Raw genomic sequence first — 144179 nt, forward strand, 5'->3', positions numbered from 1 at the left:
ATAAGTGGCTTCTGAACCATAGGGCCTATTGTTCCTACTTTGGCGGAATTTTTCTGGTCATCACAATCCAAAAATTCCCTCTTGTCTAAAATTTTTCAATGATAAAGTTTTCAAGAAAAAAAAAAATTCCATTTAAAAAAAATATATATTATTCGTTCAAATTTAGTTAGTTCGGAAAATTTTTAAATCTAAACTTAAAAAAAAAAATGGTTGTTTGGCAAATTTGGCAATTATATATTAAAAAATACTTTTCCGTCAAATTATCAAAAAAGTCCCGCAGTACCCCCCTCCTACAGGTGCCCTTGAAGATGTCCCCATTATTTAATTTGGCCCTTTCTCCTCTTACAAATACATTCCATTGCCAGTGACTGGGATGCTCCCATATTGTGTCAGAAGTACCTTTAAAAACTTACCTGTTTTGATATTTAGTTTTAAAAAAATCGTTATGGTGTAAAACCACCTCTCGTCTGCCATCTGCCTGGCTTTAGATCTAAGCTTACACACTGGTGTTCTTTTGTAGAACAGAATAGACTAGATTAAAACTTTAAAATGAAACGATGTATCTCAATGGACAACGCACTCAAGAGATATTATTCTCTTGAACTCGCTTGTGTAGCTTTGCGTCTCGGTCTTTCTTTGAAAAAGAAATAAAATTAATGTATAAGGGCTTCAAAGACATATCCTAGATCAGATGGAGTAAAAAATTAATATATATAATCCTGTGGACGCCCCTGGTTGATGATGTAATTAACAGCATGACAGCTACGCTTCTCCATTCCAAAATATTCTTTAAATTATTCAGAGCCACATTGTTGATTCTCGGTTGTTGTTGTTTTTTTTTTTGACATGCCCATAAGCCTCCTGATTAGCATCACTGGTCATAAGTGTTTGTATGTTCATGTTGAACTCAGAGAAGAATTGAAGATTGACATTGGAGTAATTCCAGCCTAAGAAGGCGGATTTATGTTTATTTCCTTCATTGCACAGCTGATTGCAGCTAATTTAATGCCATGTCACGTTTCTCCTAAACAATCTTCATATTATCAGGGGTATAACACTAACTTACGGGTTATCTAATTTTTTCATACCGACAGCAAGCCTATATGATGACGTATCAAGAACACCAGAATTTGTCAGATCTTGTTCAATTTTCAAAATTTGAATAACATTTTTTTCCGAAAAAGATTTGATCATTCAAATATTATACCCATGAATTAATTTCATTTTTGTTGGTTTTATTCGTTTTACTTAGAATTTGCCTGATATTGTTTTGACATAAATTTTTTATTCAATTATATTACAATAGACATTTTTCTTATACTTAATACAACAATTATAGTTCAAAAATTGAGTAATGTTATGCGATCGTTTGAATTAAAAGCTCATCACAATTATGTACGTAAAATTGTAATTAAAAACCTTGTTTGGCATGAGATTCATCAATCAATATACATACATATATAATTTTTCATTGACGTCATTGATTACATAATAAGTCGTCATATTGGGCCCTTGAGTTAATATATTTGTGATCCGTCAACACAAAGAATATCTTGAATAAATATCAAGAAAAGGAGAAATTCATAATCTATATTTTTACTTTAAAAATACATACAGTCTAATAGTTCATGAACATATTTCGACCAATAATGGGCTTTATATTGAATTTGTTTGGATATGTTGTACTATTTAAGAATGTTAACTTTACTTTAGATCTATGGGTCTTAATTTGGCCGCGATATGATTTTTTCAAATAATATCCATCATATTTTGAAATTTTTGCGACATTTAAGCGTAATTTGGGGTGGGAGACCAATATTTGCTGTGCACGAGAAAGCAGAGGCATATAGCATTAACCTTACGACGAATAATTAAATTCCCGAATTAAGGCCTCCACTGTCCACCATCTGAGGTAATCTAAAAATCACCAGACATTTCATCGCTCGAACCAAATCTAGGGTTGTATTTAAAGGTTCCTTTTAGCCCTAGAAGAGGAAGGATAAATTGTAGTGGGGAATGTCACGATATTGACATTACCAACCAATATTTGTGAATGTTTCCAACGACTAAAACCACTTGAGAGGGACCTTGTTCTAATTATCGATAGGATTATCATCAACCAGATGAAATTTAGTAGTATTCGAAGATATTTTTGATCTAAGGATTCAAGCCCCTAACCATGGATTTGACCTCAACTATTGATCGAAAAGCTTTTGGTGTTAGAGTAAAATAGGTTTTTGGAGACTATTTAAAAAAAAGAGCAAAGAAATAAACGGTTAAATGAACACCGTGTAAAGTTTTTATACCCAATAATGGTTCTATTTTTTCTATTCAGTTGCTCAAAAATTAACAGAAGGGTTGTATGGATTAGTAAAAAATCATTTGACTAATTTTGTACGCTAAATTAAAAAAAAGTATTACAAATATTGAATCCAGCAACCAATAATCAATTTTGAAGAGCTTTGAATATTATACACTAGGCACCTGAATAATAGTTATACCTTTTCTAATGAAGAAATTCTGTGATTTAAAATGTTATTTGTTTGAAGGAGAGAAAATACAATGTGCATAATTTTTCGTCCATCCAAAATTATAGTTATCATAGTATTTTCACTTCTACAAACAAGACACATTTCAAATCACAAAAACTCTTTATCTGGAAAGGGAGAATTGTTTAGGTTTTAATATTAAAATATACAAAGCTTTTAGAATTAAATTTTCAATTGCTCCGTTTCAAAATTATATGCGTGATGGAATGGCGTAGCTCAATAGACAACGCACTTGTAGAAATTGAACTCAATATGAGTAGACTGGATTCTCAGTTGTTCCTAGAGAAGGAAAGAAACTTAATGTATATGGACTTCAAATAAAATTCCCAAGTCATATGTAGTATTTGCTATGCCATATTGTCATCTTATACTTTTTTTTTAATAAATATATACGTGTACATGCATGATAGATGTAACTGGGTATGCAAATATTGGCTAAATTCCGGTGATCGTAAATTTATAATAAAAATAGATATGTTGATAAGAACAAAATATGAATGCTCGTATTAACGAGCAATGGTTAAAGATAGAACGAGTTTTAGATCCCTAGTACCCGGTTATGGTATAAGTATAGATGGGATTTGTTTAAGAATGCGAGGAGAAAGTGTTAGCAAAACATGTAACATTACTGAATTAAGACACTTGTTAATATCAGCTGCCTGTTATATGGTTGGGGGGAGTAAGAAAATGAATTACAGTTATAGACAAGAGAGCCTGCTACATTTAAAAGGGCATTAGTGGAGGGAAAATATTATAACTATATTTAAATCCATATTTACATCAATTTACACGAAAGATAGGCGAGTAATCTTCTTTTTGAGAGAGATGTTAACACATACCCACGATCTATTAAATAATGAACCAAAAAAAAGAAAAAAAAAAAAAGAAGAAAGAGCACACGCATTAACATTTTCTTTTTTTTCTAGTCGCTAAACTTAGTTTTTTCTTTACAGGGATCCCTTCTTTAAATATGAGTAGACTTGTATTATCAAAAAAGATTCGGTATCCAACGGAATTTAGTTCCTGGAACTTTTACAGATCTTAAAAAAGATCTGAGGGATGTTTTGTATCTTAAAATGCTTATGGTATAGGATTCTCACAAATGTCAGCCTTCATCGATAAATAGCTATTGTGAATATGTATATATATATTATAAAACTAAATTAAAACTTTGAGAATCAGACATTTAAAAGTAAATTTTGATATTTTGTGACGTCATGCGTTCATTTTAAAACTATGCGTGCGATATTTGTTTATGTAATCCCAATAGATGCACCTCCGTAGAATTATATATATATTTTTTTTTTTTTTTTTTTGGGGGAGGGCTTGTTTTTCAGAATTTTTTTGAGATTTTAATTCAAAAGTTAAAATGATTCTAAAAATATTTAAAAAATCAATGCCAATTCACAGAAAATTAAATTAATAAAAATAAATGAAACATAAAATTTTTTGAAAAAAAGTAAAAAATCTATAGCTATTTACAGAAAGTTGAACTTTAAAAAAAAAATGAAATTAAATATATTTATCCTTTTCGAAAAAAAATTCAAAGCTATTTACAAAAAAATTAAATTTTTCGAAAAAAAATTCAAATATTAAATTTTTCATTCTGTTACATAATTTGCCGAATGACAAAAAAAATTATTGTAAAAGAAAACATTCCTTTGGGGGAAGGGGGGCTAAAGCCCTCCAGCCCACCCCTTGCGGACGCCCCAGCAATACATATAAATTTAAACGAATATTTCGCTGTAAAGATTGCTTTCTACTTTGAAATCAATTTAAAATCTCAATGTGTCAAGGGATTAGCTTCTTCAAAGTACCTCTTGGCTGTGTCGTCCTTGGGAGGATCTTATGATGGAGATGGATAAATGTGTAAGTTGAACACAGAGTTGTATTTGAATCCAATCTTTTTAGGTCCAAGTCCAGTTTGATTTATAATTCAGACATCATTGTTACTTTTCTATTCACCCCAAACTATTTTTTAATTACCCTCACTGTTTAGTGTTATTGAACAATACTAAATTATAATACTATAACCTTTAAATTGTTATTTTATTTTTTGAAATTTTTTAGAAAAAATTCCAAAACCAAAAGAATGAATATATATAATCCTGCAGACGCCCCTGGAGGGCCATCTTCCTCCTTTTTGAAAAAGTGAAGCTTTACCATTATTAAACTAATGTAATTTACTTCTTTCATGTCATTTTCAATATGTATCCTTAATCTCCCACTTTTCAATTGATAAAAAGCACCAGTTTTGTCCTCAGAAGTGTAAATAGTAGAACAGTACCCTCTTCCTTTCTTTTATATAAGTATACCCCATTTTTATTTTAATATGACCCAAAGAGCCTAAGCTACACAAGCTGGTCATAAAATTTGGGTCCTCTACAGACGATCAAAATAGCAGATAAATTGTGCCTAATAAAGATAATTAAAAAATAAATAGCAGGTGTGGTTTTTATGCTCACCTTAATTTAGACAATATTTCCATTCCTAGAAGGTAACTTCAGTTATTGGTACGGTTGGGATTTTGGTTCGTTTTAATAAATCATCGGGGGTTTAACATCTCCCTCTTAATGAATAATTCTCGCTTTATTGACAATTGGCTTTAAAATTCATAATAAAACTAAAATGAGAACTCAGTAGAGCTCACACCTCCACCCATTGTCATTTTTGCTAAATGAAATATCCAGTTTTTACTTTGATCTACAATCTTGACCTCTATTTTTTTAAGCCTACATATTTACTCCAATTTGAGCTCTGTACCTCAATATGTTCCAAATTTATTGTCAATTATGTATTTTTAATGTTTTGTGCTACTTTAATTCTGACTTCACAAGACTTACTGCCTCTTACTGTGACTAGTTTTGTGTCGGTTCGTATGTAGGACCTAGGACCACGGTCCAGTCAAGTCCCACTTTTTGGTCCTTAAAGAAAGTAAAATCGATTCCTTGTAACGTCATTCAGGGTGGTTTTCCTCCTTTTTTTTAAAATTATTTCGTCGTAGAAATAATGGAATAAATTATGTAACTAAGTAAAAATATAATATGTTCGTATTATTATTATGAAAAAAAGAATATATTTGGAAATTATGTGTAATAATCTTCTCATATATTATCGATAATAATATCGATATATAATTCCAAGGACCTACAGTCTTAAGAATCGGTCCTAAGCCTAGACTGGACCGAATAAATAAGGACTGGCCGACATAAAACTAACTGTGACCTAGTGGCGTCCGCAAGGGGAGGGCTGGAAGAACTGTAGCCCCACCCCAATAAAAAAATATAATTCTGCGGAAGCCTCTGTGACAATATATGTACCTTTGTACCTATTTAGATCAAAATCAATCCATCACTTTTTCCTTTTCTCTGGGGACCAACAAACAAAGAAACAAACACAAAAAGATAACCTCCATTTAACCTCATTGGCGAATGTAATTAATGTAGAGGGCAGGGCAGCAAAACATGGACTGTTAATTGATATTTTTCTCATTAATATGTAAAGTTTTAGTGATTCTGTTTCCACTACCCTTTTTACATAAACAAACTATACTGATAATATATGTAGTAATTTCATCATCATGAGAGAGCACCAAGCAAAAAGACAGTGCATCTCAGATCTCCTGGATGCCGGAGTTGATGTGATGAAGATTACAGACATTGTTAAGTGTTCTAGGAGCCCGGTTTTTAAGTTGGCCTAGATGAAAAAAATGAAGAAGATCTCTCCAGGATGTCCGTAAGTGGAGGCCATAATTCAGTGAGGAATACAAATTTCTTGTTAAGTTTGGAAAAGAATATAATCCCAGTTAGTCGATGAATCGCCTCACCAACGACTTTTCTGTGGCTCCTAGGACCATCAGGATGGCTATAAAGCACAACTTGGGATTAGTTTCTTTTACACAAGGACCCCACACTACCTTCTGACAGAGGGCATGAAAGACAGGAGACTCGAGAGGTGCAAGAAAATCCTTATTTGGATCAAGGCAAATGGGTCAATTGTGAACATTTTCTCGGACAAGAAGATTTTCAAAGTTGATCAATTCCACAACAGCCAGAACAACTGGAGTTGTACACGTAAAAGAATGGTCTTATAGTTCACAAACTCTTTCTGTAAACTTATTAAAACTTGGAATTTTGTCCAGTGAAATGCCTCTCTTGATTCCTGAAGAATATATTATAAAGAAAAAAAAACTTATCGGAGGAAATAATTGAATATCATTTGAAAAATGTCGTTCCTTAGATTTCTTTTAATGAAAAGAAACGACTTTTTTTAATCTATAAAAAATTAAACGAACATCCCTAATAAAGAATTAATAAATATTCATTTTCCTCAACATAACGATTTCTCGCCTAGGTTGACTTCTTCTCCTACGTCCGTCACTTTATACAAAGATGCTTCATAATTTTTGTCTTCACCATCTAAATATTTGGGAGAAGATGCTTCATCAACATTATCGGCTAATTTATTACAAGGTATCACTCAACATTAAGTTCTTTAATTTTATAAATTATTAATCCACCCCTTTTCTATTATCAGACTCAGCATGCTATTTTGATTGTACAAGTAACTTATCCACACATTTTGATCCAGAACAAGACCCTCACAGGAATATGCAACTGATGTGTTAAAATCACATGCAAAAAAAATGTATTTTTCATGCGAAAGTTGTGATTTGCTTTTTAAATATTTAAAGAAGGAGATAAAAAAATGTGGAACTTGTAAACATTGCAGGGAAAAATATTTTTAAAAAATTCTGCAAAAGATTTATATGTACGAAATACTACTAATAACCTCTGGATGTAATTAATGTACATATTATGTTAATATGTTTTTTTTTCTTACGGAACGAAATGTTAAATAATTTGCCATTTGAAAACAATTTCTAAGAATTACTTCTACATTTCGAATTTTCAACAAATGGTATTTGTCCCTTCATATCAGTGTGTTTGTTTTTTTCTCTTCATCTACGTATTCTACGTCATTTCTAACTTTGTTAAAAAATTGTTATCATTTTTTTTCATCACTTACATATTGTGATAGACGATATTGCTTTATATAAGGTAATTTAGAATATTGGAATAGTTCGTAAGCTAATTCTATTTGAAATTATTAATACATGGAAAATTACCCCTAAATTTTCTTATAACAAACCATAAGATCTTAATTAACTCATAACCCCATAATGGAATAATTTATTTTAATTTTATTATTTTTAATAGCAAATATGAAAAGAAAAATAACAATTAACAATGAAAATCGAAGAAAATTAATATTTATTTTATATCATGAATGATCTATTTACTAAATCCATTGTAAGGTTAATATTTTAAGGAAATCGTATCAATTCGGGATATGATATTTTAGATGAAGGAATTAAACTGCGTAAGACAAATTGTCCAATTAATTTTTTCATTGTTATTTTTGTTGGGATGCAACAATATGACATTTTTAGTACATATTTATGTTATTTATCATATAAAATATTATTTTTAGTTGTTAAAATACTAATTTATTTTTTAATCAATCCAAGAATATGCATATAATGAGATATGAATAATTAAGTAATGCTTATTGAGTATTTAATCTAGGTCAATAGAGTTGTATACTAAAAGGGTGGTTGTTAAACTTCAATGATATTGCCATACTAAAGAATATATATGGAAATTAAGATAATCATTTAATAAGAAATATTAAAAATATATATATTACATATATTTTCTAATAGTTCACAAGATATAATTTTGTAAATCTAAAACTAACATGCCAACTATTTAATTAATATGATGACTTATATTAATGTTGTAAAATTATTTGCTAACTTATGAATCATACTCAATAATAATCATTATTTTTTACAAGAAAACATAAAGATTAATTAACACTGGATTACAGTATAACATCACTAAAAGTCGATCAGAATATATTTCATTAATATTTTTATTATAAAGTTTAGAACCATATATTCCAGATATTCCCAAAGTTCGGAATAAAATATGTTCTGACTTCATAATCCATGTTTAAGTAATGATGTGACTTTTGCTGGTTTTATTTTAAAAACAAAGCAATAAAACATGAAATAAACACTCCTCATGCCCATCTGTAAGATATAAGGACATCTGAACCTACAAATTCTCAATTAGGCAGCATTCATACCTGTTTGTTAAGTCTATTATTAAATTTAAATATTCAATGAAAAAATAGCATTATTTATCACAACTCTGAGAGCTAAGATTATATTTCCCTTGTAAAATAATTTAAGATTGATGTCCTTGAAATTATATGATTTAAATTCAATAGCAGTTACAAATATTGGTCATATCCCTTTGATACATTGTACCCAGGAATTTCATTATTTTATTCTTAAAAAATTCTCTAAAGCTAAAAGTAATATATTATAATCTTGGGAGAAAGGAGGCTCAGGCGATGATATACATGTGATCTTTACCGTTCGGAGTACGGATTATTTTTAGTCCAGAGGATACGATCCTGGAAGAAACGGTAATAACTAATACGGAGAAGCAAAATCCATTATCCATAAGAAATATCTTTTAACAACTTGTAAACAAATTTTGGACAAAATAATAGATACTCTCTATGCAAGGCACATCCATATTCTGTTAATTCAAAACAAAATGACTTGGCACAGATTTAATTGACGAATTTGAACAATTTTGGTGAAATTTGAGATTTTTTTATATTTCAATTCAACTCAAATCTAAGAAGACTTGTTGTTATTCCTTGCATTTAATAAAGACACTACCCATTATGTTCAGCTGCACCAACTATTATAGCTACATTATTTTTTAGTGGTATATTTTGATAATAATTATCCCTAATTTGCGCACTTTACATAGGGTTAATTCAAATATTTATATAATATAAATAGTAGAACAGAATAATAAACTAACATGGACTTAATTTTACGAAAAACAATCGTATGTTGCTTTCTTGTAATTGCCTCACATATATGTATTTTAATATAATTATATTACTTTCCCTGTACGAATGTTATTTTAAATGTTTTTTCATTTAATCCCCCTAAAATCATATGCATAAAAGGCAACTGATATTAACAAGGCCTTTAAACCAGAAATAAGATAAGTTTCAAGTCCTCCTTCTCCTCACACTGCACAAAAATATCATACCGAATGATTGTATACTTACTTGTAAAAAAATATATATATTCATGTGTGTTAACATATTACGCATTATTTTTCCTATGAATTTTTTTTTCCTTATCAATATCATGATCGAGTCAAATAATTGATAAAATAATAGTGTGTGAAATATTACAGCGTATATCTTATTCTATTAACGACATGACTATACAATTGACTTATATATGTAAAGTTAGTGTAATTATTTGCATAGAAGGCTGTAACTAGCATGTTTATTTAGATAAGTAAATACAATGGAATGTACTTTATAATAATTTTATGTTCAATATTAGATACCTTAATCGAAGGCGATTTCATCATTTTTATTTTGACATATGAGCTGTAAACACATGAGCATTCGTCAATGATTTTTCTCAAAATGGTGTCTATATTACATTTGTATTCTTCGACGAATAATTAAACAGATCAACAAAATTAACCTTCTTTTTTTTCCAAATTTTATCACATTTTTCTAAACGTATTTTTAGCACTAATTTCAAATCTGATTTTTTATTTATTTTTTTTGTAGCACGTAGAGTTTTTGAAATATAGTGGTTTGAAATTTTATGAATTTTTCGAGATTGTTATATGACATAGATAAAATTTTATGCAAATAGTCTAATTTTGGGAACATAAAACAACAATTTACATATAGGATAAGTTACGCATTGTCGGACATATCAAAGAGGTGTTTATTAATGTTAAAACTCGGTGCAGCACCAAATTTTTTATGGTTGTGTCTTAAGTCATTTTTTCTTGGCCGATTTTTCAGTCCAGATCGCCGTCTCCACCATGGACCTAGTCTCACTTGATAGACCGATTTTGATTCGGTCAAAATTTATGAACCGTTTTTTTTGGTCTCATACATTATGAGAGACTATTTTTTTTTTTCTAGATCAACTGTCATTCATTTTTTTCAAAAAAATCTCAAAAGTACACGATATGCTCTAGAACAAATACTGTATACATATAACAGACGACGGGATCAAAATTAATCCGAGCCATCTTTGTTTAAACTTCGTATGACGTAGTTGTACTTGAAAATACATATGATGTCATGTTATAAACAATTTATCTCTAAAATCGGTCCAGACTGTTATTTTTTTTTGGGGGGGGGGACCAAACTAAACCGAATTTTTATTTTGGACCGATTTAAACCGACTTTTTATACGAGACCGGTCCAGACCGAACTTTTTAGTTGAACAAAACTAATTTGGTTCAACAAAAAATATAACAGTCTCAGACCGGTCTAGGATTTCCAGGCCTAACCCCAACATTAGTGTTTATGTTCATTTAGAAAACGCCCTTAATTCATAAATTCGGACATGTTTCAAATTAATATTTTTAATTTCGGAAGCCATGAATTAGGAAAAATATTAAAAATATATATATACGAGTGTAATACCTATTTTGAATGTTTTTTTCTTGGTTGGGTAAAATCCAAAATACATAGTACCTACTCTTATACCTAATATATGTATTATATTGAATTTAAAAAAAAAAGTGTTATAAACTTCAAACAACATACCAACATATATGTATGAAAAAAAAATGTCTAAATGGGAAGTCTATCTTTTAATTTTTGTCAAAAATTGCCAAAATCGAAATTCAAGAAGAAAATTGGTGAAAACTTTTTTTCACTCATGTTGCAAAATAAGTATTAAATAGCATTTCTTGGAATTGTAAAGAGGGACAAGATTTTTTTTTTCCTACTTGCAAAAACTAAAAAGTTATGGAATATAATGTCGTCGAAAAATAACTGGTTAATTTTTGCAAAGATTGTAAAAATTATTTTATAAAATGTTCTGAAAATTGAAAATATTCTGTGTCATGAAATAAATTTTATATCCAAAAGGCATCGATATGAGGTATTTTTTCTTAAAAAATGGAAAAATGACGTTTAATGAAAAAAGAGAAAAAAATTGAAAAATTATTCAGAAAATGATAGATATTTCAGTTAAATATCAAATTTTATATGTTAAATTTATATGCAAACAAGTTTCTAGAAACTTTATTTCTTCTAAGAATCTAATATTCTATTAGAATTCCATTTTTTTGCACCTGAAAAAAACGAAAGTGCAATTTTCAACGATTTCTTTTTTGCCAATAACTTTGTTTTATTATGAATTAATTTAGAAAATGAATTTATTTGGATAGACGTTTTTTTGAAATGCCAGTCCCTTTTTGATTTATAGATCAATCCCCTATATATTATCCTTGAGCTCCAAAAAACAAGTTTTGTTTTTTGTGTACAGAATATGCCACCCTTATATGACACCCATTAAGTTCGCACTACCGAAATAACAGTCATCAAAAGGATGTTTGGCTCCCTCCGTATCATGGGTACAGCAAATTGCATTGAAGATTATTTTTGTTAAGCAAATTCTGTAATCCATTTGAACAACCCGAAAATATATGATGTGACGTTCATGTAATTTTTCACTATTCCAGATCTGCTTCTATTTCTCGTTTAGCAATTATAGTTTTTACATTAAGACCGAAGCAATGATTTTAATACATAGATATTAAAACCAGTTTAAATATCAAATATATGCATTAATAGTTTATTTATTTCATTTTTTTAGATGTACTTTTTTGCTTTATTATGCCATATGTTAAAAGAATAGCAGGGGGGGATATGTGTACAAATACTCAAAGATCCATTTTATATTTTTAAAAATAACACGTCAATATAATGAGGCCCTTTCAAATTGATTGATTTACTACTACAAATAAACAAACTTATAAAAAAAAATAGCTTCATCTTAAAAACTCTACGTTCTAGAAGAAATATAAAGACAGATTTGGAATCAGCGTCGAAAATGCAGTAACATACATTCAAAATTATTTCTGATAAACATTGTATGTACACCTGTTTTATTATTGTCCATTTATCATTTGGATGCACCGCAAATTGCACTCATTAAAGTTAAGCGTCACAAGGTAAGGATTATAAAATCAAGGATGTTACTCGAAATGACATTGCCGGAGTTTAATTAATTCTCATAAAACAATTTGAGATTTTAAACTTAGTTGACATTCATGGGTATCTCAACTCATCTCGAAAATTTGAATAGAAAGCCTATTATTGACAGAAATAGGGCAATGACATATTAAGTTGTCTTATTATACAGGTTGTTCCATATAAATTGGGAAAATCTTTTAAGGCATATAACGAACAAACTAGGTGGGGTGAAACCATACATTTTTATAAATTTAAATGCTACAATTATTGGCATTCAACAGTGGCGGAAGCTTTGGCTGTTCCGGGCGGCCTCTTGAGGATCCAGTTTTGCCCTTGTAGTAGTTCTGGTTTGGACTTTTAATTTACATTCCCTGGCTGGGTGGGGTAGCCGAACGAAGAAATTACACCTTCCAACAATACAGTGCACCTGCTCACAAGGCCAAAATGTGAAAAATGTCTTGGCCTCAAAACGTCCTCACTTTTGGCTTGCAAACAGCCTGGACCTGAACCCATGCGATTTCTATCTGTGTAGGCCTTGAAGGAGTCCGTTACACTTACAATAGCAAAGCTTGATATGTATTTTGCTTGCCAAATTTTCTTCCACCGTGTGGCCGAGGTTATCAAGAAAAGCAACTCTCATTATAAATCATTGTACAAAATGTAATTAAATATAGCTTTCAAATAATAATCCAATCGTTCTTTATAAGCTTTTCAAGATTTTTTTCAATTTATCTGGACAACACTGTTGTTAACGGATAGAGTTGTATAAAATATTACATCATTGTTGCAGGATTTTGTAAGTTGATAATCTGAAGGGTGTTTCTTATTTTCCAAAGATGTTGTCATTTTTATTTAACTTTTGAAGAGAGAACATCTAAGTTTATAGTAATTACTAGTGCGTCTGCTCATGAAAGAAGAAGGATAACACTCAGGCTTTGCTGGGGAGTTATAAGTAGTGTTACGTTGGTCCTTATTTATTCGGTCCAATATAGTCTTAGGGCCGGCTCTGTCGGTCAATAACTGTCAGTCCCTGAATTTTCCCTAAAAATGTCTATGATATATTAATACAAATGAGATAAATATATAAGACATGTATTAAAAACTTTCCACATATCTTGCAAAAAAATATTATATTTTACTTCATTATATAATTATTATATTATATAACAGAACAATTTAAAAACTGAAAAAAAATAATCAATGGCGTCATGAAGGATCAATTTTACCTTTTTTAAAGAAGACCCACAAGTGGGACTAAATGGGACCGGACTGGACTGCGGTTCTTTGTCCTAAATGATGACAGACACACACTAGTTATAATTGTAAGTCATTGTTAGACTTACAGTAGAATTGATTATCAACATCAGAGTAATTCCTACCTATATGTCCTTGTGGGAGTGGGAGTGGGATTTTGTTTTATCCAGGGCTGCAGAGTCGGTAAATAAAATGCCCTACTCCAGTATTTTGAATGTCACGGAATCCGACTCCAACACACAATTTTTCAATAACATAATGTATAGCCAATATAAAGTACTATTAAGTCATTTGATTCGAGAAATTATACATATAGATTTAATTTATACCTAGGGGTAGTTATTTGGATTTTGATTCCATGCATGGATCAGTTGCAGGACAAGTATTGGACTTTATGCTTTGTTTAGTGACTCCAGAATATAATCACAAACTTTGGAACTATCATAAGGAATTCCTTCTGTATCTGAAAAATAATGGTGTTAAACAAGTGTATTTTTCATAAAAAGACCAACACTTTGGTTGTTTGTCGAGAGCTGTTGCACTGATAATATAACTTTTTCCTTGCCTAGAAGACTTTTTAATATTACCAATTGGCTGGTTTGCATTGTACGAGGATTTCAGGACATAGAATACTTGAAACCAGTCTTTGGGGTTCATCTGGTTGAGCCATTTTATGCTGTAACAATATCAAAAGAAACCACACACTAAAGGCTAAAAGTTTCTTATAAAAACATGCATTACCAGATTACAAAACCTATCAATGTTGATTTCTTCAACTTCAAGGATTCCTGGTTTGATTGCATAAGCGATACTCTTTTCTCAGAAGTAAAGAAAAATTATTCAGAGGAAGGAATCCAAGCTATCTTTAACATGTCACACAATATATGACCGAATTTATTTTCTCTGTGGAATTTCCTCATGCCAGAGATGGGGATTGTTCTGGGAAGACAAAGAAGATAATTCTGATGAGTTCCCTGCTCAGTATCCTATTCAAGAAAAGACCAGAAATATAAATGACAATCCTGTCACTAATATCTCCATAGAAAGAATATGTGTACAGGTGGATTACCGACTTCACAAGCTTAAACAACTTGAAGCTGAAAGTAGAAGCCTGATAATCCAAAGTTCAGAAAAGTTAAGTGATATATCATTTAGAAATTTTTATGAAAAGAAAATAAAGATACGAGAGCTAAAAATAGCATGGTGTGAAAAAATGAAAGAAACTTTCTGAAACGGTGCAACTGAAAAAGAAGCCTTAGCAATTTTAGAAAGAGTCAAAAAGGCTAATTTTTTAGATATTTAATTACATATTTATAAATGGTCAATTTAATGTTAAAGCTACTTAATATTTATAGGGTAGGTAAAATAAAAATTTAAAGAAAAAATAAAAATTAGTTTATATTTTATTTTGAAATTGGTAGGGGCAAAATTTAAAGTGGCCATAATGTATTATACATTTTTGGAAAAGGTTTTTGACGTGTAACTACAATACACTGGTACAAAAAAGTTATCAAGAATTTAAAAAAAAAACCTAATTTATCACCCAGCCCTATACATATTCGAATTTATAAATATACCCCTTTTCTTGTCTTTTTTAATATGACGCGCTATGCTTTAGCTACACACGCTCGTCACAAAGCTCCATCTAAAATAGCATTCATAATTTTTCATATCTACTCCTCTTTTCTATTCTTTTTTTTTTAACATGACTCACTTAGTTACACACGGTTACACCCTTACTATACACGGTTGTCATAAAAAGTGAATCCTCCTCGGACAATCAAACAGACAATTTTTTTCTATTAATAAATATGTTTAAAAAATACATCTGCCGTAAATTCTATAAACTTTCACTTATTGTTGTAACATTCTAGCGGATATGGAAGAGCTGCATTCATCGCAAATAAAATACTTCATAATTAGTCAAAAGAAGATTTAGAGCATAACATCCACATTATATGAACTAAGGACTGATAAAAAAAATCATTCAAATCTTTTATAAGCAATTAAAAAAATGATGTCATTTCTATTATGATTAAATATTTACAATACATGGAGAATTTTAATCTATTTTGCATTCATGTTATGATTAATTGAAAACTTTTTTTTACTACTAGTTTTCAAACTGTTGTTACGAACTTAGGGCGTCACTGGGATGTTTCTTCGTTTTAAATTCAATTTTGAAAAAACGTTTTTCTTTCTTGACGTAATAAATTACATCATAATTGAAGGAGACGCCATTTTGGAGGCTCAATATTAATAGTTTTACTTTTTTTTCTCAAAATATTAATGCTTTTAATTTAATAATTATGATAAAATATGCCTAATGCATTTTCATAATTGTACAGTTGTTTGAAATAACAAAAAAATACATTAATAAAGAATTGAGTATTCTCTAGTAATTTAAAAAGGCATAAAATATTTAAAAGTTGTTAAAAGATGTGGAGAAGTCCCCTTAATACAATAAAAATATGAAATGTAATATAGTTTAAAAGTCCATTGTGTACATGTATCTTACGAGTATTTTGTTCAGACCAACAGAAAGAAAAGTCCTTTTTGACATAAATTATTGTTAGAGTCTCCAGTTAAGTAATTTTCTCATCTCATTGTAAGAGCAATGAGCCAATCATACACCTTGAGACTTATACCAAACCTGTTGGTAATGAGACTCTCCCCCATTGATATCAGAGGTCTCACACGATCAGGAAATTTAAAAAAAATGCAATGATGATTCTACAGATTATTTGCAGAACCATCATTCACGGTCCGTTTTATTCGATATCGAGGATGTCGCTAACCTCTATAGAAACCACTTCTGTTAAGGGGGTTTGAGTGGATTATTTTTGGGTTGGTTGTTCTTCTTCCATATTAAGGTTCTTTACAGACTTTCCTACAAACAAAGTTTTGTGTTGATTTCTTCTTTTTTTTGTCGTGATTTTTTATTTTTTTTTTCCTTTCTACTAAACCAATTCCGATAAAAAAAGAGGATTGTTGGGCCCTGTTGTAGCAAATTAGCAGTACGACTCAAAGAAATTACACCTACATGAAGAATCCAATCAGTAATGTTTCATGTGAATGTTTTCAGCTCCCTTTTTGATGTTTGGTAGGTTATATTTCATAAAATGGATTAAATTCCAATAATCTTGATAAATCTTGGGTGGGGGATTTTTTTTTTTTTTTGCAGAGTCTTTAAAAGATTCTTTTGCATCCGAAAAGTTGTGCTAAATTTATTTTACTCATTTTTTCATGAGTGAACATCCCCCCTAATTATTTTATACTTGGATATTCTCTCTTCAAGAATTCATAAATGATGATAACTGCTTTGGAAAATAAAAACACTGTTCAAGTTGCAACTACAAAAACGTCTAAGATCATATTTTTTACAACTCTCTCAAATCCAAGGAGGGCCACTTAAAACTATAGGAGAATAAAAATAAAAATTTCTTTGTAGGCTGACATGTTTTATTTATTTAGCCCAAAATTTGTAATTATTATCATTCCTTATTATCATTCATTGATATAAAAATAATATCCTATGATCAGACATGACTTAAATTTTCTCTTTTCAAATAACATGCATTCTCTCTCTTCCCTTCTCATCAGCTGACAAAGGAGATACCCCAAAATCAGAGTATCATATTTATTCACAGGCAAAGAGCATATTGTGATAGGGATTTCTGTCAGCAGGGGTACCAAAATTCATATAATATTTTACACTCAGCGTGATTCCAGCAATTTTCATATCTCTAGGCATTATAACATATCATGACTGACACGTGACTTAGGCCATATAGGCAAACACCAAGAGTATCCTCATATACACTAAAATAAAGGAGGAGACAGAAAGAACAACATTAAATACAGTTTTTGTAAAAGTATTTACAGTCGTTTTCCGACATGTTTTAAATTTGACAACAAAACAATGAGAAAACGGTATACACTTTCGGTCTCTTCGACAAAGTAAGTACTAGCGGAAGTAGATCAGGTGTGGATGAACTTTACTTTAGTAATTTAGATATATGTATACCTATGTAGCCCCTTTGATTTTCTTTTTTAAGATGAAACGCTGGGCTTTAGCTATTAACGCTCCTTGCTAAACCTAATCCAATGTCACATTCGTTATTTATTATTTTAAATATGTATTCTCCTTTTTTTCTCTCTTTTTAATTAAAAGTGGTCGAACAAATTCCACTGACTAACACAAACATACCCCAAGTATTTTGTTGTCAGCTGTCGATTCCCTTCTCTCGTTTGATACGTTATGCCTATTTCATACTAAATTCTTTTTGACAAATAAACTAAGTAATAAGTTTATACTATACTAATTTACACAAGAACGGGAATACAATTTCTTGTTGATCTCTTGGAATTATTTTAATATATATATTGGGCATTTTATTACACATATGAAGAAATTTTGGCTGACATATAGAAATATAAATCTATATTGTATATTACTACGCAATATTATAATACAGTATGGAATGAAATACCATGTAGATTTTAATATTACGAAATATATATATATACCTATGTAATTCATTTTAAAAATGGTGAAGAAATAATATGACGTTGATTGAATGGAAGTACATAAGAGATATATAGTAGTTGGTATGAATTACTTATTTGGCTAACAACCATATGGTTTGAGCCTTTTTTCTGTTTCTTTTCGGAGGAAAGGTTGCGGGATACAATAAAGGTAACAACATTTTCAGTCAACATGGATGAGAATTCAACCTGTTCAATTGAGCCAAATAGTAAATTTGCAAAACTAATTCGAAATAGTGTATTAATAATTTTGGTACTATTTTGAGTACCCTATGGCCAATAAGCATTATATTGAAGCATTGGATCGATATTAATCAGGATACTAATTCCTTTGGAGTTGGAGTAATTTTATTTGGTGGTGATTTACCGAACTTTAGTCATTTGTATCTTGTCATTTTCACTTTTAAAGTGGTTCACGTTTATCTTCAAAGCAGGCGTAACTGTGGGAGTATCACCGTACACAATACCCGTTCAGGAGTAATTCTCACGAACGTAAACATTTTTTTATCAACCCAATAGATCATCAAAAATATTTTAACTTGGGTTTTGATTATTTTCTGGGATTTATTCATAAATATATTTGGGTTTTGGGGTTTCTTAATTATTGTTCTGTAATAAATTATGTACTTTTACATTCGATTTAAATAGACAGACATAAATTATAAATACCATTATTTATTTGAATTTTTAAATTATTTGAAAAACAAACAAAAAATGTACCCATTTGTCCGTGGAATAATTAACAAAATAAAAAATGCAATTTGATGGACTTTGGGTACACAGTACACACTAATGTACATTAGTACTAAAATTGTATAATGATATTTGAATGTTTGCTGAAAACACGACATTTTTCGATTATTCTTTTCTAAAAAGTAATTTAGAGTCTTTCAGTACTTATTTCTGTTTTGGTCTACCTATATGCTATGGGAGGCATAGGAAATAGCCTTACAAATAATATTATGTCAGTCCTAATTTTAGGACCGTTCATTAAAAGTTGCAACTGTTTGGCATTGTTTTTTAGGGCGTTAGCTCTAGTGTTTTGTCGGTCCTTATTTAGGAGCGAAGAACACGGTCCCGTCAAGTCTAGTCCATCTTTTCAGTGTCTATGAATGTAAAACCGATCCCTCATGACGTCCTTGACAGTTTTTTTTTTTTTCCTTTTTTAAATTATTTCATTATATAACATAATAAATTATGTAACTTAGAAAAAATATAATACGCTCATATTATCGAGTTATTTATTAAAATCTGAACACATATACACACTCGACTGGCTGGAGAGCTCAGGCTTTTTAACGAACTGCTTTAATTTATCGAAATATATCAATTAATTTCAATCATTCAACCTGCATTAACTTTTAAATAAGTAAGTGTTCAGATTTCAATGGACCACCCGGTATCAAAAGTTTTATCTAAGGTAAACTGTAATTGTTTTTATAGCTATTACAGTTAAATGGATAAGAGGGTGTTGCCAAAACATATTATGTAATAGTTATGTTGATATATTAAGTTTTGTACACGTCATAAGGATGATATAAAAAGTTGAAAATAATATGATGTTCCAGCATGCTAAAAAAACGAAAATTAAAGGGGTTATCCTGACAAGTCGAAGAATGTTTGGGGGAAGAACAGGATGGATGTCATGACGTTTCTTAAATTATCTACGAGCAGCTATAAAATTAATGAAATAGAGGCACACTCCACTCCGTATCTAGCAATTATATAGGAAGGAATTAATCAAAGTTGATCCTCAATTCTACTCCGATTTCAAAGAGGATTGACGATTATAACTCTACAACAAATCCTCCGAGTCTTTTACGAAATTGTGACTACATTCTACTTATAATTTCTCTCTTCAAGAATAATGATAACAGTTTTAGGAAATAAAAATTCTCTTCAAAGCGTAATCTATTCATCTTTTTTTCTTTCAATATTTTAATTTGGCTTCTTTACACTTTGAATATTTATAACCTTAAAAAATGTTCTCTTTTGAATAGAGGCTCTCAAAAGTTAGAATTTCTTTAACTCTTCGTCTGTGAACTAGGTTTTTCTATACCCTAAATCTTACCCAACTATTTCTTTAACTAAGATGTTCATTAACAGATGGTTAATGTGGCCCTTTCATTGAAGAACTCTCCATCCCTGTACTATACATCTATGATGATAATTGACGAATAGATTTTTGGCATTGACACAGTTTGATACAAATTGATTTTTTAGCTAATCTCTTTACTCCTTAAATATCAGAATTAATTATTGTTTATTACTTAACATGTGCATAATATTGTTCTATTTTTGATAAAAATTTGGGAAATGAAAGCAGTCAAGTTCTACAGAAAGATGCAGATTGCCAAAAACTATATATATTTATTTTTTCGACATAATTGTGTCTCCTTGCATAAATAGTCAAGTGCTCAGGTACTAAAGCAATGTATTTAAACATTGTAGGGGGAGCTGAGTGTGCTTTACATGAGGAGGCGGGAGCGGGGCAACAACCCCAAAAATAATTGTAATATAAAAACCATTGAGCAACAAAAGAAGAGGAAAATTATCTTGGAATTCTGTTGGCGTATTGATTTTTTTTGCCAATATTAATTGAATGGGAGTTTTTAACCCTTAACCCTACCACAAGGGGACACAAGACGTTACACAATAATGGTCATATAGTGTTACGGGGATACTCACGTATTTAAATCGGTACTACTATACACTGATATTGGAATATGTATATGCAGTTTCACTAAGTTATAAGCCGATGACGTAACCCCTACAATTTCTGATACTATATCTCACCTCAAATAAAATTGACCACTACAATAAAATTTTATTTTATTAAAAAGTAATCAAATTTATAAGCTAGTCCCTACCCAAAACGAAAATTTACCGAACGTAAGTGCTCGTCATGAAATTTTTACTATATATTTTTTATTCGAAAAAGAATTGAAAAGTAGCGAAATACTGATACCTAAGGTTGTAAATCCTATGCATGGTTATGCTTGCAAGTTTTGTTCTTCTTGACAACCTGAACGGTGCTATTTTATTTTCTTAGCCTGTTATCATTATTGTTTCATTTTTGGGGAGCATCCCATATATAAAGTGTAATCACGAGTTTGTGTGCTCAAAAAATGACGGAGAGCCACGCTGAGGAGTTATAGGTGAAAGATCTTGAACTGTAGAATTGAAGATGGAAAACAGAGTAATTCCTGCCTGTGTCCTTGCTAAATATGAAGTGGAACTTGTATTTATAAAATTGCTTCAAGTTGTCAGGATTACCTTTTTAATTTTCAGTGGTGTCCTTTATTGCATACCGAAAATGCTTAAGATCTACAGCCCTACTAATATCTGTATTGGTACTCCAACATGTACAAGTAGATTGTACAAGTTACGATTTGAATACCTCGTAACAAGTCCTCCCTTTTTCTTACCAATTATAATTAATTACCTCATTCTCATGGGATCTATAGAAATAACTTATAATACAATATAATATTTAAAAGTGTGGGAACAGTTGACCCATTAATTAATTATTTTACGTGTCACAAAATGTTCATTAATTTTCACAAAAAAAGGAAAAAAATGATACACTGACTGTTTATTATTGAAATTCAATTATTGCAAATTTTTCCTTTAAAATGCTACATCTCATTTTTTGGTTACAACTTGTAGCATTTGTTTAGACAAGTAATAACCTATAGACAAAATATGTTATATAATCTATATTAATCTAACAAAATTTGGCTGTTTTTTTGTTTGATTGTCGAAGGAGGACTCATAGTAACGTCTGTAGCTTTAACTATAGTTCAATTAGTCCTAAATGAAGAATAATGACAAACAATTATCTTTCATGAAAGATGTTTAAAGTTTTACACACCTAATTCAAATGGTAAACTAAGATACTTTACTATAATATTATTGAAAAGGATGCCTTGTCGAAAGCACATTAAGACTTGGGGTGTTTTTCAAAGACTGATTAGAAGGAGGGGACTGATTTAAAGTTCCTCATTAAGGACCGCTTCCATAGAGAAAGAAATATATTGAGGGGAAAAGGGTTTTTGCATGGCCGCTAGGCTTCGTTAGGTAGACAGAAAATAAATAATCTGATATTGAAAAGTTTAATATGGCCGTTGTGTTTGGTGTAATTGTAGATATATTCTAATCCGAAGGGAAAAGATTAAATTTGATTTATTTGACCTTATCTAAATGAGCACATTTCTATTTATTTGAATCATCCCCATAATCTTAAAGATAGCCAATTAAAAAGATGTTATTTAGATTTAGCTTGCGTATGTTCAAATTCTAAACTAAAACGATCTATTATAAACTATATTTATATAATAGGTAAATTTATATTGTAAAACTTCATTCTATACAACATTTTGTTTTATTTTCTGTCTCTTTGATGTAAATATAATCAAACCCGCACCCTCTTTTGACAATCTTGAAAATACAACATATATTTGAACATGAGAAGATATTGATTTTTTTTTTTTTTAAATATAAAGCAATTTTTTCAAATTTTAACAATGTTATTTATTTATTGTCCTTGCCATTGCTAGATTGCCATGTTCCTTCTTCAACCATGATGAAAATTGAAGATGCATACTAAGATTCCCTTGCTAATCTGCCCCTTCTCAGACATAATTTCCTTTATTTTATTCGTATATAATATACATTTTCCCTTTTTCAATTTGTTCCATAATACGTTTTTTGGATTTTTTATTTTTTTGGTACATTTTCGAATCTACAACCCATACCTTTAAAAAACTTTGAGACGCGGGGAATCGATCTTGTTTTATGAAATAAATCAACTTATTAGAGAAAAATTAAAATTGCCCTCCATAGCCCAGAAATCTAGTCTGATCAGAATTAAACAAAGCTTTCCGTACGTAACTTGAAATTCTGAACAACATTGAATTTATATCTCAAGTCCGTATCTGTCTCTGTTTTTGAAATAAATGCGTCTTTATTATTGTTTTTCTAAGTGAGACATACATCACACAAACCAATAAATTATTTCAATTAAATATGATTCTATTCGATTTAGCCTATTATATTTATGGTTGCTTCTTCGTTATTAATACATAAACAAATAATCGGAAGAATGAAAAAAAGGAAGATTCAAACTATTCACCGTTATTTTACTCATAGATTATGAGTTCTTTTTAAAATGTAGCATTTATTTTTAAACAAAACAAAACACATGTTCGAGTAAGATAAACCTTATAATTATCCCTTCCCGCCCTTTTGCAATACTTATCCACTCTCTTGGATATGGAAGACTGGTGCACCCTCTGTAAATGATCCAAAGCAACTTACCTTACTTACTTATTGGCTAGATAAGTTTTACTTTACGTCGGATTCTTTGAACTTCTGATCAGATGATAAAGATTACATCGACGTATATTTATCATATCCAAATCTTCCCACCTATGTATTTATTATTTAATAGTTGTTAGTATTGCTCATAGCTTAACAAAAGTAAATATGTGTTCAACAAAGATACAATTTGCAGAAAAATTGAGAACTGACAAGAAAATAAGTGTAATTTTTGTATATTTGTGATCCGTTTAATTTATACTAAAGGTTATTGTTGTGTAAGTCCTATTGGTCCTTAGAACTGTCTATCATTGGGACCGATCCTTGGAATTTTTGATAAAAATATCAATGTTTTATTAAGGCAAATAAGATATATTAAATATGTATTAAGATTATTGCACATATCTTGCAAAAATATAATACGAATATATTTTTTTGTTACTTAGTTATATAAATTATTCTATTATATAACAGAATAATTAAAAAGAGGAAAAATAACCTAATTGACATCAGGAGGCATCAATTTTACTTTTTTTTACGGACTGGACCGGACTGTGTTCTTTAACACGAGTTATGACGCTAACACAAAAATATAAAATGTATTTTGTTGTCAGATCTCGATGTTTCTGCTTCTTTTCCCTTAATCAGTGTTCTGAACGTTGATTGGTTGAAGGAGAATTCGCTTTTTATTTGCTGTAAACCATTTCCAACAATAATTAAATCATAATTCCTCAGTTCCAAAGAATTGGTCTATTACTCTGTGATTTTGAGTCTTTTTTTTGTGTCATTGCAGAGTAAAAGTTGCATGATACAAAATGGTAACTACTTGTTCAAAATGTTGATTAGCTCTTAACAAAAACTGAGAACAATTATCAACAACTAATAATTAATAATTCCATGTTTGGCAGACCCATTACTTAACATCTACCAGCTGATTTTTGGCCCTTTTTATCTATTTACTTTTTGGAGGAAAAGTTGCGATATACAATGAACGTGTTATATCCAGGTAGGTATATGTCAAGGAAGGATTTGATGACTGATGAAGAAGCCATGATGTGTTAATCCCAGAGGAAATGATATACTACATAAATGTTGACCATGAACGAGTACTATAATCATTAGATAATATTTTCTTTAAAATTTTTAAAGAATCGATACTAAAGTTACGTCGGTACAAATTAGTGATGGGACGATTCCTGGAAAATCCGGATGCCGATTCCGAATCTATAATATTTTAAATAATAGTTATAAAAATAACATTTTGCTATCAGGGGAGTACATATTGGATTATAAAAAAATACAATATAATATTTAAAATTTTTTCAAAAATCCACAACGATTTACAAAAAAATAAAAATAACTTGAAAATAGTTCCAGATATTAAATTTTTTATAAAAAATATTCAAAAATGACCAAATATTATCAAAAGAATTTAGAAGTTAAATTTTTGGAAAAAAAAATTCAAATATAAAATTTTTGAGAGAAAAAATTTTAATATTTAATTTTTGGGAGAAAAATTTCAAAATTACATATTTATTTATAGAAAAATATTTTGTAGGAAAAAAAATTTGAAAAATTAAATTAAGTTTCAAATATTAAATTCAAAAAATAAATCAAATATTAAATTTTCTAGTAAAACGCAAAAATTCCTTAGCTATTTTTTTTTAACTTAGAAAATTCATAAATATTTAAATACCAGTATTAAATAATATTAAAAAATAATCGCAAATGAAACATTATCTTCCCGATGCCGATTCCAGAAACAACACCAAATTCTCCGATTCCGATTAATCGTCCAATCAATTGTACAAATCAACCTACAAGGGCAGTTAAATAAATATTTGCTTTTATTTTATCGAAATTATTAGGCTAAATCCCTATTTTTGTTTATCAATTACCCTTTTTTATTAATTAAATACATATAATGTTGAAATATCATAGAAGGGGGCCCAGGAATGGATCTATTATAAGTAGTAGTCTTTAAAAGGTGTCCTAGAAAGTGGGAGGTACTTTTTTTGCTGTCGCAAACTGAACATGGATTTTTAAAGCTGTAAGCATTATTATTTAATTCTTGAGAAGGGAACACCTATGTATAAAATAATAGCTAGTGGGTGTGCTCATAAAAGACGGAGAGTAAGAATAAGGATTTACTCGTTTGGAGTTATAAGCAATGATATAAACCCGGTGTGTTTTTTAGCTGGTCCGTTAATTTATAATTGGTGGTATAAAGAAGGATTTTTTTTTCTCCTTAGGAGTTATCATTATTATTTAATTCCTGAGGAGTGAACATCCAAATTTAATAGAAATAGAAGGTTAGACCATCATGCAATCAGGCTTGCTAGAATTTTCAATTTGATGTAATGGGACCGACTGCTGGGCAAGACAGGCTGATTTTGAGCAAACACGCAACCCCTCATTCTCTATGACGTCACTATTGATAGAATTTTCAATTTAATGTATCATACCGACTGTTGGTGAGAATGACAGATTTTGACAAAACACGCAACCCCTCATAGCCTATGACGTCAATATTAAAAAGCGTGGAGGAAGTCAAACATCAGTAGTGCACTGGTTAACCTTGTATTTCTATTAACCTTGGTGATGATCATTTCCTAAATAGATTCAATTACATTCAAAACCTCATTGAACGTTCGTGTGTGCTCATAAAAGACGGAGCGTAACCCTGAGGATTTGTTGCAGAGTTGTAATTGTAAGTCATTGTTGGACTCAGAGTAGAATTGGGGATCGACATAGAAGTAATTATTGCCCATGTCCTTGTTTGTATCCTTTTCCACTTCTTCCCATGTTATAGCTGATCTAATAAAACGTCATGAGTATTATTCTTTCTCTTCTCCAAAACATTCTTCCAATTGTCAGGGTTACCATGTTGATTATTGGACTAGGATTATAATTGAGGGTCGACACTTGAGTCATTCCAGCCTATGTGATATTTGTGTGATTACTATTGAGTAGAATAGTTTTAAAATGAAAGAACGAAGAGGATTAAAACAATTGTTTAGTAAATTTTTTAAGGAATTAAAATATTTTTTACGTAAATTTACAGTAGGATCCCCTTAAGCGAGATCTCAAGGTACCGACAAAATATGTCTCCTATAAAATAAGTCCGTCTTATCGAGCACATTATACACTCAATTATAACCCATTCGGGACTTTCATAGAAGACTTTCATTATAAACGAATATCCGTATTTTACGTTGGGGCCTTAATCAGATTCCACTGTATGTATTTTATGTCTTTAGAATAAGATAATCCATAGTATATTAATAAAGAAAAATTAGCTATTTGAATATAGGTATGTAAATTCTCACTGATGCCACTTTGTATGGCAAATCTACTTGAAAATTTGATTGAATGGTACATATGAATGTCGAAAAAGAGTTCATTTTATGTATCAGCCTCCAGCATCAATTACTACCTGGATCTGGTCCCAGAAGGAGGAGCAGGCGTTGACGATGCCGTTCCTTGGCATGTTGGTCATTGTCTCCTTGATAGAGGCAATCAGAGAGTCCTTGCTGGCATAAGATGTTCGATTTGTTTTATCTTCAACGTAGTGTCAGACAAAATAACCCATTAGATTAAGACCAATACTGCTGGGGCCCAAATTTAATTCCCAATGAAGTTATAGCAGTGCTCAGTCAGCCACTTCAGCAACCTGTCTGAGGTATGACAAGGTCCTGATTCTTGTTGCCATACCTGAGACAGATCTCCAGCGATTTACTAGATCCAAGGCAGTACAATTTCTTCTATCCTCCATATTGTTGTGGACAAAAATCATCGTTCCTCTTCTTTACATCTTGAGCAGCTGTCGCTATGATGCCCAAAATTTCACTAAAGTTTGTTGATATAACAATGTTTCTGGAGGAAAAAAAAGAGACACCGTCAGACAGTTGCATCGTTACAAAATCGAAGGAGCACGAAAGTGTCAGTTTGATCTTAACGTCCTGTATGTGTATGTTTTCCGTTAAGTCATTTTTGAGTGTATCTTAGGAGGCGTAGAAATAACAATGTAATCGAGCGTGTGCATAATATTAAAAAAGGATTATATATATGCATAAAGTTGTATACTCCGTGTTCAACAAGGACTTACACTTATAACGCCCGAGCAAACACTCATTCGTACTCTTCGTCTTTCATGGGGACACACATTAGTTATTACCTTATTCTTAGAGGTTCTGTCTTCAAGAATTAAATAATAATGACAGCAGCTTCGGAAAATAAAAAACCTTGCTCAAATTACCAAATAGAAAAAGCCGCTCCCGCTTTCTATGGCATATTTTATATACCACTGGCTTGAACTACGAACGGAAAGGCACTCATGTTTTATGTACTGCTCACTTCAAGGAGGAAGACACTTAATTCCTTGAAGTCACATGATCAATCGCTGTTTAGCTCAGATAAAGCCTCGATATCCTCCTACATTTTTTTTCAAGTCAAAAAAGTTGGAGATAGTTCATCTGAAAATGACACTGAACCGGGACTTTGTATAGTCCTTCAACCCTCCTATTCCAATTCAACAGCTATTGTATTGACATCATATGATCTTATAAAATGTATGAATTGTTTATATAAATTTAATTTGTATGTATGTATTACAACACTGAACCAATTTCCAAAATGACAGCTACTCAAACTATTGAATTCAAGCCTGATGAACGAGAGTGATCCACACAAACTGATGAAATCCAGCCTAATTCAGGGGAGTATACCAAATCGACTCTTCATTCTTTAGCTAGAATTGACTCAAATTGTTTTTTTGGCTATACTATACTATATTACCAATATGAATGAGACAATTCATCGTATATTTAATGATGACCAGCTACGTTATCTGTCCAATAATACAAAAAAAAAAAAATCCCCGCCTGGTTTCCCTGGACCATAAAAAAAGGAATGCAGGTGATTGTGGATTGATGCTACTTCGACAAGGATTTCCTCTACCAAGTCTAAGGACATTTAAAAGACAGTAGGAAGTTTTGGACTTCAATCCTGGTACTTTAGAGGCCGTAATTACTTCTTGTCTCCTCGAAGTAATGGGTAAAATTGTAAAAAAAGTAAGCTGTAAGCTACACTTTTATTGTAGAGAGAAAAATATATAATTTGAAGGTGCCTCACATGTCTTAGTGGTAAGTAATGCGAGGAAAAGCTTAAAAATGAGGCAAATTGTTTCTTAATTTGTAAATCCTCTGTTTATTTGTCTATTATTTTCTTTGAATATATTCAATCTTGTAACTTTCACGTTTATAAGCTTAGGATTTGTCGTTATTATTTCATATTTTACTCTTTAGATGGCGTGCATGATGACCAGATTCTAAGGCACACATTTATGTTATGTATGTATGTGTAATGTACCATTTATATATATATAAAAAGATAAAAATAAACCTAAAACATGCTGGGGGGTCGTTTTGAATGCAAATTTTCCTTCAACTACATTAAATGTGGCACTTTAACATTTAAGCAATCTTAAACAAAAGCAAGATAAGGGAAAAATGTCCAATATTTTTTTTTACTTAATATAGAGATACAAACAACCCAATATTTCATAAGCATATTTTGATCAATCATACCTTTTATATTTAAATTATAGAGATGGGCTGCAATTTCCTTAAAGTATTGACTATAGTTTTAAACCGCCATTTGATTCATAAGACTTTATTTGGCCCAGATATAAACCCTTTTAAATCTATTTTTATAATTATGGATTGTGAGGCTGAATTTTTACTTACATTGAATTGAATTTGCGGCAGGTTGGAATAATCTAATCTATTGATATAAATTAACGATAACTGATAAGTATTCGACGATGAATCGATGTAACAGGAAGCCCATAGACTTTAGAGAATTTATATATTATAACAGCCAAATACCATACACTAGGAAGAAAAAAGTTCCTTTTCTAATATCAGTTATGCCCCCCCCTCCCCACCCCACTTTCAAGAACGTTGCGCGGAGCCTATATAATCCAGGCTGGATCAATCTTAAGATAGCTCTAGCTTTTTTATGTTTTGACGGGTCGCATAATATATCAATCATATAAAAGAGCCAATGTACAATGATGAAAATAATATGATAATGGAAGAACTTTGCTTTTTGTATTTGCTAGCTGAAAAAATGTTTTTATATTTTCCAAATCTATTATCATACAAATATTAAGTAATCGCTGGTGCTTGAAAGACGAAGATTAAAACTAAAGATTTGTTGTGTAGCTATAAATGTAAATCCTCGTAGGACTCGGAGTAGAATTGTAATGTATTAGTGTTTTCTTTCCCCTTGTTTTCTTCTCTTATTTTCTTGTATATATATATATATGTGTAAAGTACAGTCTTTTACCTCGTTTTAAGTAAAAATAGTCGTGTATTTTATGTATGTATTAGAGTAGGTTTTTGTATTAATAATAATATAGATGTTCTTATAAATAAGTCTTGTATTATTCCTCCACGCCTTTCCTTCTCCTCACTTCTCTCGGTCGTCCTGGATCTCTCCACCTTATAAATAATTGTGTCTCCTCACCCTCGTCAAGACACAACAAGAATTGAGGATCGACATCAGAGTAATTCCTGCCTATATCATTGCTAGATACAGAGTGGGGTTTGTGTTTGTTTCATTCACAATGATGTAAATCCGGTGTATTTTTTAGATCGCCCGTGAATTTGTAATTGGTAGTATAAAAAATGAATTTTATTTTACTTAACAGTTTTCATTATTATCTCACTCCTGAATCTAGTTTCTGAGTAGTGAACAAATTTTCCTAAATAGATTCAATTATATTCAAAACCTGTTTGAACGTTCGTGTGTTCTATTAAAAGATGGAAGCTAACTCTAAGGATTTGTTGCAGAGTTATAATTGTAAATCCTTGTTGGACTCGGAGTATGTAGAATTGGGGGATCGACATTGGAGTAAGTCTAGTAATTGTCCTTGTTTATATCCTTTTTTCCTTCCTCTCTTGTCACAGCTGATTATAGCTGATCTACGTCATGAGCATTATTCTTTCTCTCCTGTAAAACATTCTTCAAATTGTTATGGTTACCTAAAGCATTAAACCAAGTAGCGCATAGAAGGCTAACGTCATTATTAGAGAAAAAAATATCTTGGTCAAAATTTACTTTTTTGTCCGCTAGAGGTATTATTATTTCAAGCATTTTGGAGAATTATTTCCTGTTTTCTAGTGAATGAATCAAGTACTGTACTGTTTCTACTTTTATTTACTTCATTATTCATATACTTTTTGCTTGAATAATTATGGAGATGGGATTATGATTAAAAATGATTTTCATATACAAAATGTTCAGAAGGTTTCCAATTAGGAAGATATTTAAGATTTGATATCCATTTTTTTCTTCTTGCAAATTCTTTTGGAGTTTTTTGGGAATGGGAAATTTAAAAAAGCGAACGTTTCCTTTAAGCTTTTGGAAATTTGACTCAGTTCTATTTTTGCATCCTCGAACAATATTTTCAAGTAATTTGTTTCAAATTTGCTTTATAATAATATGTAAATATAAAATATTTAAGACTAGAATAAATTATAAACGTACTATTACTTATTCAAACTTATTAATACTACGTAGTGCGTACAATAAGTCAAGGAAGTCCTTGAATAAATATATGAGTGACGTCATAGAAAAGCTATACCTAGCGAAAATATTATGACAAATATTGACAATACTTTTCCTCAGGCTAACGGTGCTCAATGCACTACTTGATTTAATGCTTTAGAGTACCATGTTGATTTTCGTTTTTTTTGTTTTTTTTTTGACATGCCCATTCCACACTGGATTTTCACCTTTGTTCATTCATTTCATAGCTGCTCGCAGCTGATTTAATGAAACGTCATGACTATACTCCTATTCTCCCAAACATTCTTCAAATTGTCAGGCTAACCACGTTAATTTTCGGTTTCTTATTTTTAGCATACTAGAGGATCATATTATTTTTAACTATGAATATAGCATTTATAATTTATCCTTAGGACGTGTCCAAAACTTAATACATTAATATTACTACTACATAATTTGATTTTGGTAACGCCTACTTATCCATGAAACTATAATTTGTTATAGGATTGAAAAAGTAAATAATTACAGTTATCCCTTAAATCCCTTCACTACGCAAAATAAACCCAATTTTATGGAAATATATATTGTTATTCTATTATTAGATCAGCTTAGACAGACACGATAATTCTTTATCTTTACATGAAATGATACTGCTGGGAACGTTCACGTCTAAGAATGATGGGCGTTTGGTCGACCTTTGCATCACTTGAAATGTCAAATATCATTATTTAATGCCTTTCCTAATTGTTTTTATGAGAAAATATGCTGGAAATTATTTTGTTAGTTTTTCATAGAGATTAAATAAATTTCTTAGGGCGGAGCACTAAAATATACTAGAATGATTTTACCCAAAATTGAGTCTAGACTATGGTCATTTCTTTCCTAGAAATTGATACATGAAAGTGGCCATATCCGGTGCAAATATAGTCTCATAAATCAAATATAGATTCTAAACAATAGCTAACATTTCTAAGTATCTCAACTAATCCCATAAAATTGAATATAAAGCCAATAATTGGTCGAAATATGCCTATTGGACTGTATATATGATGTGAAATATAAATTGGACATTCCATTTTCCTTTATTTTTGTTTAATATTGTTTTTATGTTGACTCAGTTTATCTGTTGTAAATGGATTGTAGGATTAAATGTCAGGAGATGATTGACAAACAAAAAATAAAAACGATTTTTGAATGTACATTCTTCAAAAGAATCTAACTGAATATTGCCGGAGGCCAGGATATTGTTGTGTCTAGATATATAACAATTATCCTCCTTCGAGAACAATCCATGAGTACGGTTATATTACAGGGAATCCATATATAATGAAAGGGAGATACTATCATGATAGAATATAGTAAATACATTATGAGAAGGCACGGCCCGAATTAACCACGAAACATTTTGAATTATAATTTATAACACATATTTGCCACGTAAGTCCTTATCAAAGCATTTCCGCTTCTTTCCTTATAATAAGTTTAAAAGAACTATATGATTGCGACTGGTACACATATAATAAAGGTATATTCTGTCCTTTGAATCACCCTCAAATCGCGATCCCAAAATTGAAATGGGTGGAAACAAATCCGGATCAAATATCTATTTAGTAAGTACGTACTTTTTTTTGGCACTTTATAGATTATTTATAATATATAAACACTGGTTCTTAGTTATTAGAAGTATACTCTTCGGTGATGTCTCCCACATAAATAATTATTAATTATAATATACCACTATCTTACTGTAAAAGAACACGAAATTTTTACATACAAATTGAAGTTAATGTAAAAAAATAATAGTCCTTGTAATAAAAGAATAGCTTAATTAAAGTATATAGATGGCGCTTTTTAAAAGAGTGGTCGACGTACTACTAAAAACTACGAACGTGCGCGCGGAATTTCGCTCACTGCTCTTTCTTTTCCATAAGATGTTGATCGGAATTAAAATAAGGAGAGGAAAAAAAAGAAGAGAATTCTAATGGAATTCTAGAAGAGAGCGCGCCAGTTCCCTCCTTCCCTTCAGATACAATTCAACAACGATCAACAAACTACTACTACCAGTGCCTCCAAGTGTTTTTCGTCACTAAATATAACGTAAATCTAGTTTTTTCTCGCCTTCTCCTTATTCGGAAGATTTGTAAAAATAATTCCGTGTGCTTACTAGTAGCTACCTACCTCATGGTCGGATTGAGTTCTGTATAAAATTAATATTAAATATAATTTTATTTGGGGGATCCCTTCCTCGTGACGTCACACCTTTCCCTTCCGTCCAAAGCAGCAACATACACATGATTTGTTTTGAAACAACCACTAGCTGATGAATATTTGAACTCCTTCTTTTTATTTATTTCTGATATTTTTTCAGTAACAGAATTTCAAGGTCAAATTGTGTTATTATATTTTTTTTTCACATTGACATAGATGTACTAAATTACACGAAAGTTATGTAATATTCTCATCATAACCTATTGCATTCATTAATTATTGTTCATGATTAATTCTATCTTTGAATTTATCTGAAATGATTAGACAAATTGTAATTATCGGACGTATTAATATAACATATCTAATTAAATGACGTGGCGAGTCAGTCTCTATGCCTCCTACTTTTAAAAAAATCGTAATTTGGACGTAGTGCCTACTTAGTATTTTATCATTTTTACTCATTAATCAAAGAAGAATGGTTTTGTTCGTCACAACATTCTTAATTTGCCCACATAACTTAATAAATACTTAAGTGTTCCTCATAATCATTAATAATAAGGAATTATTCGTATGTACTTAATGTTATATTTCTTTATTTTTCGCAGATATTTTATTAAATAATGCATCGTCAATCCGTAAGCGCACTTGTTCCCCTCCTATTGGGGAGAAATCATCCAGAAGTATTTGCAAATTTTATTTCAAAAACACGAACTTTCCCCAACTTTATCCGTTCAGCTGCTCCCTATTGTAGCATCGCAAAGATTGAAGAGTCCTATTTAAATGGAAATTCAAGTGTTTATATCGAGGAAATGTACCAGGCCTGGTCCCAAGAGCCCAAGTCTGTCCATGCCTCTTGGGATGCATATTTTCGTGGCAGTTCCTTTCAAAAATCCCCCATGTTTGGCTCTGAGTCCATGAGTAATCAAATACCTTTATCAGCCATTGCTTCAAATATTGGTATGGTATCCTCTTCTTCTGCAGCTCCTACTGCCGATGTTATTGATTCACATTTAGTCGTTCATTCAACGATTCGGAGTTATCAAGTTAGAGGCCATCTTGCAGCTCAAATAGATCCTTTAAATTTGATTAATATGACTAGAGATGAAGCTCAAAGACTCATAATTAGAGGTACTGATATTTCCGATCAAAACATGGATAAAATATATCAACTTCCACATACTACTTGGATCGGTGGAAAGGAAAAACATCTACCTCTGAGAGAAATCATTATGAGACTAGAAAATGTATATTGCGGTTCTATTGGTGCTGAATTTATGCACTTGTCAAACTTAGATGAAGTGAACTGGATTCGGAAGAGACTTGAAACCCCTGGAAGCATGGCAGTGAACGTTGATGAGAAAAAATTAATTTTGCAAAGGATTTCAAGATCTGCGGGATTTGAAAACTTTTTGGCCAAGAAATTTACTTCTGAAAAGAGATTTGGTCTTGAAGGTGTGGAAATGCTGATACCAGGAATGAAAACCATTGTTGATCGATCAACAGAATTGGGAGTTGAATCTATCATCATGGGAATGCCCCATAGAGGTAGATTAAACGTCTTGGCTAATGTATGTCGTAAACCTCTTGTACAAATTTTGACTCAGTTTGGCGGATTGGAGGCTGCTGATGAAGGCTCCGGAGATGTTAAATATCATTTGGGAACATATATAGAAAGATTAAATCGAGCAACCAATAAAAATATGCGCCTTGCCGTTGTGGCTAATCCTAGCCATCTTGAGGCTGTTGATCCTGTTGTGCAGGGTAAAGCAAGAGCAGAACAGTTTTACCGTGGGGATCAAGAAGGGAATAAGGTCATGTCTTTGCTACTTCACGGAGATGCCGCATTTGCCGGACAGGGTGTTGTATATGAGACAATGCATATGTCGGAACTTCCTGACTACACAACAAAAGGGACAATTCACATTGTTGCAAATAATCAAATTGGATTCACAACAGATCCGAGATATTCTAGATCTTCCCCTTACTGTACTGATGTTGGAAGGGTTGTTAACAGTCCCATTTTCCATGTAAATGCTGACGATCCAGAGGCTGTTATTTTTGTTTGCAAGCTCGCTGCTGAATACAGACACACCTTTCATAAAGATGTTGTTATCGATATGGTGGGATATCGTAGACATGGTCATAATGAAATTGATGAACCCATGTTTACCCAACCCATAATGTATAGTATCATAAAGAAGCATATCAACGTTCTTGATTTGTACAGCAAAAAACTTATCGAAGAGGGTATTTTCTCCAAGGATGAAGTGAAAGGATTAATTAATAAATATGACCAAATTTGTGAAGAGGCCTACAAAGAATCTCAACTAGAGACTCAGGTTTGTCAAAGTGGATATAATTATGCATTCACATGTTACATGTTAATTCCTTCACCTCCATATTTTATTTAGATTTACCATACAGATTGGCTCGACTCACCTTGGTCTGGATTTTTCGAAGGAAAGGATCCTTTAAAAGCTGGTCCAACCGGTGTTCACGAAGAAACTCTTGCACACATTGGACGACGTTTCTCTTCTGGGCCTCCCAATGCTGATTCATTTCAAGTTCATAAAGCAATGACTCGTATACTGAAGTCTAGATCAGAAATGGTGAATAATCGTACTATTGACTGGGCTTTAGGAGAAGCTCTAGCGTTTGGATCGCTACTGAAGGAAGGCATTCACGTTAGACTCTCAGGTAAGATCACATGGTTACATTTTTTTTTTTTTTTTTTATGTGTGTGCTTTTCCCCTATACTTTATTGCTATATGCTTTAATATTCAGGTCAGGATGTTGAAAGAGGAACATTTTCGCATCGCCACCATATTTTACATCATCAAACAAAGGATAAATCAACCTATAATCCTTTGGCTAATCTTTATCCCGATCAAGCTCCATATACCGTATGTAATTCTTCTCTGTCAGAATATGGTGTATTAGGATTTGAATTGGGATACTCCATGACCAATCCTAATGCACTTGTTCTTTGGGAAGCTCAGTTTGGTGATTTTTGTAATGGAGCTCAGTGCATAATTGACCAGTTCTTATCCAGGTATGTATTAACTTCAATAAAAATTAGTCTTATCCTTTTTATTTTTTTGGTTTTAGTGGTCAAGCAAAATGGGTGAGACAGTCGGGTTTAGTAATGCTACTTCCTCATGGTATGGAGGGCATGGGACCAGAACATTCTTCAGCTCGACCTGAGCGCTTTCTTCAACTTTGCGCCGACGATCCTGAATATTTTCCTCCTCTTGAAGATGAGTTTGCTATTAAACAATTATTACATATTAACATGATCGTTGTCAACTGCTCAACTCCAGCGAATTATTTCCACATACTGAGAAGACAAATAGCATTACCCTTTAGAAAACCCTTGATCATCATGACACCCAAATCCCTTTTACGTCATCCAGAGTGCAAATCAAGCTTTGATGAAATGACACCAGACACTGAATTTCAACGGATGATTTGTGAAAGTGGATCAGCTTCCCAAAATCCTCAATCTGTTAAAAAATTGATTTTCTGTACCGGCAAGGTGTACTATGATCTCATCAAAGCCAGGCGGACTGCTGGTAAATTTTAAATTGTAGTTTTAAGGCCTATCTATAATATTATCTCTAGGTCTGGAAGATAAAATCGCCATATCAACTATTGAACAAATTTGTCCATTTCCCTATGATATAGTCAAAAAGGAATGTGAGCTATATGCAAACGCAGCTCTTGTTTGCTGTCAAGAAGAACATAAAAATCAAGGGATTTGGTCTTATGTCCATCCAAGATTTCAAACTGCTGTTGGCGGGTAAGTTTTCGTGGTGAATCTTTGTTTTTTAGATATAAATATTTTGTGTTCTTTTTTTTTCTTCTTGAAGGTACGAGAGGATGGTTTCTTATGTTGGAAGAGATGTCTCTTCTTCACCAGCTACCGGTTCAAAACCTAAGCATATTAAGGAATTTAATGCTTTTATTGATGAGGCTATGTCAATTTGAAAAGAAAATTATATTATGATATATAAAATATAAAAGTTTGACTCTATTATCACTAATCTATAATTTCAAATATGAATTTAATTTATTGAAATATTATGTTTTTTTGTTTGTTTTTTTAAATAACCTGTAAAATTGTGATATAATCGTTTGAAGAAAACAACAGTACCAATAATGTTATTTTAAAATGTAATGATACGCATGTTCACTTTAATGTAACTCTTGTGATAGGCAACTTTTTCTGTATTAATTTGGTATGTACCTGTCTTTTAATTGTTCTGCTGTATCTCATAAAAGAAATAACTATTATTATTGCAATCGGATAAGTTATAGAAAATATAAAAATCCTTTGTAAAAATCCGTGATGATATCATACTTTTTAAAGTATTACGCCCTAGTTTTTCCCATGTAGGCACATAATATTATATTATATATACTCCTTTTGCGTTAGAGGGTGTTTTTCACGGAAGGATGAAATCGAATAATGCCTGCCTGAAAGAAAGAAAAAGTAAAAATTTCAAAAATGGTTATATACAGTACTTTTTTCAGTAATAAAGTTATTCAAAACCTGCACGGTTCACACTTCCAAAAATTATATCTGAAACATAACAGGATGTCAAAGGCTTATCATATCTGGATTCTTGCGTTTTCTATCTCTGTTCTATTACAGACTGCTACTGGCTTTGATTATCAGGCATATCGGGACCTATACGCCAAGGCTCATTTACCTACTGGTAGAAACAATGGTGCAGCCGGGGCAATTGGCTCGAAGGATAACTTAGGGATTGAGGAAAGCGGTGCTATGACGAATGTGGATCAAGATAGTAATAGCTATATGAATTCTATTTTGGAATTATTTGGTGTCAGTAGTGGGAAGTTGAGATCCATGGCTTTAAGTCTGATTGTTTATCTTGCTGAATATATCACCAAATCCATGTTTAATATCGGGGATAATGATATCCTTAAAAATGAAATCCCGCAATATCGTTCATTGGTTGAGAATGTAAGGAAATTTTTTTCTGAAAAAAAAAAGGATTTCTTAAGATTTCCATATCATTAAGTTGTTTTGTTTTTTTGCCTCATAAAAGATTTGTCAGTTCATGATATCTTAGTTCAATGAAAAGACTAATTAATATTTTAAATGTATTACATAATTTTCACATGGATTTTTTTTTATCCGTACATCATTTTATTATTATTTTTTTTAATAACAAAACCACAATAGAGGATGTTGATAAATCCCATGGCTCAAAACCCTTTTTAAACAATGCATTTTTAGCTAAAAATCTTTTATTAACGAGGAGAAATTTTTCATTATTCATTTCAAAAAAACATTGTTTTCTATATTAATTACTCCTTTCATTTCATTTTTAGGAAGGATATTTAGCTGCAGTTATGCAACTCTTTGAGAATTCAGAGAAACATGCTCAATACTGGGTTGAATTCATCGAAGATGATAATTTGCCCGATAATTTAATAGATCTACTCTATAAAAAAACTGGATCAGCCACAAATTGTGCACAAATGTTCATTTGCAAAACAGGGCCTCTCATCACTGGGATTCAACAATCCATTAAAAGTCGTCAGACTTTTAGGGATTTCAGTAAATCTCCTCAGGCTCCAAGATCTTACCATAAGAATGAAGATGCAGATATGTATAGCTCTTTTTACCGGAATCTCCCATCAGCTAGGACCGTTCTTCTAAATAACAATCAATGTGAAACTCGGAACATCGATTGTCCAATGCTTAGTTTTTAGATCATAGATTAATTAAGGTTTAATATTGTTTATATTTGTTGACTAGGTAATTAAATTATGTAGCTCTTGTTATTTACTGTTTTGTACAAACTATTTATAAGTTTATTAATTAAAATTTATTTTATACTCTAATTTTGTGTATTAATGAAATTATAGGTCAATTATTAGTGTAGTAACGGGCAAAGTAGAACTATTCTTCATTTCCCTATGAAACCTTCTCAGTTGTCGGTATCGTTTGTTGTCGAGTCTTTAGGTCGATTTATGGTCAGGCTTGATGATCGGAGTTTTTTCTGATCGGCGATCAAATGCGATATTAGTTCGCTGATCGCAGTATTGCAATCGGTCCTTATCTTTATATCGCTATATTGCAACATAAATAGAAAAAAATTGTGATACGATCAATTTGTACAAAATTACATATATGTAATAGTGCTGTGGTTCACGAGACTTGTTTTTTTTATTATTATTGTTTTGGTCTCGTCTTGGTCTTCACACATCAAAGTCTTGGGGGCAATTCAATGTAGCCTTTCGTTCTGAGGAGACTCAAGAAAAAGCAAAACAGTTCCACCTCGAGGGGACCACCTTATTTGAAGGTCAACCAGCTGTCTGAGGATGTGCAGAAAGAAAGTCATTTATTCTACAAACGTCCCAAAAAGATGGATACGGCCAAGCAAGAAGTGTAAATATATCTGACTGATGACTTTGAAGGCCTGAAAATGATATTGGCCTACCGGAGGGTAAAAAAGGTATTTCAAAGATACAATTTCGTGCTTCCCAGTAGTGACAGCAGCGAACATTTGTTCTCCAAAGCCAAACAAATCCTGAGGAGGACTAGACAGAGGCTGAGATACGACAACTTTGAGAAGCAGCTCCTATTAATGTCAAATAAAGAGTTAGAAGAGAAATGATTCATGCAGATATTTTTTCATTCGCCTGCAGACTATATTTTAGTTCTTTTTACGTATATATTTTATTATAGTAAAATATTGTTAATAAATACATTTGAAAAAGGTGTATAAATCGTTTATTTATGTTAAAAAGAGATATATAGGTTTACAAAAATTGTATATTTGAATATGATAGCAATTAAATTGATCGGATCGCTGATCAGAAATGGCCCTGATCGTTATATCGCTATTTCGAAGTGAATTTCTGATCGCTCAGAAGCCATTTTAGGGTGGAGTATCGGGCAAAGAGTCAAAGTAGAACTATGAAATTTTTCATACTCCACAAAATCCACAAAGAACGATACAGCCAGTAGGGAAGGGCCCATAGCACAATTATGACATAGTTCTACTTCCAACTTTGATCCACCAAAATTCGACCTATAGCCTCCATGTTATATTTGCACTCAAGTAATGGCACAGGAGGTCGATCATACTTTTTTGAGCGCGTGAACGGAAAATAATTTAACAATAATGAATAGAATGTTTGAACAGCTTTCATTTCCTGCCTTTTTAAAAAAAAATTTAACATTCTATGGGAAGAGGAAAAAATCAGAATTAGTAATTTAGGCTAATCAAGCAATATTTAGGCAATTAATTTAATCCAGAAATGAATTTTAAAAAACGAAAAGGAAAAAAAAATGTCAGCACAGAAATGTATTTTATGCAAAAGGTAACAGAGAAAACCATACATAGAGACGACAAATTGATTTTGATTGACAATTCGGCATAGAAAGGCTGTAGTAAATTAAAATTTCCAGGCTACAGTTATGAACACTAAGTAAGGTAAAGAATAAATACTAAGGTGCATTAATACAATTAATTACCAATTATTAATGGAAACAAAAACTAATAAATGGGACGTCATATTATAAAACTTTTGTCAGCTGATAACTTTGCTCAATCATTATTTCTTTGTCTAGGAAAAATGTCATCAAAATTGTGTGAAAGGTTATAAAAATATTATTTCATAAACCCAGCCCAAAAATAAAACTTAAATCTAAATTTGTATTGAATTAGTTATAAATATCTGTTAAAAATTAAAGTTGCCCGGTAAAAAGATATAAACTCAAATATGCCAATGTATGTCAGCGTATCAAACAAGGGCGATTATAGGGGTCATTGAGGTAATTTGCCTTGGCTTTACACTTGATTAATATAGATAGGGACCCTCAGTTACTAGATTTTTCATATATTAGTAATTAATCATTGAATTAGAAGGTCATTTGAAAAAAAAAAATTAAATATAAAAAGGGCTTCACATTTTATTTTCTAGAGAAAAAAAAGTTGTCATTTAAAAGGGTGAAGAATAGGACACTGTACTTTGCCCTAGGCCCACTCTCGGTAAAACTAGCCTAATATCACAACAAAATATGATTTTTTACAATATAAGTGAACTTTATCCCAATTTAGGCGAACCTTTTTCAAAAAAACATAGTTCGATTTTAGTTTTCTAACATTTTACACATATTAATTATTTAGTCTTGTTATGTAATAAAAATAAGTGATTCTTGTTGTGTACAAGTTGCGATTTTGTACAAGTTGTAACTTGACTAAGCAAATTGTACAATTTGCAACCAAAAAATGAGTTGACTAATTTTAAATGAAGGATTTACAGTACTTGTAATAAGGATCATGCAATAATTGAAAATTCTATGGATGATCTCAAATATTAATGCTCTAATTTTCGGCTATTTCAATACAAATTATTCAAATGTAAGTAATATGTGGTTCATACTAAAGTTCAAATGCCCACATTAGTATTAATCAAATATACATGATAGATGCCTTATTGTAATAGATCAAAATAGAATGATACTAACAATTAATAGTTGGTAATTAGAATGACGAATCTGTAATTAAAAAATGCAATTTAAGATGAAGAAATTTCAAATTGTACAATTTGCTTATACAAGTTGCAACTCGTAGGGACATCGCAACTTGTACACAACATATATATACAATTTTCTTCCTTTAAAAGACAATGTCATTTTGATTTTGAAGGGGTTAAGAAATGAAAATTATTTCAATTATTATAAAATACTTTTTTGGCCTTCTTTCTACAGACGTCTTCTTCCAATCTAAAACTTTATAATATAGTTTTATTATGACACCTTGATAAATAATTATCTACAGCAATGCAGCATTTTCTATGAAGACTCGTGTAATTATTGAATAACAATGACTAATAATATTAATACCTATTTTATTGCCTATAGTAATGTTAGAACTCTCTCACGTGCTATTGGATCGGTTTTAGGAGTGATTTACTAATCAATCCCCCTCCGCTGTTTCTGTCTTTTTTTTACCGGTTCGATCTTTTTTAAAATTGAACAGTCCTTCCGTCCTACGGTATTTTTATTAATTTCACTCCAAGCCAGGATTGAAGAAAAATAAAAAGAAAGAAAATAATGAATGATAGCTAGAACTTCAACTTGATGGTATCTTGTCTCTTGAAAGAGGTTATGATTAAACTTTCCAAACTGAAAGGATGTAGTAAGTAACTCCGTCATTTCAGCTGTTGTAGTTACCATGAAAAAACAATAAGGACCGGTCATAGGAGTGACACATTTTCATAGGACCGGACAGATCCGACTGTCCTCGTTTTTTTTAAAGACCAATCCAACAGTACCTTTCGGTCTTTTTTGTTATCTGTCCTGTCTTTTTCACCATTCATCAGTTCCAAGGACTGATTAGTCGGTCCTAATAATCTTTTTATTTTCTTCACTCCTAGTTAGTTTTATGGAAGAAAAAAATTGAAGATAAGAATGAAACATCGCAAGAATGTACATATAACATTTAAGTATTATACCTGGGCGACCGTTGGAATTTTTTTGAAAACATAAGTCCAATTTTTTTAAGCTTCAAAAATCCGTAGTATTCACAAAAAACTTCAAAAATTATTTTTTTTGAAAAATAAAATGAAAAAAATTAAATTTCAAATATTAATTTTTTGGAAAAAAAATTCAAACATTCATAGCTATTCACCAAAAGTTCAAAAATCGACTGTTGGTTATAATTAATGATTTTTTTTGCAAAAAAAAATAAATAGATAAATTAAAATGTTTAGAAATAAAATTCAAAAATGAAATTTTTAATTATTTAATTTTTGTAACAAAATTCAAAAATCCGAAGCTATTCAGAAAAACTGAATTTCAAAAATCCACAGTTGTTGAGAAGAAATTAATTTTTTTTGGATAAAAAAAAAAGTTAATTTTTTTGGATAAAAAATTCAAAAGTTAATTTTTTTGGATAAAAAATTCAAAAGTTAATTTTTTTGGAATTTTAGGAAAAAAAATAAAACTTCAAATATTTTTTTTTTTAAATTCAAAATCCATAGCTATTCACAAAAAATTTCAAAAAACTAATTTTTGGAGAATAAAATCAAAAAATAAAATATTAAATATTAATTTTTTTTTTTTTTTTTAAATCAAAAATTTATAGCTATTCCCAAAAAAAATCAAAAATTTACGTGTTTTATTATAATTAATGAAATTTTTAGAAAAAAATTAGAAGAAATAAACATTTTATAAAAAAAATTCATAAATGAAATTTCAAATATTAAATTTTTTCGTAAAAATTTCTAAATCTACAGCAAGTCACAATTAATTAAATTTTTTGGAGGTTTTTTGAAGAGCTACATATTCTGGAATTTTGGATCCCTCCAACCCACCCCCTGGAGACGCCCCTGATTGTCAATTATTGAGTTAATGAGGTAACTTTGGGAGCTTTATTTATTAATTTATTCATCTCATAATCCTTATATTTAAAAAAACAAAAAAACAACAACATGGTTATGTAATTATTGAAATATTGTCCTTACCATGTTTGTGACTACATAGAAGATAAGTTACAAACCTTATTGTTTAAAAGTTTGTTGTCAAACCTATGAGAAAGATCTCGTCTTATATTAAAAAATGAATGTATATTATTAAAAATTTATTTTTTGTCACAATTTTAATTATGCAAATTTATTAATTCTAAAAAAAAAGGTCTTCTATCAAAATTGTTGAAGTTTTGTCGTCAAGTAACCCCCGGAAGAAAAATCCTGCTAACTACATTGTTCATTAGTAGGCATGTCTAAATAATCCATGAAAAGGGATTTGAATATGCAAATAAAAAATGAAAATAAAAATGTTGAAAAAGACCAAAAATAAAAATGTTGAAAAAGACCAAAAATAAAAATATTGAAAAAGACCAAAAATGCAAATTAAATTTATCAATCAAGCATTCTATTGAATTACCATTGTCCTGGTTATGATAGTGAGGCTAGGCCTAGTCTTTTTTTCAGTACCCTTTATTTAGTTACAATTTTAACTTGATGCAGAACAATTATATTAAATTAACATTTATAAAGTAAGATTAGAACATTTCTAATTAATTTAACGAAGGAAAACACGATAATCATTTAATGCATTTTAAACTTCAAGACTCTTATGTGAAATAACTAAAGAAAATAAATAAGAAAGAAACAACGTGTAAAGCACGTTAAAGCTAGCACGTGTGTGCATCATAAATAATATAAGATAACTCATATCAATAATATCATTTGTTGAGGTATCTATTGGTTAGATAATAAAACGAGTGGATTTCATGAAAGAAGGGTAATCATGTAATATGATTTTCTAAATTTTTTATTATGAGTGCTGTGGGACAGATACTCTGTTTATGTTCATAAATTAATAATAGGAAGTATGTTATGGTGCACACCAACTTCATATTTTCTTCCACTGCCGGGTCCATCATTATGAGCAAGCCGCTCTCCGAGATCACCACTCCAAAAGCGCCGATTACAAATCCTTCTGCTGCCTTACAGAGGGAAACCATCCTGGGACAACTATAGAATAGATGGCGAGAGGACTGTACTTCGATATTACTAAAGGTACACTATTTATCAAGGGAGTTCGAGGTCTTATTATTTTTAAATTATAGTCTTTTCAGAGTACTTCTCAAATAAGTCTTTGAACTCCTTGTTGTTGAACTTGGTAAGGGGGATATTAGCAGAGACCAAGGCCGTCACTAGGTCAGTATTGTGCCTGGCGCACTGATCATGCTGTTCTAGGACACACTTCATGTTGGCTTTGGCACTAAAGTTGCAAAGCTTCCATAGCAAATACTTTATTTCAGTTACATAAGTTCAAATTTAGGTGCCACTGAGGTCAATTGTAAAAAATTGTGTTTCACTTCGAATGAATGTAAATATATTGAAAATAAGTTCTACTGGATTCCCATCTATATTTATAGAGGAAAAACAAATTCTAAAAAATCTAAATACCTATGGTGACCTGATTGACATAATCGGGCTTGTGAACAGAAGCAAAATTGTACCCCGTTTCAAGAACGGTACGGTTTTTTGAATGGTAAACGTAGAACGCTAAACATGAGGGATCACTTTTTGAAGGCTCTTACCGAGCATGAAAGTTTTTAATACTCTACCTTAACTCGAACATTATGAACTTGACCAGTTCAATAATTCTGAATCATGGGGCAGAGGCTCATCATTTGGCCATGAATGTATGCAAAGGGGCCATTAAAAATAATAAATTCTGATTTCGTATTGTGAGGGCCTCAGTATAGTCCTTCTGGAACACATAGCTTCTTTTTGTGTAGTTGGAATTCAACCAGGAGAAGACCCCCTCCTTGACAATTCATGGCGCCAATGGATTCATCCTTACCTATTCTTCTCTTCCTCCTATAATACTCGAACTCAATCCTTCCTTTACTTTAATAACTGAATATTTTTTATCTAAAAATGGCGAGAAAATGCAAATAAAGGCCGGAAATGCAAAAGAGCACAAAATGCGAATAAATCTTATTTGCATAATTTGGACGTCACTAGTTAATAGTCCTTACATTCAATTCATGGACTATATTTTGAAATGAAACTTATAGCTATATAATATGTTACAATTCGTTTTCCTTTGAGTAGGATGGGACTTTCATTTTTTTAAACTACAACAATATACTCTAGAATACATTCTCTTTACAGCACAAGACATAAATGATTTGACACAAAAAACTTTTTAGTCCTTGTTAGATTTTCATTTCACTTCATCCTACGTGACTTTCTATTTAAAAAAAAATAGATTTATTGGTTAAGAAATCTTCACTTCATTGAGTCCGGAAAGAGAAGTCTACGTTTCAAAAAGAATTATTACATTATGGGTTAAGTAACACTAGAATCTAAAAACATTTAACTAAATAAAAACCATGCTTGATTATTGAGTTGAAAATAAGTGCCGCTCATTTTTGAGTACATGAGTTAAAAGTATAACAATAAACGTAAAATACTTTAAACGACGTTTTTTAGGCTTTTCTTTATTCACTTATGTTATATTATTCTCCAAAAACATATTTTACTCCAGAACCAAGCTAAGCAGGGAAATGACAATTATGTGCAGGGGGGTTCGCAGGGGTAGGCTGGAGGGGGGTGTAGCCTCCAAATAAAAAATATATATATATATCTTTTAATTTCAAATTATAAATTTTTTCAAAAGATTAGGAGATCAATGCAACTTTGTGCAAATAGTTTGAAAAATTAAACTTTTTGGGAAAAAGAAAATGGATTTTTTTTTTTAAATTTAATTTGAAATAGTACATTTTTGAAAAAGTACTGACATCAATGCAAATTTTTGCTCAGAACCTAGCTTCTATCTAAAAGTTTTCACAAATGGATTCATAAGGATCTCAAATTTTTGTCAAATGGCTCTTATTATAAATTATAGTCAAGCGTGAATTTTAATAATAAGTGTTTTTCAACTTTTTTTTATGTCATAATTTTTCCTGAGTCAAAAAGACAAGGCAAAAAAGGAGAAGAAAAAAAATCAATTTATCACAATTTATATTATTTAATAACTTGAAGTCATTGGAGTATGTAGAAAAAAAAGACGAAGTGAAATTATGAAAAACAAAAAATAATCATTATCTGTAGGTACTTTGTCATTGGAAAGTTAAAGAACAAAGAATTTTTTGTACAAACTGACAAAAATGAACTGAGTATGATTTATTTCATATATGTGGCCCATCAACAGAAAAGCAAGCTAGAAGGATTTTTTTTCAAAATTGAGTGTGATCAGGGTCGTCCGCAGGATTATATTTGGGGGAAGAGGGGGGTGTTGCTTTGTTTTTTTGATTTTTTTTTTAAATTCAAAAAATAAATTTCAAGTATTACATTTTTTTGAAAAAATAGCAAAAATTAAATTTCGAATATTAAATTAAAAGGAAAAAAATTTGAAAAATTAAACTTTTGGCAAAAATTTCAAATAATAAATTTTTCGAAAAAAAAAAATATAAAATCCACGGATTTTCACAAAAAATTTAATTTATCCCCTAAGAGTATGGATGAAAGAAGATAAATGGTTCCTACCAGTCGGTGTGGTTTGAGGGCATTTCTTCTCCAAAATCGTTAGATGTTGTTTGCAAAGTAATTTTGTATCTCTTCCAGGAAGATGATACAGAAGGTAAGTTAGGAACTGTATGTTTGCCTCACAAAATTTTGTGGTTACAAACTTTGTAAAATTTTAGATCTTCAATTTTTATGTATAACCAAATGATTTGCATTGAATAATATTATACATACCCTATCCTTCTCCTCCAATGATAAATTATCTATTGGATATAGATGTGTATAATGATCTCAAGGAATTTTCTTGAAAGGCTTTGACTCTTTTATCATCTTGCAAACTAATTGATAACTATCGTCCTCTCTTGCAGCTTTGTAAGCGGCTTCAATGCCAATATCTTCTACTTCTTTACTCTCCCTATAACTTTGTTTAATTTGAATTTCATCCTCTTTTGGCTTATCCAAAGAAGCCATACTAAGTGCATCAGCAATAAAATGAGACTTAATTTGATTGAATTAATTTCAAATGTAAAGGGAGCTAATTTTTTCACTAACCTCTGTAACCTAAGGTCATCATTAGCACGAATATCTCTACCATTAATTACTCCAATTAATGGTTTATGATCCGCAATGACTTTGAAATTCCTCCCTAGTAGGTAAACTTTTAACTTTTGAACCGCCCATGCGATAGCTAGGAGCTCCAACTCACAAGTGGTATATCTTGATTACGTTAGGTTCATATTGGGTAAGACGTCTTCTTGCATCAATGAATATGCTATTCTGTGTAAAAGCGATGAATCTGTGAGTATGACTATAGGCTTTTCTGGATTAAAATGAGCTAATGTGGGTGTTAATAAGAGTACTTCTTTTATTTCTTGAATGCAGCATCATGTTCTGACAACTATTGAAATGTATTTTTGCTACTCAGCAATCCTCGCAGGGGTTACTTGTGATAAATCCTTGGAAAATGAAGTGAGCTGATTTGCCATTCCAAAGTAAGATCTCAGCTCTGAATATTATTATTAGGAGGGAAATTCTGTATCGCTGATATTTTAGAGGAATCGGCTCTAATGCCATACTGATTAATTATGAAGCCAACGAAGTTAACTTGGTTCCCAATCTGAATCTTCTCAGGGTTGACTTTTATACCATAATCCTGACATCTTTTCATAACCTGATTAATTATAATTGTACGTAATACTATAATCTGAATTCTAAAATATGTGGGATCATAGTATTTTTTAAGTGATTTTGAAATATTATGAAGTTTGGTAGTTTTCCTGGGATTAATTCTCCTCCTGTATTCCCTCGTGGGATTTGGAATCCAAATTCCAATATCTCTTGAAATGGATGATCAAGTTAGAAGTATCTTCCTTCAATTGCCTCAATCTTACTTTTACAGGGTATGACGTCATGACATTGGTATGAAATCGAAAAAAATATTAGGATAATGTTGACTATTTGCTAGGATACCCCCATAAAAAATGGGATCACTTAAAAAATACAAAATGGAACAAAAATCCTTGAAGATGCATTTTTTTAAATAGATTTTTTTTAAATTATACATTGAATATTTTTCTATAATATAAGCTATGATATTTATCACCACTATGAATTATGAATAAGTTATAAGGGTCTAAAGAAGAGTGACGTTTTTCATCATTTTTCAGCCTAAAAATGGAAATATATCGACTTCAGAACAAGATACAGAATCAATCAAAACACTTTTTAATCATAAAAATACTTGAAATAAGTTTTACTAATCCCACTTTTAATGGGTGTTTGTTTTAAGGGTAAAAATGACTCTAAACAATAATAGTCCCGAATTACTATAATCCCAGAGATTTCAGAATTGAGATGACTGAGAGAAAATGTGAGATCAGTTTTGGATGGATTCTGGCCTTATAGATAAATTTGATTATTGTCTTCAATTTGTTTTATTTCCTCCTCCTCCCCCCATTGTTCCCCTATGTTATTCAACAAATAATGACAGAACTTATTTATTTGCATAAATTAATTAAAAAATTCATAAAGTTACTCATATTAATTTTTGTAAATAATAAACATATTTGGATCTAACAAATAATAATGTAGTCGTATTAATGGAATATTGTTTTTATACTTCATTTTGTTGAAATGTCCGGGTGGGCGGGTAAAAATCCGTTCCTATTGATACAAAAATACAATTGGCAAAGTTTCAGCCAAATTGAAAAATATTTAGAGGTAGCTCAACGGCCTCAAAGTTTTGTAAATTGCCATTTTTTTCAAAAAAAGTGACTTCTTCTTTAATTATCTTGAAAACGGGTGAAGATAAAGCTGTTTATATTCCATATTTTTTAAAGATTGCCAAATTTACTCTAAGATATTTTACTCCAACAATTCAACCAAATGAAAATATGTTAAATAATTTGGATGTTTTGGAGGGGGAAAATAAGAAAAAAAATATAAAAACATGGCGTGCAATACGTTCTAAATGTATTATTTTATCTCTTCAACTATTTTTGATTATAATTTAAATTAAGAATATTTTTTCCCATTTTCCCATAAAACATTAAAATATCCTGGACTAAATTTTGACCCGGCGACCCGGACATTTGAATAACATAAAAATAAGAAACTATCTTGTGCGCATGTATACAAAGATCACTGTTTCTTGTTTGTTATTGGTCTCTTATCTATATTACAATTCATCTGCATTTTCAGTATATGTTAAGATTTGAATAAAAAATAAACGCTGGTATGGAAAGATGAATTAATTCTTGCAGGTGTTTTATATTTAGGATACGGGAAAACTGGTTTGTTTGTTTTTGTTAGTGAGCGCTTGAGAAACTAAAGTACTCATCAGTAAAGAAGGGATCTGTTTACAGAAAAAACTAATTTTATCGATTAGAAAAGGAGTGTGCTCCTTCATCATTTTGCTCATTATTTAATCATTCATGGTATGTTAACATCTCCCTCTAAAACCGAGGTTCTTAAACTTTTTTTCTCTAATTCCCCACTTTTTAATAAGCCAAATCTCTTTTTTGACAAATTCGATTTTAGGCCATGCAGTGTTTCTTTGTTTTTTTGTGCCATTTTACGGGTCTTAATTTTTGTTGGCAATTATTATATTTTTTACTTAAAATTATCACATGGAAATTGATCTACATATGAAAAGATACATTTTGTTTCTGTCTCTATTTATTTCGTCCCTAAAAAAACAATACAAAAAATGCAACACTAGACCTATATATGTTTATTAAACTTTTGCAAGTGTTTTTTCTTGACAAGTACCTCAATGATCGGTTCTGCTTTTGAAATAGCGCAAAGGAAATCAGATTCATGGTCAATCCCGGGATGTATCAATTTTTTAAAACCTCAACCATGCTCGAAAACACCGAGTCGTACAGGTACGTGGAGGGAAATACAACCAGCAGCTTGAGCGCTTCCACATCAACGTGAAGGTACTAACCATGCATAGTGGCCCTGAATGCATTCAGACTTTTATCCGAAAAACACCTTTTGCTGAAGAGTCATGCGCCAGCTGCAGAAACTGTTTTTTTATGTTTCATCTTCCTTCAGAAAATTGTAAAGTCGAAAGCTTAAGGGATCCCTCGTGAACTCCATCATTGGGTTGCCCCTTTTGAAGTCCGGGAAATAGTGCTGAAACTCGTCTTGCAGCCTGATGAGATTAATCATGGTTTTGTTCTAGAGAACATCGCTGACGCCACCAGTCGGATTCGCGCCAACATTGGAAAAGACGTTGCCTTCCGGTCAGTCTCGAACTTGCTTCACTCCCCCTTCTCATTCACAAATCTTAACCTTTAATATACAATGTCATCACAACACACACAGTGAGGGTTTTTTTTTTTTTTTTTTTTTTTGAGTTTTCAAACTGAAGTGTGAATTTACTTTCCCTTAGCTGTTTTCTTTATCCCAGCTGTTGTCATCATTATTTAATTCTACTACATATAAGCTGTCATTGATGTATAAGAAACCGGATTGAACATTTGCATGAGTCACCCTAAGGATTTTTTGCGCAGTTATAATTGTAACTCCTTACTGGACTCAAGGTACAATTGAGGATCAACATCGGAGTAATCATTGTTTATTTTCATCTCGCCCCCTTCCCTTGTCTCAGCTACTTGTAGCTGAACCAATGAAAAGGCATGCCATCTAAGCTGCTCTTCTTCAAAATATCCTAGTTATGAATCTCTAAGTATATATGTAAGACTTTGTTAGACTCAGAATAAAATTAGGGGTGTCCGCAGGGGAGAACTGGTGGGCTGTAGCTCCCCTCTAAAAAAAGTAATTTTTATTTTTACAAGAAAATGTAATATTGGAAATTAGTTTTGAAATTTAATCAAACTTTTTACCAAAAAAATTTATTTTTTGTAAATACCTATATTTGACATTTTTTGAGAATAGCAATGGATTTTTGAAATTTGTGTAAAAAATATCATTATTTGCGAACAGCTCTGAATTTTTGAAATTATTTTCCAAGAAATTTAATTTTATTGAGAATAGCTATGGATTTTTAATTTTTTCGTGAATAGTTGTGGATTTTAAAATTTCTGTTCCAGAAACATTTAATTTTTCAATTTTTTTTCCAAAAAATTGTTATTTTGGTTGTTTTTTTGGAAAAAAAAAATTCCCCTCCCCTTTTTTTTGGCTTCACAGCTAATTTAACTAAATGTAACGACAGATTAACTATTCTCCTTTCCACATTCTTCAAATTGTCATGGTTAAAATGTTTTTTTTCGCTTTCTGTTTTTACCTACCGAAAATGCAAACGATTTATAACCCTAATCCTGACTCATAGGCAAAGCTGGGCTGTTTGGTCAAATAAATTACTGTTTTGAGATTAGAAAGAGAAGCAGTTGTTAAAATTTCCCTTTTTTCTTATTTATTCATTTTTTCTCGAATCATAATAAATCTTTTTTGATGGTCTCAATAAGAAGTAATATTGCCGGACATTACTACATAAATAGGTTTTATTCTAAATCTTTACGATGGATTTAATTCTAACATTTTTTTTATTTGTATATTTATTGTCTAATTTTATGATTTTGACATTTACTTTATTATTGTTAATTATTTAGATCTCATCGGTAGAGATATATCTATCATATGCACAATTATATATAGCAACTTCCAATTGAAGAAAAAGGGGCGATTACGTTTTTGAGTAAACTCCACATCTGGCTTGTGTTTTGTAACCTAAAGTTATGAAATATTTAACAAAATTCCAATGTCAGAATAATAAAATATTATTTGGATCAATCTATTATGTTAATATTCTGTATTTATAATTTATTGTTATTATTAGGTATATCATTCTAATTGTTTAATTTTGTATATTTAATATAAATGGATGATGGTTAATTTTAAGTATGTAGATTATGTTTAATTTAAGCTTTCTTTTTTAAACTTGGAACTTAAAATATATATCGAAATACTCTACTTTGTTGGTTCATTAGTTACTATTTTGAGAATATGGTTCATAATGAATTACAATTCCATGGAGGGGTACGTTTTCAAATCTACTGTAACGGATAAGAAACGACTAAGTCAATTATATGTAGTATATCTTCATATATATGTATATTTTGCTAATAAATACTTTCGTTATACGCTAAAAATCATAATAAAGCAGGCAGCTGATAATCACATCAGTATTTTAAACAATTATACCATGAGCCTTTCTCCCCCTTCTCCTTGCACGCGTTTTTCTCTACAGTAACTCTCTGGGGTAACATGTTGATTTTCGTTTTTTTTTAACATGCCCATTCTACACTAGATTTTCATCATTGGACATGGCCCAAGGAATACCAAAACTACTGGAAAGGAAAGAAAAATATCGCAATCACACATAGGGACCAGCTTTTTCTTTTCTTGTAACTACAAATATGAGAAATGACTAGTATGAACATAGATAAATATATCCGACTCGTAAAAATGTTTCACGATCTTAAGTTTATCTATTTCTTAACTTATCCTATATTATATTAATAATCTCATTTTATGCTCAGACAAAGATTTTTTTTAATACTTTTGATATTCATGTAGCATATTTTCTTTTTTACTTTAGCTTAAAAATAGTTTATATTTCTTATGTAATGATCAAAATATACAAATGAAGTACAATCAATCTCTTGGGAAAGAAAAAGTGAGCTCGATTTTAAGACGCACTTCCAGTTGTTTTAGTATTTCTTGCATAGCCCCTTCTCTTAATCTTTGATGATGAAAATCGTATGTATTTTAACCATGTTAGACAAAAACTGAAAATCAACATGGTAAGCCTGAAAATTTGAAGAATGTTTAGGAGATGTAGAGCAGCTTAAGTGTGATAACGTTTCATTAAATCATCTATGGCGAGGGAGGAGGAAGAGATGGAAGCGAAGAAAGACATTGGTAAGAATTACTCCGATGTCGATCTTCAATTCTACTCTGAGTTCAACAAGGACTTACAATTATAACTCCACAACAAATCCTCAGGGGATTGCTCCGTCTTTTATGAGCACCCACGAATGTTCAATGAGGTTTTGAATATAATTGAATGTAGTAGGAAAATAAGTTCACTACTTAGACATTAAATAATAATGAAGGAAAAGAAAATTCTTTCTTCAGACTAACAGTTCCAAAAAACAGATCAGCTAAAAAGCACATACGATTTACATTACTATCCATAGGTATGCTCGTATCATATCCATCCTTGGAATTAACATGTATTAGATACATAGTATTATACTTCAAGTTTAATCAAATAATGAAGATCTCAATTCTTCTTCTTTGTTAATCTTTTTCCCCCTTCTGTCAAGGTTCAATATCAGTGAGAAAAATAGTAATTTCTTCTTCAGAGACTCTCTAAATACGTGAAAAACTGTCAAATCATGAGTGATGTAATCACAAATTGAAGCAATAAAAATCCTATAGAATAAAAAAATAAACATAACATCTTGAATGACTTTGCTATTACATTGAATCTGAGTCTATCAGATTTTCAATAAACTATAACTTTGATTAATCTTGTACCAAGGAGTTAAAATCCCTCTTATCATCGTTTCTTTTTTCTAACAGATCTTAATAGTGATAGAGTATAGTCTATCATTAGAGTTGTAATATCTACTATAATATATTATAGTACGTGTATGTCCGTCCGTCCGTGGATTAGTAAGTTTGTCTTAGTATTCTTAGTATGTACATAATAAAATAATTCGTAATAAAATATATAACATAGGTACATCATAGTTATAATTATAATATTAGGTAGCCGTCTATGTAATTTCCAGTATTCTAAGGAAGCTTTAGCAAGAAGTACAATACTAAAAGGATCTAGGCAAGTTTGGGGGCATTGGTTTAACATTAAACATTTTCTGCATGTAAAAAAAGGAAATCGATAGTCAACTTGGCAAACCTGACAATTTGAATATAATTTAGGAGGAGAGTAGCTTAACTGCCATTAAATTAGCTGCAAGCAGGTGTGAGATAAAACAAAAATAAACACACGCCCCACTGCGAATCAAGCAAGGACATAAGCAGGAGCTACTCTGTTTTCGGTCCTCAATTTTACCAAAAAAAAAAGTCTTATACCTTTTTAGCGTTACTCTGGTATTCATGTGCACACAAAGTCAAGGCTACACTTTATTATTTCCTCGAGAATTAAAGAATAATAATAATAACTTCTTTTCAAAATAAAAATAAACAATGTTTATTGTTATTTTCTAAAAAAAAGAAAAGGATTTCAAATTATTCCAAAAGTGAGCCACTAACGATAGAAATGGGTCCAAATTACCAAATATCTATTAACTTTATTTTTAGATACAAGACAGATCCGGTGCGATCATTCCATGACCAAGTAGTGAATACTGAATAGGTATTGTAAAGAAATGCAGGGCTATCAAGTCTCACGTCTTAAAAAAACAATATCATTCTACACATTGTATTTCTCACGCATTATCAATGAAGACAGTAAAAACTAGAATTGGCACTCGGTAGAGGTCAAAACCTCTCCTTTAAATCAAATTGAGTTATGTATCTCAATTTGTTCTAAAGTTATGGTCAATTATGCATGGGAAAGGGGAATAATTAGCTTAGGACCTCTTAAAATATGGTTGAATACCTTCCGCCCTCGGATTGGCCGGGGAATAGTGTGGGATTTCTACCCCCCCTCCTCCTATATTACTCCTAATTCTCTCTTAAACTTGTTAACAAACGTCTCACTGAGTCCAAGAGTTCGAACAATAGTTATGTTGTCGCTCACACTTGAAGGTACTCCCTTGGGGTATGGAACAAACAACGATGTTGAGATATTTGTCATAAACAATATTAAGCGAATTTATAATGTGAATAAATTTATACAAATTTATCATGAAGTTTGAACAAAATACGGGGAATTTTTCGCTGATAATTTTCCGAACTGGCAATTTTCCTCAATAGTAATTTTCTCCAGGGCAGTTTTCCGCGTACAATGACAAACATATATTTAGATATTATGTCTATCTTGCCTACAAGTTGCTATGTCTGTAAAGGTTGGAATTTCAATGTTGTTCTGTCTATGCATGATTAAATTACAACATAGGTCATTCCAAATAATTAATTAATACTATCATTTCATTTTGATTGATTGAAATGAGACATTAATTATGTATTTAAGAGTTATATAACTGTGGGCATTTGAACTTTATAATGTGCCAAAGAATAGTTACATTTTAGTAATTTTTATTAAAATAGTCAAAAATTTCACCATTAAAGTATCCATGGAGTATTCAATTATTGCATTATCCTCATCCCAAGTACTGTTAATCCTTCAATTAAAACTATTGTTTGCAACTTGTACAATTTGCTTATACAAGTTACATCTTGTCCACACAATATATATTTCCAATTCGATAAATTGATATTATAATACCACGTGACTCTATGACGCAAAAAGGAAAAATGACTCAACAACTGGTTCACTAGACCTTTCTGCTACTGAATCAGATCATATGAGAGTGAAAGGAAGGAGTAGGTTCATGGGTGAAACGAGTGTTCATAAATAAATAAACGTGAGCGGTGATTGTTGATTGTTTTTAATAACTTAAAGTTCTAACTTTATAAGTAACGTCGTGATGTCGTCGTCGTCTTCGTTATCCTGTCGTAATTTGACGGATTACCTAAAGACACTTTCGGATGACACACTTCGTAGTCTTTACAATCATCCCGCGACGTGTCTTGTGGTGTTTCGGGATTTACCTCCTCTAGGAAAACTGTTTGTGATGCGACTTTTGTATGTGGGGCAGCCGGTTCCAAAGGCCGTCATTTCATCCTGGGTCGTGTCAAAGCATAATGTTAACGCGGATAGAGCTGTCAAGGCCTTAACAGACCTACGCATTTGGTCAGAGGCCTCCATGTCCGGCGGCCTTCCCGCATGGATCCTACAAAACGTTTTCCGTATTAATTTAAAGACGGCACTTTTCGGAGGAGGATCTCCGTGGAGCATGTCCGCACCTCTGGATCTGGATCCAAACAGACGAGACGCTTTGTTTTTGGATCAGTACGCCATGGAACGATGGGACACAGTCCTTCATTACATGGTGGGATCCTCGCAGCAAGAGGGAATCTCTGCTGATGCTGTTCGCATTTTACTTCATTCCAATCTCATGAGACTGAGTGATGAGGATGGACCCATCATCACTCGAACTGGCTTTCAGTTTCTTCTCATGGAAACACCCTCGCAAGTCTGGTACTTTATTCTACAATATCTTGACACCGTAAATGCACGCGGCATGGACGTTACAGAATGTCTTAAATTGTTATTCCAACTATCCTTTGCAACTCTTGGAAAGGTAAGGAGAGCATTGCTGACCTCTAATGGAAAACTGCCCACATGTAGTTAATAGCTGTTACAACTAAGTTGAAGCTTGTCCTTAAAATTTGTTATTTTATGGGTCTTCTCAAAGATACCCTATACAATGTACCTCATCTTTAGAAAATGAAGATTATTTGTTACATAGGTTATTTATCCCTTTAGTTTGGCTCTGCTTCCTGTACTTGGGCATTATGCCATCAATTACTTTGTAGTACCATTATTAGAATATGACTCAGGTCATTCCGTTAGCCAGAACACAAAGACAGGAATGACACTATGAGGAGTATTTTATTATATAATAAAATTGAGTTTGGTATTATTATTATTATATATATACATGGGGTTGATTTAGTGATTGATTGGAAGTGTGCTTTATTGGTCATCTTTAGGGATGTGAGTTAATTGACCCTTGTGCCAAACAGGGGGAGTTTGCCTTTACCAAATTAGATTTAATGATGCTGATAAAACAGATAAATAATTGCAGTTAATTATTAGAAAAAATAATAAAAGTACTTTACTTTTTATAATCATACTTTTATGTATTTCATATTAAACAACCTTATAACATTAACATTAACATGAGAGGGCAGTATGAATGCACACTGATTTATATATATGTTTTATTTTTATAGGACTATAGTACAGCGAATTTTAGTCAGAGCTTACTCATGTTTCTCCAGCATTTACGAGAGTTTGGCCTGGTTTATCAGAGAAAGGCAAGTATTGGGAATATATTATGGATCATTTCCAGTTTGCTCATGATTTTTTTTTACAGAGAACGTCTGGAAGATTCTATCCTACTCGCCTTGTACTCAATATCGCTCTTGGCGAACAAAAAGCTGAGCTTGAAAAGAAACGTGAAGGATATCTAGTTGTAGAAACGAATTATAGAGTATATGCATATACCTCCTCTAATCTCCAAGTCGCACTTATCGGCCTCTTCGCAGAACTTCTATATCGTTTTCCTAATTTGACAGTGGCTGTTGTTTCTCGAGATTCCATAAGACAGGCTCTTAGAGCGGGTATAACCGCGGATCAAATCATCCGTTACCTGAAGATGCACATAGTACCTAAATCCCAAATTAAAAACGCGTCTTTACCGCCTACCATTGTTGATCAGATACGTCTTTGGGAAGAAGAACGCAATCGCTTCACTTTCACTGAGGGTGTTCTTTATAATCAATTTCTATCACATGCTGACTTTGAACTTGTTAGAAATTATGCGGAAAATTTAGGGGTTTGTGTTTGGTCAAATTCTCAAAACAGAACCATTGTTGTGACAAAGGATGGACATGACAATGTCAAAAAGTTTTGGAAGAGACATAGTCGTGGAGCTTAATCATTCTCATAGTTTTCAAAATTAAATTCATTTGTCAGTTTAAAACATGAAATTAAAAACAAACAAACATAAACCCATTCGAACAATCCCTCTTAAGGTAATGGATCACTACTACTTTTGTGCATAAACACGAGCTATTTCAATTATCTGGATAGGACTGCATTGTCAATTTTAAACAAAGAATCGCATCTTATTAATGTAAGCCTATATTAGTATTTGTTTAACTATTTTAAATTTTTGTAAAAGATACATATTATATGAAATAAATATTTATGACAAATGTTAGAGCCTTCGTTTCGGTTTAAATATATTTTTAAAAACATACATTATTCTCTAGATTTACCCTCCGTATACCTCGATGCTAGATGATCATCATACATCACTCTAATTTCCTTTAATAAGTTCAGTAAATTATTTCCCTGCTTCGCAGATATCCTGAGTAATTTTTCGTCACCTATTTGATCAGCTAGAATTCGGAAATTATTCTCTGAGCCCTCTAAGTCTATTTTATTCGCAACCACTTTATGAGGCCGATTAGATAAACCCGGATGATACTGCTCCAGCTCATTCTTCAATATTTCCAAAGTCCTCAAAGGCTCCGGTTCCGAGATATCAATTAGATATAAAAAGCATAAACACCTCTCAATGTGTCTCAAAAAAGAAATTCCAAGTCCTTTATTTTGATGAGATCCTTCAATTATCCCAGGAACATCTGCAATTGAAATTTTCTCATAATCATCATAGTTCACTATTCCCACATGTGGATTCAAGGTTGTAAAAGGATATGAAGCAACTTTGGGGGCTGCACGAGTTATAGCTCGGAGCAAAGTAGATTTTCCAGCGTTGGGAAAGCCAATAAGCCCAACATGGGCTGAAGTCTTCAGTTCAATTTCAAATCGGAAGCCCTCTCCCTTTCCTCCCACTTCTGCACAGATTGGAGTCTGGTTTGTAGAGGATCTAAAGAACGCATTGCCCCGTCCTCCTTCACCTCCACGAGCAGCAATAAACGCCGACCCCTTTTTATCCAACTCTACAAGAACCTCCCTTTTGGCATTACGTAAAATGGTTCCCACCGGTACCCCTATAATTAAATGGTCTGCATTTTTTCCATCTCGACATTGAGTTCCCCCTTGAACCCCGTTAAATCCTTTTATCTCATTCTTCACATGATTTAGAGATGATAATTTATCCTCGGCCTAAAAAAAAGCAAAATCTAGAAAAATTAAAAAAACAACAAATTATTTATTACTCTAAATATGACATGTCCTCCATATCCACCATTGCCTCCATCAGGTCCAGCGAACTCATTTCGAAATAAACTTAATGTGGAAATACATCCGTCACCGCCATTACCACCATATACCTTAATCACTTTCCAATCGACAAAATAATTTATTTTTTCATCCTTTTTTGGCTTTGGGACCTTCCTTCTTCTCAGGGGGATAGGAGCTTTTTTCGTGGAATATGGAGCTCTGGACGGGGCCATGATTGAAGAAAAAAAGTAGTTCCATCCCTTATTCATACTACCAAAGGCCAAAAGTGATATTAAATTAAGGTATTAATTCAAAAGGTTTTCATAATGAATAACTAATAATCATATAATATTATATTCAAACATTAACGGTACTCTAAACAGTCACAGTTCTATTAGTAACACATCACATTATGAAATTTAAATATTTTCTTGTCTCTTCTGAACTATGTTTTTAATAAAGAATTCACCAGCTTTGTATGAACTTCGAACCAAAGGCCCGGATGCTGTATAGAGAAATCCGAGCTCTTGACCCACTTTCTCCCATTGTCCAAACTTTTCGGGTGTTACATACTCTTTTACTTTTAAATGCCTTTTTGTAGGCTGCATATACTGTCCAAGAGTTAAACAGTCTACATTCGCACTTCTCAAATCCTCCATGGTTTGCCGAATCTCCTCATCCGTTTCTCCAAGTCCCAACATAATGGATGACTTTGTCACTAAATTGGGAACGTGTTTCTTCGCAGCTTTTAGGACAGTAAGCGACTGTCGATATTTTGCTCTTGGATCTCTAACAAATGGAGTGAGTCGCTCAATAGTCTCAATATTATGTGCAAAGACATCAAGACCAGAAGCAGCAAGAATACGAACGAAATCCTCTTTGCCTGCAAAGTCTGGAGAGAGAACCTCCACCATGAGTTCAGGCTTCACTTCCTTGAGGCGTCGTACAGTTTGTGCCATATGACTGCTACCATAGTCAGATATATCGTCCCTGAAAATCAAAGCAAATTTTTATTTTTGAGTGAACAATAACAATTATAAATAAATTATTTGAGGGTGCGCCTAAGATTGCTTTTATCTCGAGAAACAGGGAAATGACATTTACAACCCGAAATTTCTACTTCTGTTAGATACAGAGTATTTCTATGGAAATTGTATTAAAAAAACAATTTATTTGATTTAGAGCGTTATTTTTCACCTAGAAGGATCTAAATAAAATAAAAGAAATCATAAAATATAGTATGTAAATATATGTTTACAGATTCAAAAAAAATATTTTAACTATTTCTGTATTGTTTTTAGAATAGGAAAAAATACCTTCAAAGTATAAAATAATGACGAAAAAGTAGACATCAAGTTATTTATGATTTGTTGCTTGATCGACATCATATTTTAAAATATAGATGTTTTTTGACAATATGTGGTGCGTCAACATAAAAGCAATGTTGGGAAATCGAAAAAAGGGAGAAAATCCCACTTGATATTTTACTTCATATATTCATACATCCCAATATTTCAGACATAATTAAGTCAAATTATTCAAATTTGTGGGATGAGTTAAGATACTCAAGAATTTTAACTATGGTTTAGAGGCTTCATCTGATTTATCATACTTAACATTTGCACCGTTATGACCTTACAAATAAAATCCATTCATTTATTTTATCAGGATCAGTCATGCCTAGTTTAAGTGGAATTACTGGAGCCTCCAAAAAATGAATTATAATTTTTTTATGATGATTGATATTGAGGATAATTTTTCGAGGAGAATAAGTAATCTACTGTCCATTTCAAAGTAAATCATTGTAGCCTACTTTTGTATTGACGAGCAACATATTTGAAATATTTCCCTTTATAGAGCATAAAAGTAGAAATATTGGATTATAAAGGTCATTTTATGTTTTTGAAGAGTAAAAACTATCTCAGTTCAAGGGTAAAAACTTGTTGACTAGCGTAATGATCTACCTATCCACTGAAGTGAGTACAATATAATCTAAACCCCAGGATGAGACAGCCTGTGCAGTTGACTCTGGTTCATCTGGATCTAATGGAGGAGGAGCACGCGATGTTTTGACGGAACAAAATCGACAACCTCTTGTACACGTATCCCCCATAAGCATGATAGTCGCAGTGGATGTCTCGCCATTCCAACATTCACCTAGAAGGAAAATGTAAGTGTGAGCTCAAGGAGTGATTTAATGTCAGCCCTGGCTATACCAATGTTGGGACATCTTGCCTCTTCGCACACCGTGGCTAGTTTGAGCCCACGCAAGTCCCTTTTGAGTCGAGCAAAGTCCTTGCCCATTGGGATTTCTGTTTTAAGCCAAGGGGGTAGTCGAAGTCGTTCCCCTTTTGCGTTCCCTAGTTTAAGACTTCCTTCATAGGAAACATCATGCTTTCGTGGAACAACTCCGGCAATGAAGTCTCCCAAATCAGGACCGTCCTCAAGTTTCTTATTCCGACCACTCGAATATGCACGTTGGCATGGAGAACGACTTAAGAAACCCGTCCACACTTTTGTCATGCTTACTTTGTTAATCCTTCTACTTATTCTTCAGGGCAAATAGATATCAACTATGGCATGCCAAGGGAAATAGGCCGAAAAGTCATGAATCCAAATTGTTAACTTTTATGTAATGGACTTGTTTTATAGAATAAAAAAAAGAATTCTATCAAAACTTTATCTACGTAAAAGTATCACCTGATCTAAAATAACAATAAATGGAAAGTTTAAAAAGTAACCACTAGATGTCCCTTTAACAACGCAATTGTTTTATGTTTCAACATTTCTTTAAAAATATAAATATTATAGCCAGGGGAGACCTGGGACAATTGCAACATAACTTTTTTCTAAAACATGCAAAAAGCTGTCTCTACAAAACTTACATTACAACTATAATAATTAGATAATGCAGATTATTGTGGAGAAAAATCCATAATTTTTGTTACCTTTACCAATCATGATATTGAATAAAAACTAATTTTTTTTGTAGGAGCAGTATTTTTGTAAAAATGTAGTTTTAAGTTTTCATTGTTGTTTCTCTAGCTAAGTAACTGATTTAAATATGAGCAATACAATGTTTCCGTATTAGTTGGAAGTTTTAAAATAATACTCAGCAACTTTTCTAATAATTATCAACAACACATCACCAAAGATATTAATTTAATTTATCCGTCAGTAATTTATCAAGAATTAATCATAAATTGATAATTATTCAATATTCATACTATATCATAATAGCTGAAGCATGTAATTGGTGCTATTTATAATTTAAATTGTCATTCAAAAGATTATTGTTTAAGTGAACGATTGTCTTTCATTTCATCACTAGAAAATAGTGAAATTATTATTTGGAGATCTGGGGTTTCAAAAGTTATCTTAAATGCAATATATGATCATCACCTATATATATTATCAGAGTTATATCCTAAGAGGAAGATGCATTGTTGCAATCCTTTTGCTTTATACAAGAAAATTAGAAAAAGTTTTTATCTTTAAATTTATGATTTTTTTAAAATGAATGTTAGATTTAATTTTAGCTTCTGTTGGAGGGATTGAGCTTAAATTTCTTTGTTCAAAAGGAAAGTTTTTAGTTCCTGTCGAACAGCTTTGTGTTTAATGCAGAGTGCATACTTTCCTAATAATGAGTATAGAACAATTTACTTAATAAAATGATGATTATTTTATAGAAAACTGCAATATTGATAAATAGTACTAAATATAAAATACAGAAAACTTTTAAATGAGATGGTAAATAACATGGGCTTAGACTCCATCAATTAGCATAGCTTAAATAAAAGTATGTTGAAATTATTTTCTCAAACAAATTTCGATAAAATATCTAATACTTAATCTGGCATAATTTCTTTTGCCTTTAATATAAGAAGATCATCGTTTCAATGCGATTACCAAAATCAAAATTAAAACAAAACAATATGGATTTTGATATTTTTATGTATAATTTAAATTAATCTTCAAGTCGTTTGTAATGTTGGGAAAAAACTTTCATACGAGATTCTTGGTCCTTGACAAAGACTGTGAATGAATTGGGAGTTTCAAAATTATTAAATCGATCAAAACATGAAATTTCAAGTAGATTTACTAACACTAACAAAGTTCTTACTTTGTTACAATATTTTTATTGTAATGACGACTGTTCAAGACAATTTCCTGGTAAAAATGACTCAGTTAGTATTGAAAAAAAAAATGTCCATGTACAATTTTTTTTTTGTATGTAACTTAAAGAATTGCATTTCGCTTTCAAAACAAAACATCCAGCCTTTAAAGTTGGGGTTTCAAAGATCTCTTCACTTCGTCCTATGTTATATTAATAAAAATGTCAAATTTATGATGCAAGGATCTAGGGTGGGTAATTAATATATATAATTTATGAAGATGGTGGTATGCGATCTAGTATCAAAATAATGTATAACCTACTCGAGTAACAAATGCCAAGCAATATACAATCTAAAATCTCTTTTATTGGATTATATCTCTGAAATTGTTACAAATATTAACTTTAAATAATGGGTAGATAGATCTGATATAATAATTAAGTCCTTTTGAATTTGTAAACGTTTTATGTAAAAACATCATTGCTCTCACAAGTCATTAATTTATTGTAAGGAATCAATCATAATACTTTAATTCGCTAACAGAAAATTTAAAGGAGAATTAAGCTATTGTTCTATTATATTCTTCTGAAAATTACAATTCCATTGTTCAAGATGTAGTTTATGGATATCATTGGAATAAAAACCAATGCAGCATACATCCCTAATAATATATTATAGTGAAGATTATATTGTGCTTCATTTCAAACGGATGAGACGCGATTATGCTTTTGTTTACAATGTCAATGAATTTTCAAATCAGTTTATAAATAGCAAAGTGCCAAATTATATTAAGAAAATGTATTATTTCTCTGACAGATGTGTAGGCCAATATAAGAATAATTTGATAACTTTGATAGTATATTATATCATGCAAAGGATTTTATTTACAAATGTAACTGGAATTTTTTTATACTACCCATGAAAAGTCACCATGTGATGGAATATGACAACGGTTAAAAGATTAACAACAAAAAAATAGTATTCAATGGTTTAACAAAAATCAAATATAAACATCCATAGATTTGAATTATTTTGGAAAAATAATTAACATTGTAATACTTTTTTTTTTTTGATAAAAAGCAAAACAATATTTTATGTTCCATTTAAAAAAAAATCGAACATGAATTTCAAAAACAATAGCTGGAACATTACTTTACCATCATTTTCATACTAAGAGGCAGAGATGGGGATTTGGACTCGATTCTTTACTTACAATTGAGCATATATTTTATAGATATATGTGACTCGAAGTTATATAACAATGATAGACTCTCCACTAGAACACGAAAGTAAAGACTCATTACTTAATGTATATTTTTTCTGAACATGAGAGTTAAGTTAAATCCTGTAAAATGAAATGGACTCATATGCAATACATCAAACTTGCTTTGTGATCAACTTTAAGAGTATGTCTTTTGATTAATAGTAGTACTTGCTTGGAGCTACATGTAAATATATATACAGGAGGTCTCGGCATAACGCGGTTTCAAACACTGCGGATTTCGCATAAAGAAGGGTGCTTCGAATGATTCTGACTCTCCGTATAGAGCGGTTCATTCCCCTTATATAGTGGTTTTTTATATTATGATTATAAATTACAAAAAATAGCATATAGAGGGAAAGAAGAATTTTTGTATGTGGTTCTAAAAAAGTCCCTGTACAAGGCGGATTTCATATAAGGTATATTTCTTGTTCCCTGTAACTGCGATAAGCGAAGACCCCTTTATGTTAGTATATTGTAGATACCTATATATGTCATGGGCCATGGATATATACTAAATCATATTTGTATAAAAATCTGATTTCCTTACAAATAGGTCTTCTTAAATATCCATTCTAATATAATGTACTTGAGTATTACAAAATAACTAGTAAAAAAAATTCAAAATTATAATTTGTAGAAAAAAAAATTCAAAATTATAATTTCTACAAAAAAAAATTCAATTTTTAAATAGTGGCAGTCAAGCTCTTTGGATCACTTTCTTCTGAATGGAAGGTGTGCTTCTTAATACTTTTTCTTCAGTCTCTTCTCTTTAGGGAGGTCTGTTTATAGACTCAAATTCAATTCAAATAATTTTTTAGTGGTCCTTCCCCTACCCCACGGTGCAAGTGAAGGAAGTGAGGTCAATATTCATTTTTTTGTAAATTTAGTTTATTTTCTGAAGTTTTTTTTCCCTTGGCTCTTACGTTCAGGGATTTGAATTTAGAAAGTGAGACAACTTTTTAATAGCGACTCAACAACAAATTTATATAAGGTACGACGTTGTTTTTGGGGTTCACAAATCAATACGTTCCCTTTTGTACGAATAAGCTATTAATTTGTGTGTACTCATTCGAAGGCTATAATTCTCATGAATAATGTCCCGGTTGAAGAAGTCTCCTTTTTATATATTTAATCTAATAAAAGAGGATAAATCATTATGGTTTTAAATAAAACTTTTCAGTTAGAATTACAAAATCATAAATTCTAAAATATGTTTGACTATTTAAAAAATAAATAATGAATAAGTATAGTACATTTATAAATGTTTTTAAGTGCTGATAGGATGTGAAGTCATTTTTGTTTCTATCTTTAGTAATAATATTATTTACATGAATTTGCCATTTTCTTACAAGCTTCTTTTCTCCCTAACGACGTTAATTTTTGGTATCTTTTTTAACATACCAACAAGTCATATTTTTTTTATTACAACTATGGTTATAATTGTCTATGTATACAAGTGTTGTGTCAACATCCAAACAATCTTGAATAAAAATCAAGAAAAGGAGAAAATCCCAATATATTTTTTTACTTCATATAAATATACAAGGCAATATTTCCTAGGCATATTGGAATCAATTAAGGCTTTATAGTCAAATCTGTGAGACTAATTAAGGTACTCAAGAATTTTAGCTCTAGCTAAGAACTTAATATGATTTAAGGGATTTATATTGGACCCGACACGGCATTTCAAATAAATCCCATCTATTTTTTATTATTTTATTGTGACGATCTATTTCGACTAATTTAAGTCTATTAGTGGTGCCTTATAAAAGTTTAATACTGATAATTTGTTAATAAAACATGAAGATAATTCGTAGAAGAACACAAATGCAATCACATTTAATTTTGAGAAAAATTACTATTGCTTCCTTTTGAGTTGACTGGCAACATATAATTCAGTAATTCATGACTAAGGTTTAGTGACTTAAAAGTACGTAAATATTACGAATATATATTTTAAAAAAAAAATTATTTGGAAATACATTTTTTTGAACAAAATATGTTTGCCATCCCCTTTAATATTGAAAAATGTATATTTTTTACAGATTTTAATTGGAATTGCTATTAAATAAATAACATGATTGATCATGACTTGCCACGTTGGAACATTAAATAGGACTTTGTGAGTCTGCTAATAGCTATAATTATATAGAATGAAAATTGATTTATTTTAATATTCTTCCTTAGCAATGACATCAAATTATATATAATCATGTAAGAGAGGATAAAAATTGTTCGTTACTTATATCTGTTTGAATGACGCATTCTTATCGCGAAAGTATAGTATAACAAAAAATAAATAAAATTGTATTATCCTGTAAAGAAAATTATCAACAATACAGTCATAACAGTACATTTAAATGAATGAACGGTACACTCAAGGATGTGTTAGTGATTCCTTATGATTTGTTGGTTAGGCGTTGTCTAAATAAAATAATCAATTTGGTTTTGACATTTATCATTTTCAATAAGACTTACGGTATGCTTTAAGACACGTTGATTAGAGTGGAAAAGTTATTTTTCTCTCCTTTCGCATTCGTCCTTTTATTGTTGTCTATGACGTCACGACAGGCAACAATAGTTGAATAGTTTATATTGTTAATTGTGTTTCTTTATACTTCTATCTATGTGTGTGTTAGTGGTTTATTCATTTGATCTTACTCACCCACCTATATTTACTAGGATTTTATTAAAATTATATATAATAATTTTTGTTGGAGGCGTGACGTCATTTCAATTTTGACAGTAGTACAAATACCATGCGATTGTCGAGAGTGAGATCTGCTCCCACTCCAGAAGATATTGACAAATTCCGAAGAGGAGATTCGTCTCGATGGGCTCTTGTGTTTATTTGTGGTTTTCTGAGTGCTGTGGTGCTGATAGCAATCCTAAAACCACATCGGGAACGGGAAAAAGAATCACCTTGGCGTTTGATGCCTCCTGAGATCGGGGACTCTTCCGTTTCTACAAGGTATTTCGAGGAAGGAGAGCCAATCATATTCGATAATCACGATAAGAAAGATAACAAAGACGATTCGGAAGCACTCAAGGGATATTTTGATACTATTCTGTAGCAAAGAAGGGCTTTTATTTGCCCCTAAAATACTCTTTTACCTATAATTAATCCTCTATTATTTTGCTTCCTTCTGCATGTTATTAATATTAATCACCACAACTGGCGATCACTAATATAATATAATATCAAAATATCCCTTCTATCTCTTTAGTCGCTGGACGTAGCCGTTCTATTAAAAAATAAGAAAAAGTTTGAAAAGGCATTAAAAGTTTTCCGACATGCTCTTGCCTTGAACCCTAAGCATCCAAGAATATTAAATATGTACGGAGAATTTGTGGAGGATATTGAGAAAGATGTTCTTAAAGCAGACCTTTACTTTGCTAAAGCTCTTTCTTATTCAACTACAGAAAATGAAGACTATTCTAGAGCAATGGAAAATCGAAAAAGGACGTCTGTCATAGTAGAAGATATCGATAGGAAAGTATTGAACCGAATAGAGGAAAAGAAAAGAACATTTCAAATCCTGGAAGAGCAGAATAACTCAGCTCTACGCCGAGCTAAAACAGAGGCCTATTATCAACATATATACCATACTGTGGGCATTGAAGGGAACACCATGTCTCTAACCCAAACTCGGACCTTACTAGAGACCAAGCTTGCCATAGGGGGAAAAAGTATTATGGAGCATAACGAAGTTCTTGGTTTGGATGCGGCCTTAAAATATATTAATCAAACACTTGTTGATAAATTAGGTGAAATCACTATAACAGATATATTGGAGATACATCGTCGAGTAATTGGCTATGTAGATCCAACAGAAGCAGGTATGTTTCGTACAACTCAGGTTTACATAGGAGATCATATTCCGCCTCCTCCGTCTCAAATTGATACCTTAATGAAAAACTTTATTCAATGGTTGAACGCCCCTTCAACCCTCGAGATTCATCCTATTCAACTTGCTGCCATTGCCCACTATAAGCTAGTCTACATCCATCCATTTGTTGATGGCAATGGAAGAACTTCTAGATTACTTATGAACCTTATCTTAATGGTTGGGGGCTATCCCCCTGTCATTATACGACGACAGGATCGTCTTCAATACTACAAAACATTAGTTGAAGCGAATCATGGAGATGTTCGTCCATTTTTAAGATTTATTGCCAAGAGTACTGAAAGAACATTAGATGCCTTTCATTATTCGACGCATGAGCGAGAGATTTCTTCCTTCGAAGGAGTTATTGCTGAAGACGATAATGACTTAATTAGCATGCAAGAAGCGTTGGATCATTTTGATTCTCAGGATAAAATCATAATGGGAGGAAGCATTGGACCAAACATGACTGTTGAAACCTAAGGGGAAAATAATTTAAAAAATGAAAGTATATAAGAATGAATAATTATTGATCTGTGATATTCGTGCAAATGTCCACACTCCTGCTGTCAGAAGATAAAGAAAATTTAAACATATATTGTACATGATTAATATATGGAAGTCTAATGTTGGAATTTGCACACTAATTAATATATCTATAGCTGTATTTGTTACCTACACTGTCTTTGTTACCTACTTTTTTTGTTACCGGCAGCTATTGCTCTAATTTGACGTTCTTATATAAAATCAAATTAGACAGTAGTTATTTCACTAGAGTTCTGTATATATATATATATACTTAAAGTATGATTGTTTGAAAAATGAAACTCCTTTATAAATTTATATATGTACTACGTATTAATTATTTAATTATATGTTTGTATCCTGTAAATAACTACCAAGTCATTAGGATAAGAATTGAATATAGAGAGAAAACCAAATATTATTTAAAAGATTTTAAAAATATAATAATTAATTATAATCAATACTCATAGTTATTTACAATCAGTCCGAGTTTTATAACGCGTGTTTAGTAGTAATATTACTTTTCTAATAACTTATATTATAATAACATTACTTCACAAATTAAGTAATATAACGAGATTACTTTTTAATATATTTAGCAAACAAACTATTATTTACTACTTCATTGAATCTGTCATTACTCAGGGCCCCACCCCTTCCCCCCAATTAAGGAACTTGTTCTCTTTAATAGCAAATCTAATATTTGAATTTAAAAAAATTGTGAATTGCTATGGATTTTTGAAATTTTTCTCCAGAAAATTTAATAATTGATATTTTTTTCCAAAATATTAAATTTTTTTTGTGAACAACTATGGTTTTTCATTTATTTTTTTCTTCAAAAGCTTTAATATTTGAAATGTTTTTCCAAAATTATTAATTTTTCAATTTTTTTTCTAAAAAATCCAAAAGCAAGGCCTACCCTAAAATATAATCCTGCGAACCCCTCTGTTACTTAAGTAATTAATATGTATTAATCTGATCAGAAGACGAGTAACCAAAAATTCAAAGCAGCTCATTCTCGGATTGACGGTATGCAAGCCTCATAGATAACATATGTTTTGTGAAAGGAAACACTTTACAGTGTTAATTAACTAAAAAAGTGTTATTTGTTGAAATACTTAATTATAAAGTGTATGTGAGACATGAAATAATAAGATTTTGGAAGTAGTAGTTAAGAATAATTAAAGATTGTAAATTCAAGGATGGAAAGATAGACACTGCTGGATCCTATTTACATACTTCATTATTGTACATGTCTAAAAACTACTTTTTTAAAAATTTTATTATTAGGATCCAGGACTAAAAATAACATTTATCAACAAAATTTCAGTCTTGGAACGGTTGCCAGCTAAAACCAACATTTTTTATTGTGATTTAAGCCATAAAATACGGAAATAATCTTTAAAAATTTCAATCCCTGTAGGTTTGGCATTTAAAGCTATTTCTTTAACACTCCCGTTTTTAGAGTATAATCTTGATTCAGACCCATATTTTGAAATGAAGTAAATATATAAATGAAAATGTAAGGTAAACAAAATTAATATAAAACATTCCTGCATTCGAAAAATAAAATATTTATTAAGTTATATGGAATACAGTTCCTACAAAATTATTCTAATCATACAAAATTCAAGTAAGAGAAAGGAAAAGTTCAAAAATTAAATATAATTAAGTTGTTTAGATTACTTACATCTAATCAATAATTACGAATCAAATTCACTGGATATGAAACATATTTTAGTTGGAGTTTATCTTTATTCCCTTAAAATATGAATTATATATGACAATTAGTCAAATAATCTACTAATTATAAGTTATTTCGAAACATTTTAACGCAACCTTAATCGCTTATTCATTCAATATTCTATAAGAAAATTAAAATTTAAACTATAAAAATCAATTAAAACAAATCATTTTTACAATAAATCTTTTAAATATATAATATAATGTTTATTCTATATAATAAAAAAATTGAAAAAATATTAGCTTCCATAAATTATCCTTCATTTTACTGGATTTTTGTATGATTAGACACAGTTTGTAGAAACTGTATTCAAAATAACATAATAAATAATTTATTTTTTGATTCTAAAATGTTTTATATCAATTGCTATCACCTTAAATTTTCATCTAAATAAATAGTTATTTCATTTCTAAATATGGCTTTGAATCGAAATCATACTCTAGAAACATTATTTTTAATAGAGGGTTTAAATGTCAAACCTACTACGATTTAAAATTTGAATTGTCATTTTTGTATTCTATGATTTCAATAACAATAAAAATTGTCGGTTTTAGGGGGGAGGCGTTCCAAGATCTGAATTTTATTTCATAGTATTATTTTGGTCCTGGATTATAAGCCATAGTGGAATCAATGACTTGAAGAAATGCTAATAGATACAGAAAATGTAGTAGAAATTCGTTTATGAATGGTACAATAATATACATTTATTTACAAATATTCATCCATATATCAAAAATAATATATATCAAGTCAAGTAATAACATATCTCTTGATTCAAAGTAATCTTACTAAATTACCATGGAGTAATATGTAGCGAAGTAGCTTATAACTCAAATATGAGTATTACATCCAACACTATTTACAGTTTGTAAAGTTATCTTCTTATTATTTTAGTATATTGAGAGGACTTTTCTTTAATATCATAATTTAACGAATTATAATTACTATTTTTGGATTGAATTACCTCAACTCTAAAGAATGTGACATAGTTGTCATCGAGTACTATAAATAATGTTAAATGTAGGGAAAGATTGGGATAGTTGGAACCCTTATTCTGACTTTTAACTCAATTAACAGGTGGTGGTACAACTTAAAGACGTTAAAATTTAATACTTACATATTATGTCTGTTATCCTTACAAATTTTACAGATTTTACCAATATCATGTTTTTCAACTAAATAATAGTTTTGAATGCAGATCGTTAAATGTTGCAACTGTCCGTAGTTACGAACGATTGCTACAGTTAAACAACAACAACACGAGTTGAATGATTATGATACATTTTAGAATAAGGTCACATAAGATATCTTAAGCATTTATTACCACGTTGACACTCAATATTTTGGCATATTGTACAAAGAACATAAATTGCATATTTTGTTCATATGAAGCTCTTTGGCTAACTATATCTAGATTTGTATAAAATATGACCTGCCGGCACGTAAAAATAAAATAAACTGAAAATTAACATATTAACCCTGACGATTTGAAGAATCTTAGCTTTCATGACGTTTTATTGGATTATTTATGTATAAGTTAAGCTTGAGGAGATATATGATCTTGGTATTATATTTTTTCGCACACAAGATGTCGCTTTATATGATTACAGTGATGACGTGACTCAATCCTTTTTTTTTTTGTCATATTCCCTCATGACATATGTAACTCTTTCTTCCAGCCCTTTCCAGAATTCAGTTAAAAAGGTAAATTCATGGAGGTTGCATAGTTAGTTATGAATAACTTTTCAAGAATACTCGACACCCCTAGTGAAGATAAAAAAAAAAATTACCGAGTAGACAATTATTTTGGAAAAATATTGATCACGTGTTCTCCGTTTCGCCTCTTGAATTATAGCCTTGACTCACTGAAATAAACCTTCAAGAAGCCCTGGTTTGACCAATTCCGAATGATTATCAAAATTAATATGAAACTGGATTCGGAACGACATTAATAACGATATACACGACTAGATCTATAACATAGACCTCATAAATTATAAAAAAATATATATTCGCGATTTTTACTACATAAAAAACTTATAACTATTCTTAAAGTTTAATAGGTGTAAAATTAGATTTTAAAAAAAAGCACCGAATGAATAAAATTATTCCATTATTTATATCCTTTTGTAAATTTATAAGTGTGCACTATCTTAGTCTTCTGATAATTATCAATTTACCATTTTTCTCCAAGGATTCGTAAGTAGCTATTAACTTGAATACAATTTTTTAAAAGACATATCCATATAAATTATTTTAGATCCTTTTAAACCTTCACAAAATTTACAAAAAGTTACGAAAAATCATTATAACTACGTCAATTAATTATTTGCCTCCTATTCTCAATTACTTTTTTGATTTGGCTTGTCTTAAACTTACAAAAAAAAGGTAAAGATTAGGCTTTAATTTTTTTTTTGTTATTTGAACTTAGTAATCTTTAAATATTATTGGTATGAAAAAAACCCCCAAAGGCTTAGTTTTTATGTAAAGGTGTTAAGATCAAATCGACGCATTTTCAAAATCTTTAAATTTTCACATTTTTTGGCGAATTTACTTAAAAATTGGCTTGAAATGTACATATGAATGTTGAAAAAGAGTTAATTTGATATATCCACCTCCAGCATCAAATACGGCCTGGACCCGGTCCTGGAAGGAGGAACAGGTGCTGACAAGGTAGTTCCTTGGTATCTTGTCATTGTCTTCTTTGTGGATGCAATCAGAGAGTACATGGTGGCATGATATTTCGATTTTTTTAATATTCAACAAAGCCTTAAACTTACTATCGGATTAAGATCCGGACTGTTGGGGGCTACTTCCTTCCCAATGAAGTCATAGTAGTGCCCACTCAGGTACTTAAGTGACCTGTATGAGACATGAGAATGTGTAGAGTCTTTTGCACGTTACAGATTTGGACACCAGTCACATTTCAGATCTCCTTATTTGAAATCTTAATGTTATGATGAACCAAAATCATCGCCGCTGCGTGACGCCGTTTCATCTTTTTTAATTCAATATTACTTGTATCTGGAGCAGCTGTTGCCATGATCCCCAAAACTTCACTATAGTTTGTTGATACTAAAGCCTTTCTGCAGGGAAAAAATGTGTCACCGTCCGACAGTTGCATTGTTACAAAATCACCGGCGCACACAAGCACCGATTTGATCATAACGCCATGTATGTAGATACACTTTTGAATAAATAATATATTACACAAGTAAACAACCAAAAAATATTTTATATTCCTTATTCAATTATAATAATTAATAGTACTTGACACGCTGTCCACAAATCTGTAATTAATTTTTCCATATCAAATATGTTGCACGAGAATTTTTGATATAAACTTTTGAAGTATTTTTACTCTTTCTATTGGGTTGAGAAAACGTTTGAGTCATCAAAAACAATAATCCAAATATAATATAGTCTTTACAAAATTTTATGTTATTTTAAAATGTGTGCATATATTTTATTTCCAATATTTAATCTTGAGAAAAAAACAATTTATATCTTGTGAAAATACAATTTATATCTTAAAAAAACACCATATTTTATGGGTTTTGCTTAAAAAGAGGAATCACGCTTCGGATTTTCAATTGCTTTTACACCAAATAAATCTATTTTAAGGGTAAATAATACGGATTTTATTTACAAGAGACTTTATAAAGTCTAGTTTAGACGCAGTATTGATTTGTTTTCAATTTTATTGAGAAAATATCAATGAGAGGTTGATTAACTAATATGTAAAAACTGCATTGTTTATTTATTTGAATATATTTATGATTATAGTTTAAATAATTAAGCAGTTTCAAAAGGATCCAACGATATATTTACTTATATGTTAAGTTAGAAAATGTGAAAAATAGATTGAAAAATGCTTTGATTCTTTGTGAGAAATCTACTCAAACTATCTATTTTTGAATTCAATTTGAATAAAACTTCATACTTTTTATATGGTCAAATTGAATTAAGTAAAATATATTTTTCTAATTCTTAGCGAATAACAATAAATATTTATATAAATATATTGCCATTTGTAAGAATATTAGTAAAGTAGGCTGCTAATAAAGTAAAAAAAACAACTTATAGTTACATCATTTAATATTTTATTTCAATTTGTACGAAGCGCGGTATTATATTATAATATTAATTATTATTATTTATTACGGGGTATGACGTCATGAAATTGACATAAGATAATTTTGTATGTTGGCTAGTACACCCTTATAAAAAATGGGCTCACTTAAAATATACAAAATCACACAAAGATCCTTTGAGATGGATATTTTTTAAATAGGTGTTTTTTTTTTCATATTAAACATTGAAATGTTCTTCTATAATATAAGCTATGATATTTCTTATCACTATGAATGATGAATATGTAAAGTTTTAAGAATCTAAAGTAGAAGGAAGTTTTTTATCTTTTGTTAGCCTAAAAAAGGAAACAGATCGAGTAAAAAAAAAAAAGAAGTATCATTAAAAACACTTTTATAATCCTAAAAAGTAATTTTACATAAGTTTTATAAATCGTACTTTTAGTTTGGTGATTGTCTTAAGTGTAAAAAAAAAAAAAATGACTGAACGATAATATTCCTGAATTATTATAATCCCAGATATTTCATATGACTGAGAGAAAAAGCTGAGATCAGCTTTGGACATAAATTCCATCTTTGATTTCGAATCATTTGAATATTTTTTTACCCCCCAATTGTTCCATTTATAATTATGAGGCTTATATCATAAAATCATAAATGGAAAGATGTGTAATAAAATTTATAGTGTACCAATCGATCAAATACAACTATATCAAACTCAAAGTTAATAGAAATACAAGGTTATACGATCATGTAATTGATTTTTTAATTTTCAATTTGATGTATCGTACTAACTACTGAGCAAGCCAGATAGATTTTGACGTCATAGAGTATAACAACGGTCTATTAACAGAATATAATAAAAAAATTATGTATTAATACAAACATTATGTGCTCTTTGACGTCACTATTAAAAAGGGTAGTGGAAGTCAAACATCTGTGGGGAAAAGCGTTAAGGAGCATAACCATAACTTATGGTATAAACTTGGATTTCTATTAACCTCGAGTCAAACTAATATGATCACCAAAATGTCTATTTTTGAAGCAAAAGAAAACACACAATGGGGGAAATATAGGATTGTTCAAGAAAAATATACTGAACATATATTCAAATTGTACTCAAAATTCAAAAATATATACAAATATTTGATTCTTTTGAAATTAATTAGTCAATGTTTACATATTAAAATATTATCTCATTTGATATGAAATGGCGGGCAATGTTCACTGTACCATTATGTAAATTGTGCAAAAAAACAAAAAACATGTCCAATGTTGGAATTGTTTCCTCTTCTCGATTTATATAATTGTAGATTATAATTTAAGGTTCTAAAATATTTACTCATCTATGAGTTCAAAATATGACGACGAGATTATTAGTTTGCCTTACGGTTCTGAGCACTATTTCTGGATGGCGAAGCAAGAACATAAATGGGGAATATTGGAAATCCTTTGGTATGTATTAATACGTAAAAATAATATTCGGTAATTTTTTTCTTCATTTTAAACACTCCACCTCAATTTAAAAAAAATAATGTGAGATTTTAAGTATAATTTAAATATTAACATTCCATGTACATATTTCGTTAAATAAAGATATATTCAAGACATGCAAACATGGCCGGAAACAATCCCCCGTTAATATAATAAAGAACGATGCATCCATAGTGAGTATTTTACTACATTATTAAGGCTTGGGGCCCTGATTTCAAACTGTTGAGGTGAGTTTCCATATCTATCATATGTGTACATGTAAACCACGTGTTTGAAAATTCATAATTCATTTCTTAGTACCTCAACCATTCTCCTTTAAAATTGAAGAGGTTATGTGGGGTTAAAATGTTTTTCATCTCCAATCATGGATTACACAACAGAAGTTCAAGAAAAAATATTTTTCTGCGTGCTATACATTAGTCGGTCATAACAGTCCCTTCTTTTCTATAACTTAATAATTGATATACATATTATGTACGTGCCTACCAGTGTTGAGACTCGGTTCAGCAGCGAGTTTTTTTTTTTTTTTTGGGGTTCGGTCTTCAACGATTTTTTAAATAGAATGTGTAAATAAAAGCTAGTCGCATCTAAAGTGGTTTAATGCTTTATTCACATCTAATTAAAGAGACTAAAAAGGAAAGAGGAGACAAGATGGTTGAAATATCTTATATATACAAAAAGAAACATATCTATCTTCCTCCTCCGTTTTTGCTGTCTAGCAACAGTTTTTATTTTCTTCTAGGTCTATCTACTATTAGAAATAAGAAGTGAAGGGAAGATTGTATTAGCCAATTAATTCGTTTTGGATGAACACTTATGAGAATCCAATCTGTTCAATAATTTTTTAAGTACTTTATTTGTTAGGTTCAATGTACACGTGTGATAGATACGGAAGCCCATTTCTTAAATATTCTTTGCTTCTCTCCCGAGTACCAAATTTATATTGTGTACTTATCTAGATGCAATGTGCTCCAATGAATTTTTCTTATTACGACCATCCAAATGACTTTGATATCCTGAACAATGGCCATACTGTTATTCTAACTCTCAAAAACGGAACTTCACGTATTCCGCATATTACAGGAGAACAACTACCCAAAAGTGTGTTCCAATTCTCTCAATTACATTTTCATTGGGGGAAAAACAACACCATTGGCTCAGAACATCAAATCAATGGGAGTCAGTACCCTTTAGAGGGACATTTTGTGCACTTCAATACAAACTACGGTTCAACTCTGGATGAGGCGCTAAAAGTCAAAGGTGTCAAGGATAATTTGTTTGTGATTGCTGTTTTATTTCATTTATCTTCCCAGAAAAGCAATTCAGGTCTTCAACCTATCATAAAGAGTCTGAAATCAATCAAGAAATGTCAGAGAAAGTCAACAATTTCTAAATTGAATTTGAGAAAACTTTTGCCACGAAAATTAACGGAATTTTATAGTTATGAAGGCTCCTTAACTATACCTCCATGCCAGGAAATTGTCCTTTGGACTGTGTTCAAGGTAAAATAATGCCTGGGAATTGAAACCATATTATTGCATTCTTCTATTTCAGAAACGTTGTCCCGTTTCGGCTGGTCAAATGAGAACGTTTAGAAAAGTATTCAACGATGGAGATACTCACATGAACATTTTTCGTCTCCCTCAACCTCTCAATGGCAGAACCGTCTTGTACAATAGGTCTTAAAAAATAAATATCTAATGCAATAAACGTATTAAGTATATGCAAGCTAATTTTGAGGCAAAATACATTTTGATAAATTTATTCCCAAGTTATTAAATAATAAATTACTCAGGCTTGGACCCGTTTATACTTTTCCGTTCATTCATTCATTTCTGAAATTGATTATTCAAATTATACCGGGATTAATATTATTTGGATATCTGGTGCCAACCATAGAGAAAAGCAATACATAAAGGCGATAGAAAGCGTGAATGATTGATCAAAGATGTCAGCTGACAAAAAAGGTATAATATGACGTCATATTGGTTTATTTTTCTTTCAATAATAATCGGCAATTACAAATAGAGAAATGATTTTCAACTCTGATTGACTCTACTGAGAGTGTAATAAAAAGTTAACCAATCAACCTCATTCGTTAATTGGTTCCTAGACTGGAGATCGGAAATCAAATCATCCCAAATGAAATAACAATAAAAATTTAACTTAAAGTGGCTCCTCTGTTCGTCGCCGATTCTCGACTAGCTCGTCTCTTAATTGTATGGTGTGCCCTCTTATCTAAGGGTATTGATGTATCTTGATTTATACCCCGTAAGATTAGTCAATCAAAAAAATATGATAGAGGTATCATAGAAGTTATTCCACGGGAAGAATGTATGGTACATTGTTGAAAATCTTTAGCATTTTGGGCATGTTAAAAAAATGAAACAAAAATCTAAATATTAAACCTGACAGTTTGAAGAATGTTCTGGAAGAAAGCAACTTAGCTGTCATGACGTTTCATTATATCAGCTGTAAGTAGCTGTGACGAGGGGGAGGGTAATCAGGAAATAAATAAAAGTCATGGGTAAGAGTTACTCCAATGTATATTCTCAATTCTACTCTGAGTCAAATACAAACTTGTAACTTTAATTCTGCAACAAATCCCCAGGGTTACACTCCGTCTTTTATGATCACACACAAGTGTTCAGTCAGGTTTTGTATATAATTTTATGTATAAGAAAAGGAAGTTGACTCCTCAGAAATTAAATAATAAGGACAACAGCTTAGGAAAATAAAATACACGCTTCAGTTTGCCAACTAAAAAAACCCGTATGAGCTTAAAAAATGCTAAGGATTAAGTTTCACTGGTAAGGTTAATAAAAATTAACGATATGTTTGAAAAATTATTCTTTTTCCTCTTTCATCATCAGGAAGATATAGCTAATAGTTTTTTTATTGTATATTTTTTTTAGGGCTGAATAAATTAACTTAAAAATTAGTAATGAGACCATTCCAAAAAAAAAAAAAAAAAATCCCGATGCCGATTTCGATTCTTTAATATTTTAAATAATAGTTCAAAATAACATTTTCCTGTAAATTCTAAGAATTACAATTGATTAAATAAATGTAGACATTTATAATCAACATGTTTAATAATAATTCAATATTGATTCCATAGATTATGATAAACTAAACTAATATATATTTCCTTTCGGTCCAATTTTAATGGGAATTAAAATACATAAATTAACTAAATTTAATTCTCCAATAAAACTATAATCAAAAAGCAATATCTTCAATTTACATTTAACTAATTGAAACTAAAAAAAAACAAAAAAACTTATAAATAATAATTAAAGCCTATTAACCTCAAATTATAATGTAAGAGCATTAGCATATCTCCAGAGTCAGGAGGCAGTCTATTTCCTTTGTGAGAGAATGGATGAAACTGCCAACATTGAAGAATGAAGAAGGTGATGCCTAGAGATACCTTTTTAATAGGAAGGGCATTTGTGGGGAAACTCCACCCCACATTTGTCCATCTCAAACTTTATTTCAGAATTGAATTCTCATTCTCATTTTAATGGATGCCTTCCATGCAAATTACGCAGAATCAAGGGTAGCAAAGAAACTTTTAAAGAAATGACCAATTGCTTTAATATTTGGAATTATTAATTGTTGAAGCAGTTACAAGGAAAACATTCCAAAAGCGAGTTTTCCTAGATCCTATGAGACAACATTAATTACATTTAAAAAACTTACTGCTCTAAAATAACACTGCACCGACCCCATGTGTTTAAAAAACAACAACAACGTTTCTCCACTATTAATTTTTGTTAAATTTGTTGTTTTTTTTTAGTTTTTCTGGCATTTTTTATTATAAATTATTATTTTACAATATTTTATAAAATTATACAACCCATGTTATAAATTCACATTGCCATTTTTTGTATCTTGACGAATATGTTGCATAATATTTTTTAATAACTTAAAAAAGTAATATTACATAAGGATTGGAATTGGAAATTAAACATTATTTTCTCGATGCTAATTCCGATTTCAGGAAAAGCGCCCGATTCTCCGATTCTGATTAATCGTTAAATCACTATAAGAAGGCAGGATTGAGATATTTATTATTTCTGAATTAATACCATTGTTAACATCAGCTGCTTTTTATATGATTTTTTTAGTTTTGGGGAGGTAGAGTGGGGTAAATTAGAAAATGAATTACTGATATTAAGTGGGGGAACCTTCTATATTTAAATTAGCACTAGCGACAGGAAAATATTCATAATTAATACTAGATCTATTATGTATTTAAAAAAATAAAAATACATCAAAGATAAGTGTAAATAATCATTCACAAAGAGAGAGAGATGTTAACACTGCAGAAATGTATTAATGTATTAACAAAAAAGGTGTTTCCTTTTCTAATCGCTAATATGTATTTTTTCTTTACCAAAATCCCGTCCCTACTTATTACTTCTTTGACAAACTAATACAGCGTAAACCACTTGTAACAACTCTTAGATATAATGACTACCCACATAAAGTGGCAAAAGTTCAGGTACCGGTTTTTCTTATATCATATATCGACCGGAATAAAAGTGACCAAAACCCCGGACTGAGTTACAATTTTCCATTTGATGAATATAAAAAAAATGGCAGTTTTGAAGTAATAAATATGTTTTGAATAACTTTTTTTGTACTATCTAGTTATGCGATAATTTTTTTTAATATCTATTTTAAAGTCTTTTGCCTGATATTTTCAGAAATAATTTTTTGTTAAGAGATTTAATAAAGTGATGTCTATCTTGCTGTTTAAAAGCTGCTTCAGCAATTTTGTCCTCATTTACCTCCTTTTAGATGTGCTCATACGAGATTGACTAAAAATGTATTCATTACATTAATCCGGCATACAACCTGCTTATTGTGACAATTTTTCTCCGTCCGATGTTGTTAGTATAAGGGAATTCTACTCCTTCGTTATAATAATCATTACTAGGTTAATAAATTTTATATTACTAATTACTACTCTACACTGATAATTATGGGTGTTTGTTTAGACAAAGTTCACACTGTCCGTGTTCAATGTCTAAATTGAATTAATCTTATCTATAAACAATAAAAGGAGTACCTTGAGGGACTTTTTCTTATTCGTTCCAGGACGAAGCTCGTAAGTCAAAGAACTCATAAGTATAATCAATTTTTAAAAAATGCACTGAAAGCAGCTCTCCTGACCAGTCAATAACTCTCGACCAGCTCGCATTTAAAAACCTTCGCCTAAAACCTTTTTTAGTAAAAATTAACATTCATTTGAGTGATGTATCTCAATTTGTTCAAAAATTATGGTCGATCATATAACACTTTGTGTGACTCTGACCTTGATCTCTCAAAATTTAATTTATGTTGTGTATTTCATTTTTTTCAAATTTTATGGTCGATTTTGCGTTTTTAACATGTTGGTTGACTTTGTCCTTAAACGCTCAAAATTTAATGATCCTTTACTTTGAACATATTTAATCCTCCTACAAATTTTCAACAAAATCGATTTGTAGCTTTTTTTCACAATCCTGCTTCTAAAGAGACAAACCATAAAACTCATTTGGCGAAGGTAGCAAAATCAAAAAGTTAATGCAAATTTTTACTCAGAATCCATCTCGTATCTAAAAAAAATCGTATGTTGTGCACTCGTATCTCGAGTACTAACTGTACTTTTTTTCGTCGAACATCAAATCTGAAAAATATATATAATAACCAGTATTATGCCGGTCCTTATTTATTTGATCCAGTTCAGTCCAGTCTTAAGACCGTTCTTATGCGTCTTTAGGAGCGGTCCTTATGACTACCGGTCCTTCGGACTCTCAGTACTAGAACTGATTAAACAAAGAAGAAATAAATTAGAGGGACGTGATGAAGGACCACCGAACTCTATAAGTTTTTCCGACTGAACTGGACCGGATCGAGACTGAACTGGATGGGACTGCAGTCTTCAGTCCTAAATACTGATGGACACAACATTAGTCACAGCTCTTATTCTGTTATTTTTAATTATAAGGTACGTTACAAAAATAACAGAATAAGGGCTGTAAATATATCCTTGCAATGTATATTGAGAGTTGAATTTCGTTGATACCAATATCCACATCACAAATATTTATTGGATAAGTCCTGAGTTATTGCACTTTGTCTAAGTCAAAACTATAAATTAATTATCACACATTCTCACAATATGACCTCGCACGTTTCATTGAAAGTTAAATTTATAAAGTTGTGCCATTTGTATATATTTATTTTACTTTTTATATTCTTATGCAAACTTTCCTTTTTTGTAAGGAGTGAAATTCAAATTAATAATTAAATTTCTTGTATTTTTTAGTTTTTGCAGATCATTCATTCATACTGAAGGACAACAATTTCGCAGTAAAAATATTTCTTTAGTCATTGATAGAATTCAATCAAATTTTTCTAGTTGAAAGATAAAAGACTAAAGCTTACTGGATTCTAACTGTTGTTGGCTGGATATGTCCGGAAGTTGGCGAAAATCATTTTTTCTCTTCAAAAAATGAATTTAAAAAAGTGGATTTTGAATGTATGAAGCTTTTCAAATTCAATTTTTTTATTACAGAGTTGTAACTGACAAGAAATTGTTCTTGTAGGCATAGATAAATGTACTCTTATGACTCGAAGCTATCTAAATATTTAATTAGACAACCAAATTTTGGAGGTCCAAAAATTTATTTATTGAATAATATACTTTAATAGAATTTTGTTAGTTGATGGACAAAAAACGAAAATTTATCGAACTGTGTCCATAGTTGAGTAAAGATATCCAAAAGTTGAACAAAATCAATCCTTTTAAAATTTGGGATTTAAAAAGTCTATTCTGAATGTAATAAGCTATTGAAAGGCAATTTGTTTTAAACAGAGCTGTAGCACAATTAGGATTGCAGTCTTTTTAGTTGTTTTTAAGACCGATCCAACATTACTTTTGAGCAAAGACGTGATACTCGACTCGGACTTGCAATAAAAGTATATTTTCCAACCTCTGGTATTTACAAAAAATTTCTTGGATTGTTGACTACAATCTACATTTATATGGTAACTTACATAACTTTGTAGATATAAAAACCCTTTTACCCTCCTATAAATCAAGCAATAGGGACATTGCACAATGATAAGAAGATTGCAATGAAATGATATGTAATTAGAACCCTGCACCTTTTGTACTTTATTCCCCCTTAGCCACAAAATACGTACGAGTAAAATGTACATATTGTCCGATAGAGATCTCCTTATGAAAAAAGAAAACAAAAATTATATGACTTCACGACATTCTAAGAAATTGATCTTATCAACATGGCCACAGTTAATTAAGTTATTTCATTTCCCAAAAGGTCAGTATGGTAGAACATATGACCAATGAATGATAGGTTATAATCTATATGCAAGACATAGGTACTTAAAACATGTAAGTAATTATATGACTTAGGTGTGGATACATTTATGTATCAGGTAGATAGATATCCGTTGTATTTTACCTAACTGCTTACATAGTGTTGTTTCGACTCGGTTTGAATCGAGGATTTTTCTATTCCACTTAAATGGTGAGTAGACTTTCAAGTTTGAAAAAAATCCGAGTCGACTTGAGTTTTTGAAGGTGGACGTTGGTCCTGGTGATGCCCAACTGCTTGGAGTGCGCGATCACGTTCCTCGATCACGTTCAAGTGTCATTTTCTCGACTTTTGCGCAAGCTAGAGAGCTCAGTTTGTTTTGTATTGTTTATACTTTGCTATATAGAAATATGAATTAATTTCAATCACTCAACCTTTCTTAATGATTGAATTAATCAGTCTACAGATTTGAATGTACCACCCGGTATATGAAGAATATTATGTATATTCTACAACTTTTTCCCCAGCCACTAAGCTAATCCATTAAGTATTTCCTCTCATACCTGTAGAATTCAACTTTGTCTTGTCTAAAAAAATTTAAATGCTCTAATTTTATCATTCCCAAAAAAAAAAAAAAAATCTAAAGTTCTCTTTTAAAAAAAGGACATGTCAAAGTTGGTATTTATACCAAAACAAAAAAAATTGTGTCCAAAAATGAATGACATCTCCATATTATAACCCGTTATTATTTACACATTTAGGTATATTATCCAAATTTTGAGAGGTCCAGAGTCATTTTTTTTACAACTTTCATATAAACAATTTTGTAGAACACATAATTAGCTATCGATTCCTAAGAAAAACATTGTCCTAGTCGCCACCATGAGCACACAGTACGAGAAAAGGATTGAGATAGCAGGGCTACTCTGTACGGAATTATCTCAGAAGGGAATTGATAAAAGACTGGGATTGAAGAAGACGATTTACAATGTCTCCATGCGTGTAAGACATTGTAAATCTTCTTCCTCGAGGCCCTAGTCTGCTTCCCTATGGCAATGTTCTACATCCAGAAGCTCACTATTTTCCTTAATATTAATGAAAAAAGAGATTTTATTGTTATAAAACTTGATATTTTGTTCCACAAAATGGCCGGCATCAACAATGCTGACGTCATATGAAAACGTTCCATAGTTGAAATAAATGGGCAAACAGTTTTATCTCTCTTATTTTTCTTTCCTAATTTATTTGACTTGGCTCTACTCAGTCGACTCAAGTCGATGCAATACTATTTGCTTTAAAGAAATAACTTACAAGAAAAACTTTATAACAATTTTTTTAAGTACAAAAAATCCTACATTTGTTAAGACTTGAGTTGGTCAATAAAATTTCCTTTTTACAAAACTTATAATATATGATGGTTTAACATGCAAATAATTCAATCTACTTACCTATATAATATAATGAGGTAGAATTAATTAGTCCAAGTCATCGGGAAAAAGTAAATTAATGTTCACGTTTTTTACAACGGCTTTTTATATTGCTTCATTTTATGACAGATACTACAATATTTGTAAATTTGAAACATTATTCCTCATAAAACCACTTATATTCGATGATTTTTATGCTTTAAAAAGTGTTTTCAATATTCATTAATTTGTTTAATTTTATCATCTGTTATTTTGAAAATAAAAAATATCACAAAATATATTTTAGTATTAAATGTTTTTTTGAGTTAAAGTATGAGGAAAAATTCTAGAGCATAATTTATATTGTCTTGTCTCGTAAATTGAGCGCCATTTTTAAAAAAAAAATATTTTTTTTTCATTATACCTATATTTGTATGTATAAAGTTCTAATGAGATTATTTTACCTCGATCCTCATCATATTATCATATTCCTTCGATGGCACATGGTGGATGATATTTAGAGTTGTAAATCGTAAGCATTTTTGGTATGAAACCCCAAAATTAACATGGCACCCATTAAAATTTGAATAAAAGTTGAAAGGATAGCAACTTAGCCTTCAAAACGTTTCGTTAAATTAGTTGCAAGAAGTTGTGAGACGAAGGAAATAAACATAAATCCCTCTCCGTATCAAGCAAGAACATAGGCAGGACACGTCCTCAGGGGGTGGCTGTAGCTGCATTTAACGAAAGGTATAACTATCTAGATCAAATGGACAATTTTTTGCTAAAATCATAATTGAAATCTATTTAAATTTTCAGTTGTTTAGCAACAAGCAATTTTGCACATTTATGGGCGAAAGTTATTATGAAAGAAATGTTTCAAAATCACTTAATAAAAATCTTTTTACAGAAAAATAAATGAAATGAGCTAAACGATTATTTTTTTAAGAATTATGAACCCCCAAATTGTGTTCTCTCATGATTTTATTTTAATGATGTATATATGAAACAGTCTAATAAATAATTACTAATATATATATATACAATATATACATACATAGGCATTCCACGGGGAAACGGATTTGACTCTAATTTGGTAAGCTGTAAAGGAATAACCACAGTATTATATATCTACATTTTTTTTTTTCGGGGGAGGGGAAGGTGGACAAAATAATCCATTTCCCCGTGGAATGACCAATGTATGTATATATATTTTTTAAATCAAATTTTTGTAAAAATTATAAAAATTAAATTTCAAATATTACATTTTTTGGAATTTAAAAAAAAAAAACCATAGTTATTTACAACAAATTAATTTTTATAAAAAAAAAATTAAAAAAAAAATTGTTGTATTAAATTATAAAAATTAAATTTCAAATATTACATTTTTTTGAAAAAATTTAAAAAAATCCATATTTATTAATAAAAAATTAAATTTTTTGGAAAAAAATATCAAAAACTCATAGAAATTAACAAAAATTAAATTTCAAATATTGAACTTTTCGGAAAAAAATCTCAAAAATTTATTGCTATTCACAAAAAATTTAATTTTTTGCACTTCTTCATAATTTGCCCAAATACGAAAAATATTTTTTGTAAAAAGTAAAAAATATCTTCTTTTTTTTTTTTTTTGGGGGGTGAGGGGCTATAGGTCTTCTGGCCAACCCCCTACGAACACCCCTATAGTATCACTGATTTCTCAAAAATGAAATATTGCATCCGTATCGGAGTCTTAAAGATTAAGAAATTATCTTTTGGATGAATTTTTGATTAATGATTTATTTTAAACCAATGCAATGACCGACAAACAAAAAAGAAGAAGATATATCTGATGTTTTATGTTTTTTGTTATGGAAAAAGAGTAACATTGACCTTAGATTTTGATCTTATAATTGTCAAGGTTGGTACCCTTTGATTTTTTCTAAAATTTTAAACCCATAAAGATAGACACTTACAGATTTAAAAAAAAAAGTGTAGATGGCTAAATTCATAGATTTAGGAGTAAGGGTGTGATTGATTGAAATCATAACTTCATTTTTATATTATTTTTTGTAAATTAATTTGATTTTACTATATAAGGGTATGTTTGATGAAACTTTTTTTTCTTTTTTTACTTTATAAACCAAGTCCTGATTATTAATGCTATTTTTGTATACTTTATTCCGATCTTCTTAACACAATATATCAAATAAATGTAATTTTTTCAACATATCCAACTAAAAATTAATATTTCAAATTACAAAAATAAATTATTATTACTCTAGTTATTTAAAACGCATGAAAAATTTATAAGTTATTAAAAGTCGGGGGTAGATAAAGCAAAAATATAAAATGTGTAACATTTTAAAAGTACATATATCTCAAGATTGTTGTGTTCAGACCTGCAGGGAGAGGAGTCCTTTTTGATCTGCATGCATAAATTATAGTGAGAGTCTTTGCTACTATAGACTCCACTTTAAAGACATTTTCTCCTCTCATTGTAAGAGTAATGAGCAAATCTGACGCCTTGAGACTTATGCCAAACCTGTCGTTAATGATACTCTCGACCATGAATAATAGAGGTCTTATTCGATCACAAAAATAAAATATATAAAACGAAGACTCTACCATCCACGGTCCGCTTTATTCTATTTGTTGGTGTATATCGAGGATGTCGTCAACCTGTACAGAAACCACTTCTGTAACCATATAGTCAATATATTATTCTTGGTTTGATTGCTTTTTCTTCCATATTATGGTTCTTCCAGCGCTTTGCCTCCAACAACAAAGTTGTTAATGATTTTTTTTCTTCTTGGTCATGATTTTATTTTTCTTTCCACTAAACCAATTCCTCTAAAGAAGGGGATTGTTGGACCTTGTTGTAGGAAATTAGAGGCACGAGTGAAGAAAGTTACCCCTGCATTAATAATCAAATCGGCAATATTTCTTGAAGCCCCACCCTAAAAAAAATAGGAATTTTTGTTTATTACAAGTAATTTAATATTTGAAATTTTATTTAATTTTTGAATTTTTTTTCCAAAGTCAATAAATGCTTTTGTTTGCATGCATTAATCTTCATTTGTATCATAACTTATTTAAAAATGGTTAAAGGACGTCATAATACTGATAACGTCACGCAATAAGATTTAAAATATAACGGGTAGCAGATTTCAAAACTTCTGAACTCTGCATCTTGCCTAAGGCGGTTGGTTACTTTTATTTATCAATTGATAAAATGTAAGTTAAATATCGACTTTAAAAAAATTAAATTTAAAATAAGGGTAACAATATAAAACATTTTAAATTATAGAAAAAAAATATTGATAACACAAGTAAAGAAAATTTTACTTTTTACTAAAATCTGTTAAATTGCGTAGTCAATAGAATGAATTTTGTGGTATAAACTTTGGGCCTCAAAGCAGATTAAAAAGCCCCCCCCCTCTGCTTCAAGAATAATAAAGAACCTGTCCTACTTTACCAATACATTTTTACAATGATCGCTTTCATGGCGTCTATCAAGGTTTGTTCAACGGTTTTTCGAAGATGGGAAAAATAATCTACGGATCCTTAAATGAATCCCTATTTATTTATATTTAATTTATTGCATCTAAACTGCGACAACAGCTCATTACTCTATTTTTCAATTTTCACAAAATCACTCCCATCAACTCACTCAACCGACTGCTACTTAACAACAGCGTCTCCAAAAAGGCTGAAACTTTGGTGAGTAACTGTCAACGGAAACTGCATTTATGTGACTCGCTTTTATTGATACTGCTGCCATCTTCAGGTTGAGTTCGGAAACTTTTCAAACCAGGCTCCTAGTATAACTGCGAGCAATTTTCCGCAGATGGCAATTTTTTTGTGGGCAAATTTCTGTAGATGGAAATATTCCCATGGGTAATCTTCCTAGAACCAAAATATATCTGTTCATATCATAATAATTGCCTTTCTGTAGACTCATATTACCCTGACTCATTCCTACAACCAGTACATTACTAAGAGCAACCGCAATGGTTGGTTTGGAGGGGCTGTTACCCCTGCCCCCAAATTAAGGGATTTTTGCCTTTACTAGAATTTTTTTTGTCATTCGGGAAATGATGCAGTAAAGCAAGAAAGTTAATATTTGAAATTTTTTTCCACAAAATTTAATTTTCTGTGAGTAGCTAAGGATTTCTGAAATTTTTTCCCCAAACATTTAATATTTGAATTTTAAAAAAACAACAACTAAATATTTGAAATTTTTGTAGCAAAAAAATAATATTTAATTTAATTTTTCAAATCTTTTCCGTGTGATTTTCTATGAATAGCTTTGGATTTTTGAAATTTTTTGTGAATAGATAAGGAATTTTTTTCAAAAAAAATCCAAAAATCAGCCCCCTTCCCCACTGGCTGGACTAGCTAATAGCTACTATTGCTTGATTGGTATTTGTCAGAAAATTTCCTCAATAATAAAAATCCTTATTACCAGATTCTAATGTAAAAATGGGCTGGGTCAATATAAAAACAATCTTAAACAAACATAAAAGAAAGAAATCCTAATTGTATTTTATATATTTCATAGACAATAACGGTCAATTATAACTTTTGTATTCAAATTTGTGGGATAATAGAAGTTTAGAGCTTATATTCTATACTTATATTTACCCCGATATGGTCTTTCAAATAAAGTCTATGATACAATAATTTTGGCTACTATAAGTACAATTTACGACACGCCCAATGGGTTAGTAAGATTACTCTCTTGAAATAAATTGACGATAGTTTCACTATACAAATGTAATCCGCACTCAACTTTGAGAGAAATATTTGTATTCTCTTTTGTGGTGTGGGGCCACATATTTTACTTTAAAAATGATAGAGGAAGGTATTGTATTCTACAAATTAGTAGTTGACAGATTATTATTATCTTCTAATTATAGCACAAAACAATGTCCCCAAAATATGACCCTGAGAAAATAAGGAAGGCAAAGGAGGGAACAAGACTTATGTAGTTCATAAAGGGTAATGCTTCCATCTATCCATCAATCATAATAATCACCATTGATGATGTCGATGATTCCAAGTTATTTAAAGTATTTTAATCGCATCATCTGATTCAAAAAATGAAAGAAATGAGGGGCGGAATAAACTGTTGTTTGAGTTATTTACTTTACTTACTACTAATGTTGTGGAGTTCTTGTGTTTCTCGTAATCTATCAATTCTAATCTAGAAACAATTAGAGACCTTGACTCAACCAGTGAGCCACATAACTTGAGAGGAGAGCAAGAAATATTTATAAATACTATATACAGGGTGGGGATTGTGAATCTGTAAAATTCAATAATAATGTATATTACAATATATTTTTCAAAATTAATTCAGCAATTCACAAATTTTTTACTCTTACATGTGAGGATCCAAAGTGAAGTGAATCACTCAAACCAAACACCTCCGGCTTCAACCAGGGCATCCAACCATACACAGGCTTGAATGAGGAACTCCTTGTCCATGTTGGCCACTATTTCAAGAATGGAAGGCCGCAAGTAGTCAATAGTTTTATATGTGCGTTTATTGGACTCTCTCTTACCTTACAAATAGTAGTCCAAGAGGTTCAGCTACGGTGATCTAGAAGACTACATTTCCTTTGTCCAAAATATAGAATAAATCCGGTTCCAATTATCCAATTTACACAAATTACACAATTATAAAATTCTAGTATAACACTGCATTTGTTTGCATAATGATCTTTGAAGTTCTTTAAGTCTTTGGGCGTCCCCCTGGGACGGAGTCACACAATAATGGCCGCATGGCGTTCGTGTTTGGAGAACACCTCAATAATGTTTGATTTTTTCCTACAGTTTTGTTAGTAAAAATCTAATAAGCACACTTTAATAACCATAGATCTTAGTGTTGCCAAGATATTGAGGTCCAAACTTGTTTCGGATTCAAAACCACAACACTGCATTTATAATATATGTAGAAAAAAGAAAAACAATATTTTTACAATAGATGGCCTTAGTAATGTGTATCTCGTGATGGAGTTAGAAAATTAAGTTTTTATACTTAAAAAACTTCTCAGACAGTTTTGTGATTATTTGACTCTGTATTGTTTGAACATGCCTCAAAGATGGACACCATCAGTTACATTTCTTTTTTCCGATAAAGGTACAAATTCAAGCGAGGGGCCTAAAAATGTGAATAGTGTTTATGGTCTTGATTACTATTGTATTAATATTATGTTCCAGTCTTGGGACCTGTCCTTAAGACTGTCGATCTAACGTCCATCTTTTTGTTGTAGATCAATGATTTCATGTGACCCCCAAAAAAATAATGTAAACGGACTACACTGCACGATCGAGGCGGCCAATCAACTCGAAGTAACACGCTCACCAAATTTGCTTAGCAATAAATCGATTGTTACATTTGCTGTGTGACAAGTGGCATCATCTTGTTGAAACCCCATGTTTGCCAAGTGCATACCTTGCAATTGGGGCCCAAAAAATCAGTTATATATGTTCATAGTTTCATAGCAATTTCCATTTACAGTAATGTGGTAATTATCATCATCAACGAAAAAATATGGCCCTATGATCCGTCAAGTATGAAGTCTGCAACAAACAGGATTTTTTTTTTGGATGTAATAATGTCTCGTAAAGCACTTGCAGATTGCTGCCTGATCAATAACGCATATTTAGCTTATTAACAAAGTCATTGAGCCACAAATGAGCTTCATCACTGAAGATAGGTTTGGGTGATAAGTAAGGTTTTTTTTTTTTTTTGAAAAGCTATTGATAATCTTCCTGTACAAGTCCTATGTTCTTACACTTTCCAAAAATGTATAACAAATTATGTTAATATAAAATTTATAGGAATATAGGAAAGTTATCTGTTTTCTTCGAATCTATATTTTGCCTACCTAATAAACTTTAAGTATATTAAACATTAAATTAACAATTTATAAATATGTAAATAAACATATATTCATTTTATATCCTATGTGTGTAACTTTTATAAATAATTTCTATCACTAGAGAAATATATATAAAATGGCTACATAGATAAAATGCTTAATATATGAAATATTGCTATGTATGTCTGATATATTTTCTTCGTAGAATTTCTAAACTGTTTCATGGTGACAATTTCTGTTAGATCTATTCTTCTCCCGATGATATCTTAAATGCAATAAGGAGTTTTTTCTTTCCTTTTCTTACTAGGTAATTACTTGTATTCTGAAGAGGGGTTCAGTTTTTGGCAGGAATATCAAAGATTGTCTTCCAAATGAAACTTCTATTTTTAATTTTTTTTTTGCATCTTTTTTACTATTTTTCATATAAACATCTATTTCACCATCATTTGTGAAAGGACTGCCTTCTGCTTTTAACTTTTCAAAAAGCATTGATCTTTTTGACACTTTTTTTCATTCCTAAGATTGTTTTTTCAATCACACCTTTTTGAACCTTTCCATCATTTTTTCACTCAATTTCATTTTTAGCTCTTGTATCTGTCTTGTCTCCTTCTAAACATTTTTAAATGATACATCAGACCCCTTTATTAATTTTGGAGTGTCAGATTTTGACTTACAGCTTCAAGCTTGAAAAGGCGACCTGCCCACACATTTTATCCAAAGAAATATTGGTGACAAAAGTGCCATCAATATTTTTGATCACTTCCAAATTAAAGTTTCTCTCAAATATGAAGACTCTTTTATTCAAAGCTGAACAGAACTCAAGTGGGGTGTGAGTACCCGATAATAATTGACAACCTTGAGCTTCAAAATGAAACATGAATATAGTGGTAAAACCTTTATTGTGCTTTGTTGAATAGGTCATGTGGGCATCTATAATTTGATATACGTCCTTTACGTCTTTTTGTGTACCAGTGAATGTAATTTTAAGCATCAAGTTGTACTGGTAAGCAGTATGCTCCTTTGATTATCTTTCTACTCTTATCAAATACAAGGGAAAATTTAAATTTTGACTAATGTGTAAGACTGCAACAAAACCCTTCCCAACACCCTTCTTAGTTGTATTGTTTCCGACATGAGTTAAAATTGAATCAGATTCAGACGCGGATTCTATTTTATGCTATCATAGCAAGCAAGTACCTTTTCAAAGTAACTAACACTTTATTTAATATAACATATAAGGAATATGAGAAATGTCGATGAGTTGATACATATTCCTTGGACGAGGTTGTGAATCCAGATGATTTTTTTTTTCATTTTATTCCAATAATTTATATGTTATATTAAATAAAGTGTTAGTTACTTTCACAAGTGGCTAAGAAGCTTTAGATGTAGAGCTACCAAATCCCTCCATATCAGCCAAAGTATAATTTTACTTATTACTTACTTTTCCTTTTGACTCTCGCACATGCTGCATTAGAAGTTGAATAATATTTTAGGTTAATTCATGATTGGATTATCATTAATGGGTGTAAATCTCTTCTTATTAGATGTTAAAGGTCCTTAAAAATTGGTTTGTTGGACATTTTAATCATTGGATGGAGGTTATTCTATGTTATAATACTTTTCAACAATTAGGAAAATAATTCTCTAATTCACAATCTTAGGCTCACTCAGCAACTTAGGTTAGATGATACTAGACTTTTTAAGGCCAATTTAATAACTAGTTAAAACATAAGTATTCTCTACTGAAGGAAGCTTTTTGTAATTGCTTACATTGATGTTTTTTAATCATTTGTCCGTAGGCCCAAATTTTTCTTCAATAACTACTAATTGTCCATTTTTGGAAACTGTTTTTTTAGAGTAGTACAGCATGAAATTGGTACAAGCTTCCTTTTTTCAAGTTGAATTTTATCACCCCCGTGCTACTGTTGATGATATTAAAATGAAAATCAGTTATTTTTTATTACGATTATTTGGATAATTTGTAATCGCTGATCAATTGTAAATCGCTCCATGATTAAATGTATACTAATGAAATTTTTAAATGTCAAAGGAAGGAAATAAATACAGAAGAAAAATTGTAGCGTTCCTAATGAAAAACCCTTTAGAACTGATAAAAAAAAAAAAAGTTGAGTGACGTCATCAAGAAGAGAACTTAATCCTTTTTAGGACTGATATGCAGGACTGAACTGGACCAGACCGAGACTAAAGTGGACGGAACTGCAGTTTTCAGTATTAAATAAGGACTGCCAGAATACTAGGCCTGATGCAGTTACAGACTATCACGCTCAACTTTGGTTTCGTTAACTCCGTTCCTGTAATTTTGATGTAAAAGATACAGCAAGCTCCTGATTACTAATTGTCGAAAATGTTGATAAAATGATGGAATCCATCGTGTCCAACCGTCATTCATGCACTGTTTTGATTGACCAGGGCATAAACATTATTGAGGGGGAAAGAATGCATGTCTCTTTACTACATCTTATATATAGAGAGAGAACGTTTTCACATTCCCCCATTTTGGGAGGCCTAAGTTTTCATTAATTTTAAGGAAGATAGTAAACTATTGTTTGCAAAAATGGTACCAACGAATAACACGACTTAAACTTTACTGTCTATCAAAAATGTATACCTTTAATGCATAGTTTTATTATATATAGACCCTAACATGTGTAAAAAAAAAGTGTCATTAAATCCTTATTCAAACGTATTCGTCTAACTGCAGATAAAAATATGGAAATAATACGATATATTTTTTTAAATGTCTTTCTTTTCTCAATATAAATGTACAAAATTTAGACATTTCATAAGGATTTTCAGTATCTGATACTTCGATTATAATCAAATATCAGTATTTATTAGTGATGGGACGATTAATCGGAAATGGGAATCGGAAAACGGGTGGTTTTCTGGAAGTATTGAGGAAATAAGGTTTGCGATTTCAATTTTTATTAATTATTATTTATTAATGGTATTTTCTATGTTATGAAAATAAAAAATCCCCCCGCAAAAAAAAAAAAGTTAATGAATTTTAGAATTTTACAAGACAATTTAATATATGAAATTTTTTTTCAAAAAATTTGATATTTGAATTTTTTTTTCAAAAAACTAGATATTTGAAATTTAATTTATTTTTCACAAAAATTAAATTTCCCAAATTATTTCCATTAAATAATTTTTTCTGTCAATATCTATGAATTTTTGAAATTTTTCTCCAAAAAATTAAATATTTGATTTTTTTCATTAAATTTAATTTTTGAAACTTACAATTGGGTTTTGAAATTTAAGAAAAAAAAAAAAATTCAATATAGTTTTGGATTTTTGAAAAAATTTCAATTATCAAATTGTTTTTTTTGATTTTTTTTTAAAAATAGTTTAATGATTTAGATTTAATTTTTGAATTTTGTTTACAAAAAAATTAATTTTTAGAATTTTTTTCAAGCAAAATGGTATTTTTTAACTATTATTTAAAATATGGAGAAATCTGAATCGGCATCGAATTGGGAATTTTAACTAGCATCGAATCGGGAATTTTAACTAGCATTGAATCGGAATCAAATTTTTTTTTCTGAATCGTTGCATCACTAGTATTATCATTGACATTCTGTTGTAAAGAACCAAATGTTTAGTTGATTTTTAATTTTGATGTGTCATGAAGATTTATTTGAAATTTGTTCATTTTATGCAGTAAAAATATCAAATTTGAGATGGTGTCTCCTATAATTATGATACAGCTTATGAAGAATGTGAATTTGATTTATACTGTTTTCATTGACCCCACAGATTATTGCATGATAAACAAAAAGCGAAGCCATATTGGGGGTATAAAGTTGATATATTTATTATTAAATGAAATAGACAGATTAAAAAAACAACTTTATGTAACTTCATTAAAAGGTCTTAAAAATAAATAAAAAAGACATTTGTATTGATTAAAACTGGATACCATAGAAAAACAGTGATTTTTAAATTAAATCTAATTAATAAGTAATGAAAATCCCTTTAAAACGGCTATATTTGCTTAATTTTTGTTTTGATCGATTTGTAGACAAGAAATGAATGAAAATGAAAGAAAAATATCTTATCCTTGAAAACGTAATAGTTAATTTATTGTCTACAACAATATTTAGCAAAGTAGGTAGCATGGTTCACTGGGGTACTCACTGAACTTGTTAGGGGTACCACCAAAAAATTCATTTTTTGACATCTAATTTAAATCTATTTATGTATACATATTTAATTATTAGATGGAGTTGCACTGATTAAAAATTAGTAAACTATGTAATAACATATGTACGAACCGCGGTACATCCTTCACGGTACGCAGTTTGGTACGTTGTAATAGTAAAATTGTTTTTTTCATTAGAATTGAAGTAGTTTTTTCAATTTTTTTCGATATTTTATTATTTAATAATTTATTTTCTGTACAAACAAATTATTCCTGAATATACTTAACTTATCTAAAAAACAAATGTTTATATAAAATATGGACGGGTTATTATTATTTATTATTCATAAATGAATTTTTTCTTGCAAAAGCTGGTGTTTAAAATTGTTTGAAATCTAAAATAAGGTATCGAGTCCAATCTCTACAATATAAATATTATCATAATTTTAATCATTAAATATTATGTTTTTAGAAGATTCAATGAAGAAGTATACCCGGTCATTTGAATTTTATTCAGACTTTGAAATTGAATATTAATATGATGATGACTCGGAAAAAAACTATTAAAAGCCTTGAACAGGGTTCTACTTTATTATGTATGTATATATGGACTTAAATCCCATTTTACACTGACCTTGAAAGTCATTTTCACCCCCTGTACCTCACTTTGGAACAATACATTTTTATTATATATTTTTTTTATAATAACAACTCAAATGTATAATGTATAATCATTTCGTCTTAATGGCTGCCTCTTATAATTTCTCAACCAATTTCTTCATTTTCTAAAAATATCTTTTTCACGGGCATCAGAATATCCCTTGAAGCAAGGTGGTCATACACGCTCAGAGTTTTTAAATAAAATGACGTGTTTTGAAGTATTGTTCTACTTTTCTTCTTCTGAGGAAATGCCTCTATGAAATATAGAATAATTACCTTCAATGATGACCCAGTTTATGTGGGTATAAACCCCTCATATGGCTAATTACATGAACATCCATGGATGCAATTCTCACTCTACAACTTTTACAGGGTATAAGATCAAAAATGGGGGCCTGCAAGAAGTGTGTTTTACACTCTATGTTTAAGTGTTTTTTTGAGCTAAAAAAGTCTTGTTTTTAAAGTTTATTTTTGTTTGCAGAAAATTTACGTGAAAAAATGCGCCATGAATACTGGAAAGGGCCCCGTAGGGGCAGTAAAACTCGCACTACGGTGCTCAAACAAATACTGTGGTACACAATTGGAATATTTTGACGGCTATTAGAAAGAAGCACTAGTTTATTATGGACACGCAGAGTCTGAAAAGCATGGAAATAGCAAAGAAGTTGAGGTCTTGAATTAAAAATAATCATGTGCCCACAACAACCATTTGAATTTCTTGGTTTCCTTGAGAATAAGGTCAAAACTAACCCCAACTAGCTTAGGGAAGCCATTACGAAGTAGTTGAAGTTGGACAGGTCGGTTATTGTTTCCAACACCTTTCAGATGCTGTTATTTATTCCGGGAGGTTTTTTTTTAAAATTTTGAAGGTTAATTAGTAGATTTACAATTTTGCAAAATTTTATTGCAATAAATTGCTTTATCAAAAAGTTATTAATGATACGATATTCCATTACTTGACCCATAATTTTATTTCGCGCCCCCTGTATTAATGGGAGTTTGGAGACAAAATGTTTGGGATTGATAACTTATTACTAAGAACGTGTGTTGTTCGGTACACCCAATTAACTTTTCTTCCTAAAAGAAACAGAAAAATGCCCCAAATATTTTGCTAGTTAGCCATTTCTTCCCATCAGCGTTCAGATAACTGATTTTTCCATTGTGTTTTTATTAGTCAATTTGCAAGTCTTTGAATCTCCTATCATTTCGAGTCTTACGTCTTTAAAATATGAAAGTAAGTCCATCTCGAGTTGCAAGTAAAGAGTCCAAGTCCCCACCTCAAGATATCTATGAATAGACTTGTATAAAATGTGACCTATTGTATGTAAAAATGAGTGATTCGACACTAATAATCAGTGCTGCATAAAATATTTCCCGCCAATTTGTAAAAATATAAGAAATCCAAAACGAACGTGATAATCGTGACATTTTGCAGAATGTTTGGGAGAAGAGAAGCTTAGCTGCCTTAACATTTTATTAGATCTACTGGAAGCTGTCGTGAGAGAAAGGAAATACACACAAATCCCACTCCTTATGTAGCACGGACATATAGGCTGAAATTACTCCAATGACGATGCTCAATTCCACTCTGAGTCCAACAAGGACTTATACCTATGCTGTATAAAATATTTCCTGCCGGTATGTAAAAATAAAATATTCTGAAAATGATCATCAATTGATAGTGCTAACAGGGACAAATAGTCTGAAATTACTTCGACGTCAATCCTTAATTCTACTACGAGTCCTTGGAGTTGTTCTTCGTGTTTCAGGAGCACACGTATTGGATATTACTGTAAACTTAAATGTTCTCTCTTCAAGAATTAAATAATAATGCTAGCAGCTGTGGAAAATACAAAATCTTGTTCAAGTTGCTACTATAAAAAGTATCACAAGCAGTTTACGTTATATTTAATACAATTATAATGATGATATTTTATTCTTTTGGTTGAGTCAGTAAAAACTCAAGGTTTATCTTTTAAATATTTGGGAAAATTGTGTGCAGCTTTTCCCAGTTTAACAGTTCAGAACCTTGATCAGTCACATCACTCCTATGTTTACAATTTAGATGTATTTGTAAATAATTAAATATATTAGTGGAAATTCTATAATTTAATACTCGGGTTGCAAATAACAAAAAGCATTGCTCCCGTTCTAGATCATATTATATACAGCTCTACATCTATAAACAACCTTTCAAAAGCTTGGGATAGCTAATTGTTAGAGTTGAGCATTGACAAGTTTGTAGCTAATAGTAATTAATAATCATTAATTAATATCCGATGACTCTTTTAGTACACTTAAGGATATCATATATTGACAAATATTATTGCAGTCATCTCATAAAGTATCTCACTCATAAAGCAAACATGCACTTTTGGATATAATGCATGAGTTTATATTGAATGGATTTGTAAATAGTGTCGACATAGTTACTAACATTAAGAACAATGTATCGATAAACAAGGTTTTTCTATGTTGATAATCGCAATTACAGGCATCCTCATAATGAAATAAATCAATTATATCAATCAATCAACACTTAATCATTGGAATGTATGGAAAATCATTATATGTATATTCTATCATTTAAAACTGGGTTAACATGATTGAGAATAATTATTAGATGGTATTACAGCTTATTGAATATTCGTGTGTGCTCATAAAAGACGGCGAGTAACCTTGAAAATTTGTTTCGGAGTTATAATTGTAAGTCCTTGTTTGATTCAGAGTAGAATTGAGGATCGATATCGGAGTAATTCTAGCAAATGTCCTTTTTTATACCCTTCTCTCCTTCCTTCCTTGTTACAGCTGATTGTAGCTGATGTAATAAAACGTCATGATCATTATTCTTTCTCTCGACCAAAAAAAATCTTCAAATTGACAGGGTTACCATGTTGATTTTCGGTTTCTTTTTTATAACATACCTTTGTACAAAGGATTATCATCCCTAAGAATGAATCATCATCCAATGGATGTATTATTTTTTTCTGTAAAAGGTGCGCGTACGTGTATATATATAAAGTAAAAAAATAAATTAGGATTCATCTATATTTTTGTTTAAGATTGTTTTTATATTGACACGCCACACGCATTATGATCCTCACATCAGCAACCTAGCCCAGGAATGCAATATACATGTTTTTAACCCCTATTTTACATTCTTATGCACATTTAAAAACAATAGGTCCATAGATAGAGCGATATAATAAAGTTATTATTCGATAAGAAGAGTCCCATAAAAATGTATGAATTGTATTCGGACAATCAACATAAATTTCCGTGGATTTAATGTGCAAACAGAATCAAAATGGTGTTTGTGTGTTTTTTTTTTTTTCGCAAAGTAAGATCTAGATAAAGTAAAATAATGAATTAGCGAAAAGTAATGTTATGTTGGATTGCAATTCATTTTGCTCTAAGAATTTTGATTACTCCAATATATTTATAGATATATATTCTTTTATTGATATTTCTACATGCTGTGGCGATTAGAAAATTCCGGCGAGAATTTTACTTATGAATCATTCTCATTGTATCTCAAATCATTCAATTTACTTGTGTTGTGTAGGTCCTTATTTAGGAATGAAGGCTGCAGTCCCTTCCAGTTCAGTCTCGGTCCGGTTGATAAAGCTCGGTCCTTGATAACATTACAAAAGTTTGATTCTTCTTTTTTTAAGTCAGTTCTAGCACTGAGTAGTGTTGTGTGATTCCTTAATTAGGACCGAGGACCGCGATCCAGTACAGTCTGTTCCAATATATTGTATTATAATGAAAAAAATAATATTATTTGACAGATATGTACAATAATCTTAATACATATCTTATATGAATTATTATGTAATTGATATTTGTATTAAAAATTGCAAGGACCGACAGTTAAGGAGAAGTCCAAGGAGACTGGATTGGACTGGACCGGATCACTAAGGACTGACACAACACTAGTATTGAGAGCTTGAAGGACTGACGTCTTAACTACCGATTTCAAGGACTTTTCCTAAGAATGGAACGGACCAAATAGATAAGAATGATCACAACCCTACATAATAATAATTAGTATTGAATTAAAGTATTATCCAAACTCCAAAAAAATAGATGAACAAAGGTGCCGTAATATACAGTATGTCCAAAATTGATGATTGTTTTAAAAAAATATATTCATGAAATAGCCTAAACAAGTGATTTTTTTGCCGAAAAACTTTATTTACTTCCCAATATGACGATCTTTCAGCTTAATACATTTTTTATGCGTTTTGAGATCCTTTCATACAGATTATTCAAAGTATTTGGAGAAATTTTTTCTCAAGCTTTTGTCAGTTTATTTTTAATTCATCCTCTGAAGTTGCTGGTGCATTTTGATTAAGTTCCCTCTGGACCAAGGTTCACAAATTTTCAATGGGAGACAATTCAGGACTGTTGGTAGGCCATGTGCCTTTGCCCCAGAAAGAATCCAAGTTGTCTGAACACCACTTTTGTACCTTTTTGGAGTGGTGAGCAGATGGGTTGATGTGTCAGACCACATTTTCCTCTTCAAAGGAGGTACAGGTTTCTTCAGTACGAGACAAAGCTGACATCAGAGACTTGCTGAGGATCTCCGTTCCGTAGTACTCAGCTGTCACAGTTTAGTTTTGTGGAATCAGGTGAAGATCTGACAGTGCCTGGTGGCTGATAACGGCCCACACCTGAATTTTCAGAGGAATTTTCACAGTTGGAGTGGGTTCCACATTACCATATCTCTTGCCCAAACCCGATTTTGGGCATGAAATAGCTCAAATGAACTTTCATCACTGAAGAGGATACATTTTTAGTCATCTGCAGTCCAGTGTTTATGCTTACGACAGAATTGAAGCTGGACCTTCCTTTGGTTTTCTGAAAGTTTGGGCTTTGTATGGCAAAGATTTCAAAGAATGCCTCAGGTAGTTGTGGACAGATGACTTGGATATTCAATAGCCCTTTTGAAGTCAATCTTGCTGCAAGTTTCCTTGTGGATTGCCTCTTTTTGGTAAAAGATTTTGAAATCACCAGTTTAGGATCAGGGTTAATTTTTTTCTTCTTTCCTCGACCCTTCTGACTTGCAAGGTTTTGTCCATCCTTCCTTTTCTTAGACCAATTCTCAATTGTCCTGAGAGGAATCTGTAATATTTGAGATGCGTCTTTATGGCTTGATCCATCCTCTATCATGCCAACCCCCTTGGTCCGGGTTCTAAAGAGTGCGCTCTCACCATTTCGGATATTGAAGTTCAACTAACATCCTTTTGTGTTTTCTGAGCCCTTTTATACTGATGTATGATGCGATCATCCAAAATTATTGAATCAGAAAAATTCAGTATTATCTAATGATTGCATCAGCCCAATTTCATTTTATTCGGGCCAAAAATGTTTATAAGAATATAGACTACCAATTGACAATAATACACAAACGATGGTGCCACTTGGGTATATATAGGCAAAGGTGTATAAAATATGTCCCAGAAAGTAGGAACAGCTTTTTCCAATGCTGCTGTTATTATTATTATTATCTTATTCTTGAAGATAAAACATTGAAGTGTCAAGTAATCATTAGTGAGCGTGCACTTATAAGACAGAGATACCAATAAGGTTTTGCTCGGGAGTTATAAGTGTAAGTTCTTGCTGGAGAATTGATGATTGAAATCGAAGTAATGGTGGCCTGTATGTCCTTGCGAGATTTGTGTTTATTTTCTTCCTCTCAAAGTTGCTTGCAACTGATCTAATGAAACCTTAAGACAGCTGAGCTGGTCTCCTCCCACACATTTTTTTTAACTGTCAGGATTACGACATTAATTTTCGCTTTTTTATTTTTACATTGCAGCAAGACATATTTTATTAATCATTGTGTACCGTTTTTTCTTTTCAATTTACTAATCTACGTTTTTCTTTAAATATGTAAGTCATTTACAGGATGCGTCAACATAACTTTGTTTTTTCAAAGAGTAATAAAATAAGTTGTATAAGTCAGAAAAGTTTATTTTTGCTTCATACTGATATTACACTTTTAAAGTTTTGTTGTACACAATTTTGAAAATCATATGGAATTGGCAACGTCTCTCATCGACCATACACTGAATAAACCGATTTTTTGGGTTTTCCATAACCCTCACCAGCGTATTATCGAGTATATTGGGAATTTTTTCTCATATGTTGAGCTTCAAATCTTGTCGGCTCCTCGGACGGTTGACATAAACACAGGATTTCCAATATCCTCACAAATAAAAATTGCAAGGGGTTAAATCGGAGGAATGGTGTTGCGACACAGTCCTTATTGAAATGAGGCGATCTGGAAAGTATTCCCTCAAAATAGCCATCGATACCCATGAAGTGTGAGCCGTTGCTTCGTCCTGTTAAAACCAAATGTGCAATACGTCGTTGGGATTGCGAGATTGAAGCTCACACTGTTACAATGTTCTCAGTTAATCTAATGGGCCGAGGGACTCCATTTTATAGTAATGTCGTACTCTCAGTTTGTTTGAACGTAGTGAGCCATGTAACCATTGATTTTTAGCACAGAAAGCACATCTTTGGGCTACATTGAAACAATTTTGAAAGGTGCACTGTGTTACAATCACAGATAGTCGATTCAAAAAGTATGCTTCGATGGCAAACGCATTTTCCTCACGGTGTACAGTAACTTTGTATAAAACATATTCTTATAAGGACATTTCGAATAAAATATTTCATATAAAGAGATTTTGTATAACAACAATTTCGTATAAAAACATTTCGTAAAAATTTATGAGGAAACAGGGAGTAGACTTCATGAATTTTCATTTTGTACCCCAAATGTTAAGCGTGTTTTAGGGTACCGCCGGTTCCCAAAACAGGATGCAACCCACTGCCGATACTTGAAGAAACTACTAAGAGTCCCTCATAACCCCCCATTGTACCCCGAATGTTGGGGGTTTTCGGCTACCACCAGGTCCCAAAGTGGGATGCACTTACCGCCAATACATGGGAAAAAAATTAGAGCCCCCCTCCACCACTCCCAATTGTACCACAAATGTTGGGAGTGCTTTCGGGTACCACCAGGTCCTAACACGGGAAGGAACTTACCACCAATACTTGAAGAAAAAAAACTAAGAGCCCCCTACAATCTCCCCATTGTAATCCAAATGTTGGGGGTGTTTTCGTGTACCACCGGGTCCTAACTCGGGAAGCAACTTACCGCAAATACTTGAAGAAACAAATAAAAACCCCTCTCAAACCTCCCAACTGTAATCTGAATGTTCGGGGTATTTTTGGATACCGCTGGGTCCGAAAACGGGATGCAACCTGTTGCCGATACTTGAAGAAACTACTATAAACCCTCACAAAACCATAATTGCACCCCGAATGTTGGGGGTTGGTAGTTCAAAATTCTTATACAATTCTAAGTTGTTTCCTAAGTATCTATTTTGGGACCTGGTGGTAGGCAAAAACACCCTTAACATTCAGGATATAATGGGGGTGATTGTGAGGGGCTGTAGTTGGTTCCAAAGTATCGGGGGGGGGGTCATCTTGTTTGATGACCCAGCGGTAGGCAAAAACACTCGCAACATTCGGGTACAATTGGGAGGCTGTGAGAGGGTTAAATACTTAAAAAACTGAAATATCGGCGGTACCCGAAAACACCCCCAACATTCGGTGTACAAAATGACAATTCTTAAAGTCTATACCCCTTTTCCTCATAAATTCATGCGAAATAGTTTTATACGAAATTGTTGTTATACAAAATCTCCTTATACAAAAATGTTTTAAACGATGTTACCTATTGCTGTTCCTCACTACTCCAACACATTATATATAGCAACTGACTGTATTTTCAAGCAAACTACAGAATCTTAACTCTAGAATGAAACCACGCCCAGTCCGATACTACAGTCATGAACGTAAATGGAAGGTCTCACTGTGTGGAAGGGTATACTTATATTTAGAAAAAATGAGTTTATTCTAAAATAAATTAAAAACATTAAATTAAAGCAGTCCAAATTTATAATTCGTTTAATTCACAATCCTTCTAAAATATTTTTTTGATCAAAAGCTATCGAATAAGTGTAATTTGGGAATATTATTTTAGATATACTTCTTCTTGGATGAAAATAAAGGGTATCATCGTAAAAAAAACATACATATATATATGCCATCAAATCCAAAAAGTCAGGAAACAGAAAAAAAGTGGAGCATGAATGAACTTTTTAAAAATAAATGAAAAATATGATATACGGATATTGACTCATAATGTCGTCAGGAATTCTATCAAGAGTACTTATATCCTTAAGACACTTCCTCCACATATACTCGTTAAGAAATGTCAGAAAAAGCTCTCTCGAGGTATTAATTACTCAAAACAGTCTGACCATACCCTTGAAATTACTCTCGAAAGACTCAATCGTCTGAATATGAGCTCCAGTGAATGGATCCTCAAAGTTATACGTATGCCCTACAGTAAAGTGTGGCATATCTAACTTCTTCCCAAGGTTGCAATAGTCGGAAATGACAGTTGTTCCAGGTAAAACGTAAAAGCTTATTCGAACAATTGTGATGGATAAAATTATAACACAACTTCATATGGGTAAGAAAGAAATAGTTGACTGTCAACGAAGCGTCAATATGATAACATTTGATTTGTTCATATCTTTTAAATAAGAAACTTAATTTAAATTACATAATTAATAATAGACGTGTTTATTTGTTAATTATTGTTTATTTACTATTATTATATAGTTGTTAGATATAGAAATATACGGTATAAGCTCCTATAATTGTACAATCCTTCCTGTAAACTTATTTCAACAATTATGATCGATAAAATCATCACACCATCAAATGATAATTATTACAATATAATATATAGACTTAATATAAGGTAACAAATAATTAAATTTGAATAAGGAACATGATTATAGACTGTAAACAAATGGTAAAAATACTTCAATTAGGATTTGAATTCACTCTTATCCGAGTTCATCGATGTCCAAGAAGAAAAACTGCTCGTACGAATTTGCACACTACGCTGTGCTAAGTATTCCTGAAAGTAATTCTACTTCATGATTCATGGTAGATATAAGAAAAAGTTGTAATCTATTGCATAATTAGATATAATCTTCTACGGCCACATCCATCAGTCAACGGATGGCCTCTGATAGAACTCACCCCCCTCCTCCAAATACTCCATAAGAGCAACATTAACAACTTCTTCCAAATAATGAGAAAAAAAAACCAAAAGTAAAATTTCAAATATTAAAATTTTCAGAAAAAAATTCAAATATACAATTTGATATCTAAATTTTTTTCAAAAATTCACAACTATTGACAAAAAGTTTCAAAAATCATGGCTATTCTCAAAAAAATTCCAAAATCTACCACTGTTAGCATAAAATAAAAAAATAAAAAAATTTTTTGGAAAAAAATTTCAAAAATCTACGGCTATTCACCAAATATTAATGTTGTTAGAGAAAAATTTCCAAATTACATAGGTATTTATAGAAAATTAAATTTTTGGAGAACAATTTGCAAAAATAAATGTAATTTTTGAACAAAAATTTCAAATATTAAATTTTTTAGTATAAAGCAAAATTTCTTAATTTTTTTGTGGGTTGGCTATTTATTTTTTTCATAACTTCGAAAAGTAATAAGTAAGAATCAGAGTGGCAAATTAAACATTATTTCCCGATGTCAAGTCCAGAAAAAACCCCCCAATTTTCCGATTCTGATTAATTGTCCAATCACATACCATCATTATTTTGCCCAAAGGCTTGAAAGTTTGGAGATCGTTACCTTTCTTTGTTTAATGCTACCTTACCTTCTAAAAAAAGACTGAAAATCAGTTGATTGGTATCCAATTCTTCCCAATTATAGAGTTGTTATTCAAAAATAGGATAAAATTCTTCACATATTAACAAGAGCGAACTGAGATTCAATCAATCAACGTTCAAACTTCAAAATGAGACAATAAAAAGCATTTTTTTGGATTCTTGAGGTAACACAGTGACCAGTTGTGATTACTTGAAGTGATTATAAAGATACAACTTTTGAAATAATTTTCTTTACCCAAAACTAAATATTTTTTTAATATTACTTACACAATTTGATACAAATTATCTGCCTTATTTAGGCAGTCAAACTGATTTAATTAGATTGATCAATTCAATGAAAAAAATATTTTTTTGTTGTCCGATAAAAATTCGACTCGAACTTAACTTGACTCAATCCTAAAAAAAAAATTGAACTCGATAGTTATAACACTAATTCAACGATCAACACTAATCACGATATATTGTAATCAAATAATAAATAAAAAGAGAGAGATAATGATGTTACAATATGAATTAATGGAGGAGACGTTCATTTAATCAAAAATTGCTCTTTAATTTTAGTCTTTAGATAATTGTTATTTGATTATTATTTTTGCTTAATATGTAATTCTATAGTCACTTAGAGCAGTATAAATACATTTCTCGGATGAGATCATTCTTTCTTACACTCTGTTCCTTTTCTGTCATCATATTTTTCATTCAAGAGCATATTATTGGCCATGGAAATAGGGGATCATGGAAAGGGGAAGATGAAGTGAACACCAAAGGGATTGACTACATTTTAAACAACATTGTCGGAGGAAACGGGATAGCACAATGGAAAATAGTCTTTTTCGGATTTATTATGAATGCCGCGGGTGGAGTCCCCCTTTTAGTTCATATGTTTGCGGCACACACCCCTGATCATCACTGTAAAGTCCCAATATGTGAAGGGGGGAATACTTATTCAAGCAATGATTCTTCCTCTTCTTGGATGAGCTACGCGATACCTCTATCCTCTTCCACAACGAATTTCTTAAAACCCATGTCAAAATATGATTCTTGTTTCATGTTTAAAGTCCTGGATCCCAATGGGGATTGTGAAAAGGATAACTTTGATTCTAACTCTATCGTCCCATGTAATGAGTGGGTGTATGATACTTCATTGTATGAATATACACTCACAACTGAGTACAGTTTGGTTTGTGGGGATGAATCAAAGAATCGGCTGCTGGGTACACTTATGATGATGGGACTCATGATTGGTTCCCTAGTTGGTGGAAAGCTAGGGGATTACTTTGGAAGGAAGAAGGCTTGCTTTATGTCTATCTCAGTCATTGTACCTTGTATTGTCCTCAGTGGATTTGCACCATCTTTCCCTGTATATGCTGGCCTTCGTCTTTTAAATTGTATATGTATTCCAATTCAGTGGGTTGGTGCAAAAAGTCTGCTCATCGAAGTATTTGGGACAAAGGGAAGAGAAAAATGTGTAGCCATCAAGGATACCTTTGCTCCTATTTACATGGTGGTTCTAGGAACACTTGCTTACTTAATTCGGGATTATCAAAATCTACATCTATCTGTGGGCATAATCTGCATTCTTTCTTTATCTACATGGTTTTTTATCCCAGAGTCCATTCGCTGGGATATAGCCAACAATCAGAAGGAGCGTGCAAGGGAAACGCTCCTTAAAATAGCTCATGATAACAGAAGAGTATTGAGTGTGGAAAGTCACGAACTGATTGACAAAATCTTGGAGCGGATCCATGTTGAGTTCATGAAATCTGAGAATATGGGAAAACATCAGATATGGGATATGTTCAAAAAGGGCCAAAGAAGAATATCTTTCATTCTCATCCTGAATTGGATCACTGTCTGTGTAACTGCCTATACACTGACTCTCAACATTACTACTCTCAGTGGAAATATTTACGTCAATTTTATTCTCTCTGGACTTTCTGAGCTCCCTGCAAGCCTTGTCCTCTACTTCTTTCTTAAGATTTTTGGAAGGAGATTCAATCTCTTTATTTATCAGACTTTCACAGTGATAAGCTGTGTCCTCATGGCAGTGATACCCAAGAGCATGAGTACTCTTATCCTAATCATTTTCTTATTTGGAAAAGCGAGTGCTGGAGCTGGCTTTGAAATCGCCTGGCTCTTACCCATGGAACTCTATCCAACAAATTTAAGAGCACAAGCAGTTGGGACTTGTTCAACGATTGCGAGACTCTTTGGGATGTCAGCAGCCTTCATTGGAGCACTTGCTGTGTACTGGCAACCTCTTCCTTTGCTTATAATAGGTATTCCTACCTTGATTGCTGGACTCAGTGCCTTTTTCCTTCCAGAAACATCCGGGAAGAATCTACCGCAAACCATTCAGAAAGTACAAGACCGATAGAGACATTGAAGCTACGTTATTATATTTTTATCAGTTCTTATTATATTTAGAAATGTGTATTTGCAACGTTGACACTAATAAATATTTGATTGTTTCTGTTTCACTAGAATTGAGAAGAGGCACGGTAATTTCTGTATACTTGTAAGTATTCTATTGTTAGTTTTACATTCAATTACATCGATGTGAGAGCGTGAATGAAATTATCCCAGAAAACAAAGTGTTACTATTGTTATGTTTCTTTACAAACTTATTTGTTCATTCATGAATTTAAATTAGAATAAAAAAATTATTGGATATTTCTTTGTGCATGAATTTGTGTTATTATTTTATATTTAACAAAAAAAAAAAAAAAAAAAAGAATATATTTGTCCTGTAAGACAAAGGTTCCTAATGAGGCTCCGTTGTGCACCGTTTTTAAAGTGAAGGGACAACAACTGTAAGTCCAAATAAATATTTTTTTGCTTCTATATGGTAGTAGTAAATTCCTTCATAGAGGATAGTTATATTTTGATTTCCAAATTAAGAGGACACCAAGCGTTAAGGGACATATACAAGTTATATAAAAAAGTTTTTTTCTTTTTTTTTCTTGACTCCTCAAAGAGTTCTATATTCCAGCAAAAATTGAATATCACAAGCACTCTACAACATACTTAATTTTTAAAAACAACAATAAAAAGTTAAATCCACTTAAACAATATTACTTAATCAAATCATAAAGTACATAATTTTTAGTTATTTAAAATGGGGTTCTCTAATTCGATCAAATTTGCTGACAAGGCACTAGGTTCCTTATTCAGTGATATATGTAATGTTGCTGTGTATGTATTTGAGGATCCGATCATATTCTACCTTTTGAATTTGTTGTCCAGTTATCAAGGGGTGTCCTAAAATCTCTATTAGCTTCTCTCTTGCTGTTTCTGAATAAATACATCTATGAAAAAACAACAACACCGAATAGCAGCTTCTCTCTCTGCCTTACTCAAAATAAATAATTCACAAGTTTTATATATTTTTTTTTTTTTTTTTTTTTTTGGGTTACAAAAACAAATGTATTCTTCAGATATCTATACACATTCATTAATATCAGCTCCTCCTCTTGTATATACATATGTCCCTGGTAGTTTTTCAACCTCATTGTATAAGCTTGTCCTCTCTATTTTTGCCCAAAGATCCCCAAAATCGTACTATTTTTTATTACAGGTTCTGTTCCTTTCATTTGTTTGAGTAACACTTTAAGAATATGTATACAAAACCATACTTAGCAATAATTTATGAGTTGATTGCCTTAGCTATAGTTTTTATATTGTCAGCTAAATTTTGGAACATCTTGAAGCTACTCTTTATCCATAGTGTAATCCTTGCTCCCTGTAACTTTATTCCGTATTTCCAAAATAATCCTCTTTTTCACGAGTAAAAAGACAATTCTTCATACTTCAAAGTCTGATAATTTCCATGGCTTGAACTCAAAAGAAAATATGTGAGGGAATCTTGTCGAGAAAAGTGTAAAATAATGAAAGACAATTTTGTTTCTCAAATATTCTTTATGATCATTGACACTATATTTTTTGGTTAGCTGTTAATATATATATTTATATATATTTTTTTAAAGTTTCTTTAATTGGTTAGAAGGAGTAAGCGTTATAGTAATACATTTACTTCCTCTGACCTAGGAATCTTTTGGTGACATCCATATATGTACATAAAGCATATTTCTTTCTCTAGGAATCACTTGGGCGCGAATGCACATTGAATCCAAGAGAATAACTTCTCCCGAGCGCGTTGTCTATAAGCTACTGCGATTCCATATCGACATTTTTGCTTCTTTTTCCCTTATAAGTGTAAAGTTAGTGTTGGATTGGTCTAAAAAACTAAAGAGACTGTAGTCCTATCAGTTCGGAACTGATTAATTTCATCCGTTCTAAAACTGGTCCTTATTGGCTTTTTACGTTGACTACGCCATTAAGCTATTTAAGTTGTATCATAAATAGTGTTGTGAAGTCTCTTTTTTGGCCTGCTGTTATAAATTTATTCGGAAAAAATAGAAGCTTTTTGAAAAACCCAAATCAAAAAGCTTAGCACACCACATAAAAAAGATTTTTAAATCTATGAAACAAGGCAAAAATGGCTCATCGAAATTCCAATCTTTTCAGGTTAAAAATAAGATAAATCCAAACTATAGATAAGGGTAAAAACATCTCAGAACAATTGAAAATAAAATAAGGTTATTAGCACAATAGTCCTTGGGTAACTGAAGAACAGGTCAATTTTTTTGTTAACTTTGATGTATGAATAACGGAGATGATGCCTGTAAGGTATAAGTTTTTAAGTCCCTTCCTACAATAGTGTTCTAAAAATTCATCTCTATCAGTTGTTCCCCCAAAACTTTCGAGTAGTTCAGCTTACAATTTTCTCTTAAAAACCTGCAGCACTTGAAGAGATGGTCAGTAGTCTCACTTGCTTCATTGCAAAATGGGCAAATATTCCTCTTGTTATTAAAGAATTTGGCTCAAAAAGGAACCGTGGCAGATTTTGTGAAACATCTCCTCATTCTGATGTAGATACCATGGAGGCTTTCATCCTGAATATCACCAGGAGGCTTTTAATGCCCTTAAAATTACCTAACCTTGATTTAAAGGATTTTTAGCCATTTTTTCAACTAGTGAGGCAGTTACAGAAAATAAAAGCGTTCTCCTATGGGCAGTTCGCAAACGAGAGACAATTTAAAACTTCTTAGTAATATCCCTGAACCCTTAACATAGATACAGCATTCGTCTAGAGTATAACGCCATATTCTCTGGAACATTTTTAAAACTATCATAGGCTGTACCCATAAGAAAGACTTGCCTCTTTTTCAGGAATTCATTGCGAATAAGACACATGGTTTCTCACTGTCGGTCATTATCTATTCGGTTGAGTCTAGTCTTAGGAACAGTGCTTAGGATCTTTCGTCCTCGGGACAGGTCCTAAAAATGTACGTGGTTTATTGAGCCAAATAATATATATGATATTTGTATTAAGATTATTGCGCATATCTTGTAAAAAATATTCATATTTTCATCAAAATACAATATATAATACAGACTTATATTTTTAATTAGTTTAAAAAAAATTTCTATTAAACATATAACATAATAATTAAAAAAAAAGAAACAAAAACAACCCTCAATGTCCTAACAAGAGATCGATTTTGCCTTTTTTAAGAACTGACACAACACTACATACTAAAAAGTTTATCAAAGAGATGATATACCTGAAGTTTCATGTAGAAGGTGTGTGCCTAGAACGTATACTACTCAAGTATAAGTGGAGTAATTTCAGTTTTGTTATTGGGGCCTGATATTTTTATTGGATGGTTCAAGTTACTTTGAATTACTCAACATAAAATGACAAATAAATACCTCTCCTGAAAGATTTATTGGAGAAGATGAAAAGGTAGCTAGGACCGAAGGAATGAATGAACGACTGATCAGTCCTTAGGACTTCTATATGGCGAAAAAATCAGAAAGATAAAAAATAAATACCTTAATAGTTTGTGACGGATTTATAAAGCAGTCCAAGGACCGATCCAACACTACGTAAATATAAACGTTGATTAGTTAAATTGGAATGAGCTCTGTGAGCAATTCCAAAAAATATTTATTAATTATTCAACTATTGGGAATATTTTGTTACCTGGGCGATTCCATATCGATGTGGGATAGACATATCACCCAACGAGTGTACTTTTGAGCAAATGCTACTTTAACACAGATATACAAAATTGAAAAATTTCTGTGAGAAATTTTAAGTGCTTCAAAAGTTATGAGGGTTTGAATATTGTTCTAGTTTAAAATATTTTTATTACGCTATCCTCATAATGAATTTCTACAATAAATAAATAGTTTGCTATAAATTTTGAATCAATTTAGTTTATCATTGGAAATTAAAATTGCATTGAAAACAGCTGATTGATATTAGAATAAGACTTGTTTTTAAGTTTTAATGCCAAGTCGTGAAAAACAAAAGTCTGAGAGTCACAAATTTGCCTGCCCATAGATGGAAAATTTGAAAATTACTGTGGATCATGTATACATCATAATCAACTTGTATTGGAGAAATATCATTGTCACTATTTTTTTATGAAGGGCTATACTCAATTTTAGAAAATGGGGTTCAATATTTAATTTTTTGACCTCTTTTATTTGGATTGACCCACCTACCAAATGATTTATGGCCTTTATTTCTGCATCTTGTATAAGAAAGTTTACAAAATACAGTGATGGTAACTACGTGATATGAATATGATTATAATTTTATAAAATATAACAAGCCCATGTGTTGAAAAAAGAAACCGAATTAGGACATGATAATCCTGTCAATTTGAAGAATTTTTAGGAGAAGAGCATCTTAGCTGTCATGATGTTTTATTAGGTTAGCTACAAGCAGCTGTGAGATGAATGAAACACACACATATCCCACTCACTATGTAGTAATGAAATAGGTAGAAATTACTCGGATGCCGATTCGCAAGTGTACTTTGGGTCCAACAAGGAATTACACTTATAACTTCTCAACAAATCCCAAGTGTTACCCTCCGTCTTTTTGGGATAAACAATTCTAGTGATTACTTTATACTTAGATGTTCTCACCTCAACAACTTAATAAATAAATAAAATCACTCTTCTGAATATTTTATAAACTTATCTACTCATGCCTTATTGAGCATTAGATATAACAAAGAGTAGCTATACACTATCCTGTATAATCACTTCCTTAATGTTAAGGACACGTCCGAATCCCACACAGAAGTTGTCCTATATGAAAATCTTGGATGAATGACGTCATCATAAATCAATATTCAATTTAGACTTATATTAAGCTTCAATTGAGAGTATAAGTGAAATATTCATATGTTTTAAGGATACTTAAAGGTTTACTAAACTAATTCAATGGGACATGAGCGTTGTTTACTTATAATAGTTTATTTACAAAACAATCGTGGGTGGTTTTGTCATAATTCTATTACTTCTTATATGAGAATGATATTTAATATAATAGGTTGAGGAAATAGTAATTTCGTATTTCCCGCCCTTTTTTTTGCTAAGTATATGTTGTTCATTATTGGTCACATCAGATCATGCGATTAAGTGTTGTAAATGTGTGAGTGTATAATACAAACACTTTTTGACCAATATTGCGCTTGTTCAGTTTAGTCGTGAATTATCGTGCATCGAGTATTGAAATGTCGAAGGAAGAAATTCACCATATTTCGCATTTATACTACCTGAAAGGGAAAAACATGTCCAAAGCGACCAAGATAATTTGACCATACTCTTTCGGTTCGTGTTGGACAACAGTGGTTCGAGCTATTTCGTTCCGGTGTAGTGGAAGTGAGTGATGCACCACGCACGGACAGGCCTGTCTTCATAAATGTCAATAAAATTGTGGAATATTTTGGGATAGACCGTCATGTTAGCAGTCGTAGCATCGCCTTGGAGCTGAACATTGATCATAAAATCGTTTTTGAACCATTACCAGAAGGCTGGATATAAAAATAAACTGGAATAGGAGAGGAATAATGCTTCATCAAGACAACACCAGGCCGCATACATCTTTGATGACGCGCCAGGAGCTTGGATGGGAAATCTTATGTATCAACCCTACAGCCCGTACCTGGCACCAAGTGACTACTACATGTTCCTATCCATGACCAACACGCTTGGGGGTTCAAATTTGGTCTCAATAGAGGCCTGTAAAAATTGTTGTCCGAGTTTTTGTGCAAATAGGGACGAGGGTTTCTACGAAAAGGATATTATGAAGTTGGATTCTCGTTGGCAAAAAGTTATCAAATAAAACGGAGTATGCTTAGCTTAAATCGGATAATTGTAACACTTCTTATAAAGCATTGAAATAAAGAAAAAATCCTTATCGTTTACAACAACAGCTGGAATGACGTAGCTACTAACTATGTCATTTCAGCAGTTTAACATAATCTCTATCAAGAGACACGATAGTTAAGTTGAAATTAGGAGTTGTGTGGCTAATGTTTATATTTTCTAGCTATAATTGTTTATTTTCTTCAATCCTATCTAGGAGTGAAGAATAGCTATAAATACAACTAGGACCGTAGGAATAAGGAAATAGGTATCGGTATTTTGGACTGTAGAATGGTAAGAAATACCTTATCAATAAAAAAGAAGACTGATTTAGCAATCAGTCCAAGGGCTGATCTAACACTAGGTATATATTTAACTATAAAAGTTAGAGAAAATGATGCCTTGTAGTGGGCACTTTAAAATGTAGGACTTTTTTTCGAAGGTTGATAACAGGGACGAAACGGGACGGGACCAATTTTATAGTTCCATTTTTAGGACCAATACAACTCTAATTTTTTGATTGTTTATTTATTTTTTAATATGTTTTTACTAAGTTTTAATTAAACTTCATATAAATGATACAAAACTCAGATTTGTATCTAGCTGAAATAAAGACAAAGAAAGATAGATATTCCTAAGATATGACATAATAGAAATAACAATACAGCGTTTTTAAAGATCGCAAGACAATTAAATGAAAGTGTTTTCTCCTTTCATGTACTCAACCAAATAATTACATTTCACGCTTGTGTTCGATAATTTTGAATTAATATTTTTACCATATATATATATTAATCATGCCGTGGTCCCTTGGTGCAAGGAGAACCACAGAGGTGATGTGGGATCATCACATAGATAGATATGTAAGGGGGAACAATTGAATTTCCCTCTGATCTCTCTCTCAAAAATGATGGATTAGAAAAATATCTAACGCAGTGTGTCAATTGGTGAGAAGGAAGCAACGGTTTAAACATAAATCATTATAAATGGTCCCTTTGTCTCCATTGCACATTTCAACGAATCGTGAACTAACACACTCAAGTTCTTTTATTGCCTAAATATTACTGTTATAAAGTTATAGATGATCCAAATACAAGATAATTATGAGTAGGGATCTCCTTTATTTCATGAATGTATGCCTGCCGTACTGAAATATATCTTAGGCTTGGATACAAATACCCCTTTTACATTAGAGCACTCAATTGTTAGAGGGTCATGCCTAAAGTTGTCGAAAATAAGACATTTAGACGAGTGCAATACTTATCGTAGTTGGAGCCTAAACAGTGTTTTTTATTTTCCAACCTTGATATCATTATTGTGTTATTCTTGAAGAGAGAATGTCTAGTTTATAGATAATTAGTACTAGTGTATGTGCTCATGAATAACGAAGAGTAACGCTACGAATGTGGGGGAATTATTAATCTAAGTACCTGGTGGACTCAGAGTAGAATTGAGGATCGATTTCGTATTAACTCCTGCCTTTGCCTTCTGATAATTTTCTATATCTTATAGCTACTCCCAGCTAATTTTTAATTTAATGAAACATCATAGTAGCTTAACCACTCTCCTCCAAACGTTCTCCAAATTTTCAGAATTACCATTTTGATTTACATTAATATTTTATACAAGACACTAATGTGTACTATTAAAAATATGTTATTTTATTATTATAATATGTTGGGGAAAAATAAATTTCGTATTTTTCGCTTTATTTCAATGCTTTAAAAGAAGTGTTACAATAATCCAATTTAAACCAAATATGCTCTGTTCTGTTTGATAACTAGTTGCCAACGAGAATCCAACTTCATAATGCCCGTCTCGTATAAGTCCTCATCCGTATTGGCAACAAATTCGAACAACCAATTTTCACAGGCCTCTATTAAGACCAAATTTGTACCCCCATGCGTGTTGGCCATAGATAGGAACAGGTAGTATTCACTTGATGCCAGGTCCAGACTATAGAGTTGATGCATAAGAACTTACCATCCAAGCTCCTGGTGCGTCATCAAAGATGTATGCGGCCAGGCGTTCTCTTGATGAACAACGATTCCTCTCCTATTCACCAATGCTGGCCGCTTCTGTTCAATCGCCAGCTTCATACGGTCGAATTGTTCGCTGTAGAGGGTAGAATTGAGCGTTTGACCGTAGGAGAGCAGCTCATAATAAATTATTCCCTGCCAATTCAACCTACCATATTGCAACAACTTTTTGGGAGTCAATCCTAGATTGGCCATGGTCTGGGGCGCTTTGTTGGCTTTGAACCACGATTCCTGTAGCTTGACATCAACGTAAGAGATTCATTTTTCATTGCCAGTACCAATCCGCTTCAGAAGTTACACATTTTTCTCTTTCAAGTAGGAAAAATGACAAAAACGGCGAATTTCTTCCTTTGAGTCATACTCGACGCACGATAATTTACGACTGAACCGGCTAATTACAATACTATCCAAAAAACTTTTTTAGTATACACTAACTCCTATACAACAATTTATCGTATGACCAATAATGAACAAGATATACTTAGTCAAGAAAAAATAGAAAAGGGGTGGAAAATACGAAATTACTTTTTCCCCAACCTAACATAATCTTATTCCCATAGTTTAGACAATAAATTAACTATAAGAATGTAAAAAATTATACATTTTTCTCTCATATATAGTATCTACCTTTATCGTACCTAATCGATTAAAAAAATAATAGCACAAATCAAGCCATTTCAGGGATTTTTATTTCATATTACTTTAATTATATTCAAATATAAGTGTTTATCATTGGCATTCTTTAGTATTCAATGCAGGTGTTAATTTTTATTTATTTCTATAAGCGATTTGATGAAATTGAACCCAGATTTATTGTAAAACTTATAGATTTGACTCAATTATACTGATTCCCCATGATGGCGTCTCCTTAAATTATAATGCAATTTAGGATGTCAGTGAAAACACTCTACAATAGAGCATTTTCACGTGGCGTTAACATTACTGATGTCGGCCATTTTGAAGGCTTAAACAACCCATTTTTATGTTAATTAAACCCCTTTTTATTAATATTTAGTGAACTAGTGATTTTCATAATTGAAATAACAAATAAAAGGACTTAAATCTTACTTTCTATCAAAAATCTATCTCTTCATTGTCTAATTTTATTATATATCTGATCCTAAAAGTTATTAACAAAATAAAAATTAACTATTAGAATGGAAAGAATAAGATATTTTTATCTAATTTTCCTAACTTTTTTTGTCCTTCATTTATAATTAAAAATAATAATAATAACATTATTATCATTTTTATAGGGATTTTTAGTATATATTACTTTGATTTAATTCAAATATCAGTGAGTTATTTTTTCATGAAGTAGTATTCAAAGTATCGTATCGAGTTTAATCAAGATAGTTTGAACATTTGTTTATTTTATATAGTACAAATATCAACTTTGATCCCTCAAGATGGTGTCTCCTTCAATTACGATACAACTTATGACGTCAGTGAAGTCACTTCACAATAGCAAAATAGCTAAGAAGAATAAAAAATTGCTTTTCTTCAATTGTATTTCTAATGTTCATCCCATATATCTCCATAATCACGGACTCATTGGATGGAAATTCAAACAATTAATGTCTATAAAATAATATATAACAAACACTTTGATATAATTGCATAGATATACAATATGCATATACCGACTACACTTTACCATAAAAGAGTAATGACTCTGGAAGGAAATGAAGTATTTATTCTGCTTCTGTATGTAGACCATATAATCTCACACTTTATGTACTTAGATTTAATAGCAGTAATAATAAAGAGATTTGTTTCTACAACCCAGTATATATATTATATATTAAATGATTACCTGCCATATTTAAAAACAAAAAACAACGCCATATACTTGAAAGATAACCTCGAATGATGTCTTCTCCTCTTCCTCTGGTCACATCCCATTTTGATGATTTGGACTCTGAACGTGAGTATTATTTTAATGTGTTCAAAATTGTATACAGTAAGGGAAGTGTTTCTTCTCCCTCTTAGACTTAAATGTGCTATATATTACATATCCTTCTCATGGTAGATTTGTTTTTATGTTTCCAGTCTTGTTGTTATGTACTTTCCTTGGGAGATTTCTTGGTATCTTCCGGACTATAAGTCGTATCGAAAAAGGTATTTTTTATCAACAAATACATAAGTGTTCATAACTAATTTACAGGTGGACTCTGACTTTTATACGAATTATTGTCCATTTTTATCAATGAGTTATTATTCTTAGCTCTTTGGGTGTGCTGGAAATTTCACTTAGAGTAGCCAAAAGTGATCCGCACAATGAAACAACAAGAATGATTTATGAATACCATTTTTATAACGAACTTAATCTTAAGAATTATTTTTGAACAAAAAACAAAAAACTAACTTCTTACCACATATATTTTTTGGAATGTGTTTGGTTCTAAAGAGTTAATATCGAAAAATATCTCTAAATTCAAATTTTGCACTGTAAGTATATAAAAATATTAAAAAAAGAAGGCTCTATATGACTCAAGTGGGGGAAAAAAAAGGAAGAAAATAAATAATGTCGATAGACTTTTATGTATCCAGAATTCCATGCCTAATCCATGTATTATGAGATTGAATTCCTAAAATAGCATCTATATTCATTGATAGTCTAGATTTGAGGAAATCAACCAATCATTTATGTATTGACCGTGAAAATTCTACTTTGTGCATAAAATGTAAATATTCAATGCTGATTTTTGCAAGAAATTGAGATGTGAATTGGACAACGAGCGTGGGGTCGGTTATAAAGACAACAACCAAAGCGAAACTCATATATCCATTGACGAAGTCAAGTCAGCTATCAAGGCCTCTAAAATGAACATGTCACCTGGTCAATTTGGGCTTACGTTTGAATTGTATAAAAAAGTTTTCATTTTATTTGGCTCCAATTTTACTACTATTTTATGAGAAGGCAATGGCTCTGAAATAGATTTAGAAGACTTTCGATATATTAAATTTATTTTCCACAAAAACAGGACTAGCAATAAATTCTGGAAAAAAAAAAGAAGTCCCTATCACGGCTTAATTGAAAACCAGTAGCCAGACTTCAAAATGGCTCAGAAAGTAAGATTTTTGGGCTCTTGGATTGGAGCCAGTAGCGTGGAGATAAATCTACAGGATATTTATATATGAATGAAAATAAAAACCTTTATCTTTTGCCTCAAAATAGTCCTCAGTTTTAGCGATAACTCTTTCATTGGAACGGAATTGATTACCAGTAAGCATTTTTTAGGTCTACAAAGAGCCAGTAGTCGCTGAGTGCCAAATCTGAAAAGTACAGTGGGCGTAGAAGCAATAAAAAGTTGATATACATTTTTGTAATTGTTTTGATTGACTTGAGTCACGGTTTCCATGATTTTCTTCTTCAAACACTTTCATAACGCAATATAATATTCCCTGTTGCTGGTATTTCTCTTATCAATATGAATACTGTGCTATAACTTTTCCAGCAGAATGGTGTGCTTTTGGACGCTTCAGACAGGTTCATTAGATGATGATCGTTTTGATTCCTGAGTGAAGTCATGGATCCATGTTTCATCCGTTGTCACTTACAGACGTAAGAATTCTGGCTTGCTATGTTTAAATATGGCCAGCAAGGCTCAGAATCATCAGCACGTATTTGTTTTTGGTCAACAGAGAGCAAACACGGGACCCACTTTGAACAGAGTTTTACCATGGACAAATACTCATCCAATATAAAGGCAATACCTTCTTTTGACATTTTTATGATTTCAGATAACTCACTCATATTCCCTTTCCGATCATTCAAAACGGTTTTTTGATTTTTTTTTCTTCTGTTTTTACGGCCTCATTTGGACGTCCTCTGCGTTCTGCATCATTGGTGTCTCTTCAACCACGTTTGAAATCCGCAAACCAACATTTAATTGTTGTTTTTAATAGTTCAAAAATTTATCAAGCCACTGATTAGCTTGAACGTTATTTTTTTACCAGGAACAAATTGTTTTTGATCTTTTGCACAAATGTTGTAACTTTTTCCAAGGCCAAGAACGCCTTCAACTAATTGATACAAGTGCATTTTTTAGGTTCGATCTTAAGTCATTCTTGTAGCCCAATATGAGTCGATATTTTGTTCCAGATTGCGATCTCAGACCGTAAACGATATAAAATCGAATTAAAGTTGCTGACCAATTTTTTCGGCCCCAATATATACACCGATTTTGTCCCCTATTCATGCATTGTAACAATTTGGTTTATGCAACACATTTAACTTCATGAGACATGATGATATTCACAATTTTGAAATACAACTGACGTGACCTACAATTCATCTTTAGAGTCAGTCTACAATGAATTTTAAATGGGACTGGTCTAGACCGAATTTTTCTATGAGCCCGATCTAGAACGAGCTTTTCATTGGTCCTAACAAAAGAACAAAATTAGTTTGGTCCAGTAAAAACCATAACGGTGTCAGACCGTTCAGGATTTTCAAACGGAAACTCAACGCTAGTTGCAACAGTTAAACCAAATCTAGTTTCATTATTCCTAAGATTTAACAACAAACGACACTAATGTGAGTAATATATCTCAATTTATTTTTTGTGACCTTAAGCTATTAAAATTTAATTTTAGTTATGCATCTCTATTTGAAAAAAAGTTTTGCTTCTGAAATCTTTTGTGACCTAGAACTCTCCAAATTTAATGGCATCTTACTTTTGACATATATAGCCTTCCTATGCTGGGTGGTCAATTGAAATCTGAACACATACTAATTCAATATACTAAAAAAAAGTTAGTGAAGGTTGAGTGATTGAAATTAATTCATATTTCGATACATTAAAGCATAAATAGTTAGTTACAAAACAAAACAGACCTGCGCTCTCTAGTTTACGTTCAAGTCAAGGAAATTACACTTGAAGGGGATAAACAAATTTCCATTAGTGTACCCCAAAAAGTAGTTGGACGTATTCAGTACCACTGTCTACACGGTCAGCAAGTCTGAAACGTTGGGGAGGAAGAAGGGCTCTGTCAAACTGGACTTGGATGAGTTAAAGAAAACAGCCCAGGTCAATCACCTCAAGTCCATCAGGGACCATACAAGAGATCTCCAGGTTTCACACCAGACTATTATAAGGAAAGGGGGGTCGAAAGAGTCTTGTGAGGGTGGAAAGGCCATTTTTGACACCACCAATGAAATCAACCCATCTTCTCCGTTGTAAGACTCTTTTCAATGAGACTTTAGAGTTTTTTTGAACGGTTTAACTTAAACATCTTTTGGATGCATGTCGAGAGTAAGGACTGCAGTGTCCGTCATCCAAACACCGAGGCCCTTAAAGTCACAGTCAACCAGCAGTGGGACGCCATGACAGAGGACTACATTTGCAGCGGGTGTTAGGCTATTATTGCTGCTAAGGGTGGTTACATTAATGATAAAGAGAGCTCAGACACACATCTATTTATAGTATTAATTTAGTTGAAATTCATTTGTTAATTAATAAATTTTATCTTGTTTTCTAATAATTTATTTATTTATTTTGGTCTTTCCTTATTTTTATTTAACTTTTATTTTAAATCGAATGAAATTAACATAACCCACTAAAATACCCTCATATCATGAACTTAAAATGAAATAACCCGGACGCTCCGGACAGGATTTAAAAAGAGGAAATACCCAATAAAAGAGACGGTCACCTTATTTTATTGTTAACTCTATTGATCTGCTAATTTAGTCTACTTATTCTTGTTAAAATAAAAGTTTGTTGTTTTATTCGGGCTGATTTTTTCAACAATTAATCACTTTTGAAAAAAAAACACGATTTGAACTTGTTCAATAACTGGGGTTCATGCTTGAACAATTATTGATCACTGATCAGTATTATAGATAAGAGAAATTCAATCTCACAAGCTTCTTCAAGGCTAAAAAAACAAGCATGCTTCATGTGACGTGTAAATATATCAAATATTTAATAAAACAAAGTTTATTATACATCAAAGCAATGTGCACGGTTATCAAGAACACTTCATAAAGGGAGTTTGAGAGGAGTTTGAGAAGAGAATTAGGACTTTTCATTTCAATAAAAAGATATTGCAGAAATGAAGATTACCAACGAAACTGTACGGAGGGAAGATGAATGTGAAATGAACGAAGAGGAAAAAGAAGGAACCATAAGAGCCAGTGGTCATAATCTTGATGAAGGTTGTAGAAAAGTAGAAGTAACAGATCTTAAATATGTAAAAGTTGCTGAATCTATAACGAAGCTAAATAAGCATGATTAATGTCTGGAGGATGAAAGAAACGGAGAATACGCCAACATTAGGAAGATAAATGAAAACAATAAGTGGCAATCCTTGACATAAAACCCTGTAGTGCCCAAGAACAATCTCTCAGAGAAGATTAGAAGATGCTATTGAGAAACAGATCGGATCTTCAGGGGAAAACCAATCCCAATAGAAAACTGAATGACTGGGGTTTAACGACACTCACTTATATTTACTAAGGTTTTAAACAAATAATTAAATGATCGATAAGTTTTCTACTGTTTTTTTTTTACATTGATGTAAAAAAAAAACACTTTTTCTTATTGTTGAAGATATCATTTGAAATATATGTATTTAAAAAAAAAAAGGCAAAGTGTATCTGTCTGTCTATATTTGTGTCGGATGAGGTCTCATTTTGAAAATTAGCTCATTAAAAAGGAAAAGAAAAGAGAGTGTGTAGGTAAAGTACAGACAATAATGACCCCTCTAGAAACTAAAGTACTTCCTCCCACATCAGATAATATTAAACAAATAAATTCTGAAGCTGTTATGTTTATTCTTACATCTTGAGGAAAGATCATCCAAGAATTGAGTATCTACGTGTGAGTGTGCTCATAAAAAAACGAAAAGTTACACTCTGTATATGAGGGGGGGAGTTATTTTCTATATTTTTAAAGCCGTTAATTACCGTTAGTTAAATGTGATAAATCAAAAAATTAAGTTAAATTAATTTTTTGATGGGGCTTTGGATCAAATTTGAACAGTTTATATAATAAACTAGATAAAAACCTCAAGTCATTTATTGCTTAAAGTACATATAAGAAAGGGTGAGGATATTTTGATTTCCAAAAAAAAGGGCACATAGTCCGATTGGTATTAGAGGGAAAATAATACATTTAAGAATAAAATATTAATAAATTATAGCTCATAGTTTTTTTCCATTCATATTTTTTTTTCTGCTATATTATATATATGTATATTTGAATGGCAAAAAAAGATTTCATCCATAAAATTAAGTTAGTAAAAAAAAAACTTTCAATATGTATAGATTATGTAAATCTTATCAATCCTATTAAAGTAAACTTACTGCAATGTATACATATAAAAGCATAGAATTACATGTTTTGTCCATTAAGCACTTTTAGACTAACCAATATAAGTCATGTGTATAGACGGGAAGTTTGTAATGCAAAAAACTACATTTAAAAATTAGAAAAGGAAAAACTTGCAGTGTATTCTTTTTTCTTTTTTGTTCATATTTTAATCGGTCGCCATGGTGTGTACTTAATCCTCTGAAATATGCATTATTGACAATATTTGGTGTAAATTATCTTAAAAATTTAAATATATAATTACAATATTTTTCTCCACTAATGCTATTTTAAATATAGAAAGGATTCCTCTTCATAGCAGTAATTCATTTTTTCCCCTTAAATCATATAATGGGCAGTTGATATAAACAAGAGTCTTAATTCAAGGGTACCATATGTCTCGCTCCCGACTTTTCCTCGTACTTTTTCTTTCTCATTAGAAATGATTCATCTCTATTCTTATGGCACAAGTTATAATTTTAGTCATTCCCTTAGGTAAATCCTCGATATTTCTATGTAATAATATGAAAAAGTTTGTCTGTATGCATGTATAATATACAACAACGAAATTAACGTTACTTTATATGATAAATAACATAAATATGCAATTAAAATTTCGTATTGTTTCCATCTTAACAAAAATAGAAATAGAAAATTAAATAAATAATTCACAATCTAAAATAAATATTATTTTCCCCGATATTCATTATTAAATTATATTTTCTTGAGTATATTTACTATTAAAAATAATCACTTAAACAAAATTAATCAAATATGAGGCTCTTTAGTTAATTGGGATCTTCTGAATTGTTGACAACAAATTTAGGGGTAATTTACCTCACGCTACCTCACACTCTATCTCAATCTTCTAAACTACTTCATATCGAGCAATATTGTCAAATTCAAGAAAAACGAACACACTGATATGGAGGTTTAAATGACATTTGTTGAACATTCGAAATGTAGTAGTAAATATTTTTCAAATGTTAAATATCAAAAAAAAAATTGTCTTATAAGACAAAAAAACCATAATTACATTAATTCTATCCAGAGGTTATCAATTACATTTCGTTCATATAAATCGTTTGGAGGATTTCTTAAGATATTTGTTCATACAATATTTACAAAGTCCCTATTTTTTATCTCCTTTTTCAAATATTGACTCTGATGAAAATGATGAATAATCTTTTCATAATGTGACAGATGTAGGTGAAGGAATAGGCAACATAGGCAATAAATCATTATGTTGAGGAGAAGGAATATTTAGTCATTCTGTCTTGGATAAGTTTGTTTCATTTTTAATAGATTTAAAAAATGTTGTTTTTATTCATTATAAGAAAGCAAAGGAACTTCATTCTTCATAAGATACTCCATTCTTACCTCTGATAAGTTTTTTTCTTATGGATTTACTTTTCAGGGATCCAGAGAGGCAATTCATTGGACAAAATTCCATGCTTTAATAAGTTCACAAAAAGATATTTCCTCCAATTATATCACTGTATTTGTGGGAATTGACTCTTTTTAGAGGATATAATATTGAATATAGTACTAGTAGACGTTTTTACGACAATTTTTACTAAATCTTCCACACATTTAATTTTTTGCTGATTATAAGAAGATTAGGAAATCCCACTGAAGCTGCGGTATGTCGAAAACATTGAATGCTTTTCAACAAGAAAGTGAATAGAAACTTCATCAAATGCACCACAAATAACCATGTAGGCTACAAAAGCTCTAATCATATAATTTTTGTTCTGGTCTCTGTAAGGGAAATTAATTGTTAATAGTAGATGAACTTCTCAGCTTATTTTAACTTTCTTACCAACAATGATGACACCTAATTGAAATATGCAGAACGCCATTTATGCACTACGATTCATGATATGAGAGATATGCCACACAATTTGAGCCTTTCTTAAAAGTTTCCTAAATTATTTTAGAACAAAAGTACAAAGACTGAAAACAATAAATAAAAATGTACCTGCTCAGCCTTACCAAAAATATATATATTGGATGTTTTCAATTGGAATTTTGCAGAAATTAAAAAAAAAAAAATTAATAGTGGTGATTTTTATTGTAAAGAGGAACACAAATCTACCAAATTTTTTGTCGTACATGCAAAACTAAGAAAGTTTAGGAGAATAATGTCATCAAAAGAATAACCCTCAATAACTGTTTCATTTTATCAAATATTGCAAGAATTATGCAATAAAATATTCAGGAAATTAAAAATACTACAGCATACAGTGGAAATCTTATTTTTATGTCCAAAATCAATCGTTTTGTGGCATTTCTTCTTAAAAATTTAAAATTGACGCTTGATGAACAAATTACAAAAAATTGAAAAACTATTCAGAAAATGATTGGTATTTTCATTAAACATCAATTTCTATGTGTCAAATTTTATATGCAAACGAATCTCCAGACAAGTGTCTACAAACTTTATTTTATCTACAAATCCATTATTCTATTGGAAATTCATTTTTTTGCACCTTCCAAACGCGATGAGTATAGTTGGGCTTTGAGACGCCATACACTTTTTGATTTAAAACTAAAACCCTTATCTATCTCATTGAGCTAAAAAAAACAATTTTTGTGTTTTGATTATTGAATAAGGCCCTTTTATATGACCCCGTCCCCTCAAAAATCGGGATCCCCATCTTAGCCTGACCAGGCTCAAAAGAGACACCTATACAAAGTTTCAGTCTCCTAGGCCCAAGGGTGTGGTCACCCATAAAACATACTCACTCAAACTGTATTATACTAATATATACTCGTATACAAATGAACGATATATATTCATCATAATTTTATCAAAAAAAGTGAATTAAAATATGTTAAAGCAAATGTCAAAATTTGAAATATCATTTTCAGCCAAATACAATAAATTGTTCTTTAGCATAATGTCTATTTGGAAAAAAAATGTTTTCGGAAAACTGTTCCAGAACTTAATAAAATATTATACAAGAAAAATGACAAGACTTGTTGCAACTTGGCTCTTTGTAAATTGAGTGCTAAAAATTCTCAATTTTGTCCTCAATGTGTGAGTTTTCAGTTAAAAAAAAACAACTTATATTAACTTATAGGAAAATAATAAATGATTCAAATGATATTAAGTACTTAAAAAAATGATTATATAATTACAAAACATTGTTTCTTCAAAAAAATTTTACACTTAAAAATCTGTATTAAATTTAATATCTCAAAGAAAAGTTCTCAAAATGGACTTATTTTTTTACCTACAATTATTTGCATTATATTACCCATTTCCAATGCAAATTTTGTGGCTGTAGCTTTCTGGTTGTTTGAGAAAAATGGGCTATTGCAAATTTCCCCAGTCTTCCCCACATACTAAAAAAACCCTTATTTGATCAATAAACAAAAGGTAATTTTTAATGCATTCCTAATAAAACACAGCTATAACTCTGCTCTATAAATATTTTTTATATATTCCAACTGAAACAAATTAACATTTCTCCACTGTTACATACATTAATAATGCTTTCATTTAAGCCTTAAAAGCATGCTATGACATGCAAATATTCTTCTCAAAAATAGTATACTATGTACACAGTCCACTGTCTCCTATAATTAAAATTCTTGATACATTTGATATTAACATCATCCTAAATGATCACTTACTCCACATCACAATTATACCTCAAGACAACACCACGCGTGCTACCAATTCGTCACCCTTTTCTCAAGTGTTAAAACTTAGCCTCGCTAGGGATTGCTGCTCATATGTTTCATACTATGAGTACCTATGTAATTTGCATTTTCTTGAAAGGGGTGTGTAAAAGAAGGAATTTGTAGCATAGAAGATTGTGGTTGTTCGGTTAGAAAGTTGTTTGTACACGTATATTTGTGAAATATTGTACATTTTCTACCTCCTAATTTGTGTTAGATCGGTACTCACTTTATTGTCTCACGCAATCTGCCCAACCAAAAAAGCAAAACGAACAGCCCAAAACCAGTAGGGCGTAGTGAGACAATTATTTTCAACAATGAAGTTATTATTGAATAATTGTTGAGAAGTGTTTAGAGCTGAACAAAAGCTAATTATAACTCAACAAATCAATGCTCAATAAATTTATTAGGAGAAAAGAAGCAGACAGCTGATTGCAAAATATATTTTTGTATTGTAAAGACATAAAAAAAAGACCCAGAATTAAATGGTAACTGGACAATTCTTCTCAACTATAGAACTATTACTTAATAATTGAAGAGAATTGTTCACAGATGTAAAAAAACTAATTGTAACTCAAACAATCAACGTTTGCAAGCTTCACATTAAGACTTGTCCCACCGTCCAGAACCGGAAAATTGTTTTGTCAGACAGGGTGGTACAGTGTAAATGTGTCGGAATGGACAAATACTCTCAATTAACGCAAACTAAGTTCATTTTGACATGTGACAGAGTTGTATTATCGTATTTCAAGTTTTGAAATTACATATTAATGTGGAGTAATATTGTATAATAATTAAATTCATAGATTATCTGTCAGCCATATATGTATCAATATACTGGTACTATGAGAGGACCATATAATTTGAGACATATAATTATTGAATAAAGTTTGCCACTTAATATATTTAAAGATATTCAAACCAATTTACAAATATGTTACTTCGGTTTCATAGTATGAAAGTGGTATATACTTGAGTATGTCAGCAGAGTAAGAACAGTTATTACAATAAATTCCAACAAATAATAAATCGGGGAGTTACTGATTGATAATTACTATAATAAACATTTTAATAAATGTAAACTCCATCTGAAGCACTATTTACATCAAACTTTTCAAACTGTGGGACATGTACTTATTTTTAAAAAGAGATAAAAAATTAATTTTAAATCCTGGTTTAGAACACTGATTAGGACAACCTAAACATCAATAGGGGACAACAAAGTCCTTTTTTAGTGAAGAAATGCCTTAATTTATAGCCACCTTTTTCATAGAGTCCTTTATTCCTAGCAAGAAATGGTCGGAACAGTAAAAAAAACTGATTGTTAGCTAGAAAATAGGAAAATTAGACTAAAGAGTATAATTTGAGGAAAAACTTTTCACTATGGTGAATAATATATATAGGACTACTTTCTTCATCAGTCAGCCCCCCTCGATCCAACCTTTTTCTCCTACTCAACAGCCATAGAACCAATTACTTGGTGCTACAGTCTTAGCTAGGACTTAATAAAAGGATCAAATGATCTAGCAAGATAATATTAGGTTAGGGAAATAATAATTACGTATTTTTCGCTTTATTTCAAAGCTTTCTAGAAAGTGTTATAACCATCCGATTTAATCCAACTTCATAATGCCCTTTTCGTAGAAGCAATACAAACAATTTTCACATGCACTTCTATTGAGGCCAAATTTGTACACCCTAGCGCGTTATCCATTCACAAGAACAAATGGTAGTCATTTGGTGACAGGTGTAGACTCTACAGTTGATGCATAAGAACTTCCCATCCAAGCTCCTGGTGTGTCATCAAAGATGTGTACGGATGGCATGGTCTTGCTGAAACGCAATTCCTCTCCTATTCACCAATGCTGGCCGTTTCTGTTCGATTGCCAGCTTCAAACGGTTGAGTTGTTCAAAGTAGAGGGCAGAATTGAGCGTTTTGACCATAGAGGAGTACCTCATAGTAGATTATTCCCTGCTAAGCCCACCAAACACACAGAATTACCCTCCTGGTAGTCAATCCTGGCTTTGTCACGATCTCTTTCACTTGAAATTGAAGTAACTGATTTATTTTTATCACCAGTCACAATCTCATTTAGAAATGCATAGATTTTGCTTCGATTCAGCAGCAATTCCCAGATGGAAATTCTCTCAATGAGATTTTTTGCGTCCGCTCGTGTGGCACCCAAAAATTGAGTTTCCTTTTGAATCTAGTCTTCTGCAAATTGGTTCAAAACGGATTTATGATGGATGTTCAGCTCCTGGAGATGCTACACCTGCTAACATAACGGTGTATCTCAATATTTTCCATGATTTTATCGAAATTTTCTACGACAGGTCTACAGGGTGTGGCCTATCATTCCCTTCCACTACACGAGAACGGAATTGCTTGAATCTTTTTTGTGTTACAAGAATTGAAAGAGTATAGGCCCCGTATACATTGCAAATTTTCTTGGTCACTTTCCATGTACTTTTCGCCTGAGTAAAAATATAAAATAAGGTGAATTTCATTATTTGAGACCTCAATACTCGACACACGATAATTAAAGACTGAACCAGCCAAGTGCAATACTGACCAAGAAGCGTTTGTAGTATATACTCACACCTTTACAAAGCTTTATAGTATGATCCGTTGTGACCAATAATGAAGAAAATATATTTAGTTGAATAATGAGTCGTGAAATGGAAAATTACTTTTTTTCCAACCTGTTATAATGCTCTAGTATTATATTGCTAAATAGACGCAAAGTTAAATGAAGAATATATTATGAATCAATATATTTGTTATACATAATGATTAATGAACACAATTATTGATGGAACTTCCGTAGCTGAAATGAAGCAGTTCTAAAAGAGTGAAAAAAATTAATTTAATTTTAAATTAAATTACATTTTTTAAGACTTTATTTTTTACCAAAAGAAACATTTTTGGATATTGTCTCTCTCCCTCAACATTTAAAAAAAAAAAAACTTCTAGTACTTATCATAAAATAAACCTATCCTCCTCCCCTACATATGACTGAAAAATAACATTAATTAATGATTTTATTATTATGAAACTACTTATGTACTTAAAGCTAATGTCAAGAGGGGTCAGATCTAAGGATTTCTCAACATTGATGATGATGCTCTCATCTTTATTGTATACAATGTAATATTACAATTGCTTTATTGCAGGTCAATAAAAAGGTTAATCAATCTCAATTACTTGGTTTCAAATGTATGTACTTTGAACTACAAGATAATAAAAATTCTTAAAGATGTCATCCCTAGGAGTAACTTGTAGGGGATACTGGAGACAGTTGCAACAGGCTGTTTTTCTCAAACACCAGATATGCACAATATATCTACTCTAATATAATATTATAGTTAAATGATTGTATGTCCCCTGATAAAAACTTATAGGGTATTTATTTCTTCAAAAACCGAGACAGATACAGACTTTAGACATAAAATAAAAATTGTGCAGAATTCTGAGTTACGTACCTGATGTTATGTCTTATTGTGATCAGAACAAATTTTCTGGGCTCTGGAGGTAAGTTTATTTTTTTTTTTTTGCTAATAAGTTGAATTTTTTCATTAACTGATCTGATTCATTGATTTGTAATATAAATTGAAAATTAAAAAATATTCATCACTTTGAAAGGTTTAGGTATTTATTCATCAAAAAAAATCATTTAGTCTATTTTTCTTACTTCCAAACCCTAATTAGAAATTTTTAAAGTGTTGCAACATTTGACGAGTCGAATTCAAATGAAATTTTTCAATAAATTTGTAACTGGTTTGAGTAATCTCTAGATAGATTTAAACAATACAATATATATATATATATAATACAAAGCGAATTAACATTTAATCCCCGTTAATTTTAATTATGAGGGCTCATTACGTAACCAAACGACAGCTAAAACAAAAATAAAAAAGTGTAAAACGTCAGAGGAACAATAGAAAAGGCAACACGTTTGTGATCTCTTTCTGGCCGGTGTCAGTGCCAAAAAGGCTGTAAAGACCATTGACATCTCCATCTAGACTGCCTACAACATCAAGAAGTCCATTACAACCCCTTACAGCTAGAAAAACCAAAAATTATGCAATAACAATATGGCTGACATCTGGCCTGCCTCCATGTGGGCCTCCTCCATCCCTGACCTACACCCCATTGGTCTTGCAGTTTTGGGAGTCATCCAAATTTGGAATTGCTTCAAGTTGTCATGGTACGCCATGGATAGGGATTTCATCGTCAAGAGCTGCCAATTTGTTGGGAGATGTATAAAGGCTGCTATTGCTTGTATAGGGTAGGTATATTGAATAAAAAATATAGCTCAATATAGTATTTTAACATATCACAAATTGGTTTTGATTTGTTCTTTTCTTCATTCCATAAAAGTCACGTTTTTCAAATTTATTCATGCATCTGAGAGGGACCAGTTCCAAGTAATAGAGCTATCATTACTAATGTTACAATACATCCCCGTCTCCCCTAAATATACAACTCTAATGTAAATAACAGTATTACAAATGTTGGGGCTGTGGCTAAAATTAATGTAGGACATTAAATTATACAATTTCTATCTATGTATTTAATTATATATACATGTAGATTGTAAACATAGTAGTGATGTGACGGATAAAGGGTCTGAACCAGTTTGTAAACTACTAAACGGAATAGTAAGCAGCAAACAATTTTTCCGCATACGTACAAGATTAACCCTGAATACTTACTGAGCAACCCAAATGAATAAAGTATCATTATTATAATTTTTATAAAATATAACTAGATCCTCGTGCGAGACTTTTTTTGATTGCAACTTGAACAAGATTTTTATTTTCTAAAGCTACATTCATTATCATTTCATTTTTGAAGACAGCACATTTAAGTATATACTAGTGTCTTTGCTCATGAAAGACGGAGAGTACCAATCCAGGTTTACGCGGTTGTTATAAGGGTAAGCAGTCACAATGCAGCCCATACAGCCAAGAAGAACCAAAAATTCTATAATAACAATATGGCTAACTTCTGGCCTACCTCCGTACGTGACATCAACCCCCTGGACTCTACAATTTATTTTTGGAACTATTCTGAGTCAGGTTCATTTTTTCTCCACCTTTTTTTTTAGTGATGTACAGCTTGTAGAATATATATTTAACCCAAGTAACCAGCACAAAACATTTTTACTTTCAGTGACAGGAGCATCCGCAGGATTCTATTTCTTTCTTCTTCTTTTTTTTATTGGGGAAAAATTTGAAAAATCAAATTTTTCGAAAAAAAAAATTCAAAAGTCCTCAGCTATTCTCAAAAAATTAAGTTTTTGAAAAAAAAAAAAATCTAACTCCACAGCTGTTGACAAAAAATTATATTTTTTGAAAAAAAAAATGTAATATAAATATTTTTTGGAGAAAAATTTAAAATCTATAGCTGTCCGATCAAAAATTAAATTATATTTTTGAAAAAATAAATTCAAATATTAAATTTTCTAGTAGGAAACAAAAATTCCTTAATTTGAATGGGCTACAGCCCTTCCAGCGCATTCCTTGCGGACGACCCAAGTTATGTACTTCTTGTAAAATATTATTTCAAGATCTCAAGTACCCCTGGAGTGCCTCCATGTACCCCCAGGGGTACGCGTACCCCTATTAAGAAGGTAGATTTGTGTTTATTTCCTTCAACTCATAGCCGCTTGCAGCTATTTTAATGGAACATCGTGACAGCTAAGGTGCTGTCCTCCCAAATATTCTTTAAATTGTCAGGATTACCACTTTCATTTTCGGTTTCTTTTATTCTTACATACATAAAGGTCATATTTGAATAAATACTCTAGTGTTTTTCGGCTAGAAAAAAGGGATCCAACTTAAATATCTTCTCCCAGTGGTCGCTGGTGGTTTTTACTGCAACCGGCAAAATAAAAAATTAATATTCTGAAAATTACAGAACAAATACAAAATTAATGTATAGTTTCCACCCCCTAAGAGGACCACATAACTCCCCTTTATGAATAAATTGCCCCCTACCCTTTCCTGCATGTCCCTGGTATGACATAGTTTGAGTTGTAAAAAATATGTCTTGTCGATATGTTTAAAAATCACTGTAAAATTAACGTGGTAACTCATACAATTTGAAGAAATTTTGGTAGAAGAGCAGTTTAGCTATCATAACGTATTATTGGATTAATATCTATGATACGGCGAGGAAGGATAAAAACACAAATGACACGATAAGTCCTCTGTCCCAGTCCGAAATCCCAATCATATAATCAAGAACACATAAACATTATAATTAAATGTTCCTCCCTCATGACTGAAAGTAATAGTGATAACAGCATTGGAAAATAACAAAAATACTATACAGGTTGCAACTGCAAAAAGTATGGGCTCGTCAAAGGTCATATTTTTTACAATTCTATATATTTTTATTATTTTTTATAGAAAATGGTGAAAGAAAGAACCGGTTTGCACTCGTCATAGGTTATATTTTTTACAATTATATATATATTTATTAATTTTTACAGAAAATGGTGTAAAAAAGAACCAGTTCTCCAGCCAAATCAGAACCACTGAAATTTAGATGATGATCTATTAAGAACTGGGAACCGTTACAACCAAGAACCGTTAAAGACTTTGAATCGCAATTTATGGAACTGTTACATCACTACTACAATCATAGATAGAACATCTCTTAATCCAGATTTATGTGGATGTAAAATGTAAATACAAGACATCTGAATTTAATTAAAAAGGGACATACTATTTCTAAAAATAATTTAATTTCAAAGTTGCGAATCCCGAATGCAAACTCTGTTGAATTATATTGCTTTTTGGTTTTAGTATGATGAGTCTATGTTTAGAACAACGTCGTATAAAACAATAATTCACGAGTAATATAAATTTCCTACTGAATGCATGCATCACTTGTAAATTACTCCAATTACCGTGAAATCGCATAAATATTTTAATGATTTGCTTTTTGGAAATATATATTTTTATGAACTGATGGGAAAACAATATTGAGAATAAATGATTATAATTATTATTAACACACTATTGTATTACTGTTTTTCTAATTGCATCCGCATGGTGTTAGTTCAACTTCATGATGAATATTAATGAAACATTTATGACAATAGTTAGAGTTGTATAAAATATGACAATTGTTAGCAATATATACATTACCTTTTATTTTCCACATCTACTATGATTATTTTTTTATTCGTAAAGAGAGGCATTCCAAGTATAAAGTAGAGCAGGAAATAAGGCTAAGATTGGGATTGCTTTGGTTTATGAAGAGCTTGGGCTTGGCTTGTCAAATAAGGTAATTTAAACTTTGGTTTTAAGAATTTAAAATATAAGTTCCTTTTGTAACTTATTTTGTAAGATAATATTATTTAATGGAGTAACTAAACGTCTCCATTTTTGAAAAGTGTGTACAAATACTCATAGAAAATTTATTTTTTTTGGAAATTAAATTGGAAAATTAAATTTCAAATATTAAATTTTTTGAAAAAAAAAATGAAATTTTTTTCTTTGCTGGATAATTTGTCGGAATGAGGAAAAAATATCTAGTAAAAAGCAAAAATTCCTTAACTTTTTTTGGGTTGACGGGCTACAGCGCCTCCAGCCCAACACTGGGGACGCCCCTGTATGATTAGTCTATATCTAAATTAACAAATAAATTATCGACCTACACGCATATTAAACATCCCAATATATGAGTATAACTAAGAGCCTAGCAACTCAATGTTTTAATAATAATTTTCATCTTACAAAGTACACACTATATTATGTCATAATTTAACACAAGAATTTTAATTTTATATATTATGGACTTTTTTTTAGGAGTAAAACAATACGGAGAACACGGGAGAAGGTAAATTTATGGCACCTACCATTTATAATATGAAGTAGTCCTCGTTCTTAATCATTTTTTTCCCCTGTGTGGCTCTTTGCATATTTTGGGGATGTGAACATTATACATACCTCCAGCGTCGTTGCAATCAAGATTTTTATATACCTACATATACCTATCTAAGTAGGTCAGGAAAAGGGATTGAATCCTTACAGGGTTTTTGAATGAGTAGTGTTTCTAAATATTCAAATCAATAGTAAAGGATCATCCTCACTCAAAGATAAATCCAGAAATAAACATACAATTATAGAGCGTTTTCATGTGACGTTAGCATGGTTGATGTCTGTTATCTTGGAGGATATATAAACAACCAAGTTATATAAGAAGAAACCACCTTTTCCATTCAGATTAAAAGAAATGGTAAACTACTGTCATGTATTTTGGCGTAAAAACATGCTTTACAATAGAAAGTATTAGCCTTTAGGGGTTATCAAAAATCTATCTTATCAACGTTTAGCTTTATTATACGGGATATAGCAAAAGTTTTGATGATATTTAAATAATAAATAACTTAACCTATATTACAATATTTTGATTCTTTTCCTATTCTAAAGAGAGTACGGAGTCTTTTTGTTCAATACAAATTCAAAACTTTAGAAGTAATTATCATGTTGTAAGACAGATAAGAAGAAAGTTTACAATCTTGATTGCCAACGGAATGTCCCTAAAATCAGTTATTGCAGCTAAATATGGCTCCCCTAGGCCAAAGAGATCTCCATGAGGTTTGGATTTGTCTTTCAAACGGATGGCCAAGATTGTCAAGGAATGTTTGAAATTCTGCTGTGAATTCTGGAACAAGAGGTCTTGACATCCCCAATCACCAGGTTTGAATCCTATGGATAATAGCCTCTGATGGCAAGTAGAGTCCCAGTCCTGCAGAATCCGACATCCAAAAGTTTAGACCTTGAAGAGATCTGTCAATGAGAAGTGGCCTGCCATGTCAGATAACAACATCAAAAGCACCTACAACCATTTTCACCGTCGCCTGGAAGCCGTCATATTCAAGATAAATTATAATTTTTTTTATTTCGATTTAATTTTTTAAATAGTGATCCTATAAACATTTTTATAAGTTAACATGTTAATTATTGTTTAATTGTCTTTGACATTATTGCTCGATGATTATTTAACATGTACTGCTTTTATTTTATTTATTTCGATCAGCGGCAAAAAAACAAAGGCTATAGAGGTCGACTTATTTTATAAAATATAAAAATTGTCATTCCTAATAATAGTAATGCATTTATAATACAAATATTAAAATATAAACGACAAAAACATTCAAAAACGTGACAGTGCATAGGAAAACAAAACAAAACACAAAAAAAGAATTGACTAAAAATCGCTTGAGATCAGCCCCACTTCCCGGGCGAAAGCAAAGATGTATTTTGTTCCAAAGAATGATAGATCTGTAATATAAACTATGCTTAAAAATGTCAATCTTTGGTTTGGGTAGGTAGATGGTGTTTTGAGTGGAGAGTCTCGTTTTGCGGAACAGATAAGCTTTATTTAGTATCCAGGTTGGGGGAGATTGGTTCATCTTTTTGCTTAAAATTCGGCGTAGTGTAATCATATCCTTAATTGCACGTCTGTGAGACAAAGTGATAAGGCCAAGACTTTTGATTTTGCCTTCGTAGTTCTTGTTATCATCCAATGAAAAAAACAAACCAAAAGACCGACACAAACCTGGCTTGCACATTTTCTAAGGAATCAATCAATTTCTTTCTTGAAAAACTCCAGATCTCAGATCCGTATATTAAAATCGGGAGGATATGAAGTTTATATAGCTCTACCATAAACAAAGGGTCACGAGTTTTGATGCTTTCAGGCATTTCACAAATAATATTGAACTATTTATGTTGAACAAAGGTAGGCGGCAAAGTATAGATTCTTTGTTTGAGGGAGACGTTATCATAACAATGATTTGGCCAAGAATGAACAAAAATAAAAAAGAGCACACGAAACAACCGTTTTTCATTTTCTAATCTTAAAAAAGCTACTTTTTGCTCCACTTTAACTATACCATGGTTAGCAATTTCAAGCCCCTCTTATCCGCGTACGTAGTTTGGACATTACCTCCAACACACTCCTTTTTACAATATTCTTATAATAAACTATTACATTTTCAAGGATAATATATTTTCATCAAATTAATTATCTTACTTTTATTGTCGAAAACAAACTTATTGAACAAATGCGTAGACTAATTGAATAGACTAAAAGAATAATTCATGTCTCTTACAAATAATAAAGGTCTGATATGAATACAAAAATCAAAGTCGTAAAAAAAACAGCTCCTCAACTTTTCCACCTTATTTTTCTTCCTCTTTTTCTGATATATCAAAAAAGTTCGAAAGTCTCATTACCCAAAAGTCCTGGGACTATGGTATCAAGACTCCCAATTATAAATCTTAATTTAAATAAAATTATTATCGGTGCTCTATCAACAATTTACAAAAATTTTAAAGAATTTGAATTTTGGTTATCAAAAGCGCCATCAAATTTTTATTGTATGTCATAATCACAATGTATTTGCTTCTGGATGTGCTGTGTCCGGAGCCTATTCCTCATATTCTCGAAGTACCTCGATAGAAACTGACACTCCCGTTACTAAGAAATTGATGCATGTTGAATTTATTCTTAGTAATGATAGAAACGCCATTTCTATAAAGGATGACATTTTTGGGATTCATACATGCTACTAGAATTTTGGTACAGCATGGAATGAAGTATATGTTAATACATTTATTGAAAAAGTGAAAAACATCAGAAATCAACTTAGAATTATACCCTCAATTATTCTAGGCAAAAAGCTTCAAGAAAGAGGAATAGGAGGTATATACAGTGTTGGAAAAGCTGCTGAGAATCCTCTTGCTCTTGAGTCATACACTGAAATATGCGACTCTAAATGTTGGGTTGAAAAAAGGGATTGTATATTATACAGTTGGCCTTTCAATCAGCGATAAAACTACCATGCTAGGAATGAAGAGAGATCACAGAGGAGCTGCAGGAATTCTTGGAGGATTTTATTCCCCTGAAAAAAACAAATCTAATCAAAACCTTCATGTTTTTTTTTGTTTGGCTGAAAATTCTGTTGGGTCTAACACAACGAGACCTGACGATATTCATGTCTGGTACTCTGATAGAACAGTAGAGATAAACAATACATACGCCTAGGGGGACTTGTAGTATTTGATGGTGTGGTTTACACTGAGAAGGACTCCAAAGCTAATATTATTGTGGATTTCTGTACACTGACTGGGTCACACGGAGTTGCTACGTCAATTTCCATGCTACTTTTTTTTAACAATAATTGTTAATGGGAATCAAAAACTTGCGGTGGACGCAGTTCCAGAGACTGGACTTTCTCACTTATCTATTGCCCTGAAGTTCATTTATCAAAATTTAAAATCATGGTCGCTGATATAAAGAATTGTGTTGGGGATTAAAGTAATGCTACGTTCTCTTGTGCAGGAGTTTTTCTAAATGCTCATATGGAACTCTGTGACTTCCCAAAAGGACTTCGAGGCAGAAAATAATTAAATACAAGGAAATAAAACTAAGCAATTAGATTTGAAAAATATATAAATGTAGTTTTCAACTAATGCAATTTCTCCTCGTTTTTTGTATGGTCTAAGGAATAATTTTTGCTTATATGATATTACCCATTAATTATCAGCTAGCTTTACTTCACTTTTTACATATTCAGTTACAATTAATTCTCTATTTGTTATGATTTTGATTCAAATCTCTAGAAAAGTTAATCCTGAAGCAAGTTTAACCCAAGACAAGTTCATACTGAGGATAAATCATATTTATATATAATATAATACAATTATTAGAGAAGGGAAAATGAGTGCATTGTATAATTTGGTTGTACAAGCTCAATGTGTATTTTTATATTATAGAATAAAAGTCTACATAATCTGAGATAATCGCCACAAGGCGTGATGATTAAATGAGTAATATATCATTATTAAATTTAGGAAAATAAAAATATCTTCAAGCGATGTTGCAAATTTGTTGTAGTCGGTGGTTAAGGGTAAATAAAAGTATGTCACACCCAGAAAGTTCAACTCTCTCTTTTCACCTCAAGACAACTTCATCCCGAAGTTAATTAATTACGAGGAAAGTTCCTACAGAAGCAGGTTCATCCCGAAGTAAGTTTATTGCAAGGAAAGTTCATACTGAAGGAAAATAATTCCCAAAAGTATATATTTGGAATATATCTTAATGATAAAAATCAAATATGATATAGTCTTTTATTCTATTTTTTAATACATAGATTTAGTCATTCAATAATAAACTTATTATCCTAGTAAATAAGTTTCTAAGATAAATATAAACTTTCCGCACACGTGAAAATTGGAGTCTTTGTGGCGTTTCTAATCATTGTCTTTAACCCTTGTATTGTGTTACGCGTCAAATTGATCCCTTTTGAAATTGAAACAACGAAAAATACCTCGTATTGATTTGTTTAAAACATGAAATTTATTTACTTTATCTAAATAAATCTCAAAATTAGAGAACGTAAAAAAATATCGTATTGTTTCATTGCATTTTTGCTAACAAGTTATAAAAACTTCAAGAAACACATATTAACCTAATGAAATATCCATTGATATTCTCACGTAGACTAAATAGGACCATTTTAACTTAAGGGCCATAGGTATCTCCATAATAAAAGTACTCTAATTCAAGAAACAGTGGATAAAATGTAAAGGCCATACCAGGGTCAAGTATTCCTACTCATCTTCATCAGAAGATGGAATATATAAATCGGGTAAGCATTCGTGACTTGGAACGTACAGCCTTTAAAATATTTTAGAGCAAGAATAGTTTCACTTTCTGCACTCGAATAATCGCGATGCCATATTATTATTGTTTTGTGTCTTTCAAGCTTGGGAGTGAACATTCCAACAAGGCTGAAAGATTGGAGTTGGTGAAACCCAGCCTGTTTACATCTATAGTATAAGTAGTGATGTAAATCGTCTGTATTTTTTAGCTGATCCCTTTTTGTTGGAATTTGTAATCAGAAGAGTAAAGTTTCTGTACCTTAGCTGTTGTCATTATTATTTAACTCTTCAGTTATGAACTTCCTTTCCTACTACATTCAATTATACTCAAAACCTGATTAAACATTCGTGTCTCCTCATAGAAAACGGGGAATAACCTTGAAAATTTGTTGCAGAATTGTAAGTCCTTGTTGCTAAGTTTTTCTCCTCCAAAGCATTCATAAAATTGTGAGGATTACCATGTTATCTTTCGATTTCTTTTTTTTAAAACATGGCTCCAAACATACACGATTCTCGTCACTAAGCATAAGGTGTAACTATGTGTGCTCATGAAAGACAGAAAGTAATACTTATGAGAAGCCACTACATCTATCATGTGATTACACTTAATACATGTTTGGGAAATGTATTCCTTAAAACTTTGCAGTTTATATTCTTCAAAACTCAACAGTATTCTTTTTATAAATGGAGAAGTTTTGTGATCTAAAATCCGTTTTGTTTGTTTATGCTGTAGTCTTTCCCTAGTACTTTTGCAATATCTTAAAAGGGTACTATTTAATTATTGTTATTGAATCTTTTACAATATATGTATATTATAGATAGTCCAAATCAATCTTCGTTTATGTTTCGTCCATTCAATAATATTTGGGGTATTTTGCTCATGCCTCAAAATGAATGGTGAGTTATTTATATTAAATTAAGTCATTTGTTTTCTTTAGATAAAAAAAGGGGATATTAGGAAATTTAGTATACGTACAAGTAATTGTCTTCATTTATCAGTATTAATATCATGGGATGTCAGCAATATCCATAAATAGTATGCACTCTTAAATCATTTGGACCCCAGTGCTTATATACATACTTATTTGTTGATGAAAAAATAAATAATATTGGTATATACATTCTACAACTACCAATTTAATTTACAAAAGAAAGTCAATGGGGAGGCACAATATCTACTTACTTTAGTCCATTAAGTGAAGTAATGGGCCTTGTACAATCTCTTGTTTGACTGTCAGTAAGAAAGAAGAGAGTCAGGTATGTTTAGAACGAAATCTTTTATCAATTTTATTTTATCTCTCATTAAAATAATATCCTGTCAAACATAACAATTACTTATAAAAAAAATCTTACTAGAAGCTTATCTCAAATTAAACTAATATTATCATGCTTAACTCAATATTAGTACAAAGACAAAATACAATTTTCACTGACGTCATAAATTTCCCCCTTATTTAGGGACTCATAATTGATATTTTTTATAACTAAATAACGTGGACAAGTTTCGAATTTTGATGTAACTTCATCAAATGGCTTTAAAAATAAAAGCAACTTAACATATACATTTAATACTATGTTATGTCAAACAAAATAGTGATATTTGAATCATATCAAAATCGCAAATAATAAAAATCTGAGTGAAATGGCTCGATTAGGATCTTTTGAGTACGAGGAATGTAGGATAATTGGAGAAAAATATATGATTCTTGCAAATAATTAATTTACTGTTTAAAATATGGATAACGATTAGTTATAGATGTATCGGTCTAAAAAATAATAAGACTAGTCCCATCTTGTTTAATTTCGTCAGTCCTAGGACCGGTCCTTATCGGTCTTTTATTGTAACTACGTCATTTCAGCTGTTGAATTTGAATCATAATCCCTTTCAAACTTATCATATCATTAGGGAGTGTGTCTCTAGAACGTTCAAAACTAAAGTATTATAAGGTATTATCTTCGTTTTTATTTGTTTTAATCTGATATATAATAAAATTGTAATCAGAGTATTGGCCCCTTATACATTGCAAATTTTCTTGGTTGCTATATACACGTTTTTCCCTTACAGCTAGAATTTTTTTAAATTATGGCGATTTTCTTTCTTTGCGACCTCCATACTTGACGCACGATAATTCAAGATTCAACCGACCAAGCTAAATACTGTTCCAAAATCTTTTCTAGTATACACTCCCACCTATACAATACTTTATCGTAAGATCCGATGTAACCAATAATGAACAAAAGATACATAGTTAAAAAATCGGGCGGGAAATACTAACTTACTTTTTCCCCAAACTAATATATATAGTATTGTAAGTTCTAATAATTTTTTATCCTTCAAGTTTTGTTGTTATTGTCAACTTGAACAGTGTATTGGAGAGAACATCTAAGCATACAATGTAACCACGAGTTTGTGCACTCATGAACAAGAGAATGTAACGGTGAGGATTTGTTGGGGAGTTATAAGCCTAAGACCATGTTTGATTACGAATAGAATTGAGGATTGATCATCGAGTAACTCCTGCCTATCTCTTTGGTTGATACAAAGTGGGACTTGTGTGCATTTCCTTCATCTCACAGCTCCTCAAAGCTCATTTGATGAAATTTTATGAGAGCTAATCAGCTCTCCTCTCAAACATTCTTCAAATTCTCAGGATAACCTTGTGTCTCAATTTTTACATTCTAAAAATGCATACAATTTACAACCCTACATATACATATGTACATAAAAACCTAATGGTATCTTAAGGGGTGAAATAAAAACACAATTAAGACGTTTTATAGGGTTGTTATGACATACTGTAAATAGTTGTTTA

General features: G+C 31.2%; 8 protein-coding genes and 1 long non-coding RNA gene across 22 annotated transcripts; 6 read left to right on the forward strand and 3 right to left on the reverse strand.

Moving 5' to 3' along the window:
- Positions 1-23419: 23419 nt before the first annotated feature.
- Positions 23420-36153, reverse strand: LOC139906099 (uncharacterized). Its single transcript, XR_011781360.1, has 2 exons — positions 36015-36153; positions 23420-25609 (listed from the first exon to the last, which is right to left on the reverse strand). It is a non-coding gene; the product is annotated as an uncharacterized lncRNA (long non-coding RNA).
- LOC121123663 (2-oxoglutarate dehydrogenase complex component E1) lies at positions 32723-37917 on the forward strand. 10 transcript variants are annotated; one of them, XM_071890315.1, is made up of 7 exons: positions 32723-32977; positions 34181-35914; positions 35987-36272; positions 36360-36627; positions 36684-37147; positions 37197-37374; positions 37445-37917. In XM_071890315.1, the coding sequence occupies exons 2-7, from the start codon at positions 34196-34198 to the stop codon at positions 37560-37562; spliced, it is 3033 nt and encodes a 1010-aa protein (XP_071746416.1). In that variant the 5' UTR covers positions 32723-32977; positions 34181-34195; the 3' UTR covers positions 37563-37917. The 10 variants fall into 10 exon arrangements, with proteins under 10 accessions (XP_071746416.1, XP_071746418.1, XP_040574730.1 ...); XM_071890317.1 differs by having other exon boundaries at positions 32812-32981; XM_040718796.2 differs by lacking the exon at positions 32723-32977 and adding an exon at positions 33282-33464.
- Positions 37918-38053: 136 nt separating this feature from the next.
- LOC121123664 (uncharacterized) lies at positions 38054-39449 on the forward strand. The gene is made up of 2 exons (XM_040718797.2): positions 38054-38562; positions 38934-39449. The coding sequence occupies exons 1-2, from the start codon at positions 38083-38085 to the stop codon at positions 39315-39317; spliced, it is 864 nt and encodes a 287-aa protein (XP_040574731.1). The 5' UTR covers positions 38054-38082; the 3' UTR covers positions 39318-39449.
- A 17126-nt stretch (positions 39450-56575) lies between these two features.
- mrn (general transcription factor IIH subunit 4 marionette) lies at positions 56576-59059 on the forward strand. The gene is made up of 3 exons (XM_040717359.2): positions 56576-57412; positions 58068-58151; positions 58211-59059. Exons 1-3 carry the CDS (start codon positions 56696-56698, stop codon positions 58772-58774), a joined length of 1365 nt encoding a protein of 454 aa, XP_040573293.1. The 5' UTR covers positions 56576-56695; the 3' UTR covers positions 58775-59059.
- Positions 59060-59064: 5 nt separating this feature from the next.
- LOC121122388 (mitochondrial ribosome-associated GTPase 2) lies at positions 59065-60296 on the reverse strand. The gene is made up of 2 exons (XM_040717360.2): positions 60024-60296; positions 59065-59970 (listed from the first exon to the last, which is right to left on the reverse strand). The coding sequence occupies exons 1-2, from the start codon at positions 60294-60296 to the stop codon at positions 59101-59103; spliced, it is 1143 nt and encodes a 380-aa protein (XP_040573294.1). The 3' UTR covers positions 59065-59100.
- A 1-nt stretch (position 60297) lies between these two features.
- Positions 60298-65436, reverse strand: Las (lipoyl synthase, mitochondrial). 2 transcript variants are annotated; one of them, XM_040717362.2, is made up of 4 exons: positions 65356-65436; positions 62244-62667; positions 61992-62184; positions 60298-61017 (listed from the first exon to the last, which is right to left on the reverse strand). In XM_040717362.2, the coding sequence occupies exons 2-4, from the start codon at positions 62548-62550 to the stop codon at positions 60447-60449; spliced, it is 1071 nt and encodes a 356-aa protein (XP_040573296.1). In that variant the 5' UTR covers positions 62551-62667; positions 65356-65436; the 3' UTR covers positions 60298-60446. The 2 variants fall into 2 exon arrangements, with proteins under 2 accessions (XP_040573296.1, XP_040573295.1); XM_040717361.2 differs by lacking the exon at positions 65356-65436 and having other exon boundaries at positions 62244-62744.
- A 2676-nt stretch (positions 65437-68112) lies between these two features.
- Fic (FIC domain protein adenylyltransferase) lies at positions 68113-70275 on the forward strand. The gene is made up of 2 exons (XM_071890407.1): positions 68113-68476; positions 68634-70275. Exon 2 carries the CDS (start codon positions 68742-68744, stop codon positions 69774-69776), a length of 1035 nt encoding a protein of 344 aa, XP_071746508.1. The 5' UTR covers positions 68113-68476; positions 68634-68741; the 3' UTR covers positions 69777-70275.
- A 3339-nt stretch (positions 70276-73614) lies between these two features.
- On the forward strand, positions 73615-78955 carry LOC121123503 (carbonic anhydrase 1). Of its 4 annotated transcripts, none has more exons than XM_040718628.2 (5): positions 73615-73761; positions 76980-77108; positions 77250-77320; positions 78107-78649; positions 78702-78955. In XM_040718628.2, the coding sequence occupies exons 2-5, from the start codon at positions 77015-77017 to the stop codon at positions 78831-78833; spliced, it is 840 nt and encodes a 279-aa protein (XP_040574562.1). In that variant the 5' UTR covers positions 73615-73761; positions 76980-77014; the 3' UTR covers positions 78834-78955. The 4 variants fall into 4 exon arrangements, with proteins under 4 accessions (XP_040574562.1, XP_071746863.1, XP_071746864.1 ...); XM_071890762.1 differs by having other exon boundaries at positions 73632-73765; XM_071890763.1 differs by lacking the exon at positions 73615-73761 and adding an exon at positions 73817-73950.
- A 28993-nt stretch (positions 78956-107948) lies between these two features.
- LOC121123030 (organic cation transporter-like protein) lies at positions 107949-110066 on the forward strand. The gene has a single exon (XM_040718107.2). The coding sequence runs from the start codon at positions 108040-108042 to the stop codon at positions 109768-109770; it is 1731 nt and encodes a 576-aa protein (XP_040574041.1). The 5' UTR covers positions 107949-108039; the 3' UTR covers positions 109771-110066.
- The last annotated feature ends 34113 nt before the right edge of the window (positions 110067-144179 follow it).

Source organism: Lepeophtheirus salmonis, chromosome 8 (genome assembly GCF_016086655.4).
Source record: "Lepeophtheirus salmonis chromosome 8, UVic_Lsal_1.4, whole genome shotgun sequence".
NCBI lineage: Eukaryota > Metazoa > Arthropoda > Copepoda > Siphonostomatoida > Caligidae > Lepeophtheirus > Lepeophtheirus salmonis.

What these genes read in the sequence shown, in the direction of transcription:
- LOC121123663 (XM_071890315.1), top strand. Translation starts at nt 34,196, where the DNA reads ATGCATCGTCAATCCGTAAGCGCACTTGTTCCCCTCCTATTGGGGAGA. An exon ending in AATCTCAACTAGAGACTCAG is followed by an intron (nt 35,915 to 35,986) that starts GTTTGTCAAAGT and finishes TATTTTATTTAG; the next exon opens with ATTTACCATACAGATTGGCT. An exon ending in CATTCACGTTAGACTCTCAG is followed by an intron (nt 36,273 to 36,359) that starts GTAAGATCACAT and finishes TTTAATATTCAG; the next exon opens with GTCAGGATGTTGAAAGAGGA.
- LOC121123664 (XM_040718797.2), top strand. Translation starts at nt 38,083, where the DNA reads ATGGTTATATACAGTACTTTTTTCAGTAATAAAGTTATTCAAAACCTG. An exon ending in ATCGTTCATTGGTTGAGAAT is followed by an intron (nt 38,563 to 38,933) that starts GTAAGGAAATTT and finishes TTTCATTTTTAG; the next exon opens with GAAGGATATTTAGCTGCAGT.
- mrn (XM_040717359.2), top strand. Translation starts at nt 56,696, where the DNA reads ATGTCGTCGTCGTCTTCGTTATCCTGTCGTAATTTGACGGATTACCTA. An exon ending in CCTTTGCAACTCTTGGAAAG is followed by an intron (nt 57,413 to 58,067) that starts GTAAGGAGAGCA and finishes TTATTTTTATAG; the next exon opens with GACTATAGTACAGCGAATTT. An exon ending in GCCTGGTTTATCAGAGAAAG is followed by an intron (nt 58,152 to 58,210) that starts GCAAGTATTGGG and finishes TTTTTTTTACAG; the next exon opens with AGAACGTCTGGAAGATTCTA.
- LOC121122388 (XM_040717360.2), bottom strand. Translation starts at nt 60,296, where the DNA reads ATGAATAAGGGATGGAACTACTTTTTTTCTTCAATCATGGCCCCGTCC. An exon ending in GAGGACATGTCATATTTAGA is followed by an intron (nt 59,971 to 60,023) that starts GTAATAAATAAT and finishes GCTTTTTTTTAG; the next exon opens with GCCGAGGATAAATTATCATC.
- Las (XM_040717362.2), bottom strand. Translation starts at nt 62,550, where the DNA reads ATGACAAAAGTGTGGACGGGTTTCTTAAGTCGTTCTCCATGCCAACGT. An exon ending in GGCAAGATGTCCCAACATTG is followed by an intron (nt 62,185 to 62,243) that starts GTATAGCCAGGG and finishes TTTTCCTTCTAG; the next exon opens with GTGAATGTTGGAATGGCGAG. An exon ending in GTACTCACTTCAGTGGATAG is followed by an intron (nt 61,018 to 61,991) that starts GTAGATCATTAC and finishes TTTGATTTTCAG; the next exon opens with GGACGATATATCTGACTATG.
- Fic (XM_071890407.1), top strand. Translation starts at nt 68,742, where the DNA reads ATGTACGGAGAATTTGTGGAGGATATTGAGAAAGATGTTCTTAAAGCA.
- LOC121123503 (XM_040718628.2), top strand. Translation starts at nt 77,015, where the DNA reads ATGACGACGAGATTATTAGTTTGCCTTACGGTTCTGAGCACTATTTCT. An exon ending in GGAATATTGGAAATCCTTTG is followed by an intron (nt 77,109 to 77,249) that starts GTATGTATTAAT and finishes CGTTAAATAAAG; the next exon opens with ATATATTCAAGACATGCAAA. An exon ending in TAAAGAACGATGCATCCATA is followed by an intron (nt 77,321 to 78,106) that starts GTGAGTATTTTA and finishes GTACTTATCTAG; the next exon opens with ATGCAATGTGCTCCAATGAA.
- LOC121123030 (XM_040718107.2), top strand. Translation starts at nt 108,040, where the DNA reads ATGAGATCATTCTTTCTTACACTCTGTTCCTTTTCTGTCATCATATTT.